Source organism: Elaeis guineensis, chromosome 7 (genome assembly GCF_000442705.2).
Source record: "Elaeis guineensis isolate ETL-2024a chromosome 7, EG11, whole genome shotgun sequence".
Lineage (NCBI taxonomy): Eukaryota > Viridiplantae > Streptophyta > Magnoliopsida > Arecales > Arecaceae > Elaeis > Elaeis guineensis.
This window is the reverse complement of record NC_025999.2, coordinates 88,962,174-89,089,673: the sequence shown is the minus strand read 5'-3', so window position 1 is coordinate 89,089,673 and position 127,500 is coordinate 88,962,174. Positions and strand designations below refer to the sequence as shown.

Below are 127,500 nucleotides of genomic sequence, written 5' to 3'. Positions count from 1 at the left end.
TATAAATATTAATTTTGAAAAGATATTCATATAATTTTAAATTTTTATGAAGATATACCTGTAAAAAATCTTTTATGATATTAGTATAGGATAGTTTATATATTGAATTTAGGGCCTCATCTGTTGTTGTTGGTTCACCAAAATTAATGAAGATTTGCTGGTTAGGTTGTGGATTGACTTTTCAATCAAAAGGTGGGATTTAGCTGTAGAAATTCACAAATATGCCAAATACAACACCATTTTGTCGAGAACACTGAAAGTTTTAGACGGATGAAGCATGCCTCTTGCTTCGCCTATATGCAGTAACATTCTTAGTTTACGGGAGTTTTCTGTAGTAATTCCGAATGTTCCCAACCTTAGTAGTCAGTCACAATGTATTTTTCGTATTCATACTTTGAAAATTAACTGGTACTAAATTATCATGCAATAAAAAAATATATCTGCATTTCAGGTGTTGGGCTACCATTCCTTTTCCCCCAAGACTGGATATTCCTCCATTTGGAGGCGGTCCCGATTTCATTCTTTCAATGTTGAATTTACTTTGGGTGGATATTCTCCTCTCTTCCCCGAGTAAGAATAAAAAAGAACACAAGGAAGCCATCGGCCAGGCACTTAGTAGATCTTGAATATTTATATAGAATCAAAAAATTTAAATAATATCTTATGATCAATATTTTTTAATAAAATACTAGATTATTACAAATATTTTCAGAATGAATCCAACACATGGCCTACATGGACTATAAGATACCATAATATAGGCTCGTTTGAGTTGATCGTAACCTAGTCATATTATTTATTATTGGATCTGGATAGATTTAGGTCTTTAGTCTCGTGAGGATATCAAAACTTAAACAAAGTAAATATATTAGGATTCATACATATATGTATTTTAGCCCATATCGAATATACACCAAGTAGCTCTTAGATATTTATGAACCGTTAAGAAATTCAAATAATATTTTTTGACTGTGAGGACGGTCCTGAATTATTGTAAAACTTACGTAGGACTTTATACTATTAGTGGTTACTAGTCCTTATAAAACTTCTTCATTAATTGTTGATGAGAAGCATTAATTGGTATTTGGTAGGGAGTACCATCATCCTTCCAATCCCACCCAAAACCCCTATCACTACAATATGGGCATCCCAACAAACTTTAGTTTACATAATATTACCCTTAGTCATCCAAGGTTAAGGATGGGGATTTGATTCCAAATGATTTTTTTTCGACCTTTCGGTGTATGGTAGCCTAATTCTATAAGTGTTAAGCTCGGTCTATTTGAGAACCTAGTTTTTGACCCACCACCACCCCCCAACTCTAGTCGTCTCATTTTTTTTTTTTTAAGTGTTACATGTATAGAAGTATAGAATTCTCTACTATTTTTGAGAATGTGATATTAATATTATAAAAAAGCATCCTAAGAAGAATTATGGCCACATTATCCTCAAATAACTACACATTTAGATGGCCTAGAGTGTGGCCCAAATTGGCCAGAAATTTTATGAGAAAAAAAAATAGAAATTGATAACTTAATATTTTTATTGCATATGTTGTCATAGCATTTGTAGACAGTGTTTGGTTGGATAATTCTGGATGAAATAAAGGCTTATTCCACCTTATTCCTCCAAACAAGTGAAAAAATAGTGGTGGGCCATTTTGGTTTAGCAATTCTGATAAACCCTCCCTAATTCTAGAATATCAATTCCATGGTAGACTATGAAATTGATAATTTTAGGTCATATTATTCCCAGCCCCTCAGGGTATTCAGCATCATTTAAACAAAAAGATAAAGATGGGGGGCGAAACTCTATCTACCCTCATCTTTTTACCTCTTCATCTTCACGTTGTAGTCACTGCTCACACCCTCTCATCTTCTCAGTGGCTTAAAATCTACTGCAAACCTCCTCCTCTCCATCCCCTCCACTGCTCCAGTGTCCTCCTTCATTCAATTTGGATTCTGTGGTCGTCGATCGCTACTACACTCATCTCACACCCTCTCAGTCTCTCTGCAAGTAGGTCTCCTTCTCCCTACTGTGCATGGTTGTCGTCCCTCTTACTGGCTCCTGCAATATGCATTGTGCGTCTCTTGCTGCCTTTGTCCTTTCCTCGTTTGCGGTTGTTCGTGGCAGCCTGATGATGTATTTGGATTTAATTTATTGGCAGTCCGTTTTATGCTATATTTAATTTATTGGCAGCTCTTGTGCTATGTTTGGATTGCTTTATGTTGTATTTAGATTGCTTTCAGCCTTAATATGTTTAATGTCGTCTCATCCTATAGTTGCTGCCTTCGATTATAGGGTTTTTCCAAAGCACCAGTTGCCTTATACTAATATTGCCTAATGTATACATGTCAAAACTAATATTACGTAACATCGATGCTGCCTATTATAGAGGTGCTTGCAATGATGAAAAGGCAACATATAGCCGGCCAAATGTATTACTTGAAGGCATGCCCATTGTATGTCTCCACTATCCAATGTGATGCTATAAAATACTTCTGAGCTTACAGTCTCTTAAAAGTTCATATTTATATTTGTTTGTAATTTTCATTCTTTACTCTTAATTTATGTACATGCTCTTATTTTTTGCAAGTTATCTCACCTATTTTACACGTTTAATTTTGTTTAACAAATGCCAGAAATTTTATCTGTCTTCTATATCTTTTTTTCTAGACTTGATGCATCAAGAATTGGTAATGGAGATGATCCAACAACTATATAGTTCTCACAATACTTAGCTAAAAAACCAACTCTTTATACGCTAAACTTGACAAAGGACATTCTTGGGTTTTTTGAAAAATTTATCTTCTATTCCTCCTGAAATAGAGGCTTATTTCCATGTCAACTAAACACCACTTGGAATAACACTGTATTAATTACACTGGAATAAAGGTAGAATACCAGATTTCCAATCAAACATAAATCTGAAATAACAAGGATAAATAGCTATTCTCTGATAATTCATATTTCTATTCTAGAAATAAAATTTGGATATCCAAACATCATCATAGAGAATAAGTAGAGAGGGATATCCCTTGCATTGTTGAAAGAATAAGCCTATTCCACAAAAGAGATGCGTTTTGGTATTTGGTTGAAGAATAAGTGCAAGAAATAGACCGTCGAGGGAATAAGCTGCATTTAATACGTATTGAACTTTATGATAATCTAGATGTTATCATAAAGATTAAAATGCTTTTTCATTCTTTCGGGTGCTCATAGGTTGGATAAGGGTAAAATGGTAACTGAAGGGAATAAGAACAAGCTTATTCCATGGTGCAAGTCTATTCTACCATTTTGGCAGAATGGATTGATATCATGTGACGGGATATCCCTTGCCATGTACAAACTCCAATTATTTGATGTTTGATAAGAATTTGGCAATATCTTCCTCCATGTTCCGCAACCATATACCATCTTAGAAACTGACTAGGACGTGAGAATAGTTTGGTGCATGCATGATAATAAATGCTCAAGCCGTGGGGTGGATTGGGTGTCCTTGCCAAACAGCATTGGCAACCCCACCATACCCATCATGTACATGTCTCCCCATCGGCCACCGCTTTTGCGGTGGATTGGGTTCTTGCTGCCTGATATTAATAGACACGTTGAGCAAATTGTCACCGACGGCATCGTTGTCGGTATGAGGTGACCGACTATTCGTGTAATTGAGGTAGTAACCCACATAACTTGGGTCATATCTATGCCGATATTGACGCACACATTAAGCAAATTGCCCGGCATTCACAAACTTAGCCATCCCACATTTGCCTTGAATAGTGGTCGGTATCGCATGATCGTGCTTCAGGCACCGGATGGCACACAAATTAGGGCTACCAGGCACGTTATCAAGGCTCAACTCAGATGGACAAAAATCACCTAAAAACCCCACCTATTAGAGTAAGTTTTAGGGCTTGTTGGGCTCATCATTTTATATACTTATTATTTGACCATAATCATCTTCTTGAATTATGTAATTTTCAAATTAGCGAGGAGCCAAGTCATTCACCGGCCACCGGCCACACAACCAGTTTGCTCAAGAATTCAATTATTTGGTCCGTAACTCACGGTTAACCAGCGGGACCCGGAGTTGCCGAACTTCTGTCTCTACTATAATAATGAAAACGTAACGGAACGTTCACCTGTGCCCCTGCCGTGTAGGACTTCTTAACGTCAATCAAATTCGGGCCCGTAACCCCACCATGCATCGAGTGCTCCCCGCTGTCTCCAAATGGTCATTGCACCGTCCCAGTAGGAAACCTATGTCGCGAGATCCGCTCAAATGACGAAGACAACTGTTCCAGAAATAAACCAGACCGGGGCTTCTCTTGACAGATGCCCATCGGGTTAGGCTCGTTTGTGATACGTATTTTGGAAGCTCTGAATGGTAACACGGCTCGTGCCTTGCATAATTTTAAAGTACAATATTTGATCCAGAAGCACGAGAGCTTTGAAATGTGTAAATTATGATTCAATAGTTGATGTTGTGAAAGTCAAACAAAGATACAATCCGAACTCTCTATGAATGATGCAGTGGCTATCCAAGACACGCATGCACGGCCCGAACCCAAAGTCCATCCCGAGTTTGAAATCCCTGTATCAAACTTTGACAGAACCTCTGTGGATATCCACGCAAGGGCAGCAAAACATTAACCCCATAATTCACAGCTAAGACTTTTCCTCGGCCTGGACCCCACAAATTCCAAATGACCCTGTATAAATAGTGGTCTCCTCCTCCTCTTTCCCATCCTCCATTAGCCATCTCGATCTTTCTAGCGTTAAGAAAGATGAAGGCATCCTTCCTCTTCTTGTGCGTTGTGCTGTTTGGCCTCCTCAGCCAGGCTCCGACCGCCATGGCGGTGACGTGCAACCCTTCCGAGCTGAGCCCGTGCGCTGGCGCGATCTTGGGCTCCTCTCCGCCGACCTCCGCTTGCTGTGCTAAGCTCAAGGCGCAGCAGCCGTGCTTCTGCCAGTATGCGAAGAATCCAAGTTTGAAAGGCTACATCAACTCTCCCAACAGCCGGAAAGTGCTTGCTGCCTGCGGTGTATCGACTCCTAGCTGTTGATCTGGTCAACCTTTCTCGCTCTCTCAGGCGAGTTAGATGAGAGAATTGAGAGAACCTTATCTATATATATGTTTCCAAACTATAAGGTGACGGAGTGTTTGTTGGTTATCAGTGTTGGTTTTTAAGTGTCGGAGGCCTCGCCTCCTCTCTGTTCCATGTGGTGTTGGTGAGGAGGGCTTGCGCCTTGTCTCTAATAAAGTACTATCTTAAATAATTGGACAACTGAGGTTGCTCTTGAGAACTGGATTTCTTTTTTTAAGTTCTTCCTTTCGGAAATATGGAGTTAATCTACCTTACGGGTTCACATATAGAAGCTTTTTTTTTTTTTTTGGCTTTCAAGATACATTGTGGCATCAGCTCAACTGTAGATCAGGAAGCTGGGGAGTGGAGAAGGCGGCAAATTCGCATGCCCTGATTTATTTTTCTCCATCTGCAACCCAGCTTCCCTGCTTCATTCTCCTACCGCCTCCATTCCTTCAATCTCTTGTGTGAAGCACCCAATTGACACAAAAAGCAGGGCAGGAAGCTCCTATTAGAGCAGGGCAGGAAGCTCCAATTAGAGTAAGTTTCTGGAGGGTTCTGCTCATTATTTTCTCTAGCAACCGATGATTGGAGAGGTCAGTCATCTACCAACCGCGGACTAATTCAGTTATTTGTTCATTTAGTTACTGTCGCTAGGAAGACCATCTATCTACGAATCTTGGGGAAAAAAAGGTGTCGGTGGTGCGATAATCTCGCTTTCAGGTACAATATACGATTTCGGAGACATATCGCAGAATCCCATGCTTCTGATTTTTCTTCTTTTTTAAAAATATTCAAAATTTATCCTAAGACGTATAGATTTTTTATTCTTTTCCATGTGAAGGAAGGTAAGACACCCATTTTATTGAAATCATAAAAGACTAAAGGGTTATCTGGGGATGGCGTGGCGAAATTCTAATCGACAGTCTTTCTAGCTTTCTAAATCTCGGAGTCCTATTCCTAGCATCCAGCTCATTTGGTCATACTAGAGTCAAAAATTGTTGCTTCCTTCGGCAATATCCTAATAGAAAATTTGACCAGAAGAAATTGACCACTTCCTCAGCTGTGCGCTTTTAGTTCTTGCTGCGGCCAATCCACTGGAACGGCAGGGTCTAATTTTTTGCATCCGATTGTTAGTACTGTCAAAATGGGTCAACTCGTCTTGATTCGGCCCAGTCTATAACAATCTAAAATTTAATGGATTGGATCGAACTAGATCCAATTAAAAAATAAAATACATTATAGCTGGTCTAGTCCAATCCTTTAAGGACCGTGAACTGTGGATCGGATCGGACCAGTCTATAGACCTTGAATCTCAAATGACTAAAGAGTAAAGAGTGAAAAAAAAAAAGAAAGTTCAAAACTTAACTGCTCCTGATCTTTAATGCGTAAATTGCTTGTAGAATTTTAGTTAAATAGAGATTGTCCTAGTGTTCTGTAGAAAAAATAAAAGTTGCATATTTAAGTAACAAGAAAGTTAATTACCCGTGATTATTGATGACTCCCTGTCTTTTCTTCTTTTGTTACATAAAATTTTTGAATACTGATATTTTCTGACTCAATTCATTTTTCATGCCCTACTTGAAGCAAAGAACCAACTAACATAGTCTATGCATTGATAACACTACCAAGTAAAAACCAACATATGTTGAGTATTTTATCTGCTTACAATTCAAAGTAACACTATCAAGTATTTGACTCGAAAGTGGCAGCACCGACGACGAGGAGGAGGAGGGGGATCGCCTAGAAGTTGGATGGAGGGGCGTCCGTCGACGAAAGGGAGGAGAGGCCCGGAGGAGGAGGGGGATCATTCGGAGATTGGATGGAGGGGTATCCGTCAGCGGAAGGGAGGAGGGGCCCGGAGGAGGAGGGAGATCGTCTGAAGGTTGGATAGAGAAGCATCCATCGACGGAAGGGAGGAGGGGCTCGGAGGAGGAGGGGGATTGTCCAGATATTGGACAGAGGAGCGTCCGTTGGCAGAAGGGAGGAGGGGCCTGGAGGAGGAGAGGGATCGTTCGGAAGTTGGATGGAGGAGCATCCATCGGCGGAAGGGAGGAAGGGACCGGCGTATCTTGATTCATGATCGAACTTGAAGGTCGGAGGCAGCGGCACCGAGGAGGAGGAGGGGGGATCTGTAGAGTTTGGGGGCGAAAGAGAGAAGAACCAGCGGAGGCGGTCGTCCTGCTGCTCTGCGGTGGCAGTCGGTGATGTGGGGCAGTGGGTCTCAGGTTTAAAAAACTAATAGGGTCCCAGCCTTCGAGGGATTAGAAAACTAATAGGATTTTTTTTTAAGATTTTTTTTTTAAGTTTTTATGGTCCACCTGGGCTAGCTCGACCCAACCCATATTAGCCCTTGGGTTGATGTAGAGCGGGTCAAATAGGCCCGGTTGTTATTTGGGCTATTTATATGGCAGCCCAATCCATCCCATTTACAGAGTTGGACCGGGCCGGCCCTGTGAGCCAAGCCCATTTTGACAGCTCTACCGATTGTCACTACGGATGTCCAATAACTCGTTGTAATAATGCAATAGATGAAAGTACTAACGAAGGTAGTGCATAGCCTCCAACAACAACAAACGTAGCAGTAGCAGCAACCGACGATGGAGGAACCCGCGGTGCGTATAGTACCATCCAGACACAGTCACCATTCCCTTCGATGAACTCCTTCGTCTTTGGAACGACGACCGACTCAATGTTCTCATCATGTCGAACCACCTTTTTTCCGGCACTCTCATCGTGCCGTCCTGTCACGGACTTATCTGCAGGCATGTCGCAGGGGGTGTGTTTGGGTAAGAAAAAACCCACCCCATGACCGTCCGTCACCATCGACGGTCTCCTTCCCCTTCTCACCGCCATAGTGATAGGAAGGGAAAGAGGCCATGCACGCCCTCCAATCCTTCATCCAGTTCTTCGGGGGATTCTATTTCTGTCTTCTCCCAGCAACGGTGGCTCGACGACTATGAGCACAAGTTCAGAGAAATCGACTGCCGACTCAACTAACTTCAGTTGGATGGCCAAGGATCCTCTAACGACCTTGACATCTACACTTCTCCATTTTTCTCTTAGTGTATCTTGGATAAGCCGATCCTGACTTGGTTCAAGATACTGCAGATGGAGTCTTACGACGGCTCTACCAATCTGACTGATCACTTAGAGAGCTACAAGGCTCTCATGATGATCCAGGGAGCAACCAACGCCTTCTTATGTCTTGGCTTCCTGGCCACTATTCGAAAGGCTACTCGAGTCTAGTATTTTGGGCTCCAACTGAGGAGCATACACTCTTTGGAGCAGCTGGAACAATTGTTCGTGGCCCACTTCAGTACCAGCCGAAGAATACCGCAGACATCCGACAGTCAAACAGAATGAAGACCAAATAGAATGAAGACCCTTCGCCATGATCATCCATGACAAACTATATTCAACTAGAGACTACATTCATCGGTCAACATAGCATTCAGCTCAATTTTAGTCGAGTCGACATAGGATTCTGCTTAATTATGGCTGAGTCGACATAATGTTCCGCTCAACCATAATTGAGTCGGCATAGCATTTCGTTCAATCTTAATCAAATCAGTATAAAGTTTCACTCGACTTTAATCGAGTCGACATAATGTTCCATTCAATCATAGTTGAGTCAGCGTATAATTCCGCTCAGCCATAGTTAAGTCGGCATATGTAATCGTCTGATCTATATCGGTACATAGATTCATTCGATCAAAGTTGGGTCGACATACATATTAGACTATGAGTTGTCGATCAGATTCGTTTATCTATCTGTTGCTGTCGAAATTGATCGAGATCGGAGAGGAGGCAATTGCGCCTTACATAGAGACGATGGCGCTGGAGTGACCTGCAAAACAAGTTCAAATCGGACGTTATGGCTCCAGCGAAGATCCTTCGATGTTTAAGTCAGATTCAGAGAATAAGAAAGCAGCAACGAGTTCTTTGAGAAAAATTGATTCGCTGTCTTTAATCCTCGGGGCTCCGATTACTTATATAGAAGACTGTCGAATAGTTGGTTGTATAGCTGTGAGATCATGTGATCTCGAGATTGCAGGACCGTTGGACATGCCATTGTGGATGAGATAATTTAGCTCTCAATCGCTTCTGCAAGATTGGGGGAGTCAGTTACGTTTGAATCGATCTACTCGGGATAAACAGTTTAACTCTTTATAACAGTTGACGGCTGTGATGGCAGTCCGATAACTTAAAGTAGTTTGTGATATCATGCTAATCTGAGTGTTCACGGTAACCATCAATCTAACTGTTCGTGATAACCATCGATCCGAAGTACTCAAGATAACCATCATAACGGATAGGCTAATTGAAAATTTTTGTTAAAAACTTTTAACGATAAGAGAGTGTTAATAGATACCACGGTGAAAAAGTTTGTTTTTTCTAAAATTTTTTATGCTATGACTCGTAGATGGGATGGCACAAATTTAGAGTTCGGTGTCAGAATTTTTCAATTCTATTGATTTTCTTAGAAGAAAAGAAATATTTGAGTCTCCAAATTTAAAGCTTTGAGTGTTGAAGATCTTTCCAACTAGAGCAAAATATCTTCAAATTAGAGAACTTTTACCAAAAAATTATGGTAAGAAGATATTAGTTTTGGTGGCAATGATTAGCTCTATCTAATTTTTGTTAATTTCCTTTCCATTGTTAAGCATGCCCATTTCAGTGGTGGTAAAGACGGGCTCCAACTAATTTTTCTATTTTTTTTTCCATTGATTTTGTATAGAATGCTTAGCTTATTTGTTTCCTTTTTATTTATTTTACTCTCGTTAAATGAAACGATGGCACTTTCCTACCTTTTAAAAAAAGAATCTACCTCCATAAAAAAATAAAAAAAATAAAAATAAAAAAATCTACCACCACATTGCGAACTTGGGAATGCATGTCCGCTACAAGACTTCACCTCCATCCGTTTCGGATTCACAGACTTTTTTTCTTGCAGAAAAATTTACTGTGAGAAATACCAGTCTTGATGGGAAAGATTGGCTCTATCTAATCTTTCTGATTTCCTTTCTGTCGATAAGCATGCCTGTTTTAAATAGAAGATTTTGTACAAAATATTTGTTTATTTGTTTTTCTTTATATTTATTTCACTATCATGAAATGCATCTATGGGTGTGCCCAAAAGGTGAAATGAATTGATGGCACCTTCCCATCATTTTCAAAACAAAAATCTACCATTATAATGCAAACTCGGTGATGCACCTCAGCCACGGGAGGTCGACTCCACCTTTTTTTTGTGCTCCGAGATTTTTTTTCCTCTCCAAGAGTCGAGTCTTTGAGATGTACTAAATACTAGAAAATATAGCGGTCTATTTGTTATAATTGGAGGATTACATTTTATTTTAATTTTTTTACTAAAAAATATTTTATTTTAATATAATTATATTGAAATAGATTTTTTTTTTTTTGATGAAAAAATACTTCTCTTGTTGTAACACAAATAAAAATCATATTTCACCGAATCGAACGTTTGACTAGATATTTTGGAATAAGATGGTCACCATTATGATGACAATTTTTGATGATACCAACAAAACATTATATTAGAATAATTTATCAGATAATAATATTTTTTTATTATTATTAAAAAATAAAATATTGTTTTGAAATGGATATGGCCTAATGAGATGAACCATTAAAAGGCCATATTGTGATAGTTATTTTCCATTTCATAACACCAATTATGATGTGATGGTCGAAAGATGGCTGACTAATTTTAATCAATTAATATGTAACTAATTACTAATAATTTAATTATCTTAATAGAGCAACTGTGGCCAACTAGCAAAGACCTACGCATCTCCTATACTCTACATATAATGTAATGAAAATTCTCCAAGTTTGAAATGTTGATAAATGGTTAGTCATGTTTGGTCATGATTAAATTAGATCAAGACGCTTACTAATATTATACAAAAATATTATCCATAAAGAATTCAATTCCAAAATACCAAATCTTGATTGAGTGGTTCAAATCGATATTCATTAAGTTTATCCTACCATCATATTCAAGAAATAGATTCTTAGATAGGTACGATACCTTAGTTAAGAGAAGCAATAACAATAAATATTTTACAAAAAAAATAAAATAAAAAAATCTAAAAAATCTAAAAAATCATAAGTTGAGCAAATTAAAAGTATTAGTCTGGAAAGGCTAAAATAAGAATAAATAATAAAAATATGCATAATTGGTAATAACAAATAGCATCATTAATTCTTATCATGCATGTTAGAACACGAGACATGCCTGTTTTTTCGGTTGAAAGAACGAGTAATGCTTGGTCTTATGGTCATCCAATAATAATCGAAGATCATCATTTGGCAAATGAAGAAAAGGACAAACAATTTGAGGATATTCTTTTATTAGTTCACAGTATATAGTTGCTAACGTGGGACTCAAGTATTGTTTGTCCGTTCAATTTTTCTTCAAAAAATCACTGAGGAGTTACAAGAGAAACAGTGCCAAACATTTATACGGAAATTTCTATGCAGCATAGATTTTCCGTCTTTATTGCACTTTTGTGGGCATCACCATTATTGCTCTGAGCATGGTACAACACCAATAAAAAACCACAATTGAGCAGCATCCTATTGCAATGGGTTTAAGCAGCAAAGCAATGGTAGACTCGGCCAGATACGTGCCCCTCGTGACAAAGTTTAAATCCTTTCTACAACCTTGGTGCAGAAAATTTCCAAAGCCATTGGAAACTTGCATTTTTACTGACCAGGGGAGCCACCTCCAATTTATTAAAGCATGCATACGTGGGATTGGCGGGACCCTCAGGACAGCACTGTCCCAGAATCGGAGAAAGAAAAGGTGTCGTATTAAACGTCGAGATGAATTAAAACGTAGTACCTACGACAGGACCGACCAAAAGCAAAGTTATCCTTTCCTTCCATCTCTGGCTTTCTTGCTTAGTAGGCATAGGATCCAACATCTTATAAAAGCCCATACTATTTCCAAAACCAGCAAAAAAATATCCCAGAACTCGCCACCACACCATGCAGCGTTCATCCTCCAAGCCTGGTGGCCAACTATTGACCACGAAAGCACCGTCTGGTGGGCCGAAGGCTCTTTACGATTTTCTAGGTGGAGGAAAAGGTAATCTCTTCCTCGGTTATGGACTTCTAAAATGATTTGCTTGGAAGAATGAAATCAAGTTTTCATGGCACCCATGCCCCCTAATAAGACAACCCTTTGGAAACATCATTCACCATTATAATTAACGAAGGCAATGGACAATATATGCCAAGCGAGCCTTTGTCCCAACTCTTTTTGGAATTAAAAAAAAAAAGCCAAGAATAGTGATGACATGGCATTTTAATTGATTAGTTACTGTTTTAATATTTTAGCACAAAAAAATAACATAATTGATTAATGTTGTTATTCTGCTGTTTCTCCATAAAATGAAGTGTCCTGTGGACAAACTGGTAGGGACTCTCAAATTAAGTAATATATCAGTTTTAGCAGATAAAAAAAATGAAAAGATTAAATTATGGCTGCTATTCCTGTGATATAATTTACATCATAGTAGGATTTGTCCTGAGTAAGTACGACCAATGTGAAAGGAAAGCACTACTTCGTGGATGGAAGCGGAAGGATTCATATATAGGTGATGGCTTAGAATAACTAATTTGTGCTATAAACATTAGATATATAGATCATAATAATGGCATTATTATCTAAATACCAATCATGCATCCGTCTAACATAACGAGGTCTTGAAACCATTAACTATAATGACGGTCAGAATGTTCTCGCTGCAATTATTTTAAATCATGAAATAATAGCAATTAGCAACAACTACTCAAATTCTTCTACTGCTTGGATGGTTGCACAGTTGCTGACGTTGTTCTATGGAGAAACAAGCGATTATCGGCAGGGATACTTGCCGGGTTTACCGTGATATGGCTACTCTTCGAGGTGGTGGAATACCATTTTGTCACACTCCTTTGCCACATGGCTATCGCAGCTATTCTGGTTGCCTTCATTTGGTCAAATGTAGCCGCTCTATTTGGCCTGTAATCTTCCTGTTCCCATTCGTCTTCTTCTAATTCTTTCTCGGAAGGGGAAGTAGACATGTTATACACGTATATACCATGAGATTCTCATGATACCCTGTTGCATAAGATAATGAGCACTAACTTAGCTGCTGGTTTTCATGTGTTCCAGGTCTCCTCCCAAGATCCCTGAAGTTCGAATCTTATCACAGCAAGCCTTCAAAGAATTCGTGGAGACCCTCCACCCCAAGCTCAGTCGGTTGGTGTCCATCCTCCATCGCGTTGCATTTGGAGAAGATCTCAAGTTGCTCCTCTTTGTAAATGATTCCTTTCCTTCCTGGCTCCTCTGTAGTGTCCTTTACAAATATAAGGTAACATTTTAATCCTTTTTCCATTCTTTTTCTGCAGGCAATTCTCTATCTTTGGATTCTATCAGTGATGGGGAGCTTGTGTAGCTTCCTTAATCTCTTATACTTTGGTAGGGATTTTACGTTAACTCTATATCAAAAAGCCTTGCATGCATGCAGCAATTTCATAACGGAGACTCATGGAGCGCATTGCTTCTTTTTCGTAGTCTCTCTCTGCATTCAGACGCTGCCGGCTTTATACAAGCGATACGGGCGTGAAGTGGATGATCTAGCTGCCAAGGGAAGCCATGAACTCAATAAACTGTACGCGAAGTTGGAACAGGAAGTTCTCAAAAAAATTCCACGAGGCCCCGGGAAGGAAAAGAAGAACGGATGAACATCTCAGCTTTTCACAGGGAGAACAAGATTCGTCGACAATTGGCAAGAAATATTTATTAATTTCTTTACAGAAGATCTCAAATATGTGAATATGCCTAATTTAAATTTGTGAAGTGACTTTTACCAAATGTTATATAGTTAAGATGAAATGCATGGTAAAATTGGCTGCATTCTTCTCCTCCCCATGAACTATTTATACCCATGATCCGCACTCTGAAAAACCTTCTGGTTTGATGAACATGGAGGTGTGTATCTTTTACTTTTGACTTGGATATTGTGAAACACCTGTATGCTAACCTTCATTGACAATTGATTGGTTACCTAATAGAACTAAGGGGGAATAAAAAGCTCTTGGTAAAAGAAAGATTTGATAGGTGAAAATTGTACAAGGCCTAGTGAGACCTAAGGTTATTGGAATCAGGAAAGTCCTGCATGATTACTAGCATTCGGTGTATGTGCTGCATGTAAACAGATAACGGAGTCCAGCGACGAATTTCCTAAACATTTTTTCGGTCTTTTAAAATACTAAAGTCTCTAAAAATTATTTAAAAAAACTCAATATGAATACTTAAATATTTTAATAGCAATTTCAATACTTAATAACTTTCTAAGATTCTAAATCTTCTCCATTAAATAATATACCAACAAACCTACAATTAATCATAAAAACCTATGGTTAACAAAAAAAAAAAAAAATGCAGGGCCAAGCATGCCAAGCCCAAGCACAGCCCATCAGGCCTAAGCTCAGGCGCTATTTAGTGGGCTCGAGAGGCTGCCCGACCCATGAGTAAGCCTACTTAGGATAGGTGGTGGATCGACAAATTGTGTGCAGGGCTTGTTGTCCATGTTTCGAAGATAATATTGGTTGCCCTTCTGTAGATGCTCTTAAAAACAAAATTTAGTTTTATATACCTATGTACTATAGTTACAGAATATTTTTTTAAAATTTTTTGGGACTGAATGCACAAGATATTAAGAATTCAATTTTTTTTCCATAGAAGCAAAACAAATGATATAATTGCCCATATAAACCTTATGCACATTCAAAAGATATTCTTCCACCGATGATAGGAATTAGCTCACTTTGAGACAATCATTCTATAATTGCTATGTAAAAGAAGTGGAATATACATAAAAATTGACGGCATTATTCAAATATATTTTTGGCTCGTTTTTATCGATAAGCCATTACTTTTTGTAGATACTATAATCATTAAATACTTGAGTTATAAAAGAAAATAAGCTCACATATTTATGATCTACAAATGCCTGGGAAGCAGAAAAGGTGTATTAGGTTTTGGATTCCCAAGTTAATGTGCAAGTCTAGCACTAAGCACTCAAATCAGCTCCATGCTCAAATGTCGAAAAAAGATATAGAATTACAGGTTGCCTCTCTCTCTCTCTCTCTTGATAGGTGTAATTAATTGCAAGATAAGACATGATATAAATCCTGTTTTGCTTTTGCACATGTAATGATTCATAGTGTGACAATATAATTGAAATGTCATATTATTTTCGGTTAAAAAGATAAATTTGCCCTTGCTTTTGCAGCTACGCTTTTGCCAATGAATGGAGTTTTTGGTAATTTCAAATGCGAAAACAGGATAGAAAAGCTATGATATCATGGTTCCAGAGGACTTATGGAATCCTCAATTCCCAGTTATTTCTAACAAGTAGTTACCTCAAGAACCAATCGTAAGAGCTAGCAGTGCAATGCTATAATGACAAGGAGATCATAGCCCAAGCATCACATGGTATAATATTACTTAACGGGAGACACCAAAAAACGATTAGAGAAAAACATCTTTTAGAGATATCTCCGGTAGTCTAGCGTTTTGGACTTTTTTACGTGAGGTAAACATGCGGTTCTTTTACTATATATATCCTTGCATTTTTAAAATAATATAAAATGAAAAACTAATATTTAAAGTATATTTATTATTTCTTTAGTAGTTATGATCAATAAAATCATAGCCATTCATGAAAAATACTCCTCCCTCTTGAACCACCATGCATAATTAAAATTTTGTCCAACAAGACAGTCTTTCTAACCGGCATCTAACCAAGGTGCACTGGTTAAAAATTTTGCCTAATGTCAGCAAGGTGTGGCACAAGCAAATGCGGTTTTCCCAAGGATTCCATCAGATGTCATGTGGTCCTGTACATATCCAGCGTTCAAAATGTGGCAGAGATCATGGAATGGATGCAAAGCTAGTGAGGCAAGCCAGATTTCAATATCGTGCACCCTATTTATGGCTCTTCAATGCCAAGGCCAGAGACAGGTTGTTTTTTCTTTCTTTTTGGGTCCTTTTTTTCTTTTTCGGGGTTGCTGTGGAGGAACGTGCTGCAAGGTACCCGGGTATCTCCAGAGTACGGCCGGGATCCGGTCACCGGGAGTCCATCATAATCGACAATTGACTGGCTTGCCGTGGAACACCCCACCCAGAAGAAAATATCTAGGAAGCCCAAACCACTTACCCAGATGGTCCTCCATCAGACGTGCCGCCGGGCGTGGCTCTTGTCACTGGCCGAAATTCCTTCGCCTCACACGAATCGAATCAATCTATTTGTATCACATCGAGCTGCGTCGGCTACTGCTTTGGGCATCGTAACACTAATGAAGTTCCAGCTCCGCACGACCGCGGCAGAGTGGGGCCGGGGGGCCTGCGCTGTCTCCAAAGGGACTGTTACGGACTCGGTACGGCCAGATACCACTAGATCCGACCGGAATCATGGAAGGGACACGTAAAACAGCTGGAAACCGCGGGCCGGCCTAGGTCTCAAACCCGTTCCGGTCCACCAATAAGCCCGTTTTCATGATTGCCACTTAAACCGAAACAATAGCCATCATTTGGCGGTCCAGCCTGAACGGACGGAGGGTAATGGAGCCTGGCAAGTGAAATGATGATGCTGCTTCTATTTATCTAACATTTTTTTTTAATTATTTTTAAGAAGGAATTGGAAATAATATTTCTGCTCGATGAGTAGCGATATTATCTTTCGCGTTTATGCGGAGAGTTTATAGGAAAAAGTATGAACAAGGAGAGCAATAATTGTTGCTAGTCTTGTATATACCATCCATGACTAAATTTATAATTATGTATAATTGTATATGTATAATTTAGTAGGGGCAATCAGAACTGTTACATCAACAAAGTTATTGCATTGATGCATTATAAATGCTATCCATTTCAACCATGTTAACGCCCTGGTGTAGTTGCTCAAGCTGAAGCCGTTAATCGCTTTTGAATCTAGATTCGTGAAACTCTTAAGTCTCGAGCTGCTGCTTCTTCTGCTTCTTCTTTTTTTTTTTTTTTTTTTGATGGAAATTCATCTCTAAGGAGAAACTATACCTACATTACATGCACCATGTGTTTATATGCCATATTAATCATTTAGTCTTCTTTCTGTGTGGCTTCATTCATACTCATCTTAATGATTGATTTGTAGCTAGGAGATAATATGATTAGTATGATGCATGGTCAGATTGGTCCATGTAAGGTAAAATGTAATTTCTCCAAGCTAGTTATATTTTGTTATCATATTCAAGCTACTACGAAGATCCATTGCCTGATACAATCATAAATGATGGCCCTACTAGCCTAAACGCACTATGTCCTGCATTTTAATTATGTAACCATATCCTGATAATATTGAATCATGCTTAATTAATTAAAATCATCTACGTTGATTTTAAATAGTTATTGATGACTTGCTTAAGCCAAACTTTGAGTCCTATGTATGGATCAAAGAAATCATACTAATATGTTCTTGCTTATGAATTGAACTATGCTTAACCATCATCATTGTCACAATAAAATCCTAAGAGACCCTGGGCTATACCTCTCAAAGGAAAAAAAAAAAAGGTGCATTCATAGAGTTAGTACTCTTTTAATTCCCGGACTCGGCTGATCCGATCATAAGATTTTTTTTGACCCGCTTAATTCAAATCTCACAAACAAAGATAGAAGAAGAGAGAGTTTTCGAAAATAGAGCTCAACTCTTTTTTTTACTCTTTATTTATTAATTAAGAATAAGATACACAGCTTTTATTTATAATAGTAAAATCTAGCTTAAATAATTTAGATTTAATTCCTCTTCTTAGCTTTTAAATAAATTTCCATCCTTAAACAATCTGGATCGAGTTAAATTTTTTAATTCTATTGAGATTTTTTTTGGCTAAAATAGGTATATTCATTAGAAATAATCTAAAAAAAAATTAAAACTTTTCAGGAGATAGATCTCATCTTCTACATTAACTCTGCCTTCTATCATTCCATCAGATTTTTTTTGGATTGAAAACTACGTCCATCAAAATCTTATCTGAAAGAAAAATTTTCTATTTGACTAGTCCATTTCGGACCCAGACGAAGAAATTCGGACTTGATTGCTAGAGGTGCTACTTCTTTAATAGAATGACGTCACATCATAAATCTAGAAAAATTATCTGATTTTTGAAAAATGATCATCGAAATCAGATATCGTATAACCAAATTATATCCTTCAAAAATTTAATATGCAATACGACTTTCCGATGTGACAGATCTTATTTCTAGGCTCTGTCTAATTAGATCCATAGTGGCAAAGTAGTTTACATTAAGTTTGATGATTTTCCTACATCATTGACTCATTTGCACCAATTAAGCATTCCTTGTTAATGGGCATGCGAGGCAGCAATCCCAATCTTTGATAAAATGCAAAAAGTATCACAAACATAGTCTATAATAGATAGTATTGATGGAATAATTTGAATACCAGCTCCAAAATGGATAATGCTAGACTGCTACCATGATGTTGATATGGAATCATAATAATAATATCATACGCTAGATACACCCATCGGGCCCAAGGACCGAACGGGGCCCCCCCACACGAATACACGATGCGGCAATCCATTGAATGGCTTGCTTGGTCACGGCCGAACCCATGGTAGTCCCCATCCATTCTTTTCTGTGTTCACCATCCTATAATCCATTTTAAAGGTAGAAGCCGGAGAGCACAATTGGACAAATAAGTCACCGTAGTGACATAGGACCAATGTTTGTTTAGGTTTATCTACTACAATATTCTTCCCCTCTCTGTCTTCCAGCAATAAAGAAAAAGAAGAAGACGAGGAAGAACCAAACAAGGTCACTTTCAGAGCCCTCACAATTAAAACAACTACTTCAGGGTGGGTGTTGAAGGTGTAATGATGAGAAGCAGCTATTGGCACCGTGAGAGGAGGAGGACCCAATGGGAGTTCCTTTCTCACAAGCTCCAGAATGAGTGAACGCCAGCTTCTCCAGGAGATTGCTTGGGAGAAAGGCCAATGATATAATAATATGGATGGATACCTTCAGCTCTCCCCCTCAATCATGCCCATCTAATCAAATCTTACAAGAAAGATCTAGAAGTGGAGGGCCAAGGAGTTCCTTTTATTTTTAAATTAAGTCACAGGATGGATATAACTCCATTACCATTCGGCTTGTTTCAATTCGACAGTCCAAGATCATGTTAGTAGGATTGGAAACCATGGCCTACTCTCCCCAGATTAGTGCGATATAATGAACGACCTTGGGATTAAAAAAATGGTAAAACTAGGATTAGGTTGGCCTTCTCAGTTGTCTATTTCCACAAGGGAAAGATCGCGCCCACCATGCTCTGGAAGCTGACTACAAACCCCGTCATCTCCTTTGTACATTAAAAAAAAAAAAAAAAGAAAAAAATTTAAAAACTGGTGGCCGGTCTGAGTCCCTGGTGCTGGCTTTGTACGGTGGGTTTCCACTCCATGGAAGGCTCTGATTCAAGCTTTCCCCAAAAAAAATTAGTTACAGGACAAGTTATACGTGATGATGATGGGTGTCTTTGATTAGACCAAGAAATGGGTCACGATCATTTCAATATGTTCGACCAAGTTCCCATAGAAATCGAGGGCATTTTAGAAGCGGCTTGCGTGAACGTGAAGTCGAAAAGACTCGAGGCTTACCCTTCTTAACTAACCGGAGCTCTCTATCCCTTGGACGCCGGCTAATCATTTAACCGACAGAGTGTTGCGGTCCCTTGGTGCATTTGGATGTGAGCACGCTCAAGAAAGAAATATCCTAATCTTGGAGCTTTGTAATCCCTCAAAGACCCTCTTAACTTCATTTCCTTCATATGAAGTCAGCTGGGGATTTTGTTATTTCTTTTTTAAAAATAAAAACCTTTTTTTTTTTTTGGTGGGATACAGAGTAGGCAAAAGCAAAAAGAAAGAAAAGTAAAAATATACAAAGCAATCTATAGTCTCAAGTAACTCGCCAACAAAAGCATTCCCAGTTGAAGAGGCGCAGAGTCCCCAGGTTTCCACTGCGCATTCTTAGAAATTGCTGCTGATACTATCCAATCAACCACTATATTTCCTCCCTGAGAGTTATAAGAAACATGAACTTTAACTACTTAATAACCACAGCGGAGCCACTTTCAAGGCATACCAAATCTGTCTTAAATGTAATAGCAATCTTCAATCCCTCCCAAGCCTCTCTGACCATGATATGAAAACCTGCGGCAATCGATAACCATCTGGATAAAGAAGAGATCCATAATAATCTCCAATAAAATAGCCAGTAGCTGCAAAACAGCTAGTAACTGAACCATCAAAGTTTATCTTGAGCACACCAATGGGCGAGGGCAACTAGGTAACAAGAGAAGGTTTTTGAGAGATGGATGAATCCATAAGAAAATTATCTTAGGACCTTGTAAACGTGCCTGAACCACAGCAATAATGAACAAAACTACCAAACATTTCTGAGCACCAACCAACAGCTTGCCGAACTAAAAGAAATGGAGAGGTAACCAGCTATTGAAACAATCGATTATTCTTTGATGTCCAAAGCAGCCAAGTCATGTATGCCACAAATGCCTGCACGACGCTCTCAACTTAGCATTGCATGGAAGCTCCACCAACATTGGCAAAGAGGTTGGCACCAACACAAGCAGCACAAGAGTAGTCAAATACTTCCAAGATTAAGAAAAAAAGAAATATGAAACAAGAACATGCTCCCAATCTTCAATCACTGTAGGATGAAAGCTTTTGGTTTTTGTCCGTTACCAGAAGGGCAGGATCATATATGGACCCACTTTTAGGGTAACTCTTGCTAAACTAGGTCCCACTGAAAGGTAGGATTAATATAAATCATCCATTTACTTTAGTTAAGAACCAGATTTTAACTGCCAATTCTAACAGGTTCCACGTGTATCATCCAGTTTACTAATTTCAAACTGAATTAGCCAATTTAAGTTTTGCCAATATTCATATTCAAATTATTGGTACAACTAATTGACCTCTGATCACGTGGCAACATGAAGAAGAATCATCTGAGAATTATATTGATCAAGTCAACTTTAGATACAGATCGATGAAATGTTGATCTGATTTAACCTTCAACTTGATTGCATACTGATCTAAACAGATATGGATTGGTTCAATTGAGCATTGTGATTGGCTAAGCCAGCTATCGATCTGCCACTTGAGACATTGATCTTGAGCTGATGTGATTCAAAATTAGATATATTGTAAATCAGTTATTCTCCAATTCTGCTACGGCTATTTTCCAGCTATGTTACAACTACTCTCCACGTAGGGTGAACAATCCATCATTTTCATACAGCTGGCCATTCTATTATGATAAACTAATAGCCCAACAAACTCCTAACGGTTTAATAAACTCTCCTAACGGACAAAGCAAGCTCTCTCTATATAAAGAGGGACAAAATACTTTTGAGGGGATAAGTCATAATTCACAGAGTCCAGATCCTACTAAATTTTTTTCTACTCCTCCATTGAAGAGAATTTGAGTTCTTTCTATTCCAATTTGTATTTCTTGCTTTCTACTTCTCTATTTTTTACTATTTGTTCTCAAAGCTCCGACTGACTTAAGCATCGGAGGGACTTAAATCGAAAGGTATCTCATCGATTTTTAAATTTTTTTTTACAAATTTATTCATGATTTTTATCGACTTAACCCTTAACTACTTTCCAATTTGATTCAAGCCCGACCTTGACATCCCGTGTTCATAGCCTTACAGCAATACAAATTAATATTAATTTACAATGGTATTAATAAAACTTTGAGAAAAAGCATCTTATACAAATAGATAACAAACTTAAAAATAAACTTCATGCTACTCGATGGGAGACAAAAATTTTATAATTTCTCAAAAATAGAGTTCAAAAACCTTTATCCTGTAATTTTCTAAAATTATTTTTAGAGTATCTATATAACCACTATGTGTGTATACAATATATAGAAATAATCACTGAATAATTGAATTGGAACTTTGAACTATGCATATTATTTGAGGATGTGGATATGCTAATATGTGGTCAAATTCTATATTATTCACCTCTATTTGTCGGGCTGTACAATTTTTTTTTTTTTGTTTGAGTTTTTCATATTCCTCACCTCTCATAATTCATGAGTTCTACGGAGAAATTAGTGATTAGCTAGTGGTATTCAAGGCTGTATTGCCATATCAAACTAGCAAACTGAGCGGTGATATAACATGTTGCCAGTGGCATACTCTGCAAATTATTAACTCAAATTTTAGTTGATTCAGGATGCTATTCAAGTGAAACAATTTCTATCTTTTTTTTAAGATCCCATTTTTTTTAGAATAAAAATTTATTCAAAAATTTATATTTTATAAAATATTTTTCAAATAATATTTAGATAAAAAATAATTTATTTATATTTTTTTATATATTAAAAAATGATTCAAAAATCCATTATCATATTATTTTGTATTACTAATTTTCTAAATAAATTGCTAAAATCCACCTATTTTTTTCATAATATCTTTTATTATATAAATATTATTATATATAATAATATAATATAATATATTATATTTTATATATTATAATATATAATACTATATAAGATATATTCACGAATATAGATAATCTATGTTACATATATAATATAGTAAATTATTTATATATAACAAAATAAAATATATTATATTAAATCAATATATTATTATATTTGTTAATAATAATATAATATATTAATTTTATATTATAATAATAAAATAAGATATTATATTGTAATATTATTTTATAATAATATATTGTATAAAAAAATAAAATATTATTATCTGATAATAATATTGTATTATATTGTATATAAGATAATATTATTTATTTTTATATTATTATTATAGATTTAGAAATATATTAAAAATGAAATAAAAAGATTATTTTTTAATTGATCGAAAAATGATTTATTCATGGATAAGATTTTTTTATTTTATAAATAAATATTATTTATAAAAAAATTATTCATATAAAGAAGAATAAAAATATAAATAAATTGATTTAAAAAATTAATTAATTTTTTTATGATATTTATCTCCTGAAGAATGAATCCTATATATTTTGATAAGAAAAAAATATTTTATTTCAATTGAAAAATCAATATGCAGTAGCAGTACTACTTTGTGTTTGTTCGTTGGCTTGCGTATGTAGCTTTCCGTGGGATAAAGCACACGGCGACGGCACTAAAACTGCTTGGTTAGTGGTTTTCCTACCGATTTTTTCTCTTTTGGGTTCCGCATCCCCCTTACAGCATTCCGCATCCAAAGGGCAAGAAAAAAAAAAAAAAAAAGCAAAATAAAAAATAAAAGAGGCGAGAGAAAAAGGAAGCGACCCAAAAAGCCAAAACCCTCGTCTCTCTCTCCCCCTCCCCAAACCCAAAACCATTAGATCGCGAGCGAGGCGCAGGGCGATCGAACCATGGACGCGGTGCCGACGGCGGCCGGCGGCGGCGCAGGCGGGGTAGGTTACGCGGACTCCGTGGACTCTTCGCCTCGCTCCCGCGGCGGCGAGTCCTGGGACGAGCCCTTCCCATCCTCCGCCGCCACGGCGGCCTCCCGTCTCCGCCTCATGTGCAGCTACGGCGGGCGTATCGTCCCCCGCCCCACCGACAAATCCCTCTGCTACCTCGGCGGCGAGACCCGGATTGTCGTCGTCGACCGCCAGTCCTCCCTCGCCGACCTCTCCGCCAAGCTCTCTCGGAGCGTCCTCGGCGGTCTCCCCTTCTCCCTCAAGTACCAGCTCCCAAACGAGGACCTGGACTCCCTCATCTCCGTTACCACCGACGAGGACCTCGAAAACATGATCGAGGAGTACGATCGCATCATCCAGTCCTCCTCAGCCGGCGCCGGTGGTGGAAGCAACAGCGGCTCCACCCGCTCCAATCGCCTCCGCCTTTTCCTCTTCCCTTCCAAGCCGGAGTCCGCCCCCTCTTCGATCGGATCCCTCCTCGACGACTCCAAGTCGGAGAGTTGGTTCGTCGACGCCCTCAACAGCGCCATGGGCATCGGAATCGACGGCCTACCCCGTGGTCTCTCTGCCGACTCCGCCTCCGTCAACTGCCTCCTCGGCCTTGAGGACGATTCCTCCACCCACTCCCGCGGCGTCATCGTCGGCGGCGCAGGCCCAGGCGCCGCCGCCGCCTCCGAGCCTGGGCAGCTTATCCTTCCCCGCCCGGATTCCTCCGGGAAACTCGCCCGCCAAGGTCAAGACGTCCACTCCGTCCCGGACTCCCCGATGCTCGATACCACCTCTTCCTTCGGATCGACCTCCTCGGCTCCCTCTCTCTCCAACCTGCCCCCGATTCGCGTACGCCCCGAGGATCGCCCTCCGGATCAGCGGATCGGCGGCCTCGAGGACCACTTCACCCACATGAACCTCTCCTCCGCAGCCATCGCCGTTGTCGCCGGTCAGCGGCCTGATGAGGGCTATAAAGACACCAACTTTCCTCCCCACCATCCTCCCCCTTCTATTCCCCTCCCCCCTGCCTCCGCCTCCACTCCCACCATCTCGCCCACCGAGAACTCCAGCCGGGTCTTCTCCGACGACGAGAAGTCCGACCACGGCGGCGTCCGCAAACCGCCCACCGCTCCCCAGCCCAAGCCCACCACGATCGATGCCCCTATCGCCGATTCTACCCCCAAGTACCTTCTCTCCTGATATCAATTAACTATTTCATTTTTCTTCTAACTTGTTAACAAAGTTTTCTCTTTTGATCTCGTCTTCCGTCCAGACATCTGTACTATCCGGAGAGGGCTTCTTCCGCCGCCACCGCCGCTGTCATCCACCCTGCATCGGAACCAAAACGCGAAGTGCCGGTCTCCGTCGATCCTGGCCATAGGGTTCCGATGCCAGTGCCCGATTCCGGGTATGTGCTGGCCCACATGCCGCCGGAGCAGCTCCAGCAGCAGCATCCTCACCATCAGCAACAGCACTTTATTCCAGCCAATCCCCAATACATCCACCACCCAGCCACCGGCACCGTCGTCCCGGTCCCCTCGTACTATCCCGTCGCCCATCCGATCCAGCAATCGCAGCAGCCCCATCCCTACGATCACCAGATGCCTGTGTACTACCTGCCTGTCCACCAGAACCCGCAGGCCTACAATCTCGCAGCGATGCAGCCCAATTTGCCCGATCCGACCGCTACAAAGCCCACCATGCCGCTCCTTAAAACCCCTGTGAAGCCGGCTGAATTGCCGTCGAATTTGTATAGGACTGCGGCCTCCTCTGCCCCGCCTCCTGCTGCCTTGCAGCCGTCTCTGATCCATTTGCCGGCCGATCAAGTTCCCCGCCAGTATGCCGGAATGGGATACCATGTGATGCAACACCACCCGTCTCAGGCCCCAGCAGCAATGGCCAGTTATGGTTATGAATACGTTGACCCAGCCCATGCCCAGATGTACTATTCTCAGGCTGGTTCTCCACCGGCGTTGGCCCCGCAGTATCAGGCGGTGAGCTCTGCAGCGATAAATTCGGGTCCACTGCCCGGGGATGTGAAGCAGGCTAGAGCATCGTGATCACTGGTTGTTATTGAGCTCTTGGAGGGCGATTTTGGTGTTGGTGAGGGGAACTACAGTAAGCTCTCTCTCTCTCTCTCTAAATCTTATGAACTCTATCATTACTCGGTTTTGATGTCGGGAAGTGTTCTTTAGTGTTGGCCATAATGTTGTGTATTGTTATTACGTCTTACCTCAAAAATATTGGTATTATGTCTATCTATGTTGTGATAGGAATAAAGGGTAATGAGTGTCAAAGAGTCTCTTTGCTTGTGTTTATCTTGTCATTGTTCTGCCTTTTGAAGCAGAAAACTGTGATGCTGGTCTATTGTGTTGAATAAATATACAGCTGTATTTGAATGATATCTCTCTATGTATATATAAGAAATAACTATGTTTCAGTAGGATCATTTCTGACTCTACTCACAATCAACAAATAATCTATATTATCTGAAATAAACTTCATATTGGAGACTGTTATAAATCAGTCTAGAAACTTTAAACATAGTTTGCTTGATATCTTGCCTTGCCAATGGGTTGGTGGATGAACATTTTCGCTGTTAGCTAGTCCTGCAACTATTTCTGCTGCTGTGAAGCGTGGAAAAAGTCTTGTGAATGACTAGTGAGCAGCCAGCCCTGATGTCTAAAGTGCCGTATTTGTGTGGTTTGAGTTAAAAGTGACAGTGATGATGTGATTTGGTGGAGCTGTTTAGATGCTGTATTGGATCCGATGATGGTCTGATATTCTTAGTTAAAGGAGAACTTCCTGCGTGATGTGTTCACATGTTTTCCTAGTTTATACATTAGATCTCTTGGGCTTTGCTCTCTTTAATTCTCTATTCGTCTGTAAACAATTTATTCTAGCCTTTCCCCAGGACTTAGGGATGTGGGAGGTAGTATTGCTGTTGGTTCCGTCCAACATCGATTGCATTGAGAAGTGAGCACCGCTCAGGTGGGTTCCATGGATGGTTTACTTTAAGGAACAGAAGGACCACTTAGCAGTCGGGAGTTGGAGGAACTTGTGACTTTCACCTGCCGAAGTTTTGGCCAGCCAGCCGTAGACGATGACATGGTGGAGGGTTCCGCGATCTGCAAGGAGGGCCCAAATATTTATTGGTGGATGAGATGTGTCGCGGATGCTATAGTTCATTCCTCCTTAGAGGTCAGAACTTTTTGGTGGCCTTCTCATCTCATGCTCCTCCCATCTACCTTTCCTTGCTTGGGGGGTGGCCTAAAAGGTGTATGTTCACGACCTCAGACAAGCCATCTCCTGCAAAATCTGGAGTTGTTACCAGCCACAACTCCATATAATTGTGAGATGGAACTGTGCTATGGCTTTTGGACAGAGTTGGTTTGGTTGGCTTTCAACCATGATTGCCTAAGCAGATGGGATGTGATTCTGGTTCTAAGTGGGAGGAAAGCTTCAGCTGCGCACGTCTCTCCCCTCCCCCACACACCCTCTCTCTCTCTCTCTAATATATTGGCAGATAATGTCCACATCGGATTGACCGATGGTGTCCTTCATGAGCCATTGCTCTGAATGGGCGTGCTTCATATCACAGAAAGTTTTAATTATTCCCTGATTGAAGTGGCATAGCTTTGGACCACTCTCTCAAATAACTTTTTGACCGATTATGAGCCCTAGAGGATGACTAGGATCAATTAATGCATTGGGATTTTTTTGTTTTTTTTTGGGAAAAAGCAAGCCATGCTTTGATGTGATGAGGGAAAATTATGCACTCGGTGTTTTCCGACTGCTGGTAATGTTTTCCCTTTGATCAAGTGTTGATAAAGCAAAGCTAATCTCGGCAGCGGGGAACAAAATCATGGTGTTTCTGATGTAGAAACGACGCAAACCAAGGATTGTTTTAAACTCCTTTTTATTAGCGTTGTCTTGATGCAGTCTTTTGAGCATTGGCACACAACACACACACACACACACACACACACACATATATATATATATATATATATATATATATAGGATAATCTAGAGCGAGATCACAACTTATTCTGGCTATGCTCGAGTTGGTTCAATTTGGAATATGGTCTACGTGGCGTGCGTCGACACAAGGAATTGTGTGCTACAATTTTGTATGTTATAACACTGTAGTTGTTAGTCTTATGTTTGGATAAGATCCAAGATGGGTCCACGGCAGCGTTCGGCCCGCAAACCAGATTTGAAGTTAAACGTGCTTCACATTAACAGAAGAAGGTGTGCTTTATTTGCATGCACGTGTGGGCAACTTTTGACTTCGTTGTGGTATTAACTGGGATACTCTTGAGTAGACCTGTATCAAATACAGAAAAAAAAAACCCTCTCGTTATTATCATGTTAAAAGCTTAGAATATTTCAAAGATGATCCTCTGTAGCATCCACGTTAGAAAAGAAATCATCAGACATTATGAACTCGCCCTAAACCTTTTTCACATCTTCTCCAACTTTGAGCCTATTTGGATTTGTCTGTCACTGTGCTGCGAGCATATGATAATATTCTCTGGACTTATAAAACTTTCTTGAGATTTTATGTTCTTTAAAGTGAAAGTATGATTCTAGAAACTATCTTTCAATAATTGAGTTAATCATGAGAATTCTGCAAGAATATTCATGAATTATTTACAAGTCATTTAAAAATGTCCTGGGGTACCAAATTATGGATACTTGTATTTACTATTAATAAATTTGAAGTTGCCATATTCTCTGTCTTTGCGTTCCTTTACTTCTTGTAGAAAAATAGTTTTAAAATATATAAAAACCTACAGGCTCATGAATTAATTAATTAATTATAATTTTTTATTCTCATACTTTTTTTCCAGTTTCTAGTTAATGTTGTGGATTTGTTTTTCAAATTTTGTAAATTTATCCTTCCCAACTTGTCTCAAATAGTTGAGATGGAATAACTAGCAATAGTCCAGCACAGCCATGAAGCAGCCCCTGTTTTTCCTTTGATGAGCATCAATAAAAAGATTCTTTTAAGATTGGGATGAGCTAATCCTCATCTTTTCTATCCTATACCACCTTACTCTTGGGAACACTGTTCTATGTGGCAAGAGGTGATACCATTTGGGCAAACCATTTTCACTTTCACAATCAACCTTGGTTAACAAAAGTTGACAGTGGCTAAAGACTATATTTCTACGAAAATTAAGAGCAACTTTCTTTCAAAAAAAGGGGGAAAGATTTTTCCATAATACTATGTTATATATGTTCATAGGATTTTGCTCTGCTGGTTGACACTCTTTTCTTGCCCTGTGTTAGGAGGAGCTTTGGGTTCAGGACAACAAGGTGGAACTCCGACCACAATTTTCTCATATTCATTCACACACACACACACACACACACACACACACACACATAGCCGTAGCCGAACCACAGCCAGCAGGTAGAGCTGTAGTTCCCCTACAACTCAATCCTCAATTACTGCAGCTCATCCCGCACCCAAATCGGCCACTGGATTAGCTGCAGGGCCTGCAGCAATGGCCCCACGCTCCCTCATCTCTTCGATGCTCCACTCTTGACCGAGCATCCCCCCTCCATCTTGGCGAGGGACAGGCAAAGCTTCTCCTACCAGCTATCCGAGGAGATTGATCCATGGGCCCTGCCACCCTATCATGAACCAAACAGGAATGCTTTAGCCCCTGCCAATAGAGCCCTTGCAAGCTCTATCTATATGAACCCAAGCTCAGCAGCCCCTTCGTTGATCAAGGTTGTTCATGAGAAGCTTGATTAACTTGCAACCTTTGTAAACTCTGTTACCCTACCTCGTCGATTAAACGGGTGCTTGGGAATTGGTTAAAGAAAGAAAACACCTGTCAACTTAGCCGTACGTCATTCTAGGCCCGGGATATGGCAAATGGGTTTGGTCTGAACTGACAATAATAAAGTATTTACCTGGACCGGTCCGAATAATATGCAGTGGATTCACGACGTGGCCCATTTTGTTCGCATCGTAACTGGGGAAATGTTCTATCTGAAGTCCCAGCCCCTCCCACATGCAACGTGTCAAAGGGGCTGCCTTCGTGTCGCCTTCCTGTCGTCCGCTTTTTCGGCAAGACGACAGCTCGCCTAATCGGAATCACCTCACGGTCGTTTTTTACACCGTCCTCTCATTTACAGCTCGAGCCAGCCGGTTTGGTGCCACATCTCTCTGTAAAAAATTGCAGGAATATTTAACGCAGGGACAACGTCAATGTTTTCTTTCACTTAAAAAACAAAAAGAAAAAAAATGTGGCCCGTCCCATCGGGTTTCGCTTGCTGCTTTATTCTCTGAAGCATTGATGCTTCTGAGCGTAACTTCGGCCACCACCGTTCCATGTTACGAAGCGGCTATTTTTTTGGTACGTAACGGCTATTAATTTATCATAATTGAGGTAGAAAGAACAGAGCTTGCCACACTGCTCTGACTACAAAACCAAACAGGGCCTCATGGGCATATTATGTTTGGATGTAGTCGCTGGAAATCGTATTCGTCCACTTCCCAAATATGAGTTGGCCATTTTAGTCACGATCAATTTAATAAATATTTTTTTAAATAATGCTATGAGATGTCAGTTGTATGCATTACAAAAGTTTTATTTAAGAAGGATAAGTGCGCCAGAAAAAATTAGCAAGCATACCACGCATAAACAGTGATTGTTGTAATTAATCCAGAGATTTGAACATTTCGATTCTAATTCCAAATCATTCTAATTTTTATTCCCATTCTAATTCTGATTGCAAACCAAACACCTTCCTAATATTTATGAATCCAAAAGACTTTATGATATACTTATAACAGATTTTTATTCTTATTATTTTTTGAAAGAGTTGGCATTTAACTTCAACATCTTAATCTTAGTTCCGTCACAAGAAGCATGCGAAAATGGTTGAGTTCTATTGAAACCATGCTTCCAACTTGTCACTTTCTCCCACCAAACACGTTCTAAATATCCAAGTAAAAGAACATGACGTAAATGTGACCAATGAAACGGTGAAGGATGATATTTATATCATGTGCTGTTGGGGTAGATGTATTTCTTATTTTTAAATGAATTTATATGGTTTACTTTGATTGCCGACGTCCTAAAACGAAAGAACGAGAGGTTTTGTATGGTCAAATAGGAAAAATAACATCGTCTGGCTGCTAATTTAATCAAACCCAAAAAGTCTCCCTATTAATGACAAAGATGATTAGATTTTTTCTACTAATTTGTCTGGGACAAAACAAACCTCGCTAGAAATAGGATGGACAACTTTGTCACTCTTATCACAATGACGACTCTACATTTGAAGATGTTCCCCAAACCATTTTCTCATCCGTTTATCCTCCTCCAACCAGCTCACGATCTTCACAGTCTTCCTTCCGTCCATCTCAAGCATTCCTCTAAAATGATCCATCTATACTTCATTAGTGAAAAGTCAGCCACTCAGTCATCAAATCAGAAATTTAGATGATCCTATTTTTAGGCTCTAACCTCCAATGACTTCTCCCTTGTATATATCGTTCCCATCAGTTTTCATGTTTCTCAAAAGGAAGTCCCCATCAGTCCACGACTCTGCAATGACTTCTCTCAGAAAAGTTTTCATCCTTCCCATTCGCTTGGTTCATTGTTGATAAAATAATTCAGTCTGAAAAGATTATTCTTTTTGCACTCCTTTACTTATGATCTATTTTGAGCAGCTTGTTTTTATTGAATTCGTGGTTAACCAAAGGCATATATAGTGCAAGCCTGTTACTGGTCCAATAAAAATGTTGACATTGTTCTAGTCCAGCCAACAAGTTCGTAATACACAAGATCATACAAGTTTATAATATACAAGTTTAAGGTGGAGTGGGGGGTGTTGGGGCGGCGGCGTGGGGGTGGGGAGACCAGTATTTATAATATACAAGTTTAAACCGTGAGACAACATGTTTTAATATATATCAGTCGACATTTTGTACTAAAAAGGGATTACAATTCTTATCAAAGGCGGATTATTCCATTCGCGCTTTAGCAAGTGTGATAATTCTGTTTCCTTCTTGTATAAGGAAAGTAACGTGGTTTAGAAAAGTGGATGCTAAGGTTTCACTTTTATGTTGGGTTGCAGCAAAGTATGTCTCTGTTTCTTCGGAGTTGATTGGATTCCCGCTTCTCCCTGTTCCCTGTTCATTATTTTTTGGGTTATTGTAGCACCCAAAAAGAAGTTCAGGAAGGGGCATGATATATTTGAGAAAGTTTGAGCTTTTGGTCCTGCCCAGCCTATCATCTTCGGTGTCTCTTGATTCATGGAACATCCAAATTATACTCTTCTCATTGTATAAACATGGAGGAGGGGGGTTGGGATGGATGGAAGTGACAAAAAAGGAGAGTGTGAACAAGTGAAGGCGAATGGAAGAAATCTTTAGGTAACTAGAAGGACGTTCAGATGATTGTCATTCATTATATATATATATATATCAACCGGTTCAATTTGAATCGATTTTTTTCTAAATTGAAATTGAAATCAAATTTGATTTTTTGTCTCTAAAAATTTTCAAACGAAATCGAATTGAAATTGAAAAAAACTGGTCCAAACTGAATTAAAATGAGTAATAGAGATCAATTTTGTGGTTTGATGTATATATATATACATATATATCAATGGATTCGTTCGGTTTGAATCGATTCTTTAAAATTAAAACTAAAATTGAATCTAATTTTTTTGTTTTTAAAAATTTTTAAATCGAAACCAAATCAAATTTGAAAAAAACTGATCCAAATCAAATTGAAATTAGTAATTCAGATCAATTATGTTGTTTGATCGATTTGCTTATACCCTAATTATCATTCATAAAAGGAATAACGAAGTGACTAGCCTTATTGATAACTGCTAGCTGGTTTATTATGTCAAAGTCATCAAACTTAAGGATCCAATTGACTTTGTTGTAGAATAGAGCTTTTTATTTTTGAATATAGAAACATGAGTGCATTGTCAAAATGTTACAAAAAATAATATTTAATCCTAAAGTATGAACATACGAAAAGTTATATTCTCGTGCACGCATGGCTATACCATATCAATCATTTAGCTTCCTTCGTGTGAGTCTAATTATCATGCACTATTGACCCACATAAAAAAAATAGCCTAAGTGTTATGATGCATGAGCATATCGATGTATTGGTATATGATTTATCTATATACATAAAGAGCCTTTTCCATCTCATTATAAATTTTAGAGATGAAAGTGGTTCAAATAGTATCCATTTGAATCTATTTTCATATCTGAATCTATTTAATTTGGATAGAAATTTCAATATCTGACTAATATCCCGTCCCTATTTATATCCATAAAAAAAAAATGTATATGTACACAACTACCCTATTTGTATCGAATATCCGATTCTTTTTGCAATCTTATTAAAATTTATATAGCACTTATAAATTTTTTCAAAAAAAAATATAATCATATTAATATGCTATTAATTAGATTTATAATCTAATTAGTAATATTTTTAATTTTACCATCATGGAGTTCAATTATCCAATTTATATTCATATTTTATCTATATTTTCAATATTCAATTTATAATCATATCTATTTAAAATAAATATTAATATTAATTTTTATATCTAACTAATATATGTATCTATATTTATATCCATCAAATAAAATAAGTATGGATGTAAATACACTGACATCTGATCTGATGCGGTTCATGCCCAGGTAAATTCCGAAATCGTGAGGCAATGAGATAGCTCCAGTGGTTGGCCATGCGTACCCCGAACGCGATAATGGACCTTCGTGATGCGGGCCGCATTATTAGGTTCACAAACCGCTACAAGTGCAGACAAATTAAGGCCCACCACCCCAGCTTATCGATACAGGGGCCAGAGCCCAGATGTCTTTATCACGCTCAGATAACAGGGTCAAGTTGTAACGGAAAAAAAAAAAAAATCGAGTTTTGAAGTTTAAAAATGGGAGGCACATTCCAGCTAATTCTAACCGCTTGAGCGACAATAGATTAATATAAATCGGGGATCTTCTGTCACTCCGCCTCTCGCTCTCCTTGGGCGGTTGCTTTGAAGTTGTTGGAGTCTTACCGAGAAAGGGTTTGCCTTCATCCCCTCAAAGGCTCCAATTTCTTCTTCCTTTTCCATAATTTTAGAGGTTGATGTGCAAGTGCTTCCCCGTTGTCTTTTCTTTCACTACATTTTACTCTTGTTAGTTTTGGTGATTCTTTATTCTTGGTCTTGTTAGTGTTGGATTGAAGGGTAGCATTTGAAGAACTTGGTGGAAGGAAAGCCATAATGCTATCTTGTTGGTTGCTGAATTCTCGTCGAAGGGTAAAGTCTATACCTACCATCTTTATCTTTGTGTTTTTTTCTGCGATGATAAACGTAATGTATTTGGGCTATTCGATTTTCTTGGCTTCTAGCCTCGGTTATTAATAGTTTTCTTTGGATTGGAATATGCTTAGATTTGAGTGCGGCGGAGGTTATGATGGTTGATTTCCAATTTAAGAGATCTTGTTTCAGTCCGTTGGATATGTTCTTTTCCCCTACATTCAGGAAAAAATCTCCTTTTAGGATGCTTCTCCAGCTTAAAGATCTTTCCAACAATGACGACTTATAACGTATTATAGGATCTGCTCTTCCTTTTTGAAGTCCAGATGCTAGGATCATTCGCATTGCTCTTGAACTTAACCAGTAGCTGGAGAGGGGTTTTGCTTCTTTATTTTTTCTCTTGTACATTTCTTTGAAAATAATCCTTTCCTTTCATTTACACAATAATAAGTCCATCTGAGGGGATGTCAATCTAGCAAAATGTACTCATGAGAAGTCTTAGCATGCACTACACAACCGGAACTTGACCTTATTCTCTCTCTATTTTATTTTAGGCCGGAACGCCTTTTTTGGTTCCCTCTTAACTTTTGCTCTAACTTCTCTCTGCCCGTTGGGCAATTCATATTTTCGCCTTCATTCTTTGACTAATTGATCCTGAATTTTTGCCTTTCCCTATTGTTAGTCCCAGCAACACATTATAATTCTATGTGACTTTCACATCTATGCCTATTACTACTAAACTTTTCCATTTTTTCCCACTTAAAATGTAATTCTTTGACCTTTGCAAGAATATGATAATTTCAGACTTTGCTCCAAATCTTGTTTGCAGTTTTGAAAGAATCTAGCTGCGCAAATGTCTCTAATTCTTTAGGTTTCTAATCATTTCCTCTTAAATCACAGCTCTTATTTTCGAATGAATGTAGCCTAAGGTTGCTGATGCATGTTCCTACACGCAGGGGAACTGTTGTGTAAAATCTGCAGGTCCTTTTTTTTTACTTAATAGCAAGCACAGTCATATTATTCAGTCAGCAATCTGTTTTCCAAAAATGAATCAAATACTTGAAAGGACATAAACAAATATGCAGCATCATAGCAGTTTAACTGTGGACATAAAAGAGGGAGGCTTGTACTCTTCAACAATGGCGCTTCTTCAAGCCATAAGAGGGGAATAAGGGTTGGTGAGTTGAAAAGGCTTGTCAGGATATCAGGATATCAATCCTAAAGGAATTAATGTGGAGAAAGGAAACAAGAGAAGAGAGAAAGCAAGGAGAGATGATGTGCTATCCAGGGTTGTAAGTAAATGTGGAATTCAACCAAAGGGGCTTTGATTTGGCACAAATGGAATGAAAGGAAGACAAGGATTTTGGAGCAAGTGTACATAAACCCAAATTCTAAAGCTAATTTATACTTAGGCAACTTCTGCCCTAAGGCATAAAGCGAATATTAGAGTGTCTCCACCATGGGGTGGTACAATTGGAAAAAAAGTATTGAAGAAATTACTTTAACAATGTGGTAAGTTGCGGGGGAGGGGGGGAGGTGTCCTAGGGACTGTGACTAGGGATGAAATGTATCAGATAATACTCCTATGGATTCATTTCTGTATTCAAAACTATCTAGGTATTGGATATAAATTTTAACATCCACTAATGTCCGTATCTATTGTATTTGTTGAAGAAAAGAGGATTTGGATGTGCATTCACAGTTATTTCATCTGTATCTGAGATTCTGAAAGTCAGATTTTGTTTGTGATTCTCTTTAGTCTTATATAGCTCCTACAAATTTTGAAAAAGCAATAAACAACAAAAGTGACATGTTTTTGCCTCATACAATGAAATTGTTGATCTGGTAGCTCAAAATGTTTAACTATCCGATACATATTTTTATTTATATCTATATTGTCAACATCTGATTTTAATCTATATCTACTTAATACACACACACACACATATATAGAGAGAGAGAGCATGCTAGGCTAGAATCAGGTCGACTGGATTTGGACTCAGATCCGATCAGGTCAAAACTTTATAATAGGGGTCCTACATCAGTGATTCAAGTCATTGAATATGATCTACTATCTTAAAATGTTTGCACATGAAAAATCATATGATTTGAAGGTCTCTAGCCTGTGCATCAAGTAGTCAAAAATTGGACAGTCTAGATATAATTGAATTAGATGTATTTTTTGATCACTTAATGCATATGCTAGGGGTCTTCAAATCATATAATTTTTGATGTGCAAGTAGTTTTGAGATAGTAAATCATATGTTATAGCTTGGATTATCGATATAGGACCCCCATTGTCCAGTTTTGATCTGACCGGATCTGAGCCCAAATCCGATCAGTCTCCCCCAAGTCTGTCCATATATATATATCTGTGTGTGTGTATTCAATATCCGTATTCATATTCATATTCTCCAAATAAAAATGGATATGCAGATATGGATATATTGTTCGATGATCCATTTTCAGCATACTATTGAGCATTGAGATATATCCCTACATATTTGATCCATTTTTAGCCCTACCATTGAGTATTGACTATTAGATCTTATCATATCTTTTGTGTTGCACTCCATAACTATAGAAACATTGAAAGTTTCATTGGTACATGAAAATTTTCAAATCGTAAATATCATCTTTAAAGTGGGGTGGTGAGGTGTTGACAATTATCATGGATAGAGGAGAGGATGATTGGGGCCTTGGGGGAGGATTAGGATTGTGGTGCCTTTTTGCCCCCGTTGAGCTCACTTGAAAACTTGATTTTATTTAAAGGTATGTTTGTCTTGCTTGTGGACCATATTTTTTACTATTAAATGACAACTTGTGTGACGATGTGTACACCCTGCATAATATACGAAGTAGGTAGAGAGAGAGAGAGAGAGAGAGAGAGAGAGAGAGAGGGTATTATAAGTATTGGGAGCTAACAGAACCTCAAATGTGTTCCTCTTAGTGATTTTGTTGATTAGGCCTCCATAACTTGTTGATACACATCTTCGTGCACTATGTCTTCTCACTCTCACAAATTCATCTACAGTCAATGCTGGTCAATGCACATAAACTTATCTAGCGAACATGATCTCCTTTGTACTTAATTTGTTTGTTCAAGTAGTCCGAACTTTCATGACTTCCTCAATTTCAACCTTCACTTCACATTATGGAACTCATGTTAAAAGTACTAGTAGTTTCTCTCATAATGCAAACTTTGCAAAGGCACATCTGGGACCTTTCTTAGTGTTCAGATTTCAGAAACCCACTTTTGTAGGTATTGGATATTAGTAGATAGATAAGATAAAATCTATTGGATGCTTCATGCAAAATTTTAAAGGCATGACGTTGATTGTCTCCTACTTGGGTATATGACATGACAGGACAATATGGGCGAGATTCAACTAGGTTCACACACTGTGCAATCTCATGGAGTCAAAGTTGCAAAAATACATAAGCACGATTGGTTTATTGTCATTTTTCTTATGATGCTGGTGGTGGCTTTGAATATTATTCATCCATTTTACCGTTTTGTTGGGAAAGATACGATGACAGATCTGAAATACCCTCTGAAGAGTAACACTGTGCCAGTATGGGCTGTTCCAGTAGGTTTCTCCATATCTTTGTTGCTATTCTTCATAAAATCAATGCAATATTGTGATATACAGATATATCTTCTTACTAATTTTATCTGTTTTTATAATATTAGATTATTTCAGTGTTGTTGCCAATCGCTGTTTTTGTTGCTGTCTATTTTCGTAGGAGAGATGTTTATGATCTGCATCATGCGATGCTAGGTAGTTCTCCCTCTCCTTGGAATCATAAGAAATTCTTCTTTTGTAATGCATTTGATGGCAAAGATTACACCTTCGGTTCATGGATTTTAATTATCTGCAAATTCAGGCCTCCTTTTCTCTGTGCTGATAACTGGAGTTATAACTGATGCTCTTAAGGATGCAGTAGGGCGGCCTCGTCCTGACTTTTACTGGCGCTGTTTTCCTGATGGAAAGGAGGTTTGATTCTCAAAGCATCCTATATTTTTCATATATATAATTTTGTTCTTGGTTGTTATTTCCTGTATGTCATTTTCATCAGTGTGCTTGATCAGAAAATGTGTGCACTTTGTTCAGTTGTATGATCGAGTAACAGGAAATGTTATTTGTCATGGAGAGAGAAGTCTCTTAAAAGATGGACACAAGAGTTTTCCTAGTGGTCATACTTCATGTAAGCAATACTGTACTTAAGTTCTTTTCTTTCTTTGCCACATTTATATAAATAATGAATCTTGATTGTTGACTGTGCAATGGAAATGCTATGCCAGTATCAGATAATGCACTTCCATGCCTTGTATGGGTGCCTATCTATCCACAGGCAACCCAACCTGAAATAATTGGATGAAACTTGATGACTATGGTGTATACTGACTGCTATTAATAGTTCAATTTGAATATTTATTTCAAATTGGCAATTATTGGTACCTGTACTTTTTATCCAACAGATATTACAGATGAAGTGTTTCATGGCACAACTATGATACAAAATTCAATTATCTAGATATATATGTGCTTTCATGATCATTTTAATTGGATCTGAATGTTGGATGGTTTTCAGTCATTGTATACTTGGTTTGAACGCCCTGTATTAATTGAAAAGAAGATCTCAGCAATCATATGGTTTTATTCAGGGTCCTTCGCAGGTCTTGGTTTTCTTGCATTATATTTGTCCGGAAAAATTAAAGCCTTTGATCAGAGGGGTCATGTGGCAAAGCTTTGCATTGTATTTCTTCCTCTACTTGTTGCATGCCTGATTGGAATATCAAGAGTGGATGACTATCGTCATCATTGGCAGGATGTTTTCGCTGGTGGTCTTCTCGGTTTGTGTTCTTGAATTAGTGTGCTTGTGAATTCAATAACTTTTAGCTGTTAGTAGGAAATAATACTCCTTCTAGCTTGGCTTAACTAGCTCCTACAATATATTTCTGCAGGTATCGTAGTGGCTACATTCTGTTATCTGCAGTTCTACCCTGCCCCCTATCATACTGATGGTAATAAGATATATTCATAACTCTAAATGTCGATGTAATTGCCGCTGTTTTTGCAGTATTCATATTTTCGGTGACTCAGGTAGATTTAACTATAAAAAACTTAGGGGTTCTTTCTTTTGATATCTTGATTACTAGTTTGCTTGGGGTGTGCTCCATGTTGCTTTTATAACTTTTAAAGTAAAAAAAGTGCTTGAAAAAGACAACCAATATTACCTGATAACTGCTTCTATGCGAAGAAAAAGTAAAAAAGATTTTTAGGAGAAGCTAGAAAACTTGGCTTCTGGCATTGGGAGAACCTTTTGAAAGGTAGAAGCGACACCAAACATGCCCTTGGACCTGTAACTGAATCTTTGTAACTGATTTAAGCCCATCCCCTGCTCGACAGACCAGCACCCATCACCAAGTTTGCAACTGCTTTTTACAGGATATTCCTTTGCAAATTTTATTTAATTATGAATACATGCTTTGCTTGATGCATGGTAGAACCATTGCATGCAGCCCTCGATTTATTTCAACTTGTTAATTTATGCGTGGGGATGACACATGTCTGCACTGTGGATGGTGCAAGCATCAAGCATGGCATAGTCAGATGAGGGATTTCCATGAACAATAACAGATTACCTAGGTCTTTGGACATTCTGTTTTGTTATATTTATGCCTCTAGTTACAATTTAATTGAAGGGAGCAAATTTATACTGCATATATCTGGTGCTGATTTTCTTTGATTTTATATCTTGTTTTGCGTCACTAGTTCTTCTTACAGCATCTAGGCTAGCACCACAACAATCTCTGAGACGTTCTCAAATCTGTCACGGGATGTTTGAATTCTCTTTCTACATGGTTGGGATATTAGTTTGTATCATATTTAATTAATTTATATCTACCTGTTTTGCACCGACCAGTATGATGTTGGCCTGCCTTGGTATCTTGGGGTATTCATCGTGATATTATCTTAGTGCCTTGGCTAAATTTTAATGTGTACTCAGTTATTATGGTAAAAAAATGTTATTGGTTTAGTTTGGCTTGTAAAGATCTGCATGGTAGTCAAAAAGAGTCTCTTGGCCAGGGTTCATGGATTGACCTCTCTAAGCTCTCTTATCCCGCCACATATATGGTTTCACCAGCTTCCTAAGATTTAAACAATGTAGTGTCTTTAATAGAGCCCCTTTATAATGTTTCTTGGTTATAATGTTTACCATTCTCGGTTTAATCTTAGGTAGTTCTTGAAGGTTTCTTGCAATGTTGTTGTTGTTGGTTATGAGGTCCTTTGTAGAGTTCCTTGGCCAACTTTCATTGCTTTCGGGGTCAAAAGTTAAATGCATAAATTAGATATAGATTTTACATCAGTTGTTTATTTTGCGGTTAGGGAAGCTAGATAAAATGGTTTTTTATATAAAACAAGAGTCTTTTACTTAAGTGTAGGCATTATATCAGAATCACTAGTCCTTGTGGGTTTGTCTTTGGACAGTGCTGATTGGGTTAGATAAGATCAAGCCGGTACACGCAACTCAACTAAACATTGTAACTGTAAGTCACTCCTGTCATGTCATTGGTCTACACAGCACCTAACTTGGATCATTTCTGGTTATTAGTTAGCCAGCACAACCTGCTATTAGCTTGTATTATAGCGTTTCCATTTGGTATTTCATTCTAGTTAAGTTCAGCATCATAATGGCTTCTTTCCAACATCAAAATTGCAACTTGAGGTCCTAGGTCTGTTTTCTTGCATGCCACTACTATGGTTGTTGATAAGGCGTATTGTTGCCTACTGTGTTGCCATCTCAGTTTAGATGTAAACTTACCTCTCCACCAATATCATGCCTTTATAACTAGGCTTGTCTAGTTCTCTGGGACATCATTTTAGTAGAGATCCCTCAATGACCTTGCACTGTTGAGAACTTTCTCAGTTTGTGGACTCAATATTCGGCCCTCATTTATGATTGTGCTCCTAGTTGACCTGGCCTGTTATATGTGTACTTAGAATTATGTGAAAAAAATATGCATGTCTTAGTTGAACGTAATTTCTATTATGATTGTTTTTGAGGTTCTTATGTAAATGTGCAAGGGAAACTAAGATTAAGGACGCTTTATTTATATATTTGAGATTAATACAGTAAATTTTGGATGGTGTAAGGAAGTATTCTACATTTTCTCTAGCATTATGTTTTAAAGTTTTAGCTGCAACTGAAACTAATTGATCCAAAATCAACCCAAATAGGTGGCCTCAATTAGCTAGTTTATGATGAGTAATAGTCCCATATCGGATAGGTTAAGAATTCTTGTTGTTCTTATATAATACTCTTGGGCCTATCCATCTAAAAGCCTGGGTTTCTAGGTAGGATCTTAACAGTTTATATAATACCTGTCAGGCTGATTTGAGGTATTTTTTGTCAATTTGGTTGATGATATTACTTATGGGGTTTACAGATTGTTATTTAAGTTGTACTGTTAATCAATACATGATTAAACTTGAATTTTGCAAGTTATAAGAAGAGATGAAGCATTTGATTGTTGGCTACTTCTATGGTTAAGGCTGTGCCTAGGATGCATATCAAACATTTTTATTTGGGTGCCCTATCTTTTGTGCACATGAGTCTGCCTTGCCTTTCTTCTTCTGTGATGCCAAACCAGAGAAAAGAGGATCAGATTTGTTGCTGTACGTTAGCAGCTAGGATGTGTTTGGAAAGTAATGCTGATTGGCCACCTGCACAGGAATTTCTAACCTATGGATGCCTTAGAAAAGTGAATCATTACTTACATATTACTCTGACCATGTCTTAAGCCATGGGCAGGCCTTGATTTTGCAAGCGTATGGAAAAGCAGAAAGCCCTATGCTGGTATTTTCATACCAAGACTCATTGTTCAATATTTCAACTACAGATTTGGGTAAACAAATGATGAGAAAATTTTGAAACCAAACCTTTTCTCAGCCTTCAAATTATAACTGTAGCCTAGGATGTTGCACCGGAGAGAAGTGAGGGAACAACTGATGGTCTCACTTATTAGTTGAGGATGGAATGTCTGGTATGGAAACTGAGGTTAGTTTGGTGCCATGGTTTTGTGCTGAGAAATCTTTTACTCAATCCATGTCAAGCACCAGATCCAGTGTTTCTTGTATGGGGATTCTATCTTGAGTTAAATTCAGCAGTGATATTTTGAGAGTCTCATATGGATGTTGGTGGCATTTAAAGCTTTCAACAAGATCACGAGTTTTAGCCTTCACCACTGCCATGCTTTGCACCTTATCTGCTTATACCTTGGTGAAATTTCAATTTGATGCTTGGAGTCTTTGCGCAACCTTTTTTTTTCTCTTTTTCATTTTTCCCCCCTTCATGTCCCAAAGGTTGTTCTGTGACTTGTATTCCTATCAAGGGAAATTCTTTATTGTTTAGGGCTGAGTTCCGAGGAGTACTGAGCAAGACATTATTATCCAGTATGTGCTTATATGCCATGCATAAGAAAATAAAGAAGCCTTACGAGGAAAAAAAATAAAGCAGCATGATAAGTCAAAGAATAAGCATCAGCACACATGAGATTTTTGAAGATGAGAATTATAATCCTGCTTGCAAGATGGCAAAAAGTTACTGCTTTCCTCCAGGGACAACCCCTTGAATGAAAAATGTGCAATTCTTCACACTGCTCTCTAGGCTTATCCCCAACAAAAAGAGAGTTATTTCTAGAATTGTTTATTTTCTTATAATTCTATTTGATGTTCTACCATTAACTTTTGTGGCTCAATTATTTATGGATCTAGCCAAACACTAGCTCCAACCACAGAGGGAGGAAAAAAAAAAAAGAAAGCTATTAAGAAAAGGATAGCAGCATGAACTCATTTGTGTTATATTCAAACTTTGACATCAATTTATCTTGTGCTTACCCTTCGTTGATAGTTGAATTAACTGTTTGTGCAATATAACATGATTGATGCTATGATTTTGGATTTCCACTGATTTATCTTTGTTGGAATTTCTGAAGAGACTGAGAAATCCACTGATGGTACGCTTGTGGCTCATAGTACTTTTGGTTTGGCTACTGAATGGCTGATGATCATAGACAATAAGTAATATATTCTATTTTCTATTTCGTTATGTGTTGTCTTGTGTGGTCATCATCCCCCCCGCCCCCTCTTTGTCTCTCTCTCTCTCTCACACTCTCTCTGTTGTGTACTGGTTAAAAGCATAAAGTACATTAACCTGAGACATGACCATGCTTAACTAATAGTTTGTGTTATGTGAGGAAATTTCTTTTACATGGATGGATCTTCTTTATAGTGGAGCAAAGCTCCATGAAATGAATATAATCATCTTAACTTTTGAGTAAGATCTTGTGCACTGACATCATAGAATATCTTTCTCATTATACTTGTGACAAACCTAAGCTAATTCTCTGAGTGATTTCTTGAAAGTATTCTTGATCGTCTAACCACTCCATTATTTTGTCATGAAGGTTGGGGCCCATATGCATACTTCCAGATGATGGAGTCGTCTCGAGCCAATCCAACCAATGCAGCAAACCAGCAACCCGAAGGTAGCAGTAACAATGAATTACCAGGAGCACATCATGATAGGACTGAACCAAATGATTTAGAGTCCGGGAGAACGTGAAGGAACGCTCTACTCGGACCACTAGAACTACTGATGTTACGGATAGCACCACCTCTAACTTGTCTCTTGTACATAGGCACATGGCTAAACGTTGGAAAAAGAAGTGTTTAATCATGTTAATTATGAACAAGTTAATCAATTCTGACGAACTGGTACTCAGAATGTTGGTATTTCAACAGCTTTCGGATGTAATGTGGTCCTGGTGTAGAACTACCGTTCAAACCGTTGGTTGCTTGCTCGCATGCATAAAGTGGATTCCCCTGTAGCGAAATATCTTTACAGCTCTCTTCCAGAGCCATGTCTTAAAGAGGATCGGTATGAAAGTGCTCGTCGTTGCAAATTTGAAAGTCATATGTTTCCGCAATCCTTACGTTAGAAACAGAGGATCTTCAAAGCTTAGAATGACTGGTTTTATTTCTTCATTTTAGTTTTTTAATAAAATCTTGCCAGTTTCTTTTCTTCCCAGTATTCTATCCTCGCGGCCATATGGAATTGGGCTTTGGTTTGGTCAGTCACAGCATTGTTCTGCCGTTGCCGAAGAGTTGTCGAATCAACGATTTTGTGGAGTGAAATTGCCAGGTGTGATTGTCCATTAGAAGCACGTAGACTTGCCGTGTCCAACATAATTGGGTGATAAATCATTTGACTAGTTTTGTTGCTTCTGCTGTTCTTCGTTTGCTGAACCCTTACCTTCATTGATTTATCAACCAAAACGTTGGTATCGCACCTTTGCTTGTAGGAAGAGTCTGTGGAACATGCATCACGAAGCATAAATAGTCAACAATTCCTACGAAATTAATGTTTTTTATATTAGATTCAGATGACCGAGCAGATTGCCTCAAGCTTATCACCCACGCTCATTGGCAAGCGCAACTCCTCTACTTTTTTTTTTTTTTTGGTGATTAAACACTGACCAAATTTGTTGGTTCCACTAGTATGGTAATGTTTTAGTTGTTTGCAAAATGAGTAGGCTTCTCGGCAGGGCTGCACGGGCTTGCTGAGTCTGGATTGAATTTGCCCAAACACCCAGGCCCGAGTCCTGCCCCGGGCCCAGCTTGAGTGAAACACTCAAAATTTGGCTTTTGTTTTTTAATACCAGAATTATTAACCTGATCAACCAGACCAAGAGTCAGGCAACCTGAGGTCTAAGCGAACATTCTCATGGTTTGGTTTGTCCGAAGTTTGCACTTCTGAGTCAGCCCAGACCGCCGACACCCTTGAAGCATTAAGATATAACACCCCTACCCGGGCCCCTAAAAAAAAAAAGGCTTTCCTTAACGAGGGATAATGGAGGACATTCCGCAATTTCATAAATAATAAAGTAGAGGAATATGTCATGTCATTATCTCCATATCCACTTTAAAAATAATAAAGTGAAGGGGTTATTATCTCCATCTCCACTTTTAGCATCTAAAGGGGAGTTAGTTTCTACCAAACAAAAGGGGGGAGTTGGTGGCCGGAAGACCCCGTTCCCATCTCATCCAGTTTCAAATTTCAAACTGGTCTTGCTCGATTGACCGTCAACAAAAGCGACCTCCCTCCGTCCGTCGCTCGCACTGCCTCCCTCCCACGGCCGCAATGCCCCGTTATGGACACCTGGAGGTAAGAATAAGAACGCTTGAGAAAATCGTAACCCAACTGGCTTACACCTGGATATTGGATTAAAAATTGCCTGACTCTTCTCCATCGCATTCGCGGCTCGAGACTCTCTTCTCCTCTTCTGATTAACGTCCAGCTACGTCGTTTCCAACTAACTTTTTTTTTTATCTTCCAACGTCCTGGTGAAGCCGACGCCTGCCTCCATCTCCTCTTTTCTTATCTCTTCTACTTCACTCGAGGCCAGATATTTCTCTTTCCTTCCTTCCTAATAAGGCAAAAAACATTCTCTCTCCCAGGATTGTAAGGCTCGGTTCATTTTTCATCCATCTACTCTTTTTTTTTTTTTTTTTTCTTGCAATATTTTAGATTTACAAAGAAATGATAGCTGTGATCTTGGTTCCTTTCTGCATTACTCCAAGAATCACTTTTCCTAATCCTTTTCTATTTTGGCCCTTGTAACCTATTTTCATGGTTGGGTTAGTAAAATCTAGGTTTCCCGTTTTTCAAAATTCATGAACATGTTGTGAATTAATTTCTTACGGTTGTGTAGATGTGTGTGTTTTGTGTGTTCTGGAATTTTTCTTGGATATCTCGTTGTCTAAATTTACTGATTCGTTTCTGTTATTATTATTAACATGAGTTGCTTTCCAGCTTGGGGGAAAAAAAAATCTCCATGAGATGCTAGAGATGTTAAAAAGAAAAAAAAAGAAAAAAGAAAAAGAGAAGATAGCGTTGCCGGAAAAAAGATTTAGATTTGTGGAATATTGGCTGGCTCTGTATGATTTGACTTCAGTTGAGTGGTGTCGACAGTGAAGTTGTTGTTTCACAAAGACAGCATGTTTTCCATACTTTTTCTGGCTTGCAGTTTACTAAAGCTTTTAATGTTAAACTGGTCTCTTGTTACAAGATCTTTAAAGAACTTCAGCAAAGCAATATTTAATTACCTACTGAGGAACTGGGTTAGACTCTGCGTTTTATATTGTGAAACTCTTCTCGCAGGGCATTCAAACTAAATTCTTGTCTCGACTGCAACTATCTTGGAATTAGTTTGTATCTAAACCGTATATATCCCCTTATCCCCTGCAAAGATGGCTTATTGCATATTTACGCTCCGAGTTTAATTCTTTGCATGCATATGTATATATATAATATCCCTTAAATCATTATCCTTTGCAATGATGCCCTTCCCGTTACATTTTTGGTTGACTGTGTTACCAAGCAATCATTTTAAGTATAAAATGACGTTATTACTATTTTGCATTAATATATAGAGTCATTCTTGTAATTTGCACTGTCAACTAAAAATCTAACAGGAGGGTTATTTTTGCAAAGCGAGAATGATTTGATATGTCTATATGCAAATATTGATTTTCAAAGGATAAATACAGAATAAACCATTTTTATAGAGGTATATATGCAAAAAAATCCAAAAGGATTATAAATAAGATCATGAGTACTCTTGGATAAAGAAAAATGGAATAGCAAGTTATTTATCTGTTGATTTCTTGTATTGTGATTATAAATAACAATTATAAAACTGAAATCATGATCCACTTGGCCCAGGTGAAGTGGTATTTAAACCCAAAAAAGTGGACTATATGCAATTTTGTTTTAACATCTTGCCTGGTTTTAACAACATTGGATGGGGCAAAATTAGGTGATCTTGGGCCCACTATCATTGATGGGGTTATTCATCAATTTTACAAAGCAAGTATTTAGAAATATATGATGCAGGATGATTATGCTCAATATTCCTAACAGAAATTTGATGGTGGATTGATCATCTAAAGATCTTTCTAAAATTAAATTTGACATTAAAGGAGAGTCACGGGATGTGACTGTGTATTTCAAGTTTTAAAAATTATCCTTTGTTGTAGCTGTTGTTGGTGTGCCATGTAGCAATTTGAGATAAGTAATGTATCCTTCATGCATGTAAAGAGAAGCTGATAATGTTATGGATAGTATTTCTTCTGTTATTTAGAATTTGAGATAATAACAATTGTTCTTTCTCTTTTGTCGTTTTGGGGAATGATGGGATGTTTTGCTTTCAGGTCTCTCATGTGCTATCGGTGTGCAGAAAGCACAAGGATTAGGCACGTGCAACACAGTTAGTTATTTGGAGATAGTGAGGTTGATGGAATTTCTGTTCATGGTTTTTTTGGAATTCAAAATTTAATGAATATGTTTGCATATGTTACTTTTCAAGAATTATAAACATTTAGTTTGAGAATGTTGAACTTTTGGCTACTAGGCCACATAAGATGATTGTTCTAAAAACGGAACTACATGTTTGGCTAAAAACTAATAGGAATTAGAGATGTGACATGTGCCTAATGAAAGGAAAATTCTGAATTTTTTTTATTTATATATTAGAGTAAAAACATGGTATCACTGTTTAGGTGTTTCCAAAATTCTAAAACATTATTTTGAGTTTCTGAACTTTTAGCATCAAATGGGCCAAAGGTCCTAAGAGATCATGATATTGTAAAAATCATTTCTGTTGTCAGTTGAAGAGTTCAGTTCGATAGTTCTATGGTATTCTCACACAGTCTTTTATAACGTAAGATGGAAAGTCCTTGGTCTATGACCATCTTTATTTGATCCCTGTTTTCTTGTTCTTTTTGCTGTTTATAACATGTTTAATATTCTATTCTGACATCTGTAGGTTATTCTTTTCTAAATTTGTTTTATTCACCTTTTTTTACAGGCTTATGGCAGATATTCTGTTGGGTGCTCATACTATAAAATCCCATGGAATAAAGGTGGCAAGGTTTCATATGAATGACTGGATTATACTACTACTCCTTGGGGTGATAGAAGTGATACTGAATCTTATAGATCCATTTTATCGCTTTGTGGGGAAAGACATGATGACCGATTTGAAGTACCCACTGAAGAGTAACACGGTGCCATTTTGGGCTGTTCCAGTATGTTTTTGCTTCTAAGCCACTAATATTAATTCTCTTGGAAAGTGGATCTATATCTTTTAGTCATTGCATTTAATTTGTGAACCATAAAGATATCCTCTTCTTTGTCACAGGTGATCGGAATTGTATTGCCTGCTGCTGTTATCATTGCAATATACTTAAGAAGGAGGGATGTATACGATTTGCATCATGCAATACTGGGTATATCTATTTTTATGGGCCCCATTCTTTTAGTAGGTGCATATTTGTGATACACTGATGGATGTAGCACTTGCTCATTGACATTTGCAAGCAGGACTTTTGTATTCTGTGCTTATAACTGGGGTGATAACCGATGCAATCAAGGTTGCTGTTGGTCGACCTCGGCCTGATTTCTTTTGGCGTTGTTTTCCTGATGGAAAAGAGGTGGGTCACCATTCTTGTGGTCTTCATTTTTTTTTAATATATAAACTCTTATTCCAGAAATCCATTTATATTTTTTTCTATTCTGCATCAAATAGCCTAACAAGTTACTGTTGATTGACATGTCATGTATAGATTTATGATAATGTCACAACAAATGTAATATGTCATGGGGAGAAGAGTGTTATCAAGGAAGGGCACAAAAGTTTTCCAAGTGGGCATTCTTCATGTAAGTGATACAGTAATTATGTGCCTATTTCATATATTGTTGGTTTGGTGATCTTTACTGTTTATTGTGTAAATCTCAATTTGGCTTACATTTTGGAGGTTTCTTGCCATATTTGATATCTGATCATTTGTTATTTCATTTATTTAACACAATAAATCTTATCATCATGTATATCACCAGTGTTCTATATTGCTGTTTAGTCAATGTGCAATGTAAGGCAGTCTAGGTTGCATCTGGATCCATTTCATCTAGTTGCAGTGTCAGGAACTTCTAGCCCATTAGAGCCATGCTTTGTCCCAGTCATGACTAACTCATGCTGGTCTGATGTATTGGTTGCATAGAACCATTTCACTATGTGCTTCATTGGTCCAATAAGGACCCGCTTCTCTTATAGTCAACCTTTTCTTGGTGTGCATGCATGCCTGCCCTTTTTCTTTTCCCTTTTTTTTGGTGGGGTAGGGGGTGTGCTTGAATATTTAAATATACAATACATTTACATAATGTTAAATGAAATCTACCTTTTTCATAGAGCTTTCATCAGGACCAAGTATTGAGCATTCGTACTTGTAATAATCATTATGTAAATAGCACTGAACCATGATTATAAGCATCACCTATGCATCCATGCTTCCAGGATAGATCAGTGTATGAACAAATGTGATCATCAATGATAATAGCTGCCTGTAGTGACAAGAGATTATGATGCAAAACATCAATCTAATAATAATGTCTTTGTGATATTCTTTTAAGTCTTTTAATGTGTCTTTGGGTCTTGAGAATGTTAAAGTTATTGATTTTGTCTGTTCTGTATGTGAAAAATGGTGAAGCATGAATGCAGAAGTCTATTTTTGTAGGGAACTGAGTTTGTAGTTCCTTGAGCTTGTCTGTTATCATTATGTTGTACCTCCACCTGGCTGATGCTTGAAACGGCAAAAGGATCCTCTTGTTTTTCATAATGCTACTCATTTTTTATTTAGAATTTTATAGGATCATTTCCATATCTGGTCTTTTCTGTTTATGTTTTCTATAGTAATGATTATCCATTCTTCTCATCCATATATATGCAGGGTCATTTGCGGGCCTTGGTTTTCTTGCCTGGTATCTTTCGGGAAAATCCATGCTTTTGATCACAGAGGCCACGTTGCCAAACTTTGCATTGTGTTTCTTCCTCTACTTGGTGCATCACTTGTTGCAATTTCTCGAGTGGATGATTATTGGCATCATTGGCAAGATGTATTTGCCGGTGGCTTTTTAGGTTTGTATTTTTACAATTGGCATATCATCTTTTTACATTACTATATCATCTGTCAAGAATTTTATTCTTTTTTGCAGGATTGGTAGTTGCTTCATTTTGTTATCTGCAATTCTTCCCACCACCTAATGATGTAAATGGTACATTTCACATATCCTTGATTTGCCCATTGTTATGCTTCTATAGGATTTAAGTATGCTGATCTTTTTGCTTCCTTGCAGGACCACTCCTAGTAGAACTTAAATGATTAACATTGAAGAGTAATTCAGAAATTATTTTTTAACGATACATTTGTGAATACTATTTTTTGAATAGAAATGCCAAAACTACAAGTTTTTCTTAATTTGTTCGCAATGCGTTTGCTGTGGAATTACTTTCGCCATCACAATTTCAATATAGCGAGGGCTGGTCCAATGCACTAGAAGTGCATATAACTATTTTGGGGTAGTGGATTAGTAGAGGCTTAAAGGATAAACCATGAGATGATTATCAAGCAGGAATGTTTTTGTGCAGCAGCAGAAATGTGCATAATATGTTCTCTAGCTCAGTTGATAAGAATATGTGCACTTTTGTCCTATTGTGGGATAGAGGGTTAATAGAGGCTTAAAGGAAAAAAGCATGAGATGATTATCAGACAGGAATTGTTTTGTGCAGCGTGCAGAAATAGTTATTCGTGCATAAGTTGTCCTCTAGCTTGGTTGATAAGAATTTGTGCACTTTTGTAGTCATAGGACCGCCCAGCTTATATGTTAAAAAAGAAAGAGGAGAGTCAGATGAGATGCTGCTATATTGAATAAGTAGAGAAAATTGGAATAGTTAGGAAATGATTGCAATAGATAAAGCTCATAATAGCACAAGTATCTAGTCTAGTTGGAAATATATGGTAGAAAGGAATTAAATGAAATAGATGGGATAATTGTAGCTGAATTTATTCATTCATAATGAACTTGTGTTTAGGATCAACAGATCATTTATATAGTTTAAGGATGAGCTTTTTTGCCTCGGTTTCTTTTGAATGGCATACATAACAGAAAAGTGTTTGTGGCTTACTTGTCACTCCCACATCATTCTGCCCTGCTTGTGGTTCTTTCTTGTTCTTCTCTCTATGGCCTTCTTGATCTGCTGTAACGAGTAGCTTTCAGCGAAAGAGTCCTGCAAGTCCTTACTCCTGGGTAGCAATTTCGCTATGTAGTCAACAAGAGTTTCTATTAAATCCAAATCTTTGTATCTTCTTGCGGAAAACCAACTCCTTTTCAACTATCTTCACTTTGTTGTGCCATGTCCTTCTATTAATATCACTGTCCTCCTAGAGCCATGAGGAAGTGCTCCATCTACTTTTTGCACCTTATTTTCTGATGTCCTCTTGTTCTTTTCCAAGGATTGCTTCGAAAGAGGGGGCAGGCCAGCTGCGATGCCCTTTTCCTCTCCAAAAAAAGCAAAGAAGGAGCGAGCCGGCTGCTTTAACGTTTCATAGCCGCCTTTCCCTTGATTCATACACAAGGTCACCAGACTAAAATTCCAATAAGGTAGTCTTGTTGGAATTGCTTTCTGCATTGAGTCAATCTTATCTTCTAAGAGGCTTTTACAGTTTTCCACCCTAATCCAATTAACCTTAAAAATCAAAAATCACTATATACATTCACCATCTCAGCATACCTACATTGTTCACATCTCTTGAGCTGCATTCATGTAGTCCTCGGTCTCTAAGGGAGACATAAGAGAATTGCGCCAGCCAAAAATGGGCTTTTAAACAAGTTACATAATTTTTTTAAAAAAAATCTTTGAGCATGTAAATTTTACTCATGACTCTTATGTCATGCGCCTTCCTTTTTTCCCACAAAGTGTGACTCCTAGTCTTAAAATTCTTAAATTTCCATATGATATCTGGAGCCTATATGCTTCTATCTCTAGTGTCAAAAAACCATTTCTCCCGTCTGATATGCTGTGAATCCTCACGCCTTCCAAAGTCCAATTGCCTTTCCTTCCTTTTACTTTAAGCCGTTTATGAAATCACAGCCACACATCAGATAGTCCTTCCTTTAATATCAGATACATGCATCACATGTGCCAAACTACAGCATACATAAGGGGAGAGGGACATGAGTTATAAATGTAATAAAGAAATCATGTAGCCTAATGGTAATATTTATCTTATGTATTACCTTTGGTACTGATGCTTTACTTGTTTATATTCTGGTCTTTGCAAGCCAATTATATTGTCCAGTTATTCATTACGTGCTTTGTTTAAGTGAGTCTACAGTACCTTTTTGGTTAGGCAACGACAAGACGTGCATATTGTACTTCCCTACATATGTATCTGTATGGTAATGATTTGCCTCAAGATTACTTTTCTCTAGGTTGGAGGTTTGTTGCAGCCTCTTACTAAAACTGTTTTTTGAATGGTATGATATCTACAGAAAGATATACTTTGTATCAAATAAAGGATATGCTAAGTGAACTAATGCTTCAATTAATAGAATCGTTCAAAATGGGGATGCTAGATATGGGACCCATGAATTGCATAGGGGTGTAGATATGGGTATAGACATGAAATTCCCATATTCATTTGTGGCAACATGGAGATAGCAGAGACGGATTTAGTTATACTTTTTAGATCTGGTTATAATACACATAAGGTGAAAAGGAACTTTACATCCATTAAAAAATCAAATGTTGTGTTGAAAAATGCTTAAACTAAACTATTGATGTAATCTAGAAAACCCAAAAACTTGCATGCAAAGATAACATTTTTTGGAGGTCTCCTAGGTTAATGCTAAAATGGGGCTGGGTTAAGCTAGGTTTCCTTACAGCTTGAGTCCTAGTCTGAAAAAATTTTTGGGCTTGGGTCTAGACTCACATGACAAGATTTTTTGAGGCCCTAGCCTAAACCAGATTGAAGCTCAAAGTGAGCCCAACTCAATGTCCCAATTGGTTTGACCAAAATTAAGCCCAACAAACCAAAGACAACCTCTAGTTATCCACGTGAGAGAGAAAAGGTGAGGCAGCTAGGAGGGCATTGAAAGGGAAGGAGGGGAATTGGGAAAAGATGGAGATAGATCTCTTTGAGGAAGAGTGATAGAGAGAGAGAAGGTGGTTTGGAGTGGGTGGGCTGATTTAGGAGGATACCTGGTCCCATATGGACTATTTTGGCCCTTTGGATAGGTCTAAATAGGATTCTGGAGCAATATCTACCAAATCACATGATCACGAACCCCAACTTTTGGAGTCCATAACATTTCATCCGACATCTTATTTTGATGTACCGTGCACCAAAACGAAGCTCTAGACAAGTATTACAATGGTGCATCGACCCCTAAATGTGCATGCAATGTTTGAGGACATATGATGATGTTTGGGTCTCTAAATGGGCCAATTAAAGTAAAAGTTTTTTTTTCGAACAAGACTTCGACTATGCGTAACTCACAATTCAAGAAGAATTAGGTAGAGCTACTGAAGACAAAGTGATGTAGAAGTTGAGATCGAGCTCGATGAAAATTTTAGCTTTTTTATGATATTTTTGCTATTCACTGTTTTTTTGGGAAAGTTATGCCCGCTTCCAATTAGGGGAACCCTCACTAATAAATAAAAGAATTATAATCAGCTTTCTTGTTTTGTTAATGAAAAAGATTATAGAATCTAACTTTCAAAATTTGTTATTTCTATTTTTTTATTTTTAAAGATTTAAGTTGAGTGAGTTGAAGAAAACTCTCTTCTAATAGGATCAATTCGATATCAGAGCTTTGGTACTTTAATTAGTGGAGGCCCTAATATGTGGTCCAAACTAGTACAAGCAGATGAGGGAATGACTTTCACTGCTTGAAATACATCGAATGACAAAGATGAGGTTGGCTCATGCTTCTACTTTATCAAAATGATGAGGTATGAGATTTATCATTGCCTAGCTCACTGATCTTGTATCTAGATTGGCACCTTCAACTCAAGCACTACTGCACCAACTCCTCTTGTGATGAAGTTGTCTCCAATGTCTAGAGAAGAAGATCAACCATCCAGCGAGGAAGATGAGCAACATGCAGGTACTTAATTTCCCTCTTTAACCTTCAAAGTCGAGGCTTGAACCAAATTCTATGTATGGAGTTATCGATGATGGGAAACTAGACAACTAGTTTGGACCAATTGGAAGTGTAAACATTGCTATGTTAATTTGGAGGTGCTTGACTTTTATTCCTAGAAAGACTAAGTTATGTGAGTTGTATGTTAGGATGATGGTTGGTGCCTAATTCGTCGAGGAATAGCTGGTCTGAGGTATAGACATATGGATGTTAAAATATTGGCTCTAGTTAAAGGACTGGGATGGGCAAGGAATGCAGGGTATAGAAAGTATGAGCCGAAATGGATATTGCTAAAACAGTCACTACATTCCTGAATGGAGATTTTGCTTGACCTTCCAAGCTGATTATACATACGTAGGAGGCCAATTTTAGATGATGTTGGAGAAAATAGCATGGCTGATTTACTGGAAAACTGCAGAAAGGAATTTGGACGTGGTTGGGAATCTGGCTTCCTATTTAGATGATGAGTTATTAGATTTGGGAGGCAGCATATATAGTAACATATGTTGCAACAAGTTGGCTGAATTACAAGGACAATAAATAAAACAAAATTAAGTGAATATAATTTGCTGCTTGTTCCCGCATCATGCGCATAACTTCTGGCCACCTCATAATTGATGAATAATGTATGTAATTATCCACTCTGTTTTGTATTTATAGTTTGTTGAGTTGCTCAAAAACTACAGCATCATCAAAAGTTTGTATTCATAAGTACTTGTAGGACATCCAAAGCTCTTGAGTCATAACTTTGTCAATGCTGTCACAAGATAGTCTGGAACATCAGAAATAATGAAACTGATGCAGCAATTGTTATACTCGCATTTTGTGCTCAAGATTTCTCCTGGCACATTAGTTTTATTGTGTGGCACTTCATCTTTTCATTTTTCTTGGTGCAGGTTGGGGCCCTTTTGCATATTTCGATATGTTGGCAGAGACGCACAATAGTATTCATGGATCAACTAATACAAATGCTCTTGCTTCACGCCAGTCAGAGATTGAGACTTTTAACCTCTCATCTGAACATCTAGTTGAGATCCGCATATGAGAGAGACACAATTCTATGTCCGGTGGAAGCTGGCAGGAGAGATTAATTTTGGCCACCAGAGGTAACATGAAGTTCGTTCTTGACTGTGTGGATTAAAAATGAATGTACAAATTTTTCCAGTCCTGCATTCTGGTTTCGCAACTTATGTAGTGTCTGTTGGTTCCTTGGTATGATTGTAAGCATTTCAAATATCGAAAAAAAAACTATACTAAATGCTGCAATGGCTTGAAGACATGCATATGCATTAAAAACTTGCCAGTGTGTATGTACTAATACCACCACAATGGGCTTTTGGTCTACATCTGATTTCTAAAGACTTGGTCTTCTCCATTTAAAAGAACATGAGATGATATTCTTTCGGGTAAGACCCTTCTGCTCTCCCATCCATGGGCAATTTTACGGATCTCTTTTTTTTTTTTTTTTTTTCAGCTTACAAAAAATTGGATTTATGAGGAAACCAAGGGAAAAACATCAGTCAGCAAACTCACTGTTTTGAGCGCCAACCAATGCCATTCCAAAACCGCCCACCAGACAAAGAACACGCACACACTCATTGTCAACTGTGCAGCAAAAGATTGAAATTGTCAAAACCATGGACTAAAATTACTGCATGAACTTAGGGCCTGTTTGGATGCTCGAACAAGAAGTGCAATGAGGGACATTTGTAAGAATATTTTACAAGAAAATGCACTTTTTTTCATTTATAAAGTCAGCGTTGTTTTAGTTTCTTTTAAGATTTTATATAATTCTTTTTGAAACTTGGACAAAAACTACCTCTACTCCTTTCAGTTTGCTTTGTTTGCCTTGCTACGTTTGTATGTTAAAAACCTGCGCAAGATTTTGATACATTTTTTCCAAGTTCTGAACCGGGTTTATATAGATTTGTGAACGATAAAATTCAAAATCACACCTAACATGATAACCAGTCTATGAGATTGTTCAATAATAAATGTATATTTTAACTTATTAGAGGATAATGAGTATAAAGCTAATATATTGACAAATTTGCACAAGATTCATACAAGTTTTCTATCATACTAACTATATTCTAAATCCGATTACTCACAATCTTTTGTAAATTCTTTTCAGAACTCATGTAACCAGGATGAATATTTTGAATTGGTGAGCTGGTGTGAAAAGGTACCCTTGCCCTTTCAGCTTGGATTTTTTTTATCTTGCCATGTTGGCATGCTGAAGACTTGCATATGTTTTTAGTGCCTTTTACACAAGTTGTTCAACAGGGTTCACGTAGATCTGTTAAACACAGTTCAAAAGTACATTATAATTGATCAAATGCACCATGAAAACACAACTTGGTAGAGCAAAATAAACGAGCACAACTACCATATCGATGGGCTTGCACAAGATTCATGTAGATTTTATATTATACTAACCATATTACAATATCAGCAATTCACAACTTTGTGAAAAGAAAGAATTTGTGCAACATAGACCAATGTTGTGTAGTGGTGAGTTTGTGTGGAAGAGCCGAACAAGTTTTTCCTAGCTTCAAAAATTTGCACGGCATTAGCAAAAGTAGAAAAGGAATATCCAATCTGCAAATTAAAAACGTGACTACATTTTTCTTCCAAAACCCTCTCTGTGGTTGTTTGTAAGAAGATTGAAAGTGTTGAAATTTTTAACTAAAAACACTGCATGAACTTAACGCCTGTTTCAATGCTCGTAGAAATTTTTAAGACTTCTTGAGAAGTTATTTTTTGAAAACAAAAATTCGTTCCGTGAACCAAATGAGTGAACTCGGGGCCTGTTTCAACGATCGTAGAAATTCTTAAGTGATGAATATTCTTCATATGGTTGCTAGTGCTGGGAAGATCTGAGCGATGCAAAGAGAATTTATTTTTCGGAATTGTGGCCTCCCAGCCTTTCCGAAAAATGTTACAAATTTCCTGATATAAATATTTCAGAACCCAAAATGCCCATTGCCCAAGAAGCAGTGGAAAAATGTTTTTTTTAGGCATAATGTTAAGGACAGAATCCTACTTCCAACAGTGCTTTACACCCTGAGATGCGCAGGGCAGCAATCCGCGAGCATCATGACGCATGAAGTCACGATACGGTGCATGTGATTCAGGGTATAATTTCTCTTTCCCAGTTGATCACACATACAATACAATGCTGACATAACCATAACTATATACAAGTAATCCGATACAACTCAAACATCCTAGGAGTGAGGGAGGACAGGCTTGAGAAAGATTAAACAGACGCAAGAGGAGAAAAACCTGTATAAGACTGAAATGTGAATACAGATTTTTTTTTTTTTTTTTTGTTGACTGAGATTTATCCATACTAAACGATTTTTCAATCCCAGTTGTTTCATCTCATGGCACTTGAGGCATTCATGGTTGTTTCAGAAGTCCTCCAGAAATATTGCCATCCTGTATATGCCTTGTTAAACACACGGCTCAAGACAATCATGAAGGGCGGATAAAAAACCTCCACTTGGTTTTTGCGTTAAACTCCAGCGGAGGACGGCATGCGGAAAGCTTTGTAGCTCCATTACTGTGCTAGGGTAGTGTAGTTTTAATCACCAGGAAAAGCTAGAGACTTGTATCACACGTGTCTTTCCAAGATGAAATATCAAGTCACCTTTATTAAATTGAAGTGCGCAAGCATGCCAAATAACGAATTATTTTTTGAAGATTTTTTTTCAAAAAAAAATGCAATTACCTATCCCCAAAATTCCATCATCCAGAAATCATAAACTGGAAAGAATGAAAAGCCTACCAACTTGCATCAAATATTTTCAGTACAAGTATGACCGCTGGAGATCATACAATCAACTGCCCAAGTCCCAACGATTATGCATTTTCCTATATCTCAATGAAGGACAAGATGCAGGGGGCGGAAGGCGAAGCGGGGAAGGTTACTGAAGAGAGATTAAACTGGTGACAAACCAGTGATTAATCGAAGTGATTGCAGGGGTTTATATGAAAAAGGTGAATATAAGTACTAATATTATTCTACCGTGGCACGTACTCCAGATCCCGGAATTACAGACTAAACTAGCTAATAGCTAATAACACGGACAACAACCCACCAACACCTCAACCCATGCTTCAAATAAATAAATAAATAAATAATAATAACAATAATTTTTTCTGTATCTATAGAATGCTATACTACAATATAGTAGTTCTACTTTCATCTTGAATGCATCAAGAAACACTAGAGAATTCTTTTGAACATTCCAGTGTGCAAAAGCCTAATAATTCAGAACACCTTCCCATATGTCAAGCATTGTGCTGCTCATCTTATGGGATAGATGAAAACTAAAACACTGAATATATCATCATCGAAAGTCAATGCAATTTGACTAGAATAATATAAATACCATGTGCAGTCAGAAGTAATCAAAAGTCACAGAATCACAGCATAAAGCAATCCACTAATGAAGGACATACACACATGAAGACTCAACAAGCCCCAAACAGTGGATTAACAATATGGATGAAGATTCAACAAGCCACAGATTGGATTGATAATACTGATCCCAACAATTTCATTCTCGAACCTGAGATGCATCTAAAATGGAAGAGGCGAAGTTCCTCTCGACTATTTTTATTTTTAAACATGATCATAAAGTTCCAGGAATAAGCAATTACTTGCCCAATTTTAATTATCTCAACAACACTGGTTACAGAAAACAAAATACTAAAGCAAAATATTGGCTAGCTAGTCACAAGCTCAGTTAATTATTGTAAGCCTGTCCCCTTCACTGCTCAACCTTGAAGGCTCATTTAACTATACTTTTCCACTATAACATATACAAAATCAGGAACATGCACACATCCTGCTGATAAACCTACAGGGATCATTTGACATCCAATTAAGATCCCTGTGCTTGTCCCAATTCTTTGGGGTCGGCTGATGAAGGTCCTGTTACAACTAAAACTTTTCCTACAAATGATAGACTAATAAAAGCATCAAAATACGACAATTAGTTCAAAGGTTTTACATTATTATACAACATCAAGAAATCAAAAATTTTACCTAGCTCATAAACATGTAGTAAGGCATGTAAACCCAACTTAGAAAGGACCCACAAATCACCTATATGCTTTTCAATATACGTAGATCAACAGGATGGATGCACCAAAAGTAGCAGTGGATAAACAAGCAAATATTGAACTAATACATGACAACCAAAACCCATTTTTCTAAAGGCCAACATACCCAACATGTTAATGAAGAAAGGAAATATCTTTAGATCTCTTTACTCCCACTCCTGTCCAAATTACACTTGTTATCCACTCACCTCCCTCTTTCACTACCTTAGTCATCAAGAGGATGTATAACATGGTTGGCAAGTGGAAATAAAAGAGCATATTGCATCACCCACTGCTCTCCAAACAGAAGTGGGCAAAACTGACATTGGGCCCAATAGAGGAGGATAACTTAAAATATGCAATGATGAACATGCTAAAACATGACCTAAAAATCACATTAACCAATAGATAAATGTATTTAATGTTGAACATCATAAGCCCCCATATCACAATGTAGAGATCCATATCCCTGGAAACAGTTAATCATTTTGTTTGGTCAGTCAAGCATAACAGAATGATCAATTAGATATTACCGGATGTAATATCTAAGAAAAGAATTGATTACTGGTTCAATCAAATCACATACTGTTCTATGACAAAGATAAACCTATGAAAAAGAGAATCACCAATCACCATCTGGATTCCAACTCCAGCACCAGATCAACAGTACATGCTGAGAACATATTAATTGCAGACTAACTTATTGTTCCCTTCTTGTATACCTAGCTTCATCTAATAACACCGCTTGTTCTTCATAAGAGACCTGATATTGGTCCATGGGAATGAACACTGATTGCCAATAACACATAATCCTAGTTGAAAACAGCCATAAAACCTAGAGACAGCAACTCCTTATTGAGTTGCTGGTATTGTATTATAAACAAACTAGTTATCAAAGGAAAATTTATCAAAATTAGAATTAAAAGTTACATCCTGCCACTTTCATACATATTTCAATTCATCTCCCACGAATAAGATCCAAAAAGAAAAATTGCACGACAGAGTTAACCTCAAACACAAAATAGAACTCCAGCAAAGTAATCTCATCAAGCCAATTTTAGGACTCATTCAATAGAAGCATATTTGAACTTTGTACTACTAGAATCCCTAAACCACAATCTCAGCTATAATGCATCGAAATATACGGTTTCTAGATCAAAGTGGGAGAAAAATCAAATCTCTCAATAGACCGCAGATAATAACAAACACAATAAATATAGCATAGCGTAAACCATGGATGTGATTGAGCCATAGAAGGATGCAGATCAAACCAGTAAATCCAAATCCGAATAAGAACTAAGGAATAAGAAAAACATCGTCTTAAATCAACATATGATATAGCAGAAATAACACAGAGTTCAAAACTTATAACTTTTTCCATCTTAGAGCCAAAATCTCTCAACACTAGTAACAAAAGCAAAAAAAACAAAAACCCTAATAGATGATACCCAGACAAGCAGATAAAGAACGAGATCCCATAGATCTATTGCTATGACCAATAGAACGATCGGATGATCAGTCGACCTCTTGGAGGGAGGGAGCGGCGGCGGCAGCGACCTCCTCGGCGGAGAACTTACCCTTGGCCTTGTCGGCGGCGCGGCCGCGGGCCTTGCGGTCGAGGAGGGCCTTGCGGTCCTTGTCGAGCTTGAGCTTGGTGACGATGACCTTGGAGGGGTGAATGCCGACGTTAACGGTGGCGCCGTTCACTTTCTCCCGGGTGATGCGCTCGACGTGGATCACCCACTTCTTGCGGTACACCTGCACGACCTTGCCCTCACGGCCCTTGAAGGTGCCACGCACCACCTGGACCTCGTCGTCCTTGCGGACGGGGATGGAGCGGACGTTGTACTTGTTGCGGAGGTCCGACGAGAGAGGCGCGCTCATCAGCACCCGCCGGACACTCGACGGCGCCGTGAAGTGCGCCTTCCGGCACTTGCGCCGGGAGCTCGAAACTCTCGGGTTGTACTTCATCGTCGCGTCTCCTCTCCGGCGGCTGGGCTGAGACAGGGTTTCTTTCTCGGAGAATGGCGGAAAAGGATCCCTTATACGAAGGGAGATGCGGTACAAGGGGGCTAGGGTTTTGATGGAACATGAACTCCGTTATGACTATAATAGCCCTGACCCTATCGTGAAATATCGACATGAGTCCTACGCTTTGAAATTTTTAAGTTTAGCCCTTAGTTAGGTTACTAAATATGTTTAACACCGCCGCAGTGGACCATATAAAATAGTTTAGGATAAATTATAAAAATATTTTTCCGACTTTAGCCCAATTTACTGACATCTCCTCAATTCTAAAATGTATCAAATCAATTCTTCAAATTTTCGATATATTTCAATATAATTCTACAACCTATCTTCGTTAATAAAATAATATCATTATTTTATAAAATGACTAAACTACGTTTATCCTCATCTCTTTCCTCCCTGATTGCTTTTCTTCTCCATCTCCGATGGTACCAACATATCTTCTACTCTTTCTCTATTCTTTTCTTCCTCTTATTTTTTTTTCTTATTGTCCTCTTCCAAACTCGTCTATGAGTCTTTTTCCTCTATAGCAACTCCCTCTATCTCTACCCACTCCTCATCGATGATCCCTTATTTTTCTTCCTCTTTTCCTCACTTACTTCTCCTCCTCCTTTTTCTTTAAATCTACTTGTAAGACCTCTCCCTCCATAGTGATTTCCTTCACCTCCACCTACCTTATCAGCCAATCCTCTTTCCCCCTCATTCCTTTTCTGCTCTCTCACTTCTCCTCCTCCTCCAAGCCATGAGTGCTCTCTCTCCTTCCCCCTCCCCTTCCTCTTAACCCTTCCTCCTCCTCCTCTTCTAATCTCGCTTATGAAGCCTTTGACACCATCATCTTCTTTCATGCCAACCTCAACGATTCCATCCTCCCTCTCCATAACAACTCTCTGTATCTCTATCTCTTTCTTGCCAGCGATCCATCCAATATTAAAAAAATATATTTTTATTTGTTGAAATAAAAAATTAATATTATTTATTGATAAATGAACGATGAGATCATATTGGAGCATTTTATCAATTTGAAGGACTAATTTGATATATTTTAAAATTAAAAAAATATAAATAAAAATTATATTAAAAATAAAAAAATATTTTTATAATTTATCCAATAATTTATGAATGCTCCAGCATGCATTGCATTGGCCAGACGATAGTGGTTGGAAAAAGAAAACAGTGAGAGCAGCAGCACCAATCACAGATATGTGTGCGAACAGCTAGAAGAATACCTACCAATACTAGCCTTTTATCGACAATGCACGGGCTTGGGCCGTCAACACCCTTAGCCAGTAAAAGGTCCCAGCAATGCCACCAATCTCGAATCATGGAGGACAAATAAGCTACAAGAGGAGCATGGCATACCGGCACATACACATCATGGCGGGGAAGGGAGATCTATCATATAGAAGATGACCAAATCCTCTCCATCAAAAGTTCTTTAAACCTCGAAATACTTGTTAGTTATCCACATACGCTCACCAACTAATATTGACATTCGATTGTGGCCTAAGAAGCGAGATCTCCACCATTTTTGATGCACGCAACAAGTTGGCTAATTTGTTTCATGACTTGAACTTTATGAAGGGCCCCTGAGCTGATCAAGCAGGAAACACTTGCAGGGGACACCTAGTACCTTAATAGCTTTTGACAGAGGTTATCTTTGCAACCGTTTTGTGGATCTCAATAACAAATGACTTCCAGTCTAGCAATTGAAAAAGAAAAAAAAAAAAAAGAACATATAAGGTGAGAATATAGACAGTAAAGTTGAAAACTGCCATTTTAAGAACAACCAGTAAGCTTCCCAAGACAGAATGTGATAACAACAAATGGTAAAATAATTAATCTTTATTATCCAAATTGTTCATTCTACAGTATATCAGAATTCCTCAAGCTCATTACATGTTATACTGGAACGTTGCATTTTTTGCCAACCAGAGGACTTTATCCAGCAACGACTTCATCTTGATGGATTAATGTACATACCAATAACATACATAATACATACCTGACTGGAACAAAATCCAATTAGGTTTGATATCACAACTAATCAACATGAACCAATGACAAAATTTGGCTTCTTTCACTGAAAAATACTTGTTATGGATACACATGCTTCATCCTACAACCTATGCCAGTTTTTCTAACGGAATTTTTTTGGGCATGTTGGAACAGGATCAAACCAATCAGTTCCATGCATCGCCCGCTGGGTGCTCCATTTGGGGAAAGATGAAAGGCATCTGACTAAACCTCTTATAATTGAAAGAACAAAAAATAAATTGGTTGAGCATCTTCACTTTGAAAGGTTGTTGATAGGATTCAGGGTATTTGGGAATCCATTAGAATTTTGAGTCTCCATCTCAAGAAGCATCAAGGACTTCTGCCTCTGATACCTATTTCTTTTTGATGCAATTGCTGAAAATGAACCAGACAGCATATATCAGGATAGATAAAATACATCACAAGCAGTGTAATACAAATATTTATAATCTGACCAACTTATATTGCAAGAAATCCAACATGAATAGGTACATATGGCAACAATATTATTTCAATTAAAATAATCTGTCCAAGAAGGGCTGCCTCTATTTTGAAGAATGCATTAAGTAAACAAAACAATATAAATTTTTATCTTCTCTATTGCTAAATCTTAGATCAACTTGGAGCAAAGATCTTGTCATGAATTACTGATGCAACAGAGTAGGATATATGATATACATGATAACTTATATTTCAAAGCAAAGCAAGCATAAATAAAAAAAAACAGAAGAAAATCATTCAAGATATTATACTCACAGATTAAATCTTGAGGAAGCTCAAAATCGTAGTCATTGCTTCCTCTTCTAATGCAGCATATGTAGATCAGTAGGGCAAGCATAATGACAACAACACCACATGAAACACCAACTGCAATTTTACCAGCTGTTGACAAACCTCCTTTTTCCCAGAAGTAAGGACAGCCAGGAAGAGAAGGTACACCACATAGGCCTTTGTTACCTAAGAGACTGACAAATATACGAAATTATGAAAGGAAAAAAAATGTACAAAGAAAAGCAATTATATGTACGCTGGCAAAGTCATCACTCGCTTGTGTATTAATGTCACATGAGCAAACAAAATCCAAAGTATGTGCATACATATGTACGCATACATGCGCATATGCATATATATGTATATGGATGCATGCATATGTACATGTATATGCATGCATGCATATGTACATGTATATGTACATGTGTGTGTGTGTGGCATGCATGCATATTTATCTGTGTTTCTATTTTGAAAGCATCCATAATCCAGGCATAGCTCCTTCATGGACAGATGGGATTTGTTTAAAGAACACTGCAGAAGGCAGAACTTGCACTTTGTCAAGATTCCATGTATATTTTAGGAATACAGCACCATCTTATACATATCTGTTGGAGTTTTATTTAAAAAGGGAAAGATTTAAATTTCTTATCCCCTAAACTTTAGTAATTTGAAAGCTTTAAAACTCTTTTTACATTGACAGCACTTTCCAAAGAGATTGACTCTTCGGAAGAAAACATTGGTTTCCAAAGAAATACAATGTTTTAAAACAGCGTATCTTTTCGAAATTATGGCACCTTCTCGATAATCCGAATAGACTCTATGAATAAGCTTTATATCCGTCTATTTTGAAATCAATCAAAAATTCAGTCTCTCTTCTTCTCTCTACATGTTCGTGCTTTGTTCCACTCTCTTTCTTTCTAAGACAGAGTCCATCTTCCTTCTTCTTTTTCCGCTCTTTTTTCTTAAGGAAAATTCTTTGTGCACCACGGGTGGTGCAGAAAATCTGACGTGAAGTACACCCCTTGTCTGATTGGTCCACGTAGTCATCACTTTCCAATGCCCACAATTTCTCTTTTTTGTTTGAAAATTTTGAATGACGAAGATACTCCGCTCTTGGAAAAAATTATGATATCCTGTAGCATATTATGTCTTCGCGCGTCTAAGAAGTCATAATTTGACCCAGGATGTCATAATATGGAAGGAGTATTTTTGTCCAACCACTTTCCAACACGCATTTTCAGCTTTTCTTTTTCATTTAAAAATTTTGAATGACGAAAATGCCCATATTCTTTGGAAAAAAAATTATAATATCTTATACATATTATGACATCCTGCGTTATATTATGACATCCTATGGACAAAAATTATAACTTTTTGGATGCAGGATGTCATAAAATGAACATAAGATGTCATAATTTTTTCAAAGAATAGGAGTATTTTCGTCATTCAAAATTTTAAACGAAAAAATAAAACTGCAGGCATTAAATGCGCATTGAAAAATGATGACTACGTAGACCAATGGGATAAGGCGGTGCGCTCACGTCAGATTTTTACACTGCCTGTGGTGCATAAAGAATTTCTCTTTTCTTAATTGGGCATTTGAAGTCTTTTAGGTCAGCCTCTCAATGATTGTGCTCATTAGAGAAAAATTGGACTGAGCCAAGTTGTTGTACCTCGAGGATGAGATCGCCGAATTCCCGTACGTAGGGGACGAATCATGTTCTTAAAACAATGTTTTTCACGCGCCTCAATCCAAGCAAGCTCTTTTCAATCTTCTATTTCTTTTAGTTTTTATTTTCTTTAGAATAGTACCTTAAAATCATATAAACAACATAGCAGTTATTATCTAGGCGATTTGATCATTTTTTTCCAACAATATCCTGGGCAATAAAGTCAGTGATGGCTCTTTACTCTATGCTTTACGACACAATGACTGTCAATTGTACACTTTATTGGTTAGAACTCAGAATCATCTAGCCAGGAAACTGGATTTACTGAGGAAACCCTACTGAAAATCATCATCTTACACCAACTTCCTGCTCTCTCTCTCTCACACACGCACACAATTTATTTTAAAAGCATCTGTACTCCTGTACCAACTGTCAATTTTGGTAACCAAGCTCTAATCCCACTAAAGAAATTCCGCAAAGACTCCATTCCCATCAGGTTGTCATTTCCACAAGTGGGTTTTACTCTAGCTTCTTGAACTTCAAACATGGTCTCTGATATCAAATTACCAATTGTTTGGATCCCAGCAAATACAATTAAAATGCATAAGAAGGTTTGGAAGGCTTTGGACTTAATTAGGAACTTAATACTCTAATAACATGAAGCTATCTCACTTTTTCCCCCACCTTAACAGCTGCAGTTAGTGAAAGTGAGGAAAAAGCCCAGGAACTATGGGGGCAACTATGATTGATTTATAATACTAATGGTATTCTAGTTAGATCAATGTCACCATGGAAATATTTTTTGTTTTAAAATCAGTATTAATTTTGTCAGTTTACAATAATATATATGAGTAACTGGACCTAAATTCACACACGCAAAAAAAAAAATTCTTTAAATATTTAAAGTAGATTAGATACTACCTTATATGTCCAAAGAATATAACTAAGTTTCTACAACTTATCAGAGAAAGTAAATAACAAATATCCGTCCAGCTATAAGCAAGAAATACTTTTGCACGAACAACTTGAAATATTTAATAATGCATTTGAAGGTAGCTTACTCTATTACTCCACCATGTACACCGATTGAGTAGAGTTTTTCAGGAACTTGTCCTTCCAATTGGTTGTTGTTAAGTAAACTGCAACAGAAAACAAAAATTACTAAAATTTCTGCAAATAAAAAGAGATTATATTCAGCAAGGGTATTTTTGAAGTTGATATTCTAATAATTTATGCACTGACTCATAGAAATCTCAAGATCATAGCGTAAATTTATATTAAAATATCATACACATTAATGTCTGACCACAAAGAGCTACACTCTGAATTCAAAACTAGATTTCCTCCATTAATGTCTCTTCTATTTGCATATCATTTGAATCTCAACTTGGCTGGTCTTATTATTTGAGCAGCAGGTCATATGGTGTTACTTGCTAGACTCGTTGACCATATTCTTTTACCTCCTTAATCCATGCATTGTGAAATTCCTGAAACCTTCGATCATCACATTCTCAACTAGCATACAGAAATTTGAAGAAAATTATATATTAGCAATGAACTTTGCAAGTCTTTTGCTGATGTCTCACATCAAGTACCAGGAGTTTCATCAGGGCAATATGGTGATTGTGAGAATCAGAGTGGAATGATCCCCACAAAAGAACTAATGAGAAGTTGTAGGAGCAATCAGATTTAGTGTTGTCAACTGTACCTGCTTAGTCATTGTACTTCAAAATTTTAAGTTATGATGACTTTATGAAATTGATGAGGCATTGGAGATACTTGACTGCACTAATAGTAGTGTACAATAATCATTACATTTTTAATGAGCTTACTGCTAGCAAGTGATCTCATCTTCCCACTGCAAGAATCCCAACAAAGTGTACCCTATCTTGCTTTCTCAATATCACATCAAATACAAGAAGCTTCATTCCCATGGACAGATTATTTTGGAGGCATATTAAGATATGGATTTCATGGTTTTTATTCATACAGCTACAAAGAGGTATTATTTATAGCTGTTCACTAGCATTCAAACATATTGCATAAAGGGGGTAACCTGTTTCATCTTTGAATAAAAGGGTAGTGGTTTTTCTCTAAAAGGAAAAAAAAAAAAAAAGAACTACTATCCTTGAAACCACATTGGATAAGCCAACAGTTTCATGAAGAACAAAAACAAATAAAGCTAGCATTTGGAGATTTAGAACCCATAGTAAAGCAAATATTAAAACCAGTGATGATCAAAGCTGAAGCAAAAACAGCATAATCATACTTAATTGGAATTTTCATTTAACAACAAAATCATTGCCTGTTTATTATTGCCTATGAGAATTCTCTAGCTTAACCTCTCTGTCATATCACACGATAACTAATCTACAGAGTTGAATATCACAATAATTGACAATTAGAATTTGAAGATATGATAATAAATTCCAAAATGTTTCCATGAACAACTATATATCGGCAAGCTATCAACAAGGACTAAGAAATTTCTGCTCTTTAAAAAAAGTAAAAAGGAAAAAAAAAAAAAAACAACCACCATAGTGAATAAACAGCCAAAAGGCTGCTACATGAACAAATGAATCTACTTACACAAGTTGCAAACTGGATAAGCCTATGCTGTCTGGAATACTCCCAGAAAACAGATTGGATGACAAATCCCTGAACATAACAAAGAAAAACAAAACAGATCAATAAATATAAGATGAAAACAGTTAACTTGAGATGGCTTGATGATTAATTTTTAGCAGAAACAAAAGCTTTCAGATTTTTAACATCAAGAGCATCTGATAGCTTTATAAACTTTCTAAATAACATCGCATAATTGCTGCAGGCATTTTTTTAGACATTGTAGTGGTAGGAAAATGGCCTTTCAAGTCAATGCATTTAAACAAAAAAAAAAAAACTTATGAATGGTCAAGACATTTTATCTTGTCTTCCTCTGTTTTTTTCCTCCTTTGATCCTTTTGGCATATAATAATTATTTCTGTCCTCAACATCTCCTTGCTCGGACATATAACAACATGACAAGCTATTCTCTTTTTTCTTCACATCATAAGTTTTTTAATCTATTCTTCTATTACTATAACTATTAATTTGTTTCATAGTTATCCCTTTCTTTTCTTTTACCATCATTTCCTAATTTCTTCATATAAACTGCTCATAGAGTCATATAGTCCTGTCATTATTGTAACCAGTTTCCTTAGAATAAGTTTTAGCAAATGTCTTAAATCATGGTAAAGGATCCAGTGCGAGCACCTTACTGGGCATTGTATATGACACACCCGCCATACTAATACATGGTACACTGATGGAGTCAGCACAACACCCATACCATGTGTTGATACAGTGACATACCAAGCCTCTGTTACCATACCAGTATCTAGTATGGTAAAACACCCGCCAAGCAGTATGGATTGGTACTTAAAACCTTTAGCTCAGCATAACAGCTGCAGTCAGCATATCAGAAGATTTCAATGCATTCTAACATTATCACAAAAAGCTTGCAGGTGTGTCACAGCATCCTTTAAACAGAATTACCTCTCACAACAATTGCTTCATTTTTTTCAATTCTAGCTTCAGATTCTAGGATTTTGCAAATCTGATGTTCTCCTCAACCAAATATGTTCAGTCAGCCACTTATTATTCTTTTTCTTTAAACAAAATGTCCCCTCTTCCAACAAAGAACAATCACAAAGGACCAAAATCCCTCAAAAGCATAAGATAGTCATCCCATCTAAGTGTACTTTTGTGCACTTCAACTAATCTCGATCGTGCTCACACAAGATGACTGCTGCCTTGAATAGGCTCCATTTAAAAAAGGCTCCTACACATTTAAATGTCAACTCATTGAACCTATAATTCTGTACCACTTTAAAGTCTACCTTACAATTATGCTATGGGTCAACTTGCTAATTTCTTTGTCCAACAAATTATTTCCAATATTGCTGCTTATCTTCCTGATAAAAAAATCTTCTCATTTTATTAGCCAATCCAGCCTAATCCCTCATAACATTGTCAATGATCTATTGAACCCAAAGAATGAAATATTTACTAGCAATAAAGCAACTGACTCAAAATGTAAATGTCTCAGGCATATGAACTTATCTTTGATTATATACTGTCTAATGTAGGACAGACCCAGGGAATGGCAAACTATGTGAGTGCAAGCACAATAATGAAACCATAGTCTTGATTGCTCAAATAGGAAAACATCAGATATAAAAATGCTCATTGGAACTGGTACACGTGCAAATTCATAAAAGCACATGTTCGGATCTGTGAAATCTAAGTGCTGATATATCATCACAATAAGTTTAAGCCAAGCAGCAAATCTTCATGTGCATTGTTTAAGAGGTTACTAAGAGATTCTAAGAAGGCTCAATGGTAGTTCATTGAAGTTTAATTGAGGATGAAACATTGCAAATCACTTTCAAAGTTGTCTTTATGCTCCTTTTGCAGTCTGCTGTACATAGTAAACACTAATGAGTTGGAAGCTCACCGAAGTCAAAGTGTGTAGGACTCTGCTATCAAGAATCACAGAGTTCAAACAAATAATCTCAAGAAGCTAAGGATAATGAAGCAGTTTTCCGATCTGAGATTTCAGATCAATCCAGACTTTCTTGTGAGAAAAGGGCTGGTAATTGTTCATGTTTTTAGCAAACATGACAGCAGAATTTTAAAGATTCAATTAAGCTGTTCCAGACTGAGATAGCTGCTTAAAAAGTTGCTGCATTTAGAAACTGCAGCAAAAACAGGTAGCTGCTGCAGAAAGCCTCACCGATCCAATAAGGGAGCCAGCAGGTAGGATTCGGTGGCCACAAGTGTTAGCTTTTGCAGTCTCTTAATCTAGGATTTATGTTGTGTAGGGTTAAGGGAAAAAAGAAGCAGAAGAAAAGGAAAGAAGATAACAATGGAAAAAAAGAAGAGAGAAGAAAGGATAGATTTTAATGAGGCTATGGATAATCACTCTCCTAAAGCCAGATGCACACCTTGCATATCCGGCACCAGTGAAAAGAGAAGAAACTAGTTAAATTAAGCTGGTTGATTACATATTTTGCAAAAAAGTCCCTTACAGAATATCTAATGCGTTAAGATCCCCAGGACTTTACAGTTAAGCTCAAAAATTAATGAAAATGGCAAATTGGTGACACAAAATAAGTCTCAAACAGAAGATAAACTAATAAACAACATTAAGTATGTCTCATACTCAACTCCAGGGCTTTTGGGATAAAGTCTTCTAGATCCACATGTAAGTTTTGATATAATCTTATATGCTAGTTGAGTACAGACTTTAAACTCAAGTTGATAATCCACATCATTCTAGTTTTTATCATCCTATACATGAATATTATACGTTATATCATGCAATGGATGGTCTTCTTGCTACTCTTTATTCTGAAATCATTGCGAATGTGATGATTTCTCACCTGGCCCTTCCAACACAGGATGGACTTGATTATTTTACATCAGGTCATGTTTATCTCCTCTCAAAACATTTCTTCTTGCTTCTCTTCAACAATCAGATTGTTAATCAATCCCTTTCAATCGGCATGAGCTAAGGCTATACTAGCTCTGGCTGAAGTTGATGGATTAAAGTAAGCTAGGTTTTATCCAGCCCTAGAAATAGCAGCCATTGACAATGTACTTATAATTAACCTTATGTCTAGAAGAACTGTATGGCCTCATCAATGATGATCCACTCTCTAACTCATAGCTCAACAAGTGATGCTTTACTACCCTGTGGCATGCTGTAATAGTGGTAAGCAAATCATATTGCAGCTCTTATGTTTTCACTTCCATCATTATAACCAACAACAACAATGTTGTCTATGAGGACTCATGCGGATGTGTGCTTAGTCCTACATCTGTACGCAATGTGTAGATCCTGGGTAACTATACAGGGCCAAGAAATCAACATCTTTCGGCTAGCCTTTTTGGGTAATATCCTAAGTTGTTGTAAATAGTATTAGAGCGAACCTAGCCTATACCCATATGAACTAGAGGACATTGTGGCATGAGCCCATTTGAATTGACCATACATTGATTGTGATGTTTGTGACTGGATTTGTGGTATTCTTAGCTTGACGATGATACTAAGACTTAAATGAGGAGAATATACGAGGACCCATGCAGACGTGTATTTAGTCCCATATTGGTTATACAATAAATAGATTCTGGATACTTATATAAGGCCAAGGAACCCACATAATACTTCCAGCTAGTTTTTTTAAGTGAGGTTCTACGTTGTTATGGTAACCAAATTTTTAAACTCACATCTTTAGTCAATTTAGAGGATATCTGGGTGACAATACTTATTCTACAACAAATGGGACAGATGAACAAGTTGTACTCTGTTAAATAGTCCCATACATGGTCCCCCAAAATATTCTATAAAAGGTTTGTTGAAGTTTTTGTCTAATTTCTTCAACATAAGGAAATTTGAGCTTCCTGATTTTAAAATCTGTAGCTTTTTCTTGACAAAGTCTTTTTTCATTCTTAGATGTTAAAGGGTAGTTTATGCTTCGCAGTTTGTCTTTGATATTATATAATGTTACATCAGATCATATGTATAAGATAGAAGATTTCTAATCAGTGCAACAACTTTCTGCAAGTTTCATAGAAAGGAAATCATTAATCTTTCTCCTTGCATGATCTCATCGTCCTCTATGTTATGTTGAATTGGTAATTACAGTGGATGTTGTTGAACCAGTGATGTTAGAATTGGCAATTGTTCTATACTGTCAAAAGGGAAAAAAAGCTGGTTGACAGATCAGAACATAACAAAGATTATATAGGTCAAAATCAGTGAATATCATGCAGCAGCAACAAAGAGTATAATATCGGATAAGGGTGTGTAAATGCGTAAACATACAGATAAATACATATGGCATTGTTAATAACATTTGAACTGGAATATAAAGAATCTTCAACCTGCCAATCCAGCAGGAGGGCTGCCAAACAAAAGAGCTGCTCATAAGCAACTCGCATTTAGATCAAAATTAGCTGGATTTTGGCTTGCTCAACAAGCAAACAAGCCAAACATCAGCAATGCCTAGCTCACCTACATGCAGCACAAAATAGCTAAAGACACACAAAATAAATATATAAATAATGTAATATATTACTTTTTTATTATTACAAAAGCATATTTTAGAGTTACTAATATTATTGTTATATAAAGATTTACGTTAGACCTTAGATCTTAACCTGATGGCTCCATACATATCAATAACCATTCTAGCTGTTAGAACAAGATCTAATGGCCCAATTTGAGGGAGAAAACAACTTCTTTCACCCATTGATGACCTGAATCTTAATTCCCTAAACCATTGTCTTTCTTGATCCGTTATGACACCTCTCCTCTCCCTTCTCCTCTTACCCTCTTGTTTCCTAATCCCTCGAAGCCCAACCCCATCACCCTCCTCCCAATTCTAATCTCACCATCCTCTCCAAATCCTAATAGCTTGCCCACAACCCAATAACTCAAGCCTCAAAGGTGGTATCAACTTTGCCATGCTTCATTCTTCTCCTTGTGAACGACAACAATGGTGAAAGTGGAGGTTAACAACAACATTTATGGTGAGACTGGGTGGTCGTTTATGTTGATGATTATGGTATTTCCGGAACTCACTTCCATCTGATCTAACAAGCCAGCAAGCCAAGCTAATTGGTCATCCTTTCAAGCAAATTTAATAGCCAGCAAGCCAAGCTCGAGCTAGCATGATTTTGGGAATGAGTCGAGCTCAAGCTGTGCAAGATTGCCACAGTGAAAACAGCATACTAGTTGCGTTGCATATTGCACCATGTTGATGACTAGCATTCCATCTGCACTCAACATCATGATGTGTTTCATATGCATGTATCACCAACTATAAATATTATTTAGGCACTTTGTGTATCAAACGAAAAATTAAAAAAATACCGAGTCTACACTCAACACCAATCACTTGTACCTACAAAACAAAAATATCAAACTGATATTCATATTAAGTTCATCTTTACAGGGAGATGCAGGTAATTATTGTAGAAAATATGTTTTTCCTTGCCAAAAGCAAAAGCAGAGCGAATAAATATAACAAACAACAACCAATATTCTATAGCAGCATAAAGGAGCTATTCTAAAGAAACATTTAGCAAGAACAAATTGCAATATACATGGGAGGACAAGAAAAAAGAGCAACGTTTTAACTTGCAAATAGAAAAGCAAATATGCACTCACAACTTTCTGAGAGATCCTTGACCTAGACCTGACGGCAAAGTTCCTCCCAAAGAATTAGAGCTTAAGTTCCTGTCCAATAGAAATAATACATGCATAAACATTGCTCACATAACGGCCAGCCAAACAACCAATAAGTATAAGATAATATAACAAATTATAAGCAACAATCAATAGTACCATAAGTACAATCATACTTCAAATATTTAGCTTGGCTAGACACCATATAGAGTCACTTTAGGAGATGATTTTGATAAAGAATCAGTTAGGAGTTTTTATAAGTTCAGCACATCAATAATTGAAACTAGGTTGGGGCAAAAGAAACAAATTGGTAAGAGCATACTGAATGATTTATACCAGCAACAAAGTATAAAGAACTGAACAGATAGATACAACCAGAAGAGGCCTGGTAGAATTAGTTATAATTATAATTGCTTACACTGACTACCAGAAAATAGTATTTAACTTCTTATATGCTGAAATTCATGAATGAAAGAATTGGAAAAGAAAAAAGGAAAAAAAAAACTGAACAAAGTTAGTTCATCCTTAAATAGTAAGTTCTACTATCATAGACATCCAAGTAAATCAACATACAGGATAAGCCATGGATTGAGTGGCCTCAGCTATATAAATCTTGCCTACCTGACTTGTTCTACTTGAACAGGAGTCCCTAGTTGCCTGCATTTCACTAGTTCTGCTTCTGCTAAACTTTTCAGTTAAGTAAAATTCATGACGATGGTAAAATTAAAGACTTAATGTGCCATCCCATTTTTGAATTCCAGAAAATCTAGAATCAACTTAGCATCAGTAAGCCATCCGTTTTTTGTCAACATGAGAGGCATGCCAAGATCTATCAGATGGTGTGTCCTTGTTACGGCCAAGAACGAATGTAACAATTATATAATAAGAAATATTGACCTTGAAAGTTAAAATAGCGAACGCATATGGGTTGAGAAAAAATTAAATTGATACTTACAAGCTTACCAAGTCTGTCAGAAAACTTATTTGATCACTAATATAACCTTTCAGGCCTTGACTCCCTAGATCCCTGTAAAGGCCAAAAACACAAAGTTCAAGCATGTTATCAAAAGGTGCATGTATTGAAACCATGAATAAAAGTCATGTTAGACAATCCATTTGAAAAATATACAAGCTGAGAAACACACCAAGCATGTTTTTGTTTTTAATTCGATACCATAAGTAGCCTAGTATGCTTTCTCTAATATCTCTTGCTTCAAACTCGAGAATACCTTGCTGTGAGAAAGTTGAAACGAAACGAATTTAATGAGCACACCAAAAACAAACTAATAGAAATGATGGTCCTAAACATGGTGAAATACCAACATTTGATGACCAGATCTAAAATGGTGCAACAAATGAAAGTGGACATAGTATTGATGAGTGGAACTTGCTGCAGGAAAGAACATCTTAGTAGCTTATAGGATGAATAATGTAATACCCGATTCTAATAAACCAGCCCACCGGTTTTGGGCCACCAAGCCCACATGAAAAAAAAAAAAGGAATGAAGACTCCCAACGGGAGTCTTCTTCTTCCCCATGCCCGATTAGGATAGGGTTTCCTAGGGCAAATAAGAACCCTAGGAAGAGCCCTATAAAACCCCTCTTTCCTCCTCCATGGCCCGACGAGCATCAATTTCTCCCTCTTTTTTCTCTCGGATTCTCCCGTTGAAGCTGCCGACGTCCTTTGTGTTTGCCTCAAATCCTCGTCGGAGACCTCATTGGAGTCGGATGTAAGCCCTGACCTTCCTTCCTCTCCTTCCCATGGCATCGCGCATCCCCGCCGACCGTCGGGTTCGTCGGAAATCTCATAAAAATAAAGACTCTATTTTTTCCCTGTTTGACTGAACTTTGTTCTCTCTTTTCTGACCACCAGCGCCGTCGTTTGCAGTGTCTCACTCTTAAGTCTGGACCCCCATCTCTCTACCTATTTTCTCCGAAGGTCATGGCTGTCGATGATCAGCCAATGACTGAAGAAAAATTCAAAGAAAGGGGCGGTCCCCTATTTTTTCGATTATTTTCTAATTTCTCGCCGACCGAACCTCACCACTGGCCATCTCTGGCTCCACCGCCATCGATCGCCGCTGCCGGACCACCGACCGTGCTGCCACACCCCGTCGGACCACGAGCAAACCTCCCTCATGACCTCTTCTGTTCGGCCAAAGAAGAGAAAAGAAAGAAGAAAAGAAGAGAAGAAAAAGAAAAAGAAGAAAAAAAAAGGAAAAAGGAGAGAGGATTTTCTCTCTCCTCTCTCTTCCTCTCTCTCTTAAAGTCCCTCTAAGATTTTCTCTCTCTTTCTCTCTCTAGAATCTCTCTCCTTGTTTCTCTTTCTAAGAAAGATCTATAGATCTTGTATTGGACCATTCTTTCCTCTTTTAGGGACCTATGTTGACCTCAGTGAGATGATTCCTAATCGATTTAGTATCCAGATGGTCTATCAGACTGATCATTCAATCATCCACTTTCTTCTATTATTTAATTTTATTGAATATATGGAATGAAAATTGATCATGAATTACTATTTTAAATAGGGTTACCTGATTCATTTAAGAAAGACTAAAGCTTTAGGACGATCGAGGTAAGTGAATCATACATTCCTTATTTATTTTTAAATAATCATATTTTTCATGCAAAAAATTATTGTTGATGAAATCATATTTTTCATAAAATAAGAATCAGCATATATGATTGAAAAAGTATATTTTATTATGAGCATTAATTCCATGAATGCATTTTATGAAAATAGCATGATTATGAAGCATGGATTTTATTATTTTTCCATCTATGTATATGTATGTTTTAAGAAAAAGATATAAGAATTTCAAAGGCTCTCAGATAGCTATGAACGAATCCCTTCAGAAAGATTGACATCCGGAACTAGCATCCACACGAAACATGGTCCCATCAATGGATATAAAATTGGCACACAAAACAAGAACTCTGTTGATTAAGAAACATGATCCTGTCATGGGTATAATAGTGTATCTATGAGCAATGTTTTGAAATATGATATGAATACATGACAAGAATGATTTATAATTCATGATTGTGAAATATACATAATTTATGCATGCATGATTGGTTTATGACTTGTTTTATTGCATATTCTATGAAATACTTATTTTTGTAATATCTGTTATTTTCTAATATTACATTATCATGAAAAATAAAAGTTATGCTTGACCCAATAAGGAAGCATAGATTCTACTTACTGGGCTAATGTAGCTCATATTCTTTTTGTTTTCTTTTTCTTGTACAGAGGAATAAGGTTACGACCGACGAAAAAAATCCAGGCTAGGAATCTGCGAAGCAAGCTTGAAAATTTTATAGTGAAAGTTTAGTTTATTTTATAATCATGGACTTGTAGTTATTTATTTATGAATCTTGAGACTTGGGTTGATATTTGCTTTTGAATTTAGATGCTCTGACCTAGTTTCAGTTTAATTAAGAATTTGAATTGAATTTTATTATTACTTTGATTTATGATGCATCTGTTATTATATTTAAGAAGATGAATGTTGGCTTGGTGTTATCATAGGCTGTATTCCTTAATAGCATAGCCGTGTTATATCCCGAATTTGGAACGTGACATTTTATGGTATCAGAGCTATAGGTTTGATCATGGGTAGAACTTAAAATCTAGCAGTGGATAGTTAGGTCATGTATAGTTAGGTTTTGACTTGATGAAATAAAGAAGAATAAATTTTATTAACTATACTACTGTCCTGTTATAGAAATGGAATAACGTTAAATTTTGGATAGAAAACGATGAGCGACAGGGAGGATGAAACCTTGGTAAATATGGCTGCTAGGACAAAAGGAGCAAGAATGACGTCGTGGAGAGTTGCCAACCAACCGATTGAGCAGGCTCCTAATGCACCGGCTACTCAGGCAGACATTGCTAGAGTATGTCAGGTGATGGCCTAACTTATCCAGTAGCAGCAGACACAAGTTGCTCCTTGACCTACATCATCTATGGAGTCATACTATGAGAGATTCAGAAGACTCAACCCACCACTATTTGAAGGCGAACCTGATCCTTTGGTTGCAGAGATATGAATTCGAGAGATGGAGAAGATGTTCGATACCTTACAGTATCCCGAGAATGTGAAGGTCAAATTAGCCGTGCCTATGTTGAAAGGAAACACTGAGTTTTGGTGGACTGCAACAAAAGCTGCCTACAGGAATAATGATGACCAGCTAACTTAAGAAGAGTTCAAAGGGATATTTTATGATCAGTACTTTTTTGGGACAATGAGATTGGTAAAAGAGAATGAGTTTCTAGCTTTGAAGCAAAAGGATGACATGACAGTACTGAAATATGCCAACAAATTTAACGAGCTAGGCCGCTTCTACCCCCAGCTTATGGAGTTCGAAAGGAGCAAAACCAACAGATTTGAACAAGATCTAAGATATGAAATTCAGTCTCGTCTGTCTTCTCATATTTTCAATGACTACAAGGACATGCTGGATGAGTCTTGAAGGTAGAGTCAGAATTAAAAAGATCAAATCTGAAAAAAGAAGATAGAAAGAGGCCAAGATCAGCAGAAAATTCAAAGGATTAGCAAAAAAATCCTAAAAATAATAACTCTGATAAGAAGAAAGAATCTACATTCTGTTCATACTGCGGCAAAAATCATAGCGAACCTTATCTCAAGACAATAGGAGCATGTTTCTCATGTGGCGAGAAAGGATATACGACTCATAATTGCCCAAATAAGAAAAAGCATAACTCCAAACCTACCAGACCAGCTGACCAAAAACAGAAAGAAAATACACGAGTGTTCGCTTTAACCCAACAAGAGGCCAATGCAAGTGATCAAGTGGTGACAGGTACTATCCTAATCAATTCCATAGGTGCTCGTGTGCTATTTGATTTCGATTCTTCTCACTCTTTTATCTCTCAAGTTTGCTACTTCGAATTGTATGCCTAATGAATTAATTGAGCCGTTATATGTTAGCACAACTCTTAAGAACATTGCTGTTGCTAACATTATTTTTAAGAATTGCATAATCCAAATAGAAAAAAGAGAATTAGCAGCAAATCTGATTCAATTAAATATGCATAATTTTGACATTATTCTTAGGATGAACTGGTTATCCTCGTACCATGCACATATTGATTGTTTTAAAAAAAAATGGTATTTCAATTTTCGGATGAGCCACAGTTCTTCTTTCAAAGCAAAGCTCATAATGCGGAACCCAAACAGTTTAAGCCTTCTTCGAATATCATCTCAGTTATGAATATAAGGAAGGCTTTAAGAAAAGAATGCAAGGTATTTTTGGCCTATGTAGTGGATGCCCAGAAGGAGAAGATAGAGTTGGACGATATTCCAATTGTCAAGAACTTTTATGATGTTTTTCCAGATGAGCTGCCTCCAGATCGTGAGGTTGAATTTAAAATTGATATTACACCAGGGACCGAACCTATATCAAAACCTCCTTATCGGATGGCTCCTGTGCAATTACATGAACTAAAGGTTCAACTACAAAAATTTTTGGATAAGAAGTTTGTCCGGCCAAGTATATCACCATGGGGAGCTCCTGTGTTATTTGTGAAAAAAAAAGATGGGAGCATACGATTATGCATTGACTATCAAGAGCTGAACAAAGTAACTATAAAGAATAAATATCCTCTTCCTCGAATAGATGACTTATTTGATCAACTATAGGTGCTCAAGTCTTCTCCAAAATTGATCTACGATCAGGTTATTATCAACTAAGAATTAGAGATAAAGATGTGCCTAAGACTGCATTCAGAACCAGGTATAGCCATTATGAATTTTTAGTAATATCTTTTGGACTAACCAATGCACCGGCTGCTTTTATGGATATGATGAACAGGATCTTCAAGCCATATCTGGATCAATTCGTTATTGTTTTTATTGATGATATTCTAGTTTATTCTAAAGTAAAGAGGAACATAAGAGACACTTTAGGATTGTGCTACAAACCTTGAGAGAAGAGAAGCTCTTCGCCAAGCTCAGTAAGTATGAGTTCTGGTTGGACAGTGTCGTCTTCTTCGACCATATAATATCTAAGAAAGAAATCTTAGCCATGGTGAATTTGCCTCACCCAACTAATGTGACTGAAGTTAGAAGCTTCTTAGGCATGGCTGATTATTATAGAAGATTCGTCGAGGGATTTTTTCAAATTACAATTCCTCTAACCTGCTTACCTAGAAACGGATAAAATTTGAGTGAAGCAGTGAATGTGAGCAAAGTTTTCAAGATTTAAAGCAACGATTGATATCTACCCCAATTTTTACTTTACCTTCTAGTAATGGAGGATTTGTCATTTATAGCGATGCTTCCAAAAAGGGGTTAGACTGTGTATTGATGTAGGATGATAAGGTGGTAGCCTATGCTTTTCGACAACTGAAATCCTATGAGCAAAACTATCCTGACACATGATTTGGAGTTGGTAGCTATAATATTTGCCTTGAAGATTTGGTGAAATTATTTATATGGAGAATCATGTAAAATTTTTACTGACCATAAGAGCTTAAAGTACTTATTTACTCAAAAAGAGCTGAATATGAGGCAAAGAAGGTGGCTTGAACTATTAAAAGACTATGATCTAAATATTAAATATCATCCTGGAAAAGTCAATGTGATGGCAGATGCACTTAATAGAAAATCCACAGCAAATGTGACAGCCATGCTTTCTACTCAACGACAAATTCTGAAGGATCTTGAAGATTTGGGAATTGAAGTGATAAGTACTGATGTTAAGAATATGTTAGCCAATTTAATGGTACAACCAGCATTGATTGAACGGATAAAAGTGGCCCAACAGAATGATATTCATTTATGTCACTTCAAAAAAGATATAGAGAAAAGGTTGCGACTTGAGCTTTGAATTCATTCAGATAGTACTCTATATTTTTGGAACAGATTATGTATACCCAGAAATCTCGAACTAAAAAAGAAAATTTTGGAGGAAGCTCATAAATCTCGCTTCTCCGTTCATCCTGACAGTACAAATATGTATAGAGATTTAAAATAATATTTTTGGTAGAACAGAATGAAGCAGAAGATAGCTAAATTTATATCTCGATGCTTGGTATGCCAGCAAGTGAAGGCCGAACATCAAAGACCTGCAGGTTTGCTAAAATCATTGAAGATACCAGAATGGAAATGGAAGCATATTACGATGGATTTCGTTATAGGGCTTCCAAAGACAGCGAAGAAGAATGATGCAGTGTGGGTGATTGTTGATCGGCTTACTAAATCAGCCCACTTTTTACGCTTTCGAGTTGGTACTCCACTTGATAAGTTAGCACGGATGTATATTGATGGAATAGTGCACCTACATGGTGTTCCGATAAGTATTGTGTCTGATCGAGATCCACGATTCAGATCCAAATTTTAAAAAAAATTTCAAGATGCTATGGAGACCGAATTGAGACTTAGTACTGCTTTCTATCCTCAGACCGATGGCCAATCTGAAAGGACAATCCAAACTCCTGACGATATGTTGAGAGCTTATACTTTCGATTTGGAGGACATTAGGACGATCACGTGACTCTAATAGAATTTGCTTATAACAACAGTTTTCATTCTAGTATCAAGATGGTACCTTATGAAGCCTTATATGGAAGAAAGTGTAGATCTCCTTTGCATTGGGATGACATCGGTGAAAAAAATTATTGGGTTCTGAGTTAGTTCAAGATGCTAGAGAAAAAATTCATCTGATCAAAGAAAGACTCAAGGCAGCACAAAATAGACAGAAGAGTTGGACTGATAGAAAGAGGAGAGAATTGAAATTTCGAGTCGGCGATTATGTTTTCTTAAGAGTATCACCTACGAAGGGTGTCGTAAGGTTTGAGAGACATAGCAAGGTAAGTCTGTACTATATTGGATCTTTTAAAGTTTTGAGCGGAATAGGAGATGTTGCTTACAAACTAGCTTTACCATCAAAATTGTCCAAAGTGCACAATATCTTTCCTGTTTCATTGTCGAGGAAGTTTGTACCTGATCCGAATAATTAGTAAAGTATGAGCCATTGCAAATTCATAAAGATTAATCTATGAAGAGTTTCTCCTCCGAATTATTGATCGAAAAGAGCAAGTCCTAAGATGACGCATAATTCCATATGTGAAGATCCATTGGAGCAATCATGAAAAGAGAGGCTACTTGGGAGCTTGAAGATGATATGAAGTCAAGATATCCTCACTTATTTGATAATGAAGGTACGCTAAGTTTCGAAGACGAAACCTTTTTCTTAAGGGGGATAGAATGTAATATCCGGTTCTAATAAACCAACCCACCGATTTTGCACCACCAAGCCCACATGAAAAAAAAAATTTGGAACGAAGACTCCCAACGGGAGTCTTCTTCTTCTCCGTGCCCGATTAGGATAGGGTTTCCTAGGGCAAATAAGAACCCTAGGAAGAGCCCTATAAAACCTCTCTTTCCTCCTCCATGGCCGGCCACGATAAGCACCAATTTCTCCCTCTTCTTTCTCTTGGATTCTCCCATTGAAGCCGCCAACGCCCTCTTTGTATTTGCCTCAAATCCTCACCGGAGACTTCACCGAAGTCGAAGGTAAGCCCCGACCCTCCTTCCTCTCTTCCTTCCCCTCCTTCCCATGGCATCGTGCATCCCCGCTGGCCGTCGGGTTAGTCGAAATCCCATAAAAACAAAAACTCTGTTTTTTTCCTGTTTGATCGAACTTTGTTCTCCCTTTTCTGACCACCGACGCCGTCGTTTGCAGCGTCTCACCCCTAATCTGGACCTCCACCTCTCTACCTATCTTTTCGAAGGTCATGGCCACAGGTGATCGCCAATGACCGGAGAAAAATTCAAAGAAAGGGAGCGATCCCCTATTTTTTCGATTATTTTCTAATTTCTTGCCGGCTAAACCACGCCGCCGACCATCTCTGGCTCCACTACAGTCGATCGCTGCTGTTGAATCACCGACCATGCTGCCACACCCTGTCGGACCACGAGCATACCTCCCTCATGACCTCTCCTGTTCGACCAAAGAAGAGAAAAGAAAGAAGAAAAGAAGAGAAGAAAAAGAAAAAGAAGAAAAAGAAAAAAAGGAGAGGATTTTCTCTCTCCTCTCTCTCCCTCTCTCTCTTTCTCTCTCTCTTAAAGTCCCTCTAAGATTTTCTCACTCTTTTTGTCTCTCTAAAATTTCTCTCTCCTCCTCTCTTTAAGAAAGATCTATAGATCTTGTATCGGGCCATCTTTTCCTCTTTTAGAGATCCATGTTGACCTCAGTGAGATGACTTCTAATCGATTTAGTATCCGAATGGTCTATCGGACTGGTCCCCAGTCAACCATTTTCTTTTATTATTTAATTTTATTGAATATATGGAATGAAAATTGATCATGATTTAATATTTTAAATAAGATTATCTAATTTATTTAAGAAAGACTAAAGCTCTAAGACGGTCGAGATAAGTGGATCTTATGCTTCTTATTTATTTTTAAATAATCATATTTTTCATGCAAAGAATTGTTATTGATGAAATCATATTTTTCATAAAATAAGAATCAGCATATGTATGAAAAAGTATATTTTATTATGAGTATTGATTCCATGAATGTATTTTATGAAATAGCATAATTATAAAGCATAAATTTTATTATTTTTCCATCTATGTATATGTATATTTTACGAAAAAGATATAAGAATTTCAAAGGTTCTCAGATAGCTATGAACGAATCCCTTCGGGAAGGTCGACATCCGAAGCTAGCATCCACACGAAACATGGCCCCACCAATGGGTATAAAGTTGGCACACGAAACAAGAACTCTAACGATTAAGAAACATGGCTCTGTCGTGGATATAATAGTGACCTTAACACGAATATCTGTGAGCAATGTTTTGAAATATGACACGAATATATGACAAGAATGATTTATGATTCCTGATTGTGAAATATACATGATTTATGCATGCATGATTGGTTTATGACTTGTTTTATTATATGTTATATGAAATGCTTATTTTTATAATATCTGTTACTTTCTAATATTGCATTATCATAAAAATAAAACTTATGCTTGATCTGGTAAGAAAGCATAGATTCTACCTATTGGACTAATATAGCTCATATTTTTTTTTTGTACAGAGGAATAAAGTTAGGACCAATGAAGAAAATCCAGGCTGGCGATCTACGAAGCAAGCTTGAAAATTTTATAGTGAAAGTTTAGTTTATTTTATGATCATATACTTGTAGTTATTTATTTATGAATCTCGAGACTGGGTTGATATTTGCTTTCAGATTTAGATACTATGAATCAGTTTCAGTTTAATTAAGAATTTGAAATGAATTTTATTATTACTTTTATTTATGATGCATCTATTATTATATTTAAGAAGATGAATGTTGGCTTCGTGTTATTATGGACTGTATCCCTTCATAGTATGGCCGTGTTATGTCCTGAATTTGGGGCGTGACAAATAAAACCTAATAAAAGTCATTGTAAATAGCAATACCCCTACAAAGGAAGCCTTTCAACGCACAACAACAGACAGGTGAACTTTTAGACTGTTGCCTCTATTGTAAAACTACAAGTTCTCTCTGGCATATATTGGAAATAAGGGGAAAACACCTGTGAATAGACTGGCAGCAAAAGAAGACTCAATGGATGAAGTCAATTTGCACAAACCAAACTGGCCTCAATACCACGGGAAAATGATGTGGGAATCTGCAAGTATGCAGTGCCGATTAGTGACAAACTACCTAAAGATGTCAAACATGGTAGAAAGGAAGTTGAATCCTATGGCAGTGTCTCAAGATGATAGGAAGGATCCGAAAATGCCAGAATATAAGTAGGCATGCATATCAAAATGGTTAGTCTCAAAGCTGCAAGAATTCATAGTCGACAAAGACAAGGTTGGGTGCAATCTCAATAGAATTAGACTGTTGGGGACATTAAAGGGGTGAGACGAGGTATGAGTTCTTGGAAAATTTACTAAAACTATTTGGGATTACATGGGAGATTATTACATGGACCAGGTTCAGTGGACCAATCCAAATCCCGGAGCATATGTATGGCGGATAACAGGCACCCCTCATTTGATCTTGAATTTTTTAAAAACAAAGGGATAATGCGGTGAGTGACTATTGGACTGGTCCATTGGATTTGGTTCATCAAATAATTAGACCTTACAAAGCGGGACGCATATGTTTTCCAGGCCTCATAGGTTTTTTTCTCCAAACTAAGGATGCTAGAAGAACCTTAGAGAGTGGCCCATGGATTTCCGGAGCATATTTTATTGTTCCAAGAAATTATAGAAGAAAATTGAGATGCACAAGGACTCATAGTCCAAAAAAGTTTTAATTTTATTAATCACCTATGGAGATCTGGGAAGACATGTAACTGGCAAAGCCTTCTACATGAATACAGAGGCATTAAAAGATGTATAGGCTCTCTTGTGCAAGAGCTTATGAAGAAGTCAATATTTTGGATTAACTACTCCATTCAATTGCTATAACTTTGACTAATGAAGCTGTCAAAAAAGTATGAATGGGCTATGAGAATAGACTAATTTATTGTTTGAATTGTAGGTCCTTTGACACTCTCCTTACAAGAGGCCCACCATTGTTGTTTGAATGCCCCATCAGGATTTTTCACTTGTAGATACTATCCAGATATGTGCAGAACCTAATTAGGATGATCCTTCTAATAATGAACATGGAGAATGATTTTCGACTGATGGTATTTATAGCAGCTACCATGCTTAAGACTTGGGGTCAGAAACTTTCAGCAAGATTTAAATCTAGACAAGGCCAATGCAGCTTGCTTGTGAAGCTATGCGTGCCAGGCCTAAAAAGGGAATATATCAGGGTAAGGTCAGGTAGTGCTTAGCCATTACCAGCTCGACCTCTTTGTTTCAGTTACAGATACTGGTGTTTCCCACATGTATTGCAGATGTTCCATCCAAGAGAGAGTATCATTTGATGGATGGTTGCGATACCAGTGACACCAAAGAATCAACATTCCCGGAAATTTGAAGCAGACAAATACTGCCAAACGACAGGAAAAACAAGAAACATGATCTGAAACGATTAAAAAGAGATTGCCTTACTTACAATTGGGTAACAACGAGCGCCGAGCCATCCTTGCTGTGATGACAAGTGACCCCCTCCCAAGCATCCCAGGAGGAAGGAGCGCAAGGATCCCCATTCCAGCCCATTCTGTCCGGTATCCGAAGCGATTCCTTCAACGCCCTCATTGCAGTTACTATCAATATCGAAACAAAAGGAATAAAAAGGTCAATATCTCTGATTCAAGTCATCGGTTCCCTTCAAACTCAAGCATTCACCTGATCCATTTACCTTGACTCGGGATAGTAGCCAGGTCCAATGGAACCATCGCATAGTTCTCCAGCCCACAGATTATTGGCTTCCCCATGACCGGCTCAAGCTTCACGCTGAGCGGCGAGCTCGTCAAATTCTCCACAATGTACTGCCACTTGAACGCAGTGAACCTCCCGACATGCTTGAATATATCGATCCGACTCACGTTCTCCCCATCGATGTAGATGTCGAACACCCTCTGCCCAGGAGCCGTGACTCCCAAATCAATCTCCGCAAAGTGGAACCAGACCATGTAGTCGAGCCTCGTGTCGACAGGCAAGAGGTACTCGAGAGCAGCACTCGGGGACACGGTGGTGACGGCGGTCTCATAGAGTTTAGCAGGGAAGTAATTGGGCGGCTGGTTGGTGCCGAGAATCCGGTGCCCGCCGGCGGACAGGGCCTTGATCTTGACATTGTGGTTCCGATAGTCGGCGTCGGACTGCCAGACGCGGGAGAAGGCATCGGAGTCGTTGGTGAAGCCGGGGCCGAAGAGCGCGGAGCCGGCGGAGAGGCGGCCGTAGTTGACCAGGATGAGGTCGGTGCCGCCGTCGTAGGCGAGGCGGTGGACGGCGGCGATCTCGAGGGAGGCGACGACTGGGGGGTCGGTGGCGATGGAGTAGAAGCAGATATCGAGGGTGGCGTCGGCGACGGAGGCGATGAGGTCGGCATAGGCGCCGGAGCGGGAGGCGTCCTCAGGCCAGGGGGAGCGCCAGCTGAAGACGAGGGTGCCCTCACGGAGACGTCGAAGCTGGGGGAGCGGAGCTTGCTGTCGTAGTTGTCGTAGACGGTGAAGGTGCGGAGGTAGTAGCGACCAGGGGGGAGGGGGACGGAGTAGCAGTTCTTCTTGCCGGCGGAGTTGGGGGGAAAGAAGCGGAGGGTGGACTCCTGGGGCTGGGGGAAGCGGTGGGGCTCGGCGACCACCGCCGGGGAGCCGGCGGAGAAGAAGCGGTCGGCGAGCCAGGGGCGGCCGAACTCGGAGGTGAAGTTGGCGGCGCCACCGCAGTCGATGTTGTAGGAGACACCTGCATTCCGACAGAAAGAAGAAACAGACATCAGGAGGTTCAGGACAGGAATGCAGGGTTTTCGACAATGATGAGAAGAGGGTGAGCTTACCGGAGGTGAAGGGATCCGGGGAGGGAGGGGTGGAGAGGAGGAGGGGGAGGGAGAGGAGAAAGAAGAGAGACATTTTGGCTTGGTGGGGCGATGCGAAGCGAGAGAGGGAGAAGTAAAGCAAGAAAAGGGAGGAGAGAAAGAGGACTCGAGAGAAGGACAAGGCGTGATTGGAGGAGAACGAGGAGGCGGAGGTCGTCGGCTTGGATCGGTGGGGGAAAGGAGGGAGCGAGGCGCAGGCAGCGAGGTCCAACGTGAGCTTAGCTTTTTGATAATGGAGAGGATCCGCTGTTTAGGATTGGATACGGAACACTTTTAACAACGACACGGAAGTAGCTGGGGCATCATCTGTTGATGGTCAATTGAAACGAGTGGTACAGGATTCGCGCGGGGGCAAGACGGGCTAGCCTAGCTGTTGGGTCTCGAACACCAGCCGGATTCTCGGCCAATGTGCTGGCCCCAAGATGCGGAGTGGGGCCCACCATCTTGGGGGAATCACCGAGGGAGTGGAGGAGCTAGTGAAGGTCGCGGGGCCCACTAGTATGTAGGGGATTTTACGTGGAGATCAGCTGAATTGCCGCCAACTGGATCATGACGTTGTAAATTTGAAGTTAAGCGGTCTTTGTGATGTGTTTGTTCTTGTTCAGCTGATTGGATGAGAGACAATGAAGAAAAAAGCTTGTTTTTAATCAGTGCTTTCCTCAAAGGTTTCCGTTGACAGGTGCTTCGGAAAGGCCAGGGAGTCCTGGACGGAAGGAAAGATTTTTATGGTGTGGAAAAGGAAACACGGGATCGGAATCACGGGATCGTGACAGCGCGCCAACCCTTTTATCACATTCTCATTTCTTTGTGGTATGACCTAAGGTGCTGGATGGCATTATTGTAGAGGACCTGGGTCATTAATGGATCGACTGATTCGGTGGAGTCTAACGAATCCTGGATAAAAAATGGGTTTTGGTTAGATTCCTTGTTACCGATTGAGTAGGTGGTCGAGTTCAACTGCTCGACAGACCTGATCTAAATTTGATTGGGCGGACCAGGTCTGGCAAAGTATGGTTGCATGCTGCGTGAGTTTAAAAATGGAGTTTCTGCATGTAAGCTTTATTTTAAACAAATTGATATAGTCTACATAATCAGAACATGTTAACCTTCCTCTAAAATGTATTCAGAAAAATATTGAAGGAGGGACCGAAGCAAATAAACAAGGAGACAAATGGAAATTGATCATCCATATGACAAGTCCCATAGTTCCTGGATTCAGCATTGCGAAGTTATGTAAATTTAACACCACATACAAGAAACAATAATTTTTCTATGTCCATTTTTTATTACAAGAAATATTTTTGCCCAACATCTCCAAAGACGCATTTGCAACTTTTGGAATCGATAGAACTCTTCAATAATCAAGTTGTTGCCATTAGAATCTGAGGTTAGACTAAGAACAATGGAGATGGGACATGATCGTATGATTAGTTCTCTCCTTCAAAGCATTGCTAAAACGAAGAATTGAGGTAGTATGGAGTGTGACTATCTATTCACCTCAATTGTAAGGCTAACTTGAAAATAAGGTTTCTTGTTGGAGTTTGTTAATTTGGCAGAAATCCTTCGATGTTCAAATCAGTCGGAATTTAAAAATAATAAAAAAGAAAGAGTGTAAGAGTAGATAGTAGGAGTCGAATGAGAGATTTACTTAAGGATTCTCTTTTTTTTTTTTTTCTATTTATAGAGGGAGGCTGATAACAGTTACCAGGATGGGTAGAATATAGATTAGCAACCTAAGGACAATTTCTATGGTGTAATAACTGCATGATAACAAATATCCATATTTTCTATAATTATGGCTGATTTAATTATGTAATTTATGGCGAAGTGGGCTGGCATAATTGCCGTCGAGATCACGATGTCCACATGATCGTGACTTCAACTCATTTTAATCCGGATTAATGAGATCGGATATCACTAGGGTTACATCACTTCAGTTAACTCCAAAACCAGGTGAATTAATATTCTCTGCATGACGTGTAATCAAAAAGACCATATGCTCCGCTAAGTTGTTGCAATATAAAGAGGCTATGATTGGATGAGGAAAATGGTTTTGTGAACATGTAAGGCTCGGTTGATGACATTCTGCTGTGGTTATCAGGTCAATTCCTTCAGATTGCACTAACTACCACATTTGCCGTGAGAGGGTAAACTTTTCATATACAGGAAACAGGTGCGGTATCACTCATCGCATGAATAAGTGCTTGGTGTTGTTGAGTTGGATTCTAAACAATTCCAAATCAAAAGCATTTAAAATCTGTTTAAACAGTTATGATGCTCTAGGATCATGGATGATAATGTTAATGTTGGAGCTATGAACAAAACTCACTTCCACAGCTCACTACTTCAATCTCTCCATTCTCATGCTTCATTTCTATTAGCAAATCACCAAAACAATGTAGCTAACCATTTTACTGGATCGAGTTTGGTTCTGTATCTTCACTTAATTCTACTTCTTTATGCAGTAATTGATATGTAGATAATGTTGATTGGGAAGAAGTTTTCTTCAATCGACAACCAGTTTGTCAGCTTCCTTTTGTTCAAAAGTCTATTGTGTTCTCTTGTACTTCAAATATGAGCCATAATAATGTACAGATTTTTTTAAAAAATAATGCACAGATTTTGGTAACTATAGGCTTGCAAGGTATTTTAGTATATTGGCCAAATTTAGAATATACACATATACATATAATTAGACATACGTGCAACCACATGTATATATGTATATACTTATTTGTGCTGCATGCATGTTTGTATGCATGCATCAGTAGTACTCCATTGTTATGCTTGGGACACTACTTTGAGTCTGTGAAGTAGTTGCTTGGTGCTGATCATGTTCAGATGATGAAGGAGAAGGTGGCCGGGTTCACCACACTACTTATTTGCCTTGAGATGAGGTGGGGCAGGTAAAGTCTCGAGACAAGACAAGGTGGATAGAGTTAAACTGGATGGATGGATAGATTACGTTGGGTAAGCCTCTTTTTCCTTTTTTTTAATGTCTCAAGGAAGAATTTGCTAAAAGTTAAATATATCCGGATAAGATTTGAGACAAATTTTCTCATTACCTATATCCATCTTAGATTTATTGTGGATTAAATAAAACCCATTTTATTATTCAGATCTGATCAAGTGGAGTAAATTGCTACCCTAGCAATGGAGCCATCTATAATTATCAACTTTGATTAGAGTGTCCATTGTCACTAAATATATGAAAATTATGTCTAGTTAGTATTATTGTTTTGGCACAGACAAGTTTAAGATACATATATGGTTAAACCATCATGGTCAAATTGCCATTGGATGCTTTCCCCATGGTTTGTTATTTCAACTTGCAAAATTGTTATTTGAGCTAACTTGTGAGATTGCTCTTAATTTTATTAATTAAAACTAAATATATACAAGTGATAATCTTTTTAATGGATTTGTTTGGAGTTGAATTCTATATATATTGTTAGAATTTGATGCCTTGATATTCGGTCCACATGAGCCACAACGAGGTTCGCGATGAAAAAACGGAGTCCAACGAGATCAAGATCACCTCAAACGGAGCTCGGACGGAGAAGATACAAACTTTGAAGTTGGCACGGAATCTGAAGCGGCAGCGGACTGTCGGCAGCCGGCGGTGGAGCGGCCGCAGGTGGCGGGATGCCGCCAACGCGCGGCAGCACGCGGGCCAGGCGTGCAGGGTGCGGCCCAGTGCGGGGCACAGCCTGGGCCCAGGCGCGCGCACGTGGGACACGGCTAGAGCCAAGCACCCGGCGCGGGCATGGCCCAGGCCTGCGTGTGCGGGCCGGTCTAGGCCCAGGTGCCGTGCTGGGGACCTGTACCCCGATCCACCATGGACCGGGTGATCCACGACCCAGTACGTGGACCGCGTGAGCGTTTCCCACGATTTCACGTGGTCCATGACACTATTCTGTGGATCAGTCATGATCGGACGGTCCAAGGAGCTTCCGGTCTTGATCCAATAGCTTTGGGCTTGATTTGGAGTTTTATGGCTTGGTTTAGGAGTTCTAATACGGATCTAATTAAGGGTTTAAGCCTTTAAAAGACCATAACAGTGAAAGTGGTGTGTGTGGCTTGGTTTTTCACGGGGTAAGAGACCGTGGATGCCACAGGTTTCAGAGGAGATCGTACCTTTGAAGAAAGAGAGAGATGTGAGGTGCTCTGAGAGAAAAGCTTCAGAGAGATTTTGGACAGCGGACAGCGACCGCTTCAGAGATTCAGGAGGATCTTTCTAGAGAGAGTTTTTGTGAGGGAGAACTTTCTGTGAGGAGAAATTAGGTGTACGAGGTTGAGGGTGAGATCTTCTCTTGTATTTTTTTTTTTCATAGTGAAGTTTGCATTCCCGTAGAGGAGTTCTTTTGTGGCTGAATCACGTATTTTGATTATTTTCTGTTTATTTCTTCTTTCTTCCTGCTGCATCGCATAGAACCGAAAAATCTTGAAAGATGATGTCATAACCAGACATCCGCCCAATATATATATATATAATTATATTTATATATATATATATATTATATATATAAAATTAAATTAAAAAATAAATATATATATATATATGATGGCTCCAATTATCTTTTTAATGGAAAGCAGCTTGCTCCGATTATGATTAGTCGACGGCAAAATGCTGCAAACGTGACAACAAATGGAATAAAATAGAAAAACCACGGAAACGAGGGAGGTTTCGGTTCGCTTCTCGCAAGACCCAGCCATCCTTCTGAATGGACTCCTTCGCCCAGCAACAAAGCCATGTAAGTTCATCAAAATGGCGGTTGTAGCCACCTCCATTTTGTCTTTCAGAGCTCCATGTAGGACTTCAACTGTACAATATGTTAATGTTCATGCCAGATTCATCATCTAAGGCTTTGATGGCAAGACCGGTTCACGGAAACCAGTACATAGGCTAGCCTAAGCCATTTTGCGGACCCTGGTATGGTCGGGATTCGTATATGAAAGCCCAGTTAATAGTGCAAAGTCTGGCCCAGCTAACCTCCAGCCCAAGCTGCAACTTTCATGCAGCCGATCGACAATCTTATCGTCATGCTTTATTTATTCATTTTTTTGGTAGAAATCTCATGTTTTAATTGATGATAAAAATATTGAGAGTTTCCTACCATTTAATTTCTTTTGTTGTATATAAAATTCTTTTTTTTTGACATTTTTTTTATGTAAACTTCAAAAGATTTTCTTTCATTCGAATATTATGGTAATTTGGATAAGTTATGAATAATTGATTGATTTTACTTGAATTATATCATTATAATGAAAGGAATTTTTTTACATTACTAAAAAAATATTTTATACTTCTCATGGTCCACTATTTTTAGCAACATCTCATAAATTGATTGGATTAGGAGGATAAAAGGCACAGTTAGATTTGCTATTGCACCCAAAACCATCCTTGCTTGTCATGTAAATAAGCCATCATAAACCTCTCTTAATTAACTAATGCTGTATAATACATACAAATATACATTGAGCATATATGCTCATACATATATGTATGGACATATATATGGGCCAAGATCAAGTTATACTGACGTAATTTTTATCGAGTTACACTCTATTTTGGACTAAATGATGGGATCTCCAATGATTCGATCCATTAGATATGATTTTCTATCTGTAAAGTTGCTTGAATATGAAAAAGTTTATATGTTTTAAAAACCTTCAACTTATGATCAAGTGATCAATTTTTCATATTATTCAAATTACTCAATTTTTGACTACTTGATATATAGATAAGAATCTTTAAATCATAAAATTTTTAATATATAATTTTTAAAAATAGTAAATTATATTCGATAATTTAGATCATCAATATGAATTTGAATCATCAATATTGATCTCATCCAATACAAAAAGGATTTAACTCTTACACACCAAATATAATTTAAACCCAACCCTATACGCATGTATGCATGTAAAATCATATATAGAACCCGTTATACATCATGATAGAAATGTTCTATCTCACAACTACCATGTTAGCTTGTAAGGACATCAAAATTTTAAAATTCCTACACAAGTCCACATGGTTTTATCATGTTGACACATAATGGGGCCAATCATAAAATTGTGCCTGGGCACAGTATTATCTAGGATTTTTTGCATTTATACTCTTAAAACTACCTGCAATTTATGCCTATACTCATGCAATTTTCTACTAGTCAATTTGCCTTTATAAATTATTCTTTTTACATGTACACCATTATAAATAGCTGAAACTGCATATATGCATTTCTAAATTTTCTATTTATGTGTACAACCTTATAAATTATCTTATAAATTATTTCTTTCATATATATATAACTTTGTAAATATATTTTTGCATATATATCCTCATAATTTTTTCTTTTTGCATTTAAAATTTCATTGAGTTAGAGGTATACATATAAAAAATAATTTATTAGGATATATATGTAAAAAAATAATTTATAAGATATACACACAAAAGACGTAATTTCTAAGGATATATATACAAGTAGGATATGCATATAAGTTTGAATTTTTTTATAAAGGAAACATGCAAAAAGAATAATTTATAAGAGTATACAGATAAATTGTAATTCTACAAAGATATTTACATAATTTAAAATATGTATAAAGATATACATACCTAACCCCTTAATAAATACATTATAAAAAATAAATATTAATATAACATTTTTGCAAATTTTAAATAACTAAAAAGTTAATATGAATGAATATCATCAAAAATAATTATGTTGAAGATGCATACTTTCATGTTCTATAAAAGGAGAAGAAAAAAAGCATATTTTGGATTCAGAACATTATATAGAACAGATCATGGGGAGATATTAGTAAGAAAGCTTTTTTTTTTTTTTTTTGATAAGCGGCTGATTCATACAATCCTAGTGTGAATACAACCCAAAAGGTTAGAAATAAGAATATCCTGAAAGGATCGAGGCAAAAGAGAAGCATCAGTCCAAATTTCATAAGAGTGGTGAGCAACAAATGAAGCCATCCAGTTCGCTGTTGTCTCGCGAAAGATATATCGAATCTCATAAGAGGGGCATCCCTGAAGCAAGTAGTGGATGTCAGGCACTAGTGGATGGGAAGCAGCTGTATGGTTCCGAAGCCCAGAAGCCAGGTCACCACCATCAACAAATCCCCCTCCCCCACCATTCGATCGGCTCCAAAGATCATCCTTGCATAAACAATATCTTCCTAAGCCGCCCTCAGCTCAGCAGCGGGCACAGTGGCTTCACTAGCTGGACACCTCCGATCATGATGAACTGAGAGTCGGGGCTCCGGATCACAAATCCTGCTCCGTCTCTCCTATCTACAATTCTACCATCAAAATTTATCTTCAGAAAGATTAGAGGTGGGAGTTTCCAGGAGAAGAAGTCCCTCCTCCGCACTTTATGAGGAAGAAGAGAGTCATAAGTGTCCCAAATCTCGAAAGTCAATTCAAATGGTGAATCCTTTATGATCTCCACGGTTTGGGCCATGGCTTTTTAAAAAATGAACCTCACCGACTGCCAAGTTGTTTCAAAAACTCTTGCATTTCGAGCAAGTCAAATATGATAAGCAGCTGTTCTAATACCAATGCGTCTAGTAGCATCAGACTCCATGCTGTAAGAAAGCTTCTTCACTATGAACTTTAGTGATCAATTTGTTTGTTTTATTTTAGCAAATATTTAGAGATGGAAAATTAGTTTATATATATGATTGATCTTGAATAAAATAAATAAAAATAAATGCAAAAGTGTTTATATGTTTAATTATAAAAAAATGTATTGAGTGCAAAGTTGGCGACTTAAAAATCTGTTGGAACAGATATGCAATACAGGTATTCGCACTAACGGAAATATCAAATCTCAATATAGAAAGGTGATTTTAACATTCAAATAATCAGAATGTTATTATTTTTTTCAAATTATATGGAATGGAACTTTGGCATTTGAAGTCTTTCCACATACCTCCTGATTCAACGTTTGATTCTTCGCCAATTTGAGCTGCATCAAGCAATTTTGATCCAAATAATCATGTTTTCTAACAATATGTGACTAAAAAGATAGCAATTGGGGAAGACAATTTGTAGTTTTTGAAAGAAAGGGAGGGAGACTCATCTGTACTATAATCATCCATGTCTATGTTTGTGCGATGTAACATCCAATGGTCAAACCGGAAAACTTCAGTAGCAAGACAAGCCTCAATTCACATGATACCGACTGAAGTGTTGACAACATTTACTATTTAAAAATTAAATAAATACTTAAACTGCTAACTACCATAATCCTGTGATCAAGTTCCTAAACTGTTAAACCGACAATTTTAGAAATTCTAGAGGCAATGGTTACTTTTTAGACTATCACAACCTTTTTTTTTTTTCATAATACCGTGTATATAATCATTAAGGGCTAGTATGCGTTATTATGACGATTGGTGGCGCTTTAGACTTCATCATACTCTTAAAATCCACATGCACGATGCTTTGTTTAAGAGGTTATGTATTTCCACTCATGCGCATTGTGTTTGCCATACTCCAGTTTAACGTTAAAAAATATTCGAGACCTTGACATAAACTAATATGCAAACAGGCAATCTTTTAAGTATGCTTGAAATGAAGCTACATTCTCCTCTACGTTATACTATGCTGGAAAAGCATTATCTAACTATCATATTAGTCAAAACTGATGCTCAAACAACAACGAATAACTCTAGCCAAAAAAGAGAAGAAGAATAACACTCATATTAGCGTCTTGACTTCATACAAGATACAATTACTTAGATGCTACCGAATCTTGTTGGGTTACTTGAAGGATTATGTATCACTAAATTGTTAGATATATGTTTTTCATCAAACACTCGCAATATTATTCTCTTTCTTTTCAAAATAATGACAGTGGCACTATCAATTGTTCCAGAAAAACAACATAAAAATAGCTCATATTACGTAATTAGTATGCCTCTTCTTGGTTACAGTCCAATATGATTCAAGCTAGCAACTTGCATTCTTAGGAACTGGATTTCATCAAACATTGATTTATACCGTTCACGACAGCTGGAACATCCAGCCTAGCTGTATATTAAACCCACGAACTCTAATATCCTAGCAAAAGATGGAGTTTATAATGGCATCCCCCACCCCGTGCGGGACTCCATGTGGAGGGTTGCTCTAGATCATCATGCAACGTAATCAATCACAAAACCATAGTCCAAGTATGACAGCTAATTCCCTCGCCGAACAAAGTTAAAAGCCCCCACTTTTTCTTTCTTGACCGTAGGTCCGTAACAAGGACGTCCCACATGGTGGCCCCACCCACGTAAAAACGAGCTGGATCCGGCGCAAATCACGATGCTCCCAAAACAGAAAGAGAGACCGTCAACGAGTCCCGAATTCCACCGCAAGGAGAGAGACCGGGTGGCCCCACCACCACGTGCTAGCTGTTTCAGCACTTCCTCGGTCTCCATTCCACTGGGATTTTTTTTTTTATTGTTTTTTTAAAACCTATTTCCCAAATTACCCCAACTTTCTCGGTCTCCATTACTCGAGAGAACGACTACTAATAAAATATAACAGAGACTGGATGATAACGTTAGGCTTCCTCCATCCACCACGAAAGTCCATGCAGCACCACCCTCGCCATCCGTCCGACACCCAACCGAGGGTCACGGAAAGGTGACTTGGGAACAAGAGGACCGGTTGTCTCTGTGCCGCATGCCATGATGTCAAAGGGCCGGATTTGTCGCCCCAGGCTGGCAATCACTAATGCAGAACGGCTAGCTTGCACCTAGATTGTTCCGAGCCCGCTCATATTAATACTGGAACCTCATCAACTCAAAGCTTCCTCAAGTGGGAAACAGCCTTTAGCCTTTAGGTCCAGGCGTAGACTCCACAGCATACCAAATATCGGGCAGGTGCCTAATTTTCAATGCACCAATATCATCCTTGCCTGGGTCACACGTCACACATAGTTCTTAATATTTAGCATGCAGTACAGATAGCTTCCTAACAGAAACGACATTAGCATTAAAATCTAAACTTAGCCACCCTATATTTTCCAGAAAGGACATCGCAGTTCACGGGAGTAGTTTAGGTATAATACCATGGCCCATGTCAGGTGTATCTTAACTTTTCCCACAAACGCCATGAGCAGGAATAAATTCCATCTCAGCCAGACCACCTTCCATCCAACTCACGGTGCAAGGTGGTGCAAGTCAGGAAAACCATACGGGCTTCTCCGCTAGCCACGTGGCAACGCGCATGCAAAGTGGCCAAACAGCAAGGATACGTGTCCTCGTTGCTCACCGCCAACCAACTTTCAGTGGAACAATTAAAGCCGCATTCATTGCTGCAGCGATTTTTGTTTCGGCGTGCAAGTATGTCACACCAACTTCCCTACCCACGTCCACACACACAGACAACACCCTCCAGCGGCTGAGATCTAATCTTAGAACAGCTGGACGGATTACTTACTATACACGATACGATGATAAATAAACAGCTCACAGTTACCCATTTAAATCAGCACCCAACCCACCCACAACGGCTACATCCCCTGATCCAATCCCCCACGCCGTTATACCAGCGAACCACTTGATGAAAGCACCGTCCTTACAGTGCCCCAGCGCCAACCGAGATGGCAACAGCGGTAAAAAAAAAAAAAAAGTAAAACAGTAAAACAAAAAAAATAAAAAGAAGTAAAAGGAGCACAGAGGACTAGGGGGTAAACTGTAAAGAGAGACTGAGGCCTAGCAGTTATTGGGCGTGAACCCCACCACCGATTTGTCGAGATCGAAACTGACACGTGTACCCTGCTGCTGGACGTTCCCGATGATGGACAACGGCGCCTTCGTCGGAGCGAAGGCGAGGCAGTAGGTGCCGACGCCGTCCACCGGGATGAGGTAGTTCTTCGCCGGCAGTCGAAGCTCCCGACCCTCCGGGAAGTGGAACGCCACCGTCGGCACATCCACGCTGGTCCTCGACGAAAGGTCGTAGCACGTGTCGAACAGCGACACTCCCGCCGCCGCCGGCAGCCCCGCCGTCCCGCGCCGGAACGCATCCCGGAGCGCCTCGTACGCCTCCGCCTGAAGCCGCGTCACCGCCGTCCCGGAGTCCACGATCACCCCGCCGCTCCCGCTTTCGTCCATCGCGAACGCCGACGGCGGGATGGACAGCATCGCTCCGCCTACGCTGATCCCGGAGAGTCCCACGTAGTAGAACGTGTCCAGCTTGCGGTTGCGGAGCATCGGCGCGGCCACCGCCGCAGTGGAGGCGGAGCCGCCACCCAACTCGAGGGTGGAGCTAGCCGGGGAGTCGCGGTCGACAAGGCAGTAGGAGAAGGTGCGGGCGGAGATCTGAGAGGGGAAGGAAAGAGGTCCGCCGCCGAGAGCGAGGAGCCCCGCGGCGCCGACAAAGAGGCCCTCGTTGTCGTGGCCGCACCCGATGGCGACGCCGGAGACGGGGGCGGAGTCGCCGAGGGTCACCGTCTCCGTCGCAAAATCCCCGATGGTATAGGACCCGTCGCCGTAGGAGACCTGGTAGAGGCAAGAGGAACCGCCGGCGGAGGAGTTGCGGCAGGCGGAGATATCAAGGTCGTGGCAGCGGGGGGAGTCGCAGGGGAGGGGGGAGTAGGAGGAGGAGGCGGAAGGCTCGAATACGGGGTCGGATTGCTGGTAGCAATCGGTGCAGGGCTGACATTGGACCCAGGTGACGTCGCTCCCGGTGTCAAGAACCATGTACAAGGGCTTGGCGGGCTTCCCGATCCCAACACGGGAGAAGTACTCGCCACTGCCCTGGCTCGTCCCGGAGACGATCGGGCCCTTGATGGCCTGCGCCATCGCCGCCAGTTCCTTCTCCTCGGCGAGGGGTTTCAGATCTGAGCGTTTGACGCCGTGGGCGGCGAGGGCGAGGCGAGCGGCAATGGATTTCACCCGGGCGGAGTCGCGGTGGAGGCGGGCGAGGGTTAGGGTTTTGTAGTCGGTGTGGCGGGCCTGGGCGGCGGTAGGGAGAAAGTCTCGAGAATGCAGTTCAAGTGTGAAGCCGCCGGACGTGGCCGCGCCGCCGCCGTGGTGGAAGGACTTCATCTCTTGGTCGAGGGCTTGGTCGGGGTCGAAGGAGAGGACGCGGAGGGCTTGTCCGAGTGAGGCGGAGACGTCGAGAGTGGCGGTGGTGGGGGCGGATCCGATGCTCCGGGGCGAGAGATTTCGGCATAAGACAATGGAGGCGAAGAGTGAAAGCAAGAAGAGAACCGAGAGGAAGTGGTATCTGTCCGCCATTATTGTTTCCGCTGGGAATGGGAATGGGGAATGGAGATGGAGCAGAAGAGCGGAAGGGATGGCCTTAAGGAGACAGTGCGAGGGGAGGGTGGGGCATGTGGGGGATTTTAAAGAGGGTCACGTTACCGGCGCTGGAACAAAGAAAGCGGCTCTGGTGCTTACCCCTGCTTCTCACGAGCAAAAAGTATAGGGAGTTGGATCTTTTGACTCTGGTTATTAACTCGTTACAGTTGAGCCTTTGAACAATTCTTGGCACCAATATTGGAGGAAGAACCGCGATTCCATGGTCCGAGTTAGGCAAGGCACCGGACTGGACCGTATATCGATAGAAATTGAGCTATGCCTGTTATAGTCCATTTATTATAGTAACGAACTGTATCAGACATGATATACTTGAAGAAACTAGATTGGATCGGAGGTTTTGCGCTTATAGTTCAGATCCGACATAACTTATAAGGGTCTGAGCTAGCATGATCCATAGATTAGGTACGATCTGATCTGCATATCAGTCTGATATTGAATACGTAGAGATTTCATGCATTCATTTTAAAAATTTTACAGTAAAAAAATATTATATTAAATATTTAATTTATAAATATATATATAAGATCTAATCTTAAAACTTCTGCAAACGAATTATGACATGATATATATGTATAAAAATTTGAATTTAAAACAACAAGTATGTAAACAAAATCAGCACACAGTAATAGATATAATCTATCACTATTAAGTTTCGAACCCAATACCTGAGAGTGATAATTGAACTTACAATTGAGAACGTAGATCTGAAAGTTCTCACTGGTCGCGCAGCTGCACAAGCATCCGGCCTCTACGAATGGTTCACACGAAGCCTCGGACCGATCTGCTCTTTGAGTGCTAGCTCGCGCAGTTGGCTTCTGATAGCGGATCTGATTTAATATCCTTCTTTGATCATCCGAATCTTTTCGATGTCGAAGATGGATCAGTGAGGTTGCTGGAAGGTGGAGAAAAATCAGATGAAGACTCTTCTCTTTGATTTTTTCTTCATCCAAAAATCTAGAATGATTCTAGATCTCTCACCCAAGAGGAGATAGATCTCCTCCTTTGCACATGCCAAGCAGATAGAAGCCATCCCAAACCTCACGCCCTACAGGATGTTTGGCCCCTCTCTTTCTCAGGCATCTCACGATAAAAATTAGAGATTTTTGTGGTGCACAAAATTACAAGCCTTTTATGGTTGCCGCATAAAAGGAATAAGATAAGGACTTGTTTGATTCGAATTCAAACTCTCTTTGAATTCCAAATCAAATGCCACTTAAGCCATCCATATCCAGATGAAAGAGGAGGCCGAACAAGCTTTTTGGCATGGGAAATAAATCAGGATACTTTCTTTTTGTCGCACATATTAGAGGCCTTTCACAAAGTGCTGCATGTGGGAGGATAAGATATGGTTTTAGGTTTAAATTCAAACCTTTTGAACTCAACTTAAAACCAACCTAATCCTATCACTAATAGGCGATAATAGGAGGGCTTTGGCATAGATTATTCAGTGCACAAATCAATAAGGGTGTAAGTTTGGTTCTTTTTTTGGGTTACCGACCGAACCGAACCGAATAAGACAAATCGGCATGATTTTTTTGGTATTTGGTGCGGTGCGGTTTTGAAATTTAAAAAATTTGATTTTCGGTTCTATTTGATTTGAAATCGATGAAAAATCGAAAAAATTAAACCGCACCGAATTATCTAATCTTATTCCTATTTCTTAATATTCATTTCGACTATCCCCTTTCCAACCCTGATCTCTCAGACCCTCTCGCTCTCGCCTCTCGTCGACGTCCTCACATCACCCAAAATCAAGGATGACAATTTTGGAATTTCGGTTGACGAACGAAGAGCCCTTCCTTCTGTAGCGTGGATCTGAAGGTCGGAGGAGGAGGTGAAGGGTGGCGGTGTGACGACGATGATGATGACGAAGGGCTCGAGGAGCTCAGGGAGAAGCTCATGGGCCATCTCCGCAAGGCGGCAGACGGATGAAGATCGACGTGCTGCCACCTTTCTTGGGAGGAGAGGCAGAGAATGACGTGCTGGTGTCGGCAATGGCTAGGGCATCGAAGGCAGGGTCCTTGTCACCTGCGATGGAGACGGTGAGGTCATGAAATCTGAGGATGAGGAGGGCCGAGGGCAGCATGCAAGGGCCCAATTGAGATCGGAGGACGGTACCCGAGCTCTAAACATATTTCGACACCAGCGGTCTTGGAGAGAGATGGTCGGGAGAGAATAGTTCGGCTTAGATTAGAAAGCATGGAGAAGAGGGAGCGGCCCAAGAAGAAGGAATGATGAAAATCGAATAAACCACATCGAACCGAGTCGAATAACTCGGTTTGGTGCGGTTCGATTTTTGTTTATTTCGAATTCAGTTGGGTGTCATTTTTTCTTATTCATTTTTTTTTGATTTGGTATAATTCGGTGCGGTTCAAATCGAACCGCACCAAATTACACCCCTATAAATCAATTTGTGCGATGAAAGAAGGCATGGAGAGAAGGAAAGGTGCAAGGGAGAAAGTCCAATCATATTGGACTCTAGGATTTAACTAATCAAGTTCCTAATTAGGTTTCATCTAAATCCAAGTCAATTAAATTCAAATAAATCATGATGAACCTAATCTAATTAGGCTCCCATAACCTCAATTAAACCTAATCAAATCAGTGAATTAACTGAGCCATAGATCTGATCAAATCAGGATCAATTCTTCCTTACTGATTAGGTCATCTCATAACCTAATCGGACTTGACCTAATTGAATCCAATTCAATTAGACTTGATCCAGACTTTAATATTCAATCAAATTGAGTTGATCAGTGATCTAATCATTGACTAATCTTTCATTAATGATAGAGTCCCAGTCCAGTGGACTCTTCAATAGAGTCCCAATCCAGTGAGACTCTTCAAATCAGTCATCTGATTGAAGAAAAATTTTTAATGTGTGTGATCCCACAGGTTCGAACTTAAGCTGGTAGCATAGGAATAGATTTTTATACCAATTGGAGTAACCATCTAGCAATGGTACCCAACGTCCGGATAGACGAATGTATGCAAAGCAACACTCAAGAACCTATTTGGATATAGTTACTGTATAATTCATCCCTTTGACTCTTGATACAAAGAAGACTTAGAGTTTAAACTGTCAACTCCTAACAGTGCATCCATTATGTGTCTCAACTTAATAAATCTTATGACTCCTCACAAGGACTACCCTGGTCAAGATTTTACTAAAGTGAAACATAAAGTACTCTCTCCAATCTCTTCGAGTGGTCAATTTCATCTTGACTCATGCATCGACTTCACAAGTATTTGACTGTATCTAAAATCTTTCGATCCTAAATTAAAAATTTGGATAGTTGACACTAAAGCACAGTGAGTTGCTTGCAAGTCACTATGGTGATCTTAGGTCAGAGAGATACTTATACCCATATTCCTTCGGAGTAACTCTTGACAGTAGAGTGGTCCGGAGTTGATCATATTCTATGAAATATACTCTTGCATTTCACCTGCATACCATACTAGCATCTCCACGCTCCTTGGTTAAGAGGACAATCAATTTATATGGCATACAACGACCTGCACTTGATATAGCTATCATCCTAGTAATAGCATATTATTTGATTATGAACTTATTTAAGAACTAAATGATAAAACTTCTTTTATCGATTTAAAAGTCCTAAGAATTTTCATAATAACATAGAAGTTTGATATATAAGATGTACAAACTTATATAAAAATTATCAAATAAATATTTTATTAATAATTAATTCATATATAATTACATCAATAATACAACCGTCAACAGATTGACGATTGACTTTAAGACATAATTTTTAACATCCGGCCCCCTTAAGATGGGCCATGCCTTAGCACGATCTATTTATATCCATTATAGGCTCCTAGTTGTGGTCCTTGTGCAAATAAAATTCTCATCATGTTTCTAAATCATTTAGTTTTTTTAATAATTATAAAAAATAGAGTTCTTCTCATACTTTTAATTTTGAAAAAATCCATCATTCATTGATTTTTTTAATTTTTTAATTTTTTAATTTTAACATGCATTAATATTATGAATATTATTGGATTGAAGATGCAATTTTCTCATTTTATAACTCCTATCTCTCATATACTTTTATTACTTAATATTTTTTATTTTTATATTTTAAAAATAAAAAAATTGTTAGGCTCATTAGGCCCACAGCCCAATGGGCCATGCCTGTCGCCACCCCTAGGCCTAGGGACATGTCAGGCCAGGGGTTTTGTTTACTACGTGGGCCATGCTTGGTATGGCCCATTGAACCTTTGGCTCAGTGGGCCTAGGCCATGTCGTGCTAGGCACCCATTGCTTATCTCTAGTTTGAGTTAGCACATCATGGGTGTATGGGTCGGACAAGTAGAATTTCTCTTAAAAAGTGACCAAAGTTCAGCATGTCGTGCTTTTACCCTCTTAGCAAAATATAAAGATGACCATCATCGAAGGTATTGGAACAACATTGAAATTTTGGATGGACATTGATTCTCACATTGGGATAAATTTTATGAATGCTTGTTATAGAAACTATTATGGTAGTTACTGTGAGTGCCTCGGATCGACGGTCATCATGAGTGACTCAGATCGGCATATACTTCATTCTGAGCTACCGCCAAGGCCACCAACTATTATGCAGAGCTGAGGTGCCTACACGGTCCATTTAGCATACGAGCCGCTCCTATTGTCTCGGTCCACTTATTACCTCGATGTGTGCAACAGCTATTCACCTTGAATGAATAGGTTCTGGCATAACTGACTCCCTTGATCTCGCAGGAGTGATTAAGGGCTCGATTATCTCATCCATAATGGCATGTCCAACGGTCCTGTAATCTCGAGATTGCACGATTTCACAGTTGTGTAATCAGCTATTCGACAGCCTTCTATATAAACAAACGGAGCCCCAAAGACTGGAGGTAAGTCTGGGCAATCCCTATCAGAGAACTCGTTGCTGCTCATTATTCTCTGTCTTTCTGACTTAAGTATCGAAGGATCCTCGTCGAAGCCACAACCTTCGATTTAAATTTATTTTGCAGGTTATTCCAACGTCAGTAATCCTGCTCGAGGCTCAATCGCCCTCTCTTCGACCTCGATCGATTTCAGCAGCAACCGATAGAGGAAGGACCAACACTCGCATCATGGCTCCTAGACGAATATCTTTCTGACTCTCTAATGTTGCTGCCACCTGCCAGACGGTAGGCCAGGCCAACAACCAAGTGCAGCAAACAGTGTCAGAGGTTTCACCACCAGCCCAGTCAGCACTGGCCATGGTTGACCAGTTCAACTAGATTTTTCAGCAAGTCCAAAATCTGACGACCACAATCCAATGGGTCCAAATTTTTCTTGCATCCTTCAGATGGCACCGCAGCCTGCTCAGGCTATCCCTGCATCCTCTCCAGCAATGCAACCTGCAGTTCCCTCGATGGTGCCATCCATGCCTTCTGCGGTCGCATCCCCATAGAATCTTGTTCTGAACTCGGCTCCATAGCTGTCGCTTCAATTGGAGCCGTAGGCACCTCATCGAAGTTCGAAGAGGAGATTGACTCATTAAAGTCGCCCTAGGACCCAACAACCGACCAAGCGACGATCCCCAAGTTTGTGATCAGGGCATGATTCAATCCCTGATCACCACTCTCCTCTATGCTCCGTGGCTTGCACTGTCTGAGATCTCAATATCGAAAGGTGGTTCCAGACACTCGACCAATAATTGGATAAGAAGATAGAAAATACTCTTAACAATAATAATTTCTCAGTGCTGTCTTATGAGGAGTTCAACAGCAAGCCACCCTTCATCCTGAGGATCGTGTAGGAGCTGCTCCCCTGCACTTAAAATTACCTCATCTGAAGGTTTACGATGGGACCATCGTGTTGGAAAATATGTTCCAAAAGTCAATCGTCAACCTATTGACGGTTAAACAATCTTGTATTGTAATTGATTTGTTAATAAATAAAATATATTTTTGATATTTTCATCACAAGTTTTCATCTTCTAATGAACTCCGTTGTTGTGATGAAGTCCTTAGGACTATTTAGATTCGATAAAGAGAGAATTTATCGATTAGTCCTTAAAACTGTTCATGACCAAATGATGGACTGTTAATAATGATGACAGCTTCTATCGAGCATAGATCGCTGTAGGCCATATGGGTTGGTTGTCCTCTTAACCAAGGAGTGTAGAGATACTGGTATGACATACAAGTGAGATGTAAGGGTACATCATCATTGAACGTGATCAACTTCAGAGCATTCTGCTGTCAAAAATATCTCTGATGGGATATAGGTATAAGTGTCTTTTAGATCTGAGATCATCTCAGTGACTTGCAAGCAACTCACTGTGCTTTGGTACTGGACTAACTGAATTTTTAATTCAGTGACGGAAGGCTTTTGGATACAGTCAAGTACTTACGAAGTCAAAGTGTGATCAAGATGAGATTGACCACTCCAAGAGTTGGAGAAGAATGAGTCGCTGTATTTCAATTTAGCAAAATCTTGATCAGAATAATCCATCAGATGAATATGATATTTTAAAATACAATGTAGATAAGCTGATCAGAGTTGACAGTTGAACTTTGAGGTGTCTTATGAGTATTTTGATCAAGAAAATGAATTATATGGAAACTATATCTGCATGGGTTCTAAGAATATTTTTCTACACATTTGACCTATCCGATCGTCGGGTATCATTGCTAGATAGTCACTTTGATTGGTACAGAAATTTATTTCTGTACTACCATCTTAGATTCAAATCTATGAAGTCACACAGATTAGAGTTCACAATCTGATCGGATGGTTGATCAACGATTAAGAATCATTCTAGGGTTAAACGATCAATACGATTGATATTTAACCTAGTGCAAGTATTGCAGGAGGATCGATTAACAATTCGATTACTAATTGACTTAATTTGATTATGTTGCCCAGCTATGCAACCCAAGAGGAGAGGTGAATTGGATTTCTAAAAATTTTAAACTTAACTTATGTCTTATGAAAAATATTTAACAATAGCTAAATAAATAGGGAGAGTATAGTTGATTCAAGGCTAATGATTAAAAGCAAGAATGCAAGAGAATAAAGAAGTTCTAAAGAAGAGCAATTATGCACAACACAAACAAAAAGATTTATAGTGGTTCGGTGCCAACCTTACACCTACATCCACTCCCCAAGCTCCTACTTGAAAATTTCAATCCACTAACTTGTATTCAACCTGAATACACTCGTCGGAAACTCTGACTCTAGCTATCCCAAGCTAGTCCACTTATTTTTCAGATACAAACCAACCTAATACACTCCGATTCAAGGTTCGGATCAACCTTTCCTTATTTTGGAACCCTTCCAAAATAAAAATAATAGCTTAAACAGAGTATAACAATCAATAGCTCAGAGAATACAAAAGAAGCTTCTTTAATGAGCAAATGAGGCTTTAAATACACTTTACTCAAAGAGAAGAAGGCTCTTTTTGATTTTCTCAAGGTGGTTGGAGACTTGAATGTGCACTTGAGGAGTTGGTGAGCTTGAATTAAAGGCTTCTTGAATGCTTTGAGTGAGCTCTTGCTTAGGGCTAAAAAGTTTGCTTGAAATCCTCTTTTCAAAAATCTCTCATCTTAATTCTCCTTTTTGATTCCCACTTTTTTATCCCTTTTATAGCTTTAAGGAATGGTGGAGAACAATCTGGGCTGAAATAGAGCCGTTAGACCACATTAAATGAGCATTAAAAGTACTTAAAATAGGTTAAAAACTAGCCGTTGTAGAATATTTCCGTCACAGGGGTCGACTCATGGGTCGACCTCTGTGGAAAAACAACAGAAAACAACCAGAAGACAAGGTTTTATAATTTTTGACCTAAAAACAGCAGGGGTCGACTCATGCCTGGGGGTCGACCCCATGGGGTCGACTCACAGACTGTGCCAAGAATGTGCCAGCCAAAAAAATCTGCATGCCAATCAGCTCATTGTGTCATGAGTCGACTCATGGGGTCGACTCATGTTTTTCAAACATGAATATCTTTCAAAATACAAGTCCAAAAATAATAAAATTTTTACCAATGGATCATAAATCTTTTGTTCTATCACTTGATGCTTTCAAATCAGAGTTTGGTAAAATTATGATTTTGCCTCTGAAAAGCAATAAGTCTTTTTCAAGCGAAAATCATTAGTACCCCTTCAAATGCTTTGTAATCATCAAAATCAATCCAAGGAGCAACAATCTCTCCCTTTTTGATGATGACAAAATACTTGAGCAAAAGCATATATATGAAACATTTAGCATGAATTTCAAAGGAATGAAATGCATCATGGGTAGTTTGAAGATACATAGAAAATTTGCTACTAATTTAAAAATTACTTATAAGTGCATTTGCTTGAAAAGAAGATTGATTCTTTGGCACGTGATACATGTGCCCATATGCTTGTGTTGCTCATTTGCCTATTGCTTAATAATTTAAAAATTTGCTCATTTGATTATGTGATTTTGGTGTCAGAGCAAAATTTTTGGTATCAGAACAAAGCAGAATTTGCCTAAGAATTTGAAAATTTGCTCTTTGCTCATTTGAAAATATCTCATTTGCTCATTTGATTATTTAATTTTGGTATCAGAGCATGCCTAAGAATTTAAAAATTTACTCATTTGCTTAACTTTTTGCTCAATTTGCTTTTGATTCTTTTATCAATTTGCTTTTGATTCTTTAATTTCTTCCCCTTTTTGATAGCATCAAAAAAATTGTTTACTCCCCCTTTTCTGAATATATTTTCTCTATTTCTTGCTTTGATGAAAATAATTTTACTAATGTTACTTTTGTTTACTCCCCCTGAATACAGCAAACATAAAAGATATACCATTGGATATCATAGATATGAAATTGCAATTCATAGTATGCACATAATTGAAAGTAACTCAATTTAAAGGTCATACATTAAAGATCAAAGAGTAGATATATATATAATCAAAAAGTGACTGATACCATATAGTTGTTCCAATACATATACCAAAATGTAAAAGTCAATCAGTCAACATCATTACATGGCTGATATCTTCTTAGAAAGGGACTAAGATAAGACTAACTACAAAGATCTAGTAGAGCTCATGACTGGATGGATCAGAGTCAGATGTATCGGAGATAGGGTGGAGAGATGAAGGATCACGATCAAGGGCTCGTCCTCTACCCCGTCTGCCTCTGCCACGAGTGGAGGTGCTGGCACGAGTGGACGGGTGAGATGATCCTGAAGGCTGAGAAGCAATAGACTGAACTGCAAGAGAGAGTCTGATGGTGTCTAGAAGATTCAGAGCTCTCGAAACAGACTGTAGCAGTGCAGTGAACTGGGTGGATGCATGCTCACTAGAGCCTCTGATCTCTCTACTCAGGAAATCAAATCCACTCTCCAAAACTCCTCTAAGTCTGGCTGCCTCCATAGATAGGTCTGAGACCTCAGTGGTGCACTCCTGTGGCTGTGGATGTGCCAGAGCTAACACTTGCCCCTGCAAGTCAAGTACTCTCCCAGTCAATCTCAATATATAACCCTCAATCTGCTGAATGCGAACTGACTGATCTGAGATCATCTGGAAGACAGTGGAGATGTGAGGGATCAAAGTCTGATCAGATGCATCAAGTGATGTGGATCCCTGTGCAAAAGCTGAAGTACCCCATTGTCGAGAAAGTAAGAAAACCACACGCTGAGAGATCATCTCAATCTGGTCATCAGCCAATCTGATCTCTGAGGGGAGTGCTCTGCTGTCTGGCTACTGGACTGGAGTGTGCCTCCTAGTAGACTCTGAAGGTCCAGCCTCGGGATCAGAAACGAACTGAATATCTGGAGATGCTGTCCTGATATCATGAAGAGGTGATGAAGGACCTTCTTCCTCAGCTTTGTTCTCAACTCTCTCTTCTACACCTTTAGTCCAACCACCATCTGTCTTAGTAAATCCCATGCGGTGCAAAGTATGTTGGTTGATGGTGTCAGAGTGAGAAAGCCTAGCTGCTGCCTCCCCCTCAAAACTAACTCCAAACCTCCTGAATACCAATGTGAGGGCCATACCGAAAGGCAGATGTGCCTTGGATCTATTCAGGATTTCTCTCATGGCTTCTATCATTAATGCTGGGAGGTTTAGGGGGGTTTGGGTAATCACATGAAATATGATGCAGATATCTTGGCCTGAGAGGAGGTCATATCTACCACTTCTTGGGAAGAAAAGCTTTGTTACCAGTTAATGTAGAATCCTCATCTCAATGGAAAGGATCTTGGCTTCTAGTTTATTTAGGCTTCTCGAGTAGGTTCCTCCTAAAATTACATTAATTCCTTCTTCCTTGACTGGGAGTTTCGTGTTTGAATATCCCTCACAGGGTAAATAAAGAATCTCTTCCAAAAGTACAGGATCTAAACAGATATCAATACCCTTAACAGTGGATGTTACTGTTCCATTGCCATAGCTCAAGTTCAGATAAAATTCTCTAACCAAATCCACATAGGTAATTTCTTTAAGTGAGCAGTAAAATTTCCAACCTTGATCTTTGATTTTTGAACCAATGGAGAACCCCTCTTTTTTAAAAAATCTGAAATCTATATTTTTTCCGGGTTCTACCTTTCTAACAGATAAGAAAATTTTACTGGGACTTAATGGAGACCGAGAAGAACCTGGAGCAGATGCCGAAACAGGAATGGAAGCAGAAGAGGTCTGAGAAGCCTGTCTCTTCCTGCGCACGTCCTCTTCCAACTCACGGACTGACTTTCTTCTTTGTGGGAGCTTCATTTTTGGAGCCATTTCCACCACCAGAGCAAGCAAGGGGTCTTGGGAGATCAAATATGTGAAGTGATAGAGGGATTTTAGGGGAAAGATAGGGATTTTTGGAGGAGTGAAACCCCGATTTGGAGGAGAAGGGTGGAAGCTAGGGCATGCTCAATCCGTTCCAATCAAGGGAGGAAAAGGGAAAAAACTCGATTCCCAAGGGGCGATTTGAGGTGTAAGGGGTGATGGGAGAAGGATCTAGGGGGTAGGCCTTGGATTTGGAGAAGAAGAAGAAGAGGACCTTAGGTTTTGGAGGGAGGAAGAAGATGGTGGAATGGGTCGGCTCATTGAATGAGATTTTAATCAAAAAGAGAAGAACCCATGGGATTTTGGCCAAAACTGCAAGTTTGCCATTGGGTCGACCCTAGGGGGTCGACTCATGGTTCACAAAATTTCAAAAAAATGAGGAACAATTTTCGAAAAATTTGAAACTTTAGGAGAAGAATATTTGCTCAATGATCAATTATAAGAATGATAATTTTGAGCTTTTAAGCCCAAGAGAAATGATGAGAATTGAGTTCAAAGAGTTTTTGACAATGATTCCTTGGAATCAAAGAGATATTTAAGCAGATGGATCAAGGATTCCTAGATCTCTCCTAATTTTACAGAATCTATCTTCACTTAGGGCCTTTGTAAAGATGTCGACTAATTATTTTTCAGTACAAACATAGTCAAGAATTATGTCTTTATTTTGAACATGTTCTCTTATAAAATGATGCCTGATTTCAATATGTTTAGACCTAGAATGCTGAATTGGATTTTTAGTAAAATTTATGGCCCTAGTGTTATCACATTTTATGGGTGTTTCATTAAGTTTGATACCAAAATCTTCGAGTTGTTGCTTAATCCATAAGATTTGAGCACAACAACTTTCGGCTGCAATGTATTCGATCTCGGCCATAGACAGTGCTACCGAATTTTGTTTCTTGCTAAACTAGGAGATTAGGTTAACTTCAAGAAATTGGCAAGTTCCACTTGTGCTTTTTCTATCTAATCTACATCCAGTAAAATCAGCATCTGAATATCCTATTAAATCAATTAGTGAGTCCTTAGAGTACCATAATCCTAGAGTTTGAGTACCATTCAAATATCTAAGGATTCTTTTAACAGCATTCAAGTGAGATTCTTTAGGATTAGATTGAAATCGAGCACAAAGACAGACACTAAACATAATATCAGGTCTACTCGCAGTTAAATATAGCAGAGAGCCAATCATACCTCTATAATATTTTAAGTCTATACTTTTACCTTCTTCATCCTTATCAAGCTTACATGAAGGGCTCATGGGTGTGCCAATTACTTTGGAGTTCTCTATTCCAAATCTTTTAAGTAATTCTCTTGTGTACTTGCTTTGGGTGATGGAGATTCCTTCCTTTGTTTGTTTGATTTGGAGTCCGAGGAAGAATGTAAGTTCTCCCATCATGCTCATCTCGAACTCCCCCTACATGAGCTTTGCAAAATCTTGACAAAGAGATTCATTAGTAGATCCAAAAATAATGTCATCAATATATATTTGTATAACTAATATATCATCTTGATTTCTTTTAATGAAAAGGGTTGTGTCTACATTTCCTCTTGAAAAATTATTATTAAGTAAAAATTTGCTTAGCCTTTCATACCAAGCCCTGGGTGCTTGTTTCAAACCATATAGTGTTTTATTTAATTTAAAAATATGATTAGGAAAAGCATGATTTTCAAAACTTGGGGGTTGTTATACATAGACTTCTTCAGCAATGTATCCATTTAAAAATGCACTTTTGACATTCATTTGAAATAATTTAAATTTTATAAAGCAAGCATATGCAAGTAGAAGTCTAATTGCCTCTAATCTAGCAACATGTGCAAAGGTCTCATCAAAATCAATTCCTTCTTCTTGATTATAACCTTTAGCAACCAATCTTGCTTTATTTCTTATTATATTTCCATGTTCATTTAATTTATTCCTAAAAACCCATTTTGTGTCAATTATTGAATAATTTTTAGGTCTTGATACTAAAGTCCATACATTATTTCTTTTAAATTGATTAAGTTCCTCTTACATTGCATTAATCCAATTATAATCATTTTCAGCTTCTTCAATGGTTTTAGGTTCAAGATGAGAGACAAAAGCACAATGATTGAATGCATCTTTAAGTGAAGAACGAGTTCTTACCCCATGCATAGGATCACCAATAATTAGCTCCTTAGGGTGATTGTGAACATACCTCCATTCTTTGGGTAGGTCATTTGTACCTTGAGGTTGTTCTTGTTGTTCTTCACCTCCCTCATCCTGTTTGTCTTCATATTCCTCATCATCTTGAATTGTTGAATCTTTCAGAGTGATCTCCTTCATTCCTTCTATAAGAGGATCTGCATCATCAACACCTTCATTCTTTCTTGAAGGAAGATCGTTAGTTTCATCAAAGACAACATGTATTGACTCCTCTACTACTAAGGTTCTTTTGTTAAAAATCCTAAAAGCTTTACTAGAGGAGGAGTAACCAAGAAAAATTACTTCATCAGATTTTGCATCAAATTTTTCAAATCTTTCTTTACCATTATTTAATACAAAACATCGGCAACTAAAAATATGAAAATATGCAATATTAGGTTTTCTTCCTTTCCAAAGCTCATAGGGGGTTTTCTTTAAAAATTATCTAATCAAAGCACGATTTAAGATGTAACATGCTGTGTTAATAGCTTCCGTCCAAAAATATCTTGGAAGGTTGCTTTCACATAGCATGGTACGGGCCATTTCTTCTAAGGTTCTATTTTTTCTTTCTACTATCCCATTTTATTGGGGTGTCCTAGGTGCTGAAAAATTATGGCCTATTCTTTTTTTATCACAAAATTTTTTAAAGTCTTGATTTTCAAATTCAGTACCATGATCACTTCGAATATTTTGAATTGAAAATTCTTTCTCATTAGTGACTTTTCGATAAAATTTAGTGAAAACTTGAAAAGTTTCATCCTTGTGTGCCAAAAAGAAAATCCATGTAAAACGAGAGAAATCATCAATAATTACAAAATCATATCGTTTTTCTTCGAGACTAGTAGTTCTAGTAGGTCCAAATAAGTCCATGTGTAATAGCTCTAAAGGTCTAGAGGCTGAAACAATATTTTTAGATTTAAATGAAATTCTTGTTTGTTTACCTAGTTTGCATGCATCACAAATTCTATCTTTTTCAAAATTCAATTTTGGCAAACCAAGAACCAATTCTTTCTTAATTAATTTTGAAAGTGAATGCATGCTAATATGTGCAAGCCTAGGATGCCAAAGCCAACTAGTCTCATTAATCTTGACATTCAAAGATACTAGGCATTGCATGTTTATCTTGGATAGATCATTCAAATCTACCATATAAACATTACCATGTCTATGTTCAATAAATTTAATGCCATCATTAATAGGACTAGTTACAATGCAAACAGAAGATTCAAAAATAACTTTATATCCTTTATCACAAAATTGACTAATGCTTAGTAAATTATGCTTTAAACCATCTACTAACAAAATATTTTCAATATATTTGAAGGGAGTGATACCAATGTTACCTATACCGATGATCTTTTCTTTACCATTGTCTCCAAAGGTGACCATCCCTCCATTCTTAGCATCAAGTGTGATGAATTGGGATTCATCACCAGTCATGTGTCTCGAGCATCCGCTATCAAGATACCATTTCCTGTTTCCTCTTTGGGATGCTAGACACACCTGCAGGCAAAAGTCAAGTTTTTGTTTTAGGTACCCAAGCTTTCTTGGGTCCTTTTTGGTTAGTCATAATGGTTCCTTTTGGAACCCATATTTTCTTTACATTTGAGTTTACAGATTTGTTAGAGAAGCAAGTGTATGACTTGTGTCCTACTCTACCATATTTGAAGCAAGTAATATTAGAAAACTTGTTACTTGAAGAGTTTACATAGATATTTTTCAGATACTTTTGTTTCTTCAAGGGGTTATAGCCAAGTCCAGCCTTATCATACATGGCCTTTTGATTTTCAAGAATCATATTAAGTTTATTAGAACTCAAGGTGAATTTTTCAACTATTGGTTTTAGCTTGGCAATTTCATTCTTTAAATTTTGATTTTCTTGAAGCAGGGTAGATTTTTCAATTGAAATGCTTTCATTTTGTTTCAATAAAGATTGATTTTTTGATTTTAGATCTTTGTTCTTTATCTCTAGTTTTTTTAGTTCATCAATTAAATCATAAAAAGCTTTATGAAGTTCTTCAAATGTAAAGTCACTAGGAGTTTCGGAGTTTACCTCATTTTCATATGCCATAAGGCACAAGTTGGCTTGTTCAGTTGAGTCTTCCTCTTCAGAGCTTGAGTCATCACTCCCACTCCAAGTGGCCATTATGGCCTTCTTCTTGTACTTCTTGAGATTCTTTTTCAGTTGTGGGCATTCGGACTTGAAGTGTCCCGGTTTCTTGCATTCATAGCAGATAAGGAGTTGGTCTTTGTCCTTTTCTTTACTCTGTTCTCCTTTTATGAGTGGCCTCTTCCTCATTTCTTGTTTCTTTTTTCTTAAAAACTTCTTGAACCTTCTGGTAATGAATGCCATCTCTTCATCCTGCTCTTCATTATCGGTGTCATCAATTTTTTCATCTGGTTGAGCTGTGAATTTGAGGGCGATTGTTCTCTTCTTTTTAACTTCTTCCTCTTGATGTTGTTTCATGCTCAGCTCATGTGTCATCAATGATCCAAGAAGCTCTTCCAAAGATAGGATGTTTAGATCCTTGGCTTCTTGGATGGCGGTCACTTTGGCTTCCCAAGTTCTTGGTAAGGACTTGAGAATCTTTCTTACAAGCTCACTGTTAGAATAGGACTTACCAAGACTCTTTAAACCATTTATAATATCAGTAAAGTGAGTAAATATTTCAGTTATAGACTCATCATGCTCCATTTTAAACAATTCATATTTATGCACGAGCATGTTAATTTTGGACTCCTTTACTTGATTAGTTCCTTCATGGGTTACTTCTAATCTATCCCATATTTCTTTAGCAGACAAGCAAGTTGAAATATGATTAAATTCATTTGCATCAAGAGCACAATACAAGACATTCATAGCTTTAGCATTTAGTTGGGTCATTTTCTTATCAACCTCATCCCACTCTTTTTCGGGTTTGGCTGATTCCACACCATCAATAATTTTAGTGGGTGTGTGAGGACCGTTTACTATGATACTCCACATATCATAGTCGAGTACTTGTATGAAGATTTTCATCCGAGCTTTCCAATAGGTATGTTGGACCCATTGAAAAGTGGAGGTCGGTTAGTGGACTGCCCCTCGGCTAGAGAAGAGCCAACTTGAGTTACCATAGATCTTTAGCTCTTTGATTGGTTAGATCAAAGTAGGGCTAGAGCACCGGGCTCTGATACCACTTGTTGCCCAGCTATGCAACCCAAGAGGGGGGGTGAATTGGATTTCTAAAAATTTTAAACTTAATTTATGTCTTATAAAAAATATTTAACAATAGCTAAATAAATAGGAAGAGTATAGTTGATTCAAGGCTAATGATTAAAAGCAAGAATACAAGAGAATAAAGAAGTTCTAAAGAAGAGCAATTAGGCACAACACAACAAAAAGATTTATAGTGGTTCGGTGCCAACCTTGCACCTACATCCACTCCCCAAGCTCCTACTTGAGAATTTCAATCCACCAACTTGTATTCAACCTGAATACACTCGTCGGAAACTCTGACTCTAGCTATTCCAAGCTAGTCCACTTATTTTTCAGGTACAAGCCAACCCAATACACTTCGATTCAAGGTTCGGATCAACCTTCCCTTATTTTGGAACCCTTACAAAATAAAAATAATAGCTTAAACAGAGTATAACAATCAATAGCTCAGAGAATACAAAAGAAGCTCCTTTAATGAGCGAATGAGGCTTTAAATACAATTTACTCAAAGAAAAGAAGGCTCTTTTTGATTTTCTCAAGGTGGTTGGAGACTTGAATGTGCACTTGAGGAGTTGGTGAGCTTGAATTAAAGGCTTCTTGAATGCTTTGAGTGAGCTCTTGCTTAGGGCTAAAAAGTTTGCTTGAAATCCTCTTTTCAAAAATCTCTCATCTTAATTCTCCTTTTTGATTCCCACCTTTTTGTCCCTTTTATAGCTTTAAGGAATGGTGGAGAATAATCTGGGCTGAAATAGAGTCGTTAGACCATATTAAATGAGCATTAAAAGTACTTAAAACAGGTTAAAAACTAGTCGTTGCAGAATATTTCCATCACAGGGGTCGACTCATGGGTCGACTCATGCTCATGGGTCGACTCATGGGTCGATCTCTGTGGAAAAACAATAAAAAATAACCAGAAGACAAGGTTCTGTAATTTTTGACCTAAAAACAGCAGGGGTCGACTCATAGGGTCGACTCATGTCTGGGGGTCGACCCCATGGGGTCGACTCATAGACTGTGCCAAGAATGTGCTAGTCAAAAAAATCTGCGTGCCAATCAGCTCATTGTGCCATGAGTCGACTCATGGGGTCGACTCATATTTTTCAAACATGAATATCTTTCAAAATACAAGTCCAAAAATAATAAAATTTTTATCAATAGATCACAAATCTTTTGTTCTATCACTTGATACTTTCAAATCAGGGTTTGATAAAATTATGATTTTACCTCTGAAAAGCAATAAGTCTTTTTCAAGCGAAAATCATTAGTACCCCTTCAAATACTTTGTAACCATCAAAATCAATCCAAGGAGCAACAGATTAAGTCAATGAGCTGAGATTAAGTCTAATTAAATATAATTTAATTAAATTTAGTTTGGACTTGATTGGATCAAGTTCAATTAGTTTATTGGATAAGCCAAGTACAAAAAAAATTAGTCTTAGTTCAATTAGGACTTGGGTCAACTTAATTTTTAATTTGATTAAAAAATTAAATCAAATTTAAATTTTATTTAATTTGATTAAATTAGATTTTTAATTTGATTAAAATTTATTTTAATTGGGTTGATTTAATTTTGATTTGATTTGGTTTGAGAAACTAAATTTGAACAAGTCATAGATTGAATCCTAGTAAGACTAGGATTCCACCTTGCGCCACCTTAGCCCCCCACGCCCACTCTCTCTTATTTTGTACGATAAAACCTTCTCTCCCAGGCCTTCACGCATGCCCAAAGCTTTTCACTCTTTCTCTCTTATATGGAATGTGGTTGTGGACCAAGTCAAAGTAGGAATTAGTTAGGATTTCAAATTCTATGAGATAGAATTTTAGGAAACCAAAACTCTTTCCTTATGGCACTGATTTTATCTAATTTTTTTTTGAGATTTTTATGACTTTTATGGCACATATTGTGTGCTCTTTGCTGGTGATCCATGATAGAAAAAGAAGGAGGGGTACCAAGAGTGGGCACCACTTGTCTTGCCCTGTTTGAATTTTCTTTGACCAGGTATTTAACCTAGATAAGGACTCTTTATATCTCATTATTTAAGATGAATTTCTTCTTAAAATTTTTTTGGATTATAGAGCATTGAGAGACCTTTGGGGCATGTAAAAATTAGGGAGAAAGAGTGTTGAGACATGGAGATATAATAGATACAAAACTAGGTGTCTGGGTTAGAGCAAAGAGAAGAAGAAGAGGGTCTTCTTCTAGGGTTGCTGAGTTCACCTCTTTCCTTCCTCCATCTATGAGTTTTCTGAGAGTGTCTCACATCTAAAACTCTTCTCCTATTTCTCATCTTTGGAAGAGTCTAAATCAAGAAGGAGGCATCTGATCGACCATCGAAGAAGGATCAGCACAGTACTAGCATACTGTGCTGATTTTCTGGATTAAGACTTTTGATCGTGATTCGTGGCTCATGTGAATGACTTCTAAAATCGGACATATGTGCGGCTTGCAACATCATCCTCAAATTCAGATCAGCAAAGTTAGAACGTCTAACTTGCAAGTAATAGATCTGATCTATTATATTTTACATATATTAGGTGTAGTATAGAAATATGTTGATATGATCGACATGTAGTTCTTGCTCTTTATATTTTAATTTTTGATTTAATACCATGTAATAATCATGTAATAGAATCTTAGATCTAGGGATTCTCTAATTTTATAAGATAAATTTTGATTTATTTTAGTCTTTCGCTGCCTGATCTTGAAAAAATATCAAGATCTAACCCTGAAATCTTAGATCTGGTTCCTTCACATCGACCCCATCGATCATCTAAAGACCTTTAAGGCGGCAATGCTCCTCCAAGAAGCATCAAACGTAATCTTCTATCAGGTGTTCCCTCCGACTCTTAAGGGGGCCGCTCGGCAGTGGTATTCAAGCTTGAAGCTGGCCTCCATCCATTCTTTCGAAGACTTGTGCCAATCGTCTTTGGCTATTTTGTTAGTAGCCGGTGATAGCAGAAGCGGTCCGACTATCTCCACACCATCAAGCAAAAGGAGAGTGAGTCAATCCGTGCTTTTGTGAATAGATTCAACATGGCAATCCTAGAGGTCCGTGCCTGGACCAGTCGATTGCGATGGCCGTGATGATGGATGGCCTACTGCAGAATGACTTGAAAAATTGTTGACCAAAATTTATCTCTAAAATTTTTCAGATATGCTTGTCTATGCAAAGAAGTATGCATGCACGGAAGAAGCCTTTACTGATGATCCTCCTGTCAGTTCTGTTACAGTAGGTCGAATAAGAAGCTCTCCCCAAAGCAAAAAAGAGAATCCACCAGAGCTCTCGATCCCCATTCTAGAGGCAAAAAAATGGGAGCCGAAACCGTCGGTCCCGAAGTCCTCCAAGGAGTGATAGACAGCCCTCACCTCCTAGGCATTACAATAACTACACTCCTCTGACCGTTCTCCAGAGTGAGGTGTTGATGCAGATACGACCTAAGCTGCTGAGCCTTTGCAGATGTGGATGAAGTCGGAGCATTGTCGCAACCCCAATAATAGTATTATTTTTACCATCATAACCATGATTGTGATACTGGAGATTGCCATTAGCTCTGCGATGAGATTGAGAGGCTCGTCAGACAGAGGAGGCTGAATCATTTTGCTCGGAGGGTGGTTCTTAATGTTGACCCTTGAGAGTTTAGCAACCACCTCTTTTACCTCAACAACCATTCTCTTTGCCTTAGCCACAGCCAGCACCAGTGCAACAAGAGGGACGGCAGGGGGGACAGGTGGTGGAAGAAGAGTGACTCATCCATGGGGAGATCCATATGATCACTTGGGGGTCGTCTGGGTCGATGGTGCCCCGAAATCAAAGAGGCCAAGGTTTGAGGATGAGCAGGAGGAGGCTATCATCTTCACCGAGTGCGATACAGAGGGTGTCCTGACTCTGCATAATGATGCAGTAGTTGTAACAGCAACTATTATTGATTTCAATGTACACCATATTTTTATTGATAATAAAAGCTTGATAGATATTTTGTACTTTACCATCTTCACCCAAATAGGGTTCACACCAAATCAGCTAAGTAGATTCGACACCCCGATCTAGGGTTTCTTCGAAAGCTTGGTGATCCCAGAGGAAATGATCAAGTTACCTCTCACCATGGGCACTCCATCCCGACGAATGACAATTCAAGTTAAACTTTTGATTGTTAAGCTCCCTTCAACCTACAACGCAATCCTCGATCATCCGAGCTTGTGGACTCTAAAAGCTGTCATATTAAGCTACCATCTAATAGTGAAGTTTTTAACCAAGAATGGAGTAGGCAGATCCGAGTAATCAGACTATGGCCCGAGAATGCTTTGCTGCCATGCTCCAAGTAGAGAGCCAACCGACCCAAGCGGAGGTCCAACTTGAGCTCCCGATAGGGTTGTACGCTCGTGACGACCTGATTGAAAGCCATCCCCAACTGATCGAGGACCTCCTGGATGTCTCGCTGGAGAAGGAGAGAACCCAGGCCGGATGGTGAAGATCGGCTCGTGCTTGAATGAGGTAATTAAAAGCCGGCTAACAGCTCTTTCTTAGAAGAATGCAGATCTCTTTGCTTGGTCAGCTGCAGACATGTCTGGCATCGATTGAAAGTGATATCCCATCATCTAAGAGTGGATCTAATCCATCGTCTGATGAAGCAAAAGAAGCAGAGTTTTATCTTGGAGTGCCAAAAGACCATAGTTGAGAAGGTGGACAAGCTGCTCAAGATCGATTTTATCAGAGAAGTCATATATCTGGACTAGCTAGCCAATGTTGTGCTAGTCAAGAAGGCAAACAAAAAGTGACACATATGCATCGACTTCATCGACCTCAATAAAGCTTGTCCCAGGGATAGTTATCTTTTGCCTTGGATCGATCAATTAGTGGACGCCACCTCTGGGCATGAGCTCCTCAGCTTTTGGATACTTTTGTCAGTTATAATCAAATTCGGATGGTGCCTGAATATGAAAAAAAAATAGCCTTTATCACTAACCATGGACTTTATTGTTATAGGATGATGACTTTCAGCTTGAAGAATATAGAGGCCACCTATCAGCAGTTGGTGGATAAAATCTTCAAAGATCAGCTTGGTCGCAATATTAAGACGTATGTTGATGATATGCTTGTCAAGAGCCAAACTGTCTTGGATCATATTGCTGACCTTCGAGAGACTTTTGATACTCTTTGTCAGTTTCAGATGAAGCTGAACCCGACGAAATATACTTTTGGAGTCACCACCGGCAGGTTTCTTAGGTTCATGATCTCTCACAGAGGCATTGAGGTGAATCCCGAGAAGATCAAGACGGTTCTTGAGATGGCACCATCGAAGACTATCGAAGAAGTGCAGCACCTCATCGGTAAGATCACCTCGCTCAATCACTTTGTCTCCAAGTTAGTTGAGAGATATCTCTCCTTCTTTAAAATCCTTAAACAGCTAAAAGACTTTCAGTGGACCACCGAGTGCCAGAAGGTATTTGAGGAGTTGAAGCAGAATCTTAGCTCCCCAACATTGCTCTCCAAGTCTTAGCCTGGCGAGGATTTGTTTCTCTGTGTTGCCGTCTCCTATCGCAATTGGCTCAGTCCTGGTTTGGGAAGAAGGATGAGTGCAAAGGCTTGTGTAATACACTAGCAAGGTCCTCCATGATGCAGAGATCAGATATTCTAAATTTGAGAAGTTGATATTTGCACTGATCATCATGATGAGGAAGTTGCGGCCTTATTTTCAGGCTCATACGATGGTACTGCTTATTGATCGCCAATTCAAACCGTTCTCCACCGTCGGATATCTTGAGGTAGATTGCGAAGTGATCTTTGAAATTTGCTAAGTTGGACATGCAGCACCGTCCATGGCCTTCCATCAAGATCCAAGTGCTGGCAGATTTCATCCTCGAGTGCACCATACCAAATGGGGAGGGCTTGAGGGCTACAGGGAGCTCAAAAAAAGGAGAAAACTCAGGGTTCGATGAAAGCTTGAGAGGCGAGGAGGTGGACATAGGATCTGACCCAGAGGAGCTCTGGATGCTGCATGTTAATGGCTCGTCAAGCGCAATGAGAGCAGGGGCTGGATTCATTCTATCCAGTTCTGAAGGAGAGATGATGGGATACATCTTACGCTTTAACTTCCCTGCCACTAATAATGAGGTGGAGTATGAAGCTCTACTTTTTGGCCTCAGAGTAGTGAGGAAAGCAGGGTCCAGTATCTGAAGGTCTTCAGTGACTCTCAGTTAGTGGTTGGCTATATCAAGGGCGGCTATATAGTCCGAGAGGAGAACATGAAAAAATATCTCTAAAAGATAAGAGATTTAATCTCGATCTTTTTGAGCTTTGACATTCAGCAGGTCTTCAAAGCGGACAATGCTAAGATGGATGCACTATCAAAGTTGGCAACTTTGCTACCCACCGGCTGAGGGGAAGGGACTTATTTTGAGATATTAAAAATCTTGAGCCTCGAGGAGCCCCTTGCTATTAAATAAATTGATGAAGAATCCTACTGGATTGACCCTTTACTCCAATATCTGAGGTTGGATGAGCTGCTGTCTGATCGTAGAAAAGCTCGAAAAGTAAGAAAGCAAGCTGCCCATTATGTCCTATACGACGACAAGCTGTATAGCCTATTATTATTGAAATATTTATGTCTGTCTAAGGTGGATTATGCACTGTGAGAGGTCCATGAAGGCATTTGTGGGAGCCATTTGGGGGGTAAGTCTCTCTCCTACAAGATTCTCTGTCAGGGATACTATTGGCCAACCATACAGCAAGATGCAGGTGAGTTTGTTAGAAAGTGTGATTGCTACCTAAGAATTTCTAGTATCCAGCATCAGCTAGTAGTATCTTTGACTCCTGTCAGTGCCCCTTGGCCATTCGCCCAATAGAAGATGGATATTCTTGGCTCCTTTCCTCTTGCATCAGATCAGCATAAGTTTCTCATAGTGGCCATCAATTATTTTATAAAGTAGGTCAAAGCTGAGCTTTTGGCCTGCATAACAGAGGCCAAAGTGAAGAATTTCATCTGAAAATCTATTATCTGTTATTACAGCCTCCTCAGGATATTGATCATAGATAATGACAGACAGTTCAGCGGTATTCAGCTTCATGAGTTCTGCAGAGAATATAGATTGAACATCGTTTTACTTTGATAGACCATCCACAGACGAATGGAGAGGTTAAAGTGACCAACCGAATCCTCCTATAAGGCTTAAAATCCAGAATCGATCGGACTAGAGGGTCATGGGTTGATGAGCTTTATCATGTGTTATGGGCCTGTCAGACTATCCAAAGGCTCCCAACTGGCGAGATCCCTTTCAATTTGGCATTCGAGACTGAGGCGGTCATCCTTGTAGAGTTCGAACTTCTTTCCCTTAGAGTTGAGGAGTACAATGCAGATATCAACTTAGTATGGCTACGGGCTAAACTCGATTTAATCAAAGAAAGTAAAAAGCGTGCCGCTGTGAGAATAGCTGCTTACCGTCAAAGAGTGGTCAGGTATTACAACTCTCAAGTTAAACTGAAGGAGTTCCTAGCTGGCGATCTGATATTGTGGTAGGTTGAGGTTTCGCAGCCCATTGAGCAGGAGAAGCTATCACCCAACTGGGAAGGCCCTTATCAGGTGGACAAAGTAATATATCCTGAAACTTACAGGCTCAAACAACTTGATGGGACGATAATCCTCAGGCCATGGAACTCGACTAACCTCTGTATGTACAATCAATGATGTTGTAACATCTTTATATGTGAAGGAGTCTTCAGGTTCACCAATTTATGCTGGCACGAAGGCATCCCAAAAGTTTAAATCTCTTTCCAGTTAACTTTACAGATTTTTTTAGCCGTGATTATGGTCAACTCATGGAGGATAATTCAGGGAGACCTCCGCAACTTAGAGGTGGGGCTAATTTGCAAGACTCCTGCAAAGCCCAAGTCATGCGAGAAGCAGAGGGAGACCCTAAAGGACCTCCGAATGGCTAACTAACTAGATCCTCAAAATGCCATTGAGGAGAGCACAAGATGTCATAATACAAGATGCCACAGGCACACGCAATCTCTCGTGCAAAGATGAGAAGTACACAAGATGCTACAGACATAAGATGCAATAGATACATGATGCCTCTCATGAGGACTAACTAATTAGATCCTCAAAATACTGTCGAGGAGAGCACAAGATGCCGTAGGCACAAGATGCCACAGGCACATGCCACCTCTCCCATGAAGATGAGAAGTGCACAAGATGCCGCAGGCACACGATGTCTCTCGTGAGGGCTAACTAATCAGACCCTTGCAATACTGCTGAAGAGAGCACAAGATGCCATAGGCACAGGATACCATAAGCATACGTCACCTCTTGCACAAAGATGAGAAATGCACAAGATGCCACGGTTATAAGATGCCGTAGGCACACGATGCCTCTCGTTAGAGCTATCTAACCAGATCTTTAGAACGTCGTTGAAGAGGACACAAGATGCTATAGGCATAAGATGTCGCAGGCACATGTTGCCTCTCGATCAAGATGAGCTAAGCCTGTCACTCATAAGATGAACTGAGCATAGACCACTTCTCATGATCCGAGCCGAACATGAATAGCTGCTCGCATTATGAGCAGAGCACTAGGCACCTCTTGAGCAGAGCGATCTCTGCTCTCTCCAACTATTCTTGATTAGCCCTAGCACATAACGGCTTACAAGTTGGTTCGAGACGCTACCTAGTCAAGACTCCTAGATTGGAGCGAGCCTAACTAAATTCTTAAGGTCGAAGCTGCATGTGACTAAAGTAATCTCGGACTCCTCAAGTTGAAGCTAGCCTTCGTATGCTAAACCAGAAGCGTAAGCACAGACACAAGACACAAGCACGATGACAGTAAGATAATTTTTTATTACCTAAAATATTTACAAAAGGTAGGTGCTTTGAGCACCGCCTTACCAAAAAAAAGAGATAAAAATAGAAAATTGGACAAGGTGGCACAATCCTTGTCCAAAAAGATTTTCACCTCCTCGTCACCATTGCCAGCTTGGATGTCGTGAAGTTTCAGATATGGCATTATCTCTTGCAAGTGGGCCTTGTAGTCATCAAAATCTTGGATGAAAGCAGCAGTAGTGATGTTGAGGACCTCTCTCCTATACTCTATAGAGCCTCAAAACTCTGCAATGCAGCATGCTCGGACTATAGGAGGAATAGGCTCGAACTGGGGGGTGAGCCAGCCCCCAGGAGGTGAAGGAGAAGGTGCCCTACAAGAGGAGGATGCGCCGACTTGTTTGGCTCTTTCTCTTTCCTGAGCCAGGTATCTTCTGTTAGCCTCCTTCGCGAAGGTATTCCGCTCTTTTACCCATCATTTGACCTCCTCCAAAGGTGGAAATCTTAGATGTGATGATATTGTAGCAAATGAAGAGAGAGATTTCTGTAGACAAAGAAAGTTAGGGCTCCTTCGCCCTTGGTTCCCTATTTATAGATGCCAATGTCTGCATCAATCATCAATCGATGGCTGAAAAAGGCGTGGCATCCATCAAACAATTAATGATGTACTTTTTTACTATCAAAAATAAATCCTGATGATACTTTGCAAATTGGGGCATGGCCACATGGCATGTCTTTACACGTCCTGTGCTCTCTCCCAGACATAATCTTATCAAAAAAGTCAGCGATCGTCATTTTCCATGATTGCTTGCATTAAAAGAGCAGAATAAAGTTATCATTCGACTAATCGCCTCAGAGTAGTATTATTAACTAATTGCTTTGAAGCGGCATTAACAAATGATCATCTCGGATCGACATGCATAAGTAAAAAGGGCAAGTTATGATTAAGATAAATTTTTTTTATTTCTCTTAAGTTTTTACAATGGCCGTGAAGGATCCTACTACAAAAAAAAAAAACAAGAAGGCTACAAAGCAGTGCCTGAAGCTAAGGCACCTGTCATGGAGACATTCACTGTGGTGGGATCCCAAATTTTGTCTAAGAAGTTTAGGTCCAATTTAGGATACTTGACGATGACTCTGTCCGGATTGACTGCTTTTCAATGTCATAGGCATCAGTAGAATATTTGGCTTTCTCATTCTCATACTCTAGTTGGGCCTTCTTCTTTACTGTCTCCAGTTGGGTCTCGAGCTCCTTCATTCTCCCAGCAACCAAGAGTTCTCCTCGATAGCTCCTTTTAATGCAGCTTCAACATCTTTGGCTCTCCTATCAGCGGTGTTAGCTCTCATGAAGACCTCTCTAGCTTCCCTTTTAGCCTTCTCCTTTGCATCTTTGAGCATCCCGATCTTGAGCTCGAACTTCTTTTTCTCCTTCACGAGCTCATGGGAACTCTCTATGCATCCATTTAAATAATGGATGAGCTGGTTAAAAAAAAAATGACCCTTGTGAGTAAATACTAAACATATATACAAAGTAAATAAAATTACAGGAGCTTCAGTATATCCGGATGAGATAGTTCACAGCTGCTTTTCTCATCTCCTTTTGAGGGATGTTTAGCAGCTCATTTGCATCAGGAGGGAGCATCCTATAGCACAACTCACTCACCAACCTAAGGTCCCTCAAGGTTGAAGCCTCGAGCCTCAGAGTGGCCGATGCGGCTCCAGATGCACCGACCACCTCAGCTATCGCCTCACCTTAGAAGGGATCAACAATGGGGGATACTGATTGAGATGATGAATTTGGAGGAACGAATAAGCTGAAAATTATCTCCTCCAAACCATGGTCTGACTGGCCCTCTCAGTTGCCCATGATAGTCGGGGCAGCAGGCGAGCCACCATGCACCCGCACGATTCCAGAGTCGGCAGCGTGAGGAGGCTCAAATTCTTTTGATTTTAGAGTTGGCTGTGCAAGAATCCCAACTTTGACATGGGTGCTTCGCCCACCTGTGGGCTCGACTATCCTTTTTTGTAAGACCTTCTTCTCCATTTTCTTTGGTGGTCTTGGGCTCTTCTCAGCAACCACCTCTACAACCGAAATGATCAGATTATTAGGAGAGGAGTAATGAAAATTAAAAGAATTCAAGGCCTAAGTAGCCGACCCATATATACTTTGGGGAGCAGCCTGACTGATGCTGACATTGAATAGTATCTGGGCCGACAGCAGCTCTTTCAAACCTGGGACCTTGAAGCCATGCAGAATTATCAAATCTTGCTCCAAGCGCTCATTTGTCGGGGGCTCCTTGAGCGCATCCTCTTGTGATTCTCCCCAAGCAACGAAGCCCCAATCTTCTTTTGATATCTGAGAGATGAAGATGAACCACGGTTTCCAACGGTGAACGGTAGAAGGCATGCCCAGAAACAGTAAATGGAAGCCATCCTTCCTCTTTCGTGGCATCACGTACCACTATCCGTATGAGTCCAGGTGCCGTTTGAGGCTGAAAAAGATACGGAAGAATGCAACACTGGGATTGATCCCAGCCAAGACACATACTACAGTGAAGCCGTAGATATGCCACCATGAGTTCGGCACAACCATGCATGGCAATATCTCGAAGAACTGGAGGAGCGCTACAAAAAAAAGGTGGAGAGGAAATCGCAACCCTACCCGAAAACACTCCTCGTAAAGGCTCATCCATTTTGAAGGTGGTTGGCAGACTCAGTCATCTGGATCTGAAACTTTTAGCTGAAATGCTGGAGGGATTTGGTACTGTTCATGAAGCACTATTATGTTCCTCTCAGATAGCTTAGATTGAAATGCTAG

General features: G+C 38.7%; 7 protein-coding genes and 1 pseudogene across 11 annotated transcripts; 5 read left to right on the top strand and 3 right to left on the bottom strand.

Annotated features, from left to right (window-relative positions):
- The first annotated feature begins 4,730 nt into the window (after positions 1 to 4,730).
- Positions 4,731 to 5,307, top strand: LOC105048762 (non-specific lipid-transfer protein 2). The gene has a single exon (XM_010928205.4). The coding sequence runs from the start codon at positions 4,788 to 4,790 to the stop codon at positions 5,064 to 5,066; it is 279 nt and encodes a 92-aa protein (XP_010926507.1). The 5' UTR covers positions 4,731 to 4,787; the 3' UTR covers positions 5,067 to 5,307.
- A 6,786-nt stretch (positions 5,308 to 12,093) lies between these two features.
- Positions 12,094 to 14,071, top strand: LOC105048761 (reticulon-like protein B2). Of its 3 annotated transcripts, XM_010928204.3 has the most exons (5): positions 12,094 to 12,207; positions 12,947 to 13,127; positions 13,279 to 13,423; positions 13,515 to 13,584; positions 13,681 to 14,067. In XM_010928204.3, exons 1-5 carry the CDS (start codon positions 12,108 to 12,110, stop codon positions 13,848 to 13,850), a joined length of 666 nt encoding a protein of 221 aa, XP_010926506.1. In that variant the 5' UTR covers positions 12,094 to 12,107; the 3' UTR covers positions 13,851 to 14,067. The 3 variants fall into 3 exon arrangements, with proteins under 3 accessions (XP_010926506.1, XP_073117011.1, XP_073117010.1); XM_073260910.1 differs by lacking the exon at positions 13,515 to 13,584 and having other exon boundaries at positions 13,279 to 13,477; positions 13,681 to 14,071; XM_073260909.1 differs by lacking the exon at positions 13,515 to 13,584 and having other exon boundaries at positions 13,279 to 13,477; positions 13,634 to 13,874.
- Positions 14,072 to 23,465: 9,394 nt separating this feature from the next.
- LOC105048760 (uncharacterized) lies at positions 23,466 to 26,044 on the top strand. Its single transcript, XM_010928203.4, has 2 exons — positions 23,466 to 24,826; positions 24,916 to 26,044. Exons 1-2 carry the CDS (start codon positions 23,604 to 23,606, stop codon positions 25,700 to 25,702), a joined length of 2,010 nt encoding a protein of 669 aa, XP_010926505.1. The 5' UTR covers positions 23,466 to 23,603; the 3' UTR covers positions 25,703 to 26,044.
- A 7,550-nt stretch (positions 26,045 to 33,594) lies between these two features.
- LOC105048758 (lipid phosphate phosphatase 2) lies at positions 33,595 to 43,785 on the top strand. Of its 3 annotated transcripts, none has more exons than XM_010928201.4 (9): positions 33,595 to 33,731; positions 33,880 to 33,965; positions 37,334 to 37,555; positions 37,660 to 37,747; positions 37,854 to 37,963; positions 38,081 to 38,174; positions 38,635 to 38,823; positions 38,935 to 38,994; positions 43,441 to 43,785. In XM_010928201.4, the coding sequence occupies exons 2-9, from the start codon at positions 33,930 to 33,932 to the stop codon at positions 43,596 to 43,598; spliced, it is 957 nt and encodes a 318-aa protein (XP_010926503.1). In that variant the 5' UTR covers positions 33,595 to 33,731; positions 33,880 to 33,929; the 3' UTR covers positions 43,599 to 43,785. The 3 variants fall into 3 exon arrangements, with proteins under 3 accessions (XP_010926503.1, XP_073117553.1, XP_010926502.1); XM_010928200.4 differs by having other exon boundaries at positions 33,631 to 33,789; XM_073261452.1 differs by lacking the exon at positions 38,635 to 38,823 and having other exon boundaries at positions 33,610 to 33,965.
- A 1,489-nt stretch (positions 43,786 to 45,274) lies between these two features.
- LOC105048759 (lipid phosphate phosphatase 2-like) lies at positions 45,275 to 55,462 on the top strand (annotated as a pseudogene).
- A 5,034-nt stretch (positions 55,463 to 60,496) lies between these two features.
- On the bottom strand, positions 60,497 to 61,248 carry LOC105048757 (large ribosomal subunit protein uL24y). Its single transcript, XM_010928197.4, has one exon. The coding sequence runs from the start codon at positions 61,161 to 61,163 to the stop codon at positions 60,708 to 60,710; it is 456 nt and encodes a 151-aa protein (XP_010926499.1). The 5' UTR covers positions 61,164 to 61,248; the 3' UTR covers positions 60,497 to 60,707.
- A 2,114-nt stretch (positions 61,249 to 63,362) lies between these two features.
- LOC105048756 (receptor-like protein 4) lies at positions 63,363 to 87,574 on the bottom strand. Its single transcript, XM_010928196.3, is given in 10 exon segments — positions 63,363 to 63,629; positions 64,011 to 64,219; positions 66,757 to 66,834; positions 68,285 to 68,353; positions 73,914 to 73,982; positions 74,887 to 74,958; positions 85,984 to 86,134; positions 86,230 to 86,985; positions 86,988 to 87,272; positions 87,364 to 87,574. Coding segments are annotated over 10 exon segments (1,884 nt in total). The 5' UTR covers positions 87,437 to 87,574; the 3' UTR covers positions 63,363 to 63,507.
- A 10,295-nt stretch (positions 87,575 to 97,869) lies between these two features.
- LOC105048755 (protein ASPARTIC PROTEASE IN GUARD CELL 1) lies at positions 97,870 to 99,828 on the bottom strand. Its single transcript, XM_010928195.3, has one exon. It carries the CDS (start codon positions 99,652 to 99,654, stop codon positions 98,128 to 98,130), a length of 1,527 nt encoding a protein of 508 aa, XP_010926497.1. The 5' UTR covers positions 99,655 to 99,828; the 3' UTR covers positions 97,870 to 98,127.
- Positions 99,829 to 127,500: the final 27,672 nt, after the last annotated feature.

Bases quoted from the DNA above. Each gene is read 5' to 3' on its own strand.
- LOC105048762 (XM_010928205.4), top strand. From the start codon at position 4,788: ATGAAGGCATCCTTCCTCTTCTTGTGCGTTGTGCTGTTTGGCCTCCTC.
- LOC105048761 (XM_010928204.3), top strand. From the start codon at position 12,108: ATGCAGCGTTCATCCTCCAAGCCTGGTGGCCAACTATTGACCACGAAA. The intron at 12,208-12,946 runs GTAATCTCTTCC...ATGGTTGCACAG, and splicing joins TTTTCTAGGTGGAGGAAAAG to TTGCTGACGTTGTTCTATGG. The intron at 13,424-13,514 runs GTAAATGATTCC...CTTTTTCTGCAG, and splicing joins ATCTCAAGTTGCTCCTCTTT to GCAATTCTCTATCTTTGGAT.
- LOC105048760 (XM_010928203.4), top strand. From the start codon at position 23,604: ATGGACGCGGTGCCGACGGCGGCCGGCGGCGGCGCAGGCGGGGTAGGT. The intron at 24,827-24,915 runs GTACCTTCTCTC...TCTTCCGTCCAG, and splicing joins ATCGCCGATTCTACCCCCAA to ACATCTGTACTATCCGGAGA.
- LOC105048758 (XM_010928201.4), top strand. From the start codon at position 33,930: ATGCTATCTTGTTGGTTGCTGAATTCTCGTCGAAGG. The intron at 33,966-37,333 runs GTAAAGTCTATA...ATGACATGACAG, and splicing joins TGCTGAATTCTCGTCGAAGG to GACAATATGGGCGAGATTCA. The intron at 38,995-43,440 runs GTAATAAGATAT...TTTGTCATGAAG, and splicing joins TGCCCCCTATCATACTGATG to GTTGGGGCCCATATGCATAC.
- LOC105048757 (XM_010928197.4), bottom strand. From the start codon at position 61,163: ATGAAGTACAACCCGAGAGTTTCGAGCTCCCGGCGCAAGTGCCGGAAG.
- LOC105048755 (XM_010928195.3), bottom strand. From the start codon at position 99,654: ATGGCGGACAGATACCACTTCCTCTCGGTTCTCTTCTTGCTTTCACTC.